Consider the following 144,179-nt stretch of genomic DNA (forward strand, 5'->3'; position numbering starts at 1 on the left):
AATTTTTCTAGGAGGATGCTGTGAGTCGCTCTGTCAAACGCCTTACAAAGATCACAGAAAATACCAACTGGCACTATTTCATTATTTAATGCTCGTAAAATTTGGTGAGTGAACATGTATATGGTTATATGAGTGGAGCAACTCTTTTGAAATCCGAACTGTGATTTTAAGAGGGTATTATTGTTCTTGAAGTATATACTATTCTAGAACACATAATAATGTCAAAAATTTTGGAAAAAGATGTCGACAGTGAAACAGCTCGGTTGTTATTGACATCTCTTCTATCACTTTTCATAGGGATGGGTTTGACAAGGGCATATCTCACTGGAAAAAATGCCTTTAGTTAGTGATGCATTACATGTTTCACATAAGACTGGGCCCATTACATGGGAATAAAACTTTAGTACTCAATGGGAAACACCATAAAAACCACATTAGTTTTTATTTTTGATACAGTATACAATTTTCTTAATCTCAGAAGGAGTAGTTGGTGATACATGACTGAACTTTATGAGTTGCTTTTTTTAACATACTGCTGTGATTTTTCACTTGAACTCTTTGTCCCTATACTTTCTACTATATATATAAGAAATGATTATTAAATTTACTTGCTACCTATGAATAATCATTTATAGCCTCCCACACAATTCAAAAGTGCTCTTTGGCTGGTTGTCCTGTCTCTCGTTTCATTGCATTCCATATAGTCTTAAATCTGCTATCGGAATTACTGATTTCTTTCATTGTGTCACGTTATTTGATTTTTAGTACCTTTCTATAGTAATTTTGAGTAGTTTTCGTAGTGTGCACCTACTGCAGGATCTAAACTTGTTTCTGGTAATGTACGTTCCACTTTTCCTTTCACAAGATATTTTAAACCCACTACGAATCGATGTTTTTTTTATATCCTTTCTGATCAGCTTTCGTGGAAAGTTATTTTCAAATAATGATATGATTTTATCATAGAACAGATTAAATTTTATGACAGAATTTGGATCATTATAAGTTTCACCCACGTCGTCTCTTGTAAACTACTCCTAAAAACATTTGTCCTGGACTCATTAATTATTCTAATTCCCACTGTAGGGCACTATCTTATCCATCCCAACTAACTGTGCATCATGATCAGAGAGAGAACTTGTTAGTGGGTAAGCAGTTATTTCTTTGCTTTGGGCTTATCAGTTAGGGTTGTACTGTCTTTATTTTCCATGACGTTAAATTAATTACCGTGATCAAATTGTACTATCCGAATAAGGTTTCAAGATCATTTTTCCTATCAGAATCCATCAGAAAATTGTATCATTGAAGTCAATAAAGACTACAGACTGGGTTGCTCTGACTGACAGATAGCTTAGTAATGAATCCAAATCCCTCACAAACAGTTCAAAATTGCCCAGTGGGGATCCACATATCGTTACAATTAAAAGTGATCTACGTGCTGATCATTGCAAAGTCTACTTGTCTCAGCGTTTTTGAACTTTTGTTCGGTCTTAACGTATGTAACAACTCCTTCTTTCCCCATTTTAGTTCTGCAGGAGTAGATTACTAGCGTATAATCTTTTATATGTAACTTACCTAGTCCTTTGGTTTGTGGTGCTCAGGCAGTCGCAGGCTGGCTACCTTTCCAGAGCCCTACAAATTTCCCAAACAAACAAGACGCTCTTGTACCTTATTACACAATCCCTTAATATTTTGATGGAATAAGCTAACATTATTTTTCTGTCCATTCTTAATTTTTTGTGGGGCTCTTGTGTATTTTGACTTCTTTCAAAACAGGATGTCTGAATCCTGATTCTGACCTAAGAAGGTACCTCTCTGACTCCAGTAAACGCAGGGTCCTTGCTTTGTGTGATGGTGCCCCCCCCCCCCCCCCCCGTACTTTTTCTGCAAGAAGCTCAGCCAACCTATCTTTCTCTCTCCTATTCAGACAGGATATCCTAATCTTCCAATTGTAGCAAAAGGTACTTCACTGTTATGAGATTTCGTTTCAGTCAGCAACAGCCTGCTCAAATGCACACACGGATCACAGCAGTGCCAACCCAGGGCTGGTCATGGCTCTGTAGGTCCGCAACAAAAATCGCATTAATATGTGTAGTTGTTACTTCTATTTCATTCAGGTACCAGGAATGCTCTAAATTCCATCCTTAGCCAGTCTGTTGACCCTCTCCGCCTATTACAATAACCTGATGCTCTTTGCCAAAGGCCTTTATCTCTGTAACCCGGTTAACGTTACCACTTGTCTACACAATACTTGTGGCCTGGTACTCTTTTCATAATTTATTCTGCATCATCGTGTCACCGAAAGCATGTACGTCGTATAATGTTTATTCCAAAAGAAAAAATTCCCTTCAAGTATTCTACCTAGCAATCAGATAAAGGGAATAGTATTAGAAAACAATAGAACCAAAGGAAAAAAATCTGCCATAAGAGGAAGGACAGGATGTTGAGTATTGAATGGTGCTATCAGGAATGTGAACAATAACTGAGCGCTCTGTCACAGTACGCCGTTATCTACATCTACATCTACATGATTACTCTGAAATTCACATTTAAGTGCTTGGCAGAGGGTTCATCGAACCACAATCATACTATCTCTCTACCATTCCACTCCCGAACAGCGCGCGGGAAAAACGAACACCTAAACCTTTCTGTTCGAGCTCTGATTTCTCTTATTTTATTTTGATGATCATTCCTACCTATGTAGGTTGGGCTCAACAAAATATTTTCGCATTCGGAAGAGGAAGTTGGTGACTGAAATTTCGTAAATAGATCTCGCCGCGACGAAAAACGTCTTTGCTTTAATGACTTCCATCCCAACTCGCGTATCTTATCTGTCACACTCTCTCCCCTATTACGTGATAATACAAAACGAGCTGCCCTTTTTTGCACCCTTTCGATGTCCTCCGTCAGTCCCACCTGGTAAGGATCCCACACCGCGCAGCAATATTCTATGTACCAGCTCAGTCTTATACTATACTCACCTATTTAGAGAACTCAAAAATATGTGGTAGACATTTGACATAATACGCTAAGGAAATAAAATGAAAGCAACATCTCTCTCGCTCTCTCTCTCTCTCTCACTGTTTTGTGTTCAACCCTGAGATTGGATTTCAGTTGTGTTCTGTCAGTCTTCCTCTTCATAGTTCATCCCACATGATTCATTATCTGCTGCGTGTATGACATCCTTGGCCGTCCCCGTCGATTCCTTCCCTCAGTATCTCCTCCTGTTATTGTTACAGTGGTGTTATAGTGTCTCCACAGAGAACTGGTTTCTTGCACTCTCCTCAACGCCTGTTCGTTGGTAGCTGTGTCTCTGCAGCTGATCATCATCCTTCTGTGGCACCAGACCTCCAAGGCTTCTATCTCTCTTTTCTCTCGTTCACCTATTGTCCAAGTTTCACACCCGTAGAGGGCCGCACTCCAAACAAACGTTTTCATCAGCCTTTTTCTTTTTCCAGGCTGCTGGTGTGTAAATTATTTCTTAAATTAAATCAATTTTGGATTGTTGCATTCTGCTCACAATTTATTTCCGCTTCTAACGTCCTCTGTAATCCTGCTTTCCAAGTAGTTAAATTACTCTGTCATTTCTAGCTTCTCTTTCAGTTCTTATTCTTAAAGGTTCATATTCTTCTTCGGTGCTGCAAATAATTACTTTAATCTTTCGCTTGTTTATTCTCATACCATACTGATTATAGAAAAAAGTTTCCATTGTGCTGAGGACCTTCTCTTGATCTACTTTCGCTTCCGCGGCCAGAGCGATATAATTTACGCAATTCAGCATGCCTGTGTTTTGCCTATTACTTTTGATTCCCATCTCAGCAGTTCCTGAACTTCGTCTGTAGCTTCCAGTATGTAAACATTGAAACTAGAGTAGAAAGAGGACATCCTTGTCGTACATCTTTTGTAATGTTTGCTTTTTGTTACTGATGAAAATTCTGCATCACAGCCACTTCGTTCTTTCTGAAGCTGTGTATCACCTGAACATCTTTGTATTTTCGACGTGCTTTCTTCAGCGCTCTGAACATCTCTTGCCAGAAAATTATCAAATATATTTTCCAGGACTACAAAGGCAATATAAAATGGTTTGTTCTTCTGTGTTTGCTTTTCGATAAGAAGCCTCAGTGGCAGAATCGTTCTCTTGTTCCTACACCCACCCCGAATCCAAAGTGATCTTCACTCAGTATATCTTCCAAGCTTTCTTAAATTCTCCTCAGAATTCACAATTTCGGTATACCGGCGGGTGCACTATTTGGATTAAAACTAATAAATAAGCATGTAAAAATGAAATATGCTCTTTGTATTGCTATTTGCTATTTCCATTATCTGCGGTAGATTTATTTTCCTCACATATTAGGCGCACGAAAAACACAGATACACAGATATAAATTCTGAAATGTTGACAAACAAGCTATGTTGGATTATTGTAAGTGCGTTAGTAATATCCTTCTGAACGGCGTCACATATAATATAATAAAACTGCCACCGTTTCGGCTGCTACTGGAAAAGCCTTCGTCTGCAGACCCCAATGACAAATCTGCAACAGCTGCCGAAACGTTGGTAGTTTTATTACATACTGGCGAACCATCTAGTCTTCGCACGTATCTATGGCAGGACAACTTGTATACTGTAGCGATAGTAAATTATGTACATTAACCTTGCTTGTGAATAAGTCAGTGTATTAGAGAAAACTGTATCAAAATCCTTACTGTAGTTCCTGAGGTCAGCGTTAACACACAGACAGAGAAACGCATCACGGGACTTTTAATTTATAAACTTTTTAAGAAGAAGATACGTATAGATGCACAAATGTGGTAATCAGTTGTGTGGCTTAGTGGTCTGGTGGAAATTTTTCAATCGGACGCCACTTTGGCCCAGCTAACTAACAGGCGAAAGGGGAGCTACAGGTTACCTTGGAATCCCAAGCACTTAGCGTTTCTGGGGTATTTCCAAATCATTGGGATTTTTTTTCTTTTATTGTCATTTCAACACCTTACAAAAGGTAGGCAGGCAGCGGCCCATCTACGCCGCTCTTCGGCCACAGATTAACAGATAAAAAACACGTAGATCGAAAAACAGACATACATGAATGGTAAAAACAGGAGACATACAGAAGAAACTAAAAGAAGCCGTTCGTGGAAGTCACTGGTGGTACAAGTAAGTTCAGCACTGCACACAAACGTAGACAAACAGTTTCACACGCGAACGAAGGAGCACTGAAGAAGAAGCATTGGCGCATGTAGACGAAGAGAGTATTTTAGCACAAGGGTGACGATCTTCGGCGCACTACGCACACTATTACACAAAAGAGGGGGTTGGGGGGGGGGGGGCGTGGGAGAGAAGAAGGGAGGGGGAGGGAAGAGGGTATGGTGGGGTGTGGAAAGCCGGGGAGGGGGAGGGGAGGATCACTGAGAGGTCAATGCTACGTTACAAGGTACACTGAAAAATCAGTGGTCCGATCGCGATTCGAGCCCACGACCTGTTTGTTCCCAGGCACTACTTTACCTTTAGGGTATCAGGACCTATAGAGAGGCCGGCCGTGGTGGCCGAGCGGTTCTAGGCGCTATAGTCTGGAACTGCCCGACCGCTACGGTCGCAGGTTCGAATCCTGCCTCGGGCATGGATGTGTGTGCTGTCCTTCGGGTTAGTTAGGTTTATGTAGTTCTAAGTTCTAGGGAACTGATGACCTAAGCAGTTAAGTCCCATAGCACTCAGAGCCATTTGAACCATTTTTGAACCTATAGAGAGTCTGGTTAAGTTTTGGTGCTTTCTCGAGATGCGGCAGCTGTTTGCTTCACAATTATTTTTATTTTATTTTATTTTTTTATTTTTTTGCTGTAGATACGGCCTCCTGTGCAGCTGAACAGCTCGTAGGTCCCATAACTGCCTCGAGATGTCACCCCAAACATCAGTTAAATATGGAGGAGATAATTACACATATATTACAGTTATCATTATTTAGAGGCACACGGTCCAGTCACATTAATTCGACCACCACTTATGTTCGATGTCAACGTGCAGTAACCACTCACAGATGGCAGTTGGAGGGTGTATAAAGCTAGTCGCATAGGACATGGAAAACAGTGCAGTCGTTGTCGTAATGCGGAAACCGAGCGATATATCTGACATCCATAAGCGCATGAGCATTGGCTGTCGATTCAAAGGTGGAAGCATTTCCGAAAAGGTTAAGATTTTAAACAGCTCGCGTGCCGCCGTGGTTAAGTATGGCAAAATCGCTCTACCCGCAACTGGCGCCGAGACAAGTGGGATGCAACGCGGGCCGTAGAGGACAGGGGTGAACGATGGTTGCGGAGATGTGTGGGGGCGAACAGACGTGCAACTACTGAGCAACTGATCGCTAGGGTGACACAAGGGATGTCAACAGCGTCTCCTGAGCTACCGTTCAGTGAATGTTCTTGCGTGTGGGCCTCCGCAGCAGCCACCTGGTTCGTGCACCCATGCTGACTGCTGTTCATTTACATTTATATCTATATCTACATTGATATTCTGCAAATCACACTTAAGTGCCTGGCAGAGGGTTCATCAAACCACCTTCACAATAATTCTATAGCTTTCCAGTCTCGTACAGCGCGCGCAAAAAACGAACACCTATATCTTTCCCTGCGAGCTCTGATTTCCCTTATGTTATTACGATGATCGTGTTTCCTTTGTAGGTCTGCGTCAACAAAATATTTTCGCATTCAGATGAGAAATTTGGTGATTGAAATTTCGTAAGAAGATTCCGTAGCAACGAAAAACGCTTTTGTTTTAATGGTGTCCATGAAAAATCCTGTATCATGTCCGTGACACTCTCTCTCCTATTTCGCGATTATACAAAAGGTGCTGCTCTTCGTTGAACTTTCTCTATTTACTCTGTTAATCCTATCTGGTGAGGATCCTACACCGCGCAGTGGTATTCTACGTAAAAGAAGTCGGTCAGTCGTAGTGTAGGCAGTCACTTCGGTAGACCTTTTACATTTTCTGAGTGTTCTGCCGGTAAAACGCAGTCTTTGGTTTGCCTTCTCCACAACATTTTCTACTTGTTCTCTCCAATTTAAATTGTTCGTAATTGTAATTCCAAGTTATTTAGTTGAATTTACAGCCTTGAAATTAGACTGATTTATCCTGTTACTGAAGTTTAACGGATTCCTTTTAGCGCTCATGTTGATGATCTCACGCTTTTCATTATTTAGCGTCAACTGCCAATTTTCGCACCATTCAGATGTCTTTTCTAAATCGTTTTGCAATTTATTTTGATCTTCGGATGAGTTTACTAGATGATAAACGACAGCATCATATGCAAACAACCTCAGACGGCTGCTCAGATTGCCTCCTAAATCGTTTATACAGATAAGGAACACCAGAGCGCATATAACACAACCTTGGGGAACGCCAGAAATCACTTCTGTTTTACTCGATCATTCGCCGTCGGTTATTACGAACTGTGACCTGTCTGAGAGGAATTCGAGAATGCAGTCGCATAAGAGACGATATATCATAAGCACACAATTTCGCTACAAAACGCTTGTCTGACATCATCGGCGACGAAGGCTGGAATCTGCACGCCAGTGCAGCACTTGGGTGTCTCCTGAGTGGCGACAGTTGGTCCTTTCAGATCAATCACGGTTGAAGCTCCTACTGACGGAAGGCCGTTGGCGTCTACGGCGTGAAACGCCTGAAAGCAAACACAAAAATCCTCGGCCGGAGGGCATTCCCTGGGTGATCAGGAAGGCACAATGGATCAAAAAAAGTATACATCCATCCTTGGGGACCATGTCCACCCCTACATGCAGTTTGTTTTTCCTCCACATGATGGTATCTGCCAGCAGGACAATGCAACATGTCACACAAATCACAATGTATATGGTTGATTTGAAGAGCAGCAGGATGAGTCTACCATGTTCCCCCGGCCACCAAACTCCAGTTAGAATCCGCAAGCCACCTCGAATGGTTCAAATGGCTCTGAGCACTATGGGACTTAACTTCTGAGGTCATCAGTGCCCTAGAACTTAGAACTACTTAAACCTAACTAACCTAAGGACAACACACACATCCATGCCCGAGGCAGGATTCGAACCTGCGACCGTAGCGGCCGCGCGGTTCCAAACTGTAGCGACTAGAACCGCTCGGCCACTTGGGCCGGCCCAGCCACCTCGATCGGGCTGATGGCACCATAGGTCCTCAACCGAGTAACCTAGCACAATGCTCGCCCGGTTAGCCACGCGGTCTAACGCTCTGCTTTCCGGGCGATAAGGCGTGCCGGTCCCCGCCACGCATCCGCCCGGTGGATTGGTGTCGAGGCCCGGTGTGCCGGCCAGTCTGTGGATGGTTCTTAAGGCGGTTTTCCATCTGTCTCGGCGAATGCGGACTGTTCCCCTTATTCCGCCTCAGTTACATTATGTCGGCAATTGCTGCGCAAACACTTTCTCCACGTATGCGTACATCATAATCACTCTACCATGCGAACATTGGGTTACACTCGTCTGGTGTGAGACGTTCCCAAGGCGGGGGAGGGGGGTGGTATCCATTGGGGGTTGGGGGCCGAACGGTACAGTAACCCCGGGTTCGGTGTGGGGCGGCGGTCCATACAATACAGTACAACCTAGTGCAACTGGCCATGGCACTGGAATCGACATGGCTCCACATAGCTGCCGGTACCTTCCGGAACCTCACTGACTGTCTTCCAGTACGTCGTGTAGGGGTCCTGTGCTACACAAGGTGGTTATTCAGGCTTTTGACATATGAAACATTAATGTGACTGGACTGTGTAATCAATTGTATACACAAACCTTTCTCATGAATCATTCTATCTATTAGCGAAAATGGTAATTAAAATCCCTACAATAGCTCCTGAGGTTATCCATTACATACAAACAGAAACAGTCAGGTGCCTTTAATTTTTTTTCATTTTATTTCGTATGGCATCAAGGATACATTACTTAGATCGAACGGCAATGGTTTTACTGGCAATACAATATACATAAAGTGCAGATAAAATAAATTTCATTGATTACTGATTAGGGAACTCTTAGATTAAGTCGATAAGACAATATTTTCTGACAAGTAGGAATTCGGATGGGAAGATTTGCGATCGGGCCACTCTAATGGAAGGGATGGGATCCCCACATAACTGCTTCAGTTATATTTAATAATTACCTTGGATTTATTAAAGTAAAACGAATATTAAAAACAATAAACAGTAAAAATGACTAAGAAGAATTTAGAAAAATGACTTTTAATCAGCTGCCACTAACTATGAGCCACCAGGCATGAAATATACATCGAAAGTACAGAATTTTAAAAACATTCAACTGCAGTTAGCAAAATTAACCAATCAATTTGTTTTAACTAAATGACCTTTCAACAGTTGTCATTAATTATGAACACATTGTCACTCAGTAGACAGCAAAGGTACAGAATTTTGAAAACAACACTCACTGAATAGTTAACTACAGATCTGATCTGATCCTTTATAAATCGTTTTGAATGTTTTGATGCTAATAATATTCAGCACATTGAAAAAGATCCAACCAAACAATTTCAAAATAAAATTATCGAATAACTAAAGAACACACATTTCCTACTGACAGAAACTGAAAAGAAATACCTTACATGCATGAATCCAAAAGCACCACACCTAAGAGCACAGCCAAAAATACACAATGACGGAAATCCGGTACGACCTGTAGTCAAATCTGCAAATAGCCCAGGATACAAACTATCACAAAACTGAATAATATACTGACGAAAAATTATACATATGATGCATCATATTCCATAAAAATAGCATGATACTAGCTAAGGAACTAAAAACCAGATGCTCAGTTTATATCACTTGACATCACCAACCTTTACTCAAACATACCCATACAAGAAGCTGTAACAGTATTACAAAAATTATGGAACTCCTTCAGCTAAACATAAGTTACAAGGTCTTCACTTTTAATGGCAACATATATAGACAACCAGATGGTCTAGCAATGGGATCATGTATGTCTTGTATCCCAGCTGACATATAGCAAAGCTTCGACATCTTACTAGCCAAACTTAGTGGTCTAAATTTCTCCAAGTGCAGTGCAATGGTTTCGTTCATACATGACGTCTCGTCAGCAACGCGTCCTGTCCGGGAATATAAAATCACAATGGCTGCAGGTAGCGTCAGGCGTTCCCCAAGACTCAGTACTAGGTCCCATACTCTTCTCTCTGTATGTCAATGATGTGTCATCAGTTCTGACCTATTGCCAATATCATATGTATGCTGATGACCTTCTGTTGTATCTAAGTGCGAAACCAAGCAATCTTAAGAAAGCTATTGAAAATTTCAATACTGATCTCGATGCACTAAAACTAAAACTAAACCCATCTAAAACCCAAGCGGTACTTGTTGGTCACTCTAAGCTCATTAGCCCACAACATCGGGAGTCCGTACCATCTCTTATCCTAAATGGAACAAATATTAACTTCTCTCCCTCAGCAAAGAGTTTGGGAGTAATAATAGATGAAAATCTCAATTGGACAGAGCACGTAACTGCAGTGTGCAAAAAAGCATCAGCATCACTTCATGTCCTACAAAAATATAAAGAACTCTTCCCTTTCGATATGAAAAAGAAATTAGTACGAACGCTTGTACTCCCAATCATTGACTACAGCGATATTATCCTACAAAGCCTCTCTCAGGAATATTCCCGACGCCTAGAACTGGTCATGAAGGCCTGCGTCCGATATATCTGTGACGTTCGACTTTTTGATCACATTTCACCGGCATATTCCAAATTGTCCTGGTTGCGTACAGACAAACGCAGAGATTTCCATACACTCTGTCTCATCTACTGCCTTATAAATATACACTGTCCCTCATACCTCTCCTCGTCCTTAACGCTTATGTCAGAAAGACATGACAAAAACACACGTTCCCATCATAATAAAATCCTCTCTGTTCCACTGCATCGCTCAGTCACCTTCTCCAAGTCCTTTACAGTAGCGGGAACCCGACTCTGGAATAGCCTCCCTCGTTATGTTAGAGAACTTAAAAACATGTCCGACTTTAAAAAAACAGTTAATGACGTATCTACTTAAGCAACAGTAATGTCTTCATCTGTACATGAATGCACTTCACCTCATTACTTCCCTCTTTCCCCCTCCCTAAATCTCCCTTCCCCAAAACTCACTATACTAGTAAAAATCTACTTTACACACCAAGATATTAATGTACATCTGCACAAATCTTCATTACTATTGCCAATTTTTCTCATGTTTATCATTATTATTTGATATTTTTTACTGTTACTATCATTGCTTTTATCATAATTTGTATGTATAGCACCTGTTGTAAAAATACTGCCAGCACTTACATTATTAGGTCTTAGTCATTACTCTTTATTCATATTGTCGCTATAGTAGTCTAACTTTCTTATTTAAACTATTGTCATGATGTAACTCTGATGTGTGAAATGCTGCATATGTGGAACACTGGTCCGATGTAAGAGAGGGCCTGATGGCCCTAACCTGATCAGGTTAAATAAATAAATATACATAAATCACTTAGAACAAAAATTACTTAACAGCCAAGAACCTTTCCTAAAGAAAATTGAATTTTATAGGAGCTATGTAGATGACACACTACTGATAGTGAAAGGGGATACCAAAGACATCAAGATATTCTAAATTACTACAATAATCTACATGAGAAAATCAAATTTACAGTGGAACATGAGAAAAATAAAAGCATCAACTTTCTGGACCTAAATATTGCAGGACACAACACATGCACATTCAGAATTCATAGGAAAAACACAATGACTGAAACCACAATCCCTGCAACCTCATGTCACCGAAATATCCATAAAAAGGCAGCATACAGTTCAATGCTACATAGGGCAACTAAAATACCATTGAACCAAGAAAACATGCAACAAGAAATAAACACAGTGAAAAAGATTGCAGTTGCCAATGGGTACAATCCTGGACAAAGTGAAGAAAGACCCAGGTACAAACTGCACCACAGATGAAAAAGAGAAAACAAACATGTATCTAGTATCCCATACATTGGCAATGTATCACAGAAGATTGCAAATATTTTCAAAAATCACGAAGTAAAAATTGGATTTTTCTACATTTAATAAACTACAACGAAAACTAATACACAATATAAAGTGTAAGCATGATCCATATTCAGACTCTGGAACATACAAGGTCACATACCAGGAATGCCCCATGTTCTACCTAGAACTAACTGGCCGAAATTTCAACACCAGGTACACAGAGCTCATAAAAGCCTACACACACAATAAACACATTACATCATCCGTAGCAACACATGCACATAATACAATACACCCATTGGAAAAATAGAGTAAAAGTTCAAAGTACTCCACCGACTAAATAAAGGATATAAAATGGATTTTCTAGAAGAATTGGAGATATATTCACATGACAGAAAATATGAAGATAAAATATTAAACAAAATCTTGAAACTGAGTCAGTGAATTTCTTCAGATGTTTCGATATTATACTTAAATAATAATAGTAACACATAGAAATAAGCAAAATTGTAAAATAGACATAAGTAAATTTTGATCCAAATTTTTGAGGTAAATAACCTCTGTACAAAAGCATATCATACTCTGCGGAAGACCCTAATGTCATCTCTGTCGACTACTTGTAGGAACATCTGTGTAACTGTTTAGTTTATGTAAAGTGTTTTCGATGTTTAAAAGTGTACAACAAGTTGTGTGTGATGTTTAGTGTGTGTGAGACTCTGCACAAATGGGCCATAAGGAGTACGAATACTTCTAAATTTCGCCACTAACTTCACAAAAAGATCGACAACCAACTAAACGTAGCGTGTTTTCTTATACACTCCTGGAAATTGAAATAAGAACACCGTGAATTCATTGTCCCAGGAAGGGGAAACTTTATTGACACATTCCTGGGGTCAGATACATCACATGATCACACTGACAGAACCACAGGCACATAGACACAGGCAACAGAGCATGCACAATGTCGGCACTAGTACAGTGTATATCCACCTTTCGCAGCAATGCAGGCTGCTATTCTCCCATGGAGACGATCGTAGAGATGCTGGATGTAGTCCTGTGGAACGGCTTGCCATGCCATTTCCACCTGGCGTCTCAGTTGGACCAGCGATCGTGCTGGACGTGCAGACCGCGTGAGACGACGCTTCATCCAGTCCCAAACATGCTCAATGGGGGACAGATCCGGAGATCTTGCTGGCCAGGGTAGTTGACTTACACCTTCTAGAGAACGTTGGGTGGCACGGGATACATGCGGACGTGCATTGTCCTGTTGGAACAGCAAGTTCCCTTGCCGGTCTAGGAATGGTAGAACGATGTGTTCGATGACGGTTTGGATGTACCGTGCACTATTCAGTGTCCCCTCGACGATCACCAGTGGTGTACGGCCAGTGTAGGAGATCGCTCCCCACGCCATGATGCCGGGTGTTGGCCCTGTGTGCCTCGGTCGTATGCAGTCCTGATTGTGGCGCTCACCTGCACGGCGCCAAACACGCATACGACCATCATTGGCACCAAGGCAGAAGCGACTCTCATCGCTGAAGACGACCCGTCTCCATTCGTCCCTCCATTCAAGCCTGTCGCGACACCACTGGAGGCGGGCTGCACGATGTTGGGGCGTGAGCGGAAGACGGCCTAATGGTGTGCGGGACCGTAGCCCAGCTTCATGGAGACGGTTGCGAATGGTCCTCGCCGATACCCCAGGAGCAACAGTGTCCCTAATTTGCTGGGAAGTGGCGGTGCGGTCCCCTACGGCACTGCGTAGGATCCTACGGTCTTGGCGTGCATCCGTGCGTCGCTGCGGTCCGGTCCCAGGTCGACGGGCACGTGCACCTTCCGCCGACCACTGGCGACAACATCGATGTACTGTGGAGACCTCACGCCCCACGTGTTGAGCAATTCGGCGGTACGTCCACCCGGCCTCCCGCATGCCCACTATACGCCCTCGCTCAAAGTCCGTCAACTGCACATACGGTTCACGTCCACGCTGTTGCGGCATTCTACCAGTGTTAAAGACTGCGATGGAGCTCCGTATGCCACGGCAAACTGGCTGACACTGATGGTGGCGGTGCACAAATGCTGCGCAGCTAGCGCCATTCGACGGCCAACACCGCGGTTCCTGGTGTGTCCGCTGTGCCGTGCGTGTGATCATTGCTTGTACAGCCCTCTCGCAATGTCCGGAGCAAGTATGGTGGGTCTGACACACCGGTGTCAATGTGTTCTTTTTTCCATTTCCAGGAGTGTATGTTAGTTAATAAGGCCTAAAAATTTAGTATTATTACAACAGCGCATGAAATAATATCATAGCCTAGAATCTAAGTATTGCCGGCCTTTCAAGCGTGTAGTTTTTTAACATGTCATGTGCTTCTAGAGGTGTTTATCGCGTATCAGATGTATGCAGTGTCTAATTTTAGCGGACTGGTTGTAAACATGGAATTAAAGTAGGGCCTTGAAAGTTGCATAACTACTAACCTTTAAAGATACTCCTTTAGAAAAATAAACGTTTCCAGATACTGTTAGAAATTCCAATTCCAGAATGTCTGGGATATTTTGAAATCTGGCGAGAAAGTCCTTCACCTGCAAAGAAAAGGTGCAATGACTATAACGAAATCCAGGGGAAGTGGTATACTTATCAGTGTACTTCATAAGACTTCTTCCTTGGAAAGTAAAACAGTGAACTCTAATATATCCTCGTTATTTTGCGCATACGTCGACGGCATACTTCATACCTCCTTATAATACTCTTCAGAAAGGTGGACAAGTGGTACCGTGTCACTTCCTCGAAGAGGGTTCATTGAAAGTGATCCGTTCTTCAATTTATACAGATTGCTCATCACCAGCAACAGATCCGAAGTTTTTTTAACTGGCAAAAACCGACGGCGTGGAACGTTGACTCCTAAACAGTAGTAATACAAATTTTCTGGCGGTTAAAGTATTACTTTACGTTAAAGTGCACAAAAAATAAAAGTGGAATGCGTACATAATTTTAAGCACTACAAAACTGATGCATTTTGGTGTATTTTAACAACATGACACAAATGTCTTTATCTTAAAATGTGTGATGTATGGGTAAGAGAAGCTGTAAGTAATTGTTGCAGTCAGTTTCGAACGAAAGAATACTTTAAGATATTGCAGTAAAGTCAACGAAATGAAGCAGAATCTCGCACATCGACAACATCACATAAGAATGACATAACAAACACAAAAAACGAACTTGAAAATAGGAATCATATCCCGAAACGCGTTGTGAAAAAAATAATTTAAAGAAAGTCGTGACTGGTAGCAAATGAGTTATTTATAAACAAACCTATAGTTAACTACGGTTAACCAAAATCCTCTAATCAGATTTGAACCAAATGATTTTTAAAAAGCTGCTATTCATTATGAACTCACAGTCATTCAGTAGACAGCAAAGTACAGAATTTTAGAAACAATTAACAGTTATTGAACAGGCTGCTGGAGTTAACCATAATTGGGTTGGGTTGTTTTGGGGGGAGGAGACCAGACAGCGAGGTCATCGGTCTCATCGGATTAGGAAAGGAAGTCGGCCGTGCCCTTTCGAAGGAACCATCCCGGCATTTGCCTGGAGCGATTTAGGGAAATCACGGGAAACCTAAATCAGAATGGCCGGACACGGGATTGAACCGTCGTCCTCCCGAATGCGAGTCCAGTGTGCTAGCCACTGCGCCACCTCGCTCGGTTAACCATAATTCACTGATCAAATGAGCAAATAATTTTTAAACAGCTGTTATTAATTATGAACCCACTGTCTTTCAGTAGACAGCAAAACACAGAATTAAAAGAAAATTGACGCTCACCAAATAGGCAGGTACAGTTAGCCAGACTTCACTGGTCAGATTATGAGCAAATGAGTTTTAAATACCGGCTATCAATTATGAGTGGTGGAAGGGGAAGACCGAGAGGTGAGGGCATCCACGGAAGTTACTGAACTTGGTCAGAATGGCCGCCGTCTATGCACTATTTAAGCCTAGAAGAGAACGGACCGCCTTCACTAGCATCGAACCGGCCAAATAACCTCCAAGTTGCTGGTGTACTTCCCAAAATATCATGCCCACACGCGGATACAGCTTCGTAGGACAGGCGATAATCAACAGTCAAAACCAGACTCGGAGGTTCAATAGTAGCCGATTCTTTCTCTCTTTTACCATCCAGAATTCCAAACCTCTCGTGCCCCCGGCCGACTCGCTCTGTACGCCATACATCCACTCACTAAAACCTTCCTGCTTCGCGGCTTTTGTCCCCACCGATGACGCCACCGGCGCACCTCCAAAGTTATCCAGATAAAGTGCGTCAACGAGGGGCGAAATAAGCTCATTATCCATGCGAATAGAATAAAATTTGAAACACTTGCATGAATTAAACATTAAAAAAGGCAATTTTTATAAAAAGAGTAAATAATCCAAGTTTAAGACTGAACAGAAAGGAAACTTTTTTAAATATTTGCTGTCAGTGGGGTGTAGGTGAACATTTAAAGTTTCCATCCAGGAGAAAGCAACCTACCTCAAGTAAACTACTGGCCATTAAAATTGCTACACCAAGAAGAAATGCAGATGATAAACGGGTATTCATTGGACAAATATCTTATACTAGAACTGGCATGTCATTACATTTTCACGTAATTTGGGTGCATAGATCCTGAGAAATCGGTACCCAGAACACCCACCTCTGGCCGTAATAACGGCCTTGATACGCCTGGGCATTGAGCCAAACAGAGCTTGGATGGCGTGTACAGGTACAGCTGCCCAAGCAGCTTCAACACGATACCACAGTTCATCAAGAGTAGTGACTGGCGTATTGTGACGAGCCAGTTGCTCGGCCACCATTGACCAGACGTTTTCAGTTGGTGAGAGATCTGGAGAATGTGCTGGTCAGGGCAGCAATCGAACATTTTCTGTATCCAGAAAGGCCCGTACAGGACCTGCAACATGCGGTTGTGCATTACCCTGCTGAAATGTAGGGTTTCGCAGGAATCGAATGAAGGGTAGAGCGACGGGTCGTAACACATCTGAAATGTAACGTCCACTGTTCAAAGTGCCGTCAATGCGAACAAGAGGTGACCGAGACGTGTATGACACCCCATACCATCACGCCGGGTGATCCGCCAGTATGGCGGTGACGAATACGCGCTTCGAATGTGCGTTCACCGCGATGTGCCAAACACGGATGCAGCCATCATGATGCTGTAAATAGAACCTGGATTCATCCGAAAAAATGGCGTTTTGCCATTCGTGCATCCAGGTTCGTCGTTGAGTACACCATCGCAGGCGCTCCTGTCTGTGATGCAGCGGCAAGGGTAACCGCAGGCACGGTCTCCGAGCTGATAGTCCATGCTGCTGCAAACGTCGTCGAATTGTTCGTGTAGATGGTTGTTGTCTTGCAAACGTCCCCATCTGTTGACTCGGGGATCGAGACGTGGCTGCACGATCCGTTACAGCCATGCGGATAAGATGCCTGTCATCTCGACTGCTAGTGGTACGAAGCCGTTGGGATCAAGCACGGCGTTCCGTATTATCCTTCTGAACCCACCGATACCATATTCTGCTAACAGTCACTGGATCTCGACCAACGCGAGCAGAATTGTCGCGACACGATAAACCGCAATCGCGATAGGCTACAATCCGATCTTTATCAATGTCGGGCCGGCCGGGGTGGCCGAGCGGTTCTAGGCACTACAGCCTGGAACCGCGCGACCGCTTCGGTCGCAGGTTCGAATCCTGCCTCTGGCATGGATGTGTGTGATGTCCGTAGGTTAGTTAGGTTTAAGTAGTTCTAAGTTCTATGGGACTGATGACCTTAGAAGTTAAGTCTCATAGTGCTCAGATCCAGCCATCAAAGTCGGAAACGTGGTGGTACGCATTTCTCCTCCTTACACGAGGCATCACAACAACGTTTCACCAGACAACGCCGGTTAACTGCTGTTTGTGTATGAGAACTTAGTTGGAAACTTTCCTCATTTCAGCACGTAATAGGTGTCACCACCGGCGCCAACCTCGTGTGAATGCTCTGAAAAACTAGTCATTTGTATATCACAGCATCTTCTTCCTGTCGGTTAAATTTCGTGTCTTTAGCACGTCATCGTCGTGGTGTAGCAATTTTGATGGCCAGTAGTGTATGTTGGACAGAATTCCAGAATGTTTCCGTAGAAACATTCTGTGACATTCTGTGGCTATGTGGTGTACTGTTCGTCGCTGGTGTCCGCAGTCACACTTGGGACTTTCAGCGATTCCCCACTTGTGCTTCAAGTCTTGGCATCTTTCGTGCTTGATGTATATGCTGTTTATGGTGATTCACAACATCCTAGGTCGGTGGAATCAGGGAGGTGCTAGTGTAGGATCGGCAGTGAGACCTTCAGAGCCAGGACTGGTTACGAATTTCTTATGCCGCCGTACTGTTTCCGGCTGGAATCCTTCAGAAGTGAGCCTTCTGCCAAGTCTCAAGGACGGTTTCCTAGACTTCAGCTGTTGCCTTTGAGTGGCATCATCTTACTGGTGTAATGGCAGCTCGGGATTTCTGGAACATTTCTCCCATTCCCATTCGAACGCAGCTTGACGTCGTGTTCGATATTACTGTGGGTGTGAGTTTTATTGTGCCAGACATACTTCTCATAGCCACATTCACCTGTATATCAACGGTGTCTGTATGAACACTATTGAACCATACTGCGCAGCAAATTTACCAACAGTATACACAAGTGAGAGGGCATTTTTTTTCCGGATATGACGTCTTAGCTCCCCAGCTTGTTCTAGAGAATTTGTGTAATATATTGTTTCTGTTTCTCATTTTTGAGGCTGTTTCAGTTAGCTGTTTCTATCTAATAGGGAGCGATCCAAGATAACACCGAGATATTTTCGGAATGGGTTATATGAGAGCAGCTGATTCCTGAATGAAATTTGCGGTTTATAGACAGTGTCTGTTACTGAGATGGAAAGTGGAATAGTAGAGTAGCCTCTGAACGGTGTAACCTGGGCAACGCAACTAAGTTACGGCTGAACAGTCCATAGATGCACGCTGCTGGACCTCTGGCGATTCATAATTCCCTCAGAATATTCAAGCGTTAGAAGATACGTAGCAATGAACCAAAATTCTTCTCAAGATAACAACTTGGTAAACGACTTAGGGAATACCCATCGGCTCTTCCAACTAAACATAGAGAGAATAAGCACAGCAAAATGTGAATGTCTCACTCTGATATTGACTGAAAATAAGAAGGATGTCATTTTACTACAAAAAACTCACTGCTCAGATGAAACCCAGCTTTATTCAGGTTGTAATATCTTTGGCTATATGTCAGCTGCTGCTACACTTCACTCAAACTGGGGATCTGCAAAATACATAAAAAATGGCATTCAAGAGGTAACAGCCGTTCAAATAAAAACGGGAAATAACATCTTTACCATCAGTCTGAAAGTAGCCAGCACAGAGATTGTGAACATCACAACCGTGGGTAAAGAAGCTCTTCAAAATATCCGACATTCGAGAGTAGTAACTGAAGACTTCAACAGCCGTAACACACAATGGGCCTACAGAACGACGAACGAAGATGGTATGAAAGTATCGGAATGGGTTAAATCGGAGTGTCTTTTCTTTTTATTCGACGAGAAGGACAAAAGGCCACTCCACTCAGATAGCTGTGCTCAAGACTACAGCCAAGGCTTCTGTTTTGTTAACAATTGACAACGAAGGATTAGTACAAGGAAAAACTAGTCAAAGTTCCAAACTTCACTTATTTTGTTCGCTAGGCGACGAGTTTTGGGTCGGAGTCCATTTCAGTAAAATCCTCCATGATGAGTGACCACATCGTCTATATCTATGCATAAAGTTCCATCGTGGCTTTGGTATAGACTTCAATATTGGGATTTGGAGTCCAATATTTGTCAAAAGAAGTCGGCATTGGCTTCTAGGAAAATCACTGAGCACCTTTCTGCTTCTCTGGAAGGGTAATCCTTTGCTCGAACATGCTGGAATAACTCTCGGTCAGCCACTCCTGTTAATCAGTACAACGAAAAACCAGTCGAAGTTGCAAATTCCGCTTTCTTTTATTCATTCGATGACTAGTTTCGGACCGGGACCCATTTTAATATCAACTTAACATAATCAAAAATGGTATTTCCGAAAATGCAAAAGCCATATTAAAATGTGCAAACTTACAGTTACAGCGCATACAGATGTCTTTGCATATTTTTGTGAAATCGAGTGGCTTTGTTGCAAATAAGAACTTTGTAGTCCTACGCTTGAGTTAAAATTTACCTCTAAATTTACCAACTACATTCACCAGATTTCATTTATGTAGAAGATATTATCTTGTGAAATTTGATTAACGTTTTTGAAACTCTCTGTACTACACCATTTTTTAAAGCAAAATAGGGAGCGAAAAATTACATTTCATTCAAATGTAGGGTGACGGACTATAGTTGGATATGAAGCTTCTGTAGATACGTGGTTCTGAGAACGAGATCTGTTGAAGACGAGACCTCCGGTGTGTGCTGCCGTACTGACATCTCTTCGTGAATCTGCGTAAAGGGGGCGAGGCATCCGCAGGCAATAGCTGCGCGGGGGCAGAACCCTCGTTATCTCTCTGACTTGAGTCATGTCTCCGCAAGTTGGAATGATGCTTGCGGGAGGAGGGAAAAGCGAGGGCGACAGGCAGTACTTTCGGCTCCGTAGGTTGCCATTCCCAACTTGGACACTTCCTGCGGCGATAATCGGAACCGGAAGAGAGAGTCGTTGAGCACAAATGAAACGCTCGCAGCTTAACCGGGGAGAGGCTGTAGCCAGCTAGGCTCTGGTACGATGGAAGGGGGATCTTAAAGTTCGTATTATCGTGGCCAAAAACGTACATTAAACTTATGTTCTGCACTGTGGAGCAATCGCGTCTCGCTATAGTGGCGGTTATTCCTCTTGAGAATATGGAAACTCGAGTGTCAGTTAACACTGCAATCCAGTGCCTCACGTATTTTTAAGCTGCTTGATTTCATGGGATTAAAACCTATACGTATTTAAGAATTTTTTCAGTAATTAGTTTTTATGAAAATGTAATCTATGTCGAAAAAATAGGTATGAAATAATTATGTTAAATCATTATAGAAAAAACACTGGCAACGAGAGGGAAATTTATGTTGCACGAAACGCAAAGGATATAACATCAATGGCGCGAGCGCGCACAATCGTAGAAGAGAGGGCAGAGTTGAGTTGCGAAGCATCTGTAGTGTGGTTCAGTGTCTGTATTGGCACTCAAATGCCAAATGGAGATTGTGGTGGAAATGGTGTGTGTAATATGTAGCCAGGCAAAATAGCAGTGAGAAAGGAGGTGTGTGGGCATAGTAAATGGTTGCGAGAAGCTTTTGCAATTTGTGAAGGACACTGCGTGGCGCTAATTGATTCAAGCTGGTCGCAGATCAAGACGAACTTATTGCCAGTAATGAATTTCTTAATAAGCATTACTTTGCACCACAAGCAACTCTTTGCAAGGATCCAACCAGTATTTTTTTATGCTGTGTAATAGGCATGCCAGCGTAATAGTAACTTTTTTCGAACATTCGAATGTGTTTAGTTAAAGCATAAAATTTTCGAGGGGAAGTTATTGTCCCAAGTCGTTAACCATCAGCCGGGTCGTATTCACCTCGCCTTAACTTCTGAGAAACTCATGAGTGAAAGAAATAGTTAACAGAAAACAGTTAAATTTACTGCTGATTCAAAAATGGTTTAAATGGCTCTGAGCACTATGGGACTTAACATCTGTGGTCATCAGTCCCCTAGAACTTAGAACTACTTAAACCTAACTAACCTAAGGACATCACACAACACCCAGTCATCAAAATTTACTGCTGACTTTCAATCAAGTAATTATCGTAAAAGAAAGCAGTAGTTACTCTACTACTGCAGAACATCAGTTCAAACTAAAAGTGATTTAAATGCAATTCATACTTGAGTCACTAAATTATGTTGGCTCTGTTGTAGTCAAAGTAATTGAATGATTTTATGTTGTCTTCTGTAAAAGATATTATGTGCGTGCGTCTACGTGACATTAGTATTGATAAACAGTTCTTGCCATGAATTAAAGTTGTTACGGCATCGTTTAAAAAGCAATCAATAAAAAACAGTAATTAAAATTGGTCACCATTGTGGAAACTTCGAAACAGGCAGCCTTCCCGTGAGTTACGTATGCAGTACAGTTTCTGCAAAGTTTTGTTAATCATTGCATATTATTTGTTTTTATAATTATAATTAACATCGTACGTGTCTCGAGAACCTTATTATACACCGGAGAGTCTAAGTAGCAATTGTGGCTATACAAATCAACGTCTTTAGTGTTCATGTTATACGTGTTTACTACATCTAAGCTTGCGCGAGTGCATTTTGTTCAGTTGCTGCGTTATCATTGTTCCCCAGTATTTGCGTGATTTCGAAGTCATTACAGTCATTTACAAATTTAACTTCTATTTGGTTTGGAGCTAGCGACTGTTTTTATTCTGCAATCTAAATTCATTCAAACAATTTTTGGTGTACAAAAGTACGGTTAACTACAATGAATATTTATGTTGTTACAACTTTTTTTTACATTTCGATCATTGTTGTACATAGTAAGCTCTTGTGCGATAAAAATTGGCTTGTAAATGTGTTGTATCAGTAAGCACCGATCTTCGGATTCGATGCCTTTCTTTCCATTCATTACGCAATATTAGGTAGACGTGTCACAAAAACCTTATTATACACCGCGAAGTGTAGGTACGTCATAGAAACAAATGTGACGGTCCTGCTGTCCAACGAGACGGTACTTTGATGGCAGACATTTGATCGGCCTATTGGCCCACTGGAACCTAGGCGACCTGGTACGAGTCATGGCCCTAGGGAAATGCCACCCAAGTAAGGGGTTTGGGCAAATCCCTTTTGTAAGTGCCACGTAATAACAGCAAATCAAGCCCTGAATTAATTGAAATGTAACTGCGTACTCAACGTCATCGGGCGATATCGCCTATTGCTGTTATTGTTAGAAGTCATAAAAACCACCGAATGACAATTTAACGAAATAAACAGTTAGTTCAAACGGCTCTGAGCGCTACGTGACTTAACATCTGAGGTCATCAGTCCCCTAGAACTTAGAAATACTTAAATCTAACTAACTTAAGAACATCACACACATCCATGCCCGAGGCAGGATTCGAACTTGCGACCGTAGCGGCCGCGCGGTTCCAGACTGAAGCACTTAGAGCAGCTCGGCCACAGCGGCGGCAAACAGTTTGTGGCTTTCATAAAAAAAGGCTTTCAACTCCGTGTTAAAAATGTCTTATACCAGTTCTGCGTTCAGACACGTAGGAAATCGTCCCATCAATTCACCTAAACATTTTTCTAAATTCAAAATGCGAATCACAGCCACACTTGTTCAAATACACGTCAGCATACGAGTATTTATTTGTACTCTTATTTGTACAGCAGTGCCCATTACTATTCTCTAACTTTAATTGATTACAATCATATCTATTAGAAATCAGTTCGAACTTGACGCATACACAGATCAAGCACAACAGAGGACTCCTATATTTTACAACATTTTTGATAGCCTCAACCTACAACCGAGGATATCACGTTCTCTTCGACGGCTGGCTTTCTCTCGAAGCGCTGTCGGCTGCTCGCTGTCAGTGCCACCTGTTCCAACGCTCGGGGTCTACCAAGCGGCACCGAGGAGCCAAGATGGCCGCCGAGTAAGTGACGCCAGAAACCATTTCCAGAAAGTTAAGTGATTTAGACAGGAATATAATTTAGTTTAAGGCCGACAACAAATTAAATACGTGCATTAGTGTATCGTTTAGTCTTGCCATTAAAGGTTTGACTTTTCTTTGCGTATTTTTTCAGAAAACACGAAAAGATCGTAACTTCGCGAAGTCACGCTTAGGCTTAAATTTTGTAAACGTGTTTGTTTCTTGTTTCAGGGTAATTTAACTACTTTCTCGGTAACAAATAAGTAAACTACCGAAATAGCGTATAACTTCATTGTTTTAATACAGATTTCAGAAAAACAGCGTAACTTTATACCAGAAACTTGCCTATATACATTTGCTTATAGGCCTAATTCTCGTAACGTTTTTGGAGAATTGAAGTTAAAGTATCTCGTTTAATTGTCCTTTTTTTCATTCCATTGAGAGAAATATATAATAAATAGCGTATACCTTCATTGTTTTAATACAGATCTCAGAAAAACAGCGGAATTTTAAATCAGAAACTTGCTTATATACATTTGTGAATAGGCTTAATTCTTGTAACGTCTTTTTTGATTTTCGGTAATTTAATTGATTTATTCTAGCTAAAGTATTATTTTTGCCATGAGTGAGAAGTGCCTGACTTGCCGTAGAATTGTTAGTTCTGGGGTTTGGTGTGATGGATGTAGTAGTTTTTTTCACTGGGGGGACTGCAGTGGCGTGGGTGTTGGGAAAGTGGATCAGGCTCATCAGTGGTTATGTAGGATTTGCAGCAGAGATAGGAAGATAGTGGAACAGGAGGGGAAAATTGCTGCCCTTCAGGCTGAGCTAGATCAGGCTTAGGAAGATCTGGACAGGTTAAGGAGGGAGAAGGGCAAAGAGAGGTGGGAAGTGGCAACAGGTAGCAGAAGGAACAGGCCTAGAACTAAGTCTGACAGTTTTGTGGTGAATGTCAAAAATAAGTTTGACCTGTTGCTTCAGTTAGAAACTGATGAGCCTCAAGCAGAGGTAGGTGTAGACAGAACACAACAAACTTTCAATAGGAAATTGAAAAAGAATCTAGGAAAGTCATCGAAAAGGAAGAAAGTTTTGTTGTTAGGCAGTTCTCATGCCAGAGGTGTAGGCCAACTTCTGCAGGAGGAATTAGGACCAGAATACCAGGTCACAAATTTTTTTCAAACCAAGTGCTAGTCTGGATCAGGTGACATAGGATTTAGGTTCACTCTGTAAAGGATTTACCAGGGAAGACACCGTGGTTATTGTGGGAGGGCCAGGGAACAGCATCGACAGAGATCCTGGGTACAGTATAGAGTGTGACCTGGTAAAGATTGCGTCGGCATCGAGACACACCAATGTTGAATTTGTATCTGTCCTGAGACGCCATGACCGGCCTCATCTGGACTCTTCTGTTGGGAGAGTTAATTTGGAGTTGGAACAGCTGCTTGGGTCGGGTGCGGGGGCTCATATTGGTGTGGTTCCTGTTGACTATCTCAGTAGGTGGGACTATACCAGGCACGGCCTACATCTCAACAGGAAAGGGAAGGGGAAACTGGCTGGGGTAATAGCAGGAAATTTAAGGGGGGGAGGCACTGCCATGAATGGTAAAATACCAGTGGTTGCAGGTGTTGGAGCAGCACCTTTTTTAGAATAGGTAAGACAGAAAGATGTCAAGTTCTACGAGAGGTCAGGATTGAAACAAATCTTCAGTTTAGGAAAGAAATTAAACAGCACAATTCTAGCACATTTGATCACCAATCACAGCTATCAATTATAAATTTTCACCAATCACCAGAAATTTTATCTCCACCAAGTTGTATCTCAGTCCTAGGTAATTGCATTGATGAATTAAAGTCACCCAACCCAGTTGACATAATCTGCCTCTCTGAACACCATGTGACCACTGGTATAGGAACTAGGCCTAAGCACAATGAGAAACTCAGACAGGAGAGTACTGCAAATGTTAGAATAAGGAAAGGTTCTCATAAAAGTATAATTAAAAATAATATAAGTATATTTCATCAAAATATTGGGAGTTTAAAGAATAAAGTAGATGAGCTTCTGGTTTGTTTAGAAGATTTAGAAGCTGAGAATGAAATAGATATACTATGCCTGTCTGAGCATCACATTGTTACTGATATGGATAAGGTAAACGTAAGTGGATATAAGCTCTCTGCACATGTAATGAGAGAAAATATGGAGAAAGGAGGAGTTGCCATATATGTCAAAAGTTATCATTGTGCAAAAAGTATAGAAACAAAAAAGTTTTGTGTAGAGAAACATATAGAAGCATGTGCCTGTGAGCTTAAATTAAATAAAGGCACATTTATAATTGTAACTGTATATAGGTCCCCATCAGGAAATTTTCATCTATTTCTGAAAAATGTGGACTTCTTGTTGTGTTATCTGTCAGACAGGGGGAAGCAAATTATTATTTGTGGGGACTTCAATGTAGATTCTCTGAAAGAGGGTAATAGGAAAAATGACCTTGAAGTATTACTCGGTTCTTGCAATTTGACACCCGTTATTGATTTTCCTACTCGGGTGGTAAAGGATAGCAGCTCACTGATAGATAACTTCTTTATAGACCAAGATAAATTTAACCAGATAAATGCTCAGCCCTTTGAGACTGGTCTTTCTGATCATGGTGCACAGCTAGTTACAATATATGACATAGCTCCATTCAGCAATACTAAACAGTCCTCCAAAGCAGTACGTTCAGTCAACGATTTAACAATTGCAAATTTCAGGGAAAGCCTACAGCAGTTAGACTGGGATGAGGTGTACCGTGAACCTGATGCCAATTTAAAATATAATTTATTTCATGACATTTTTGTAAATGCATTTGAAAACTGCTTCCCCAAGAAAATAGTTAAATATACTCGTAAGAAACCTTGTAACAAACCATGGCTTACTAAGGGTATAAAAATATCTTGTAACCGGAAAAGGGAAATGTATCTGACAGCAAGAAAGAGTAGTGACCCAGAAACTATCAAAAATTATAAAAACTACTGTGTTATATTAAGAAAAGTTATTAAAAAATCCAGGAGTATGTGTATCATGTCTGAAATCAGCAACTCTGATAATAAAATTAAAACAATTTGGAATATTATTAAAAGAGAAACAGGTCAACCAAGAGCAGAGGAAGACAGTATTACCATCAAATTGAATGAAAACTTTACGAACAAAAAGTCAGAAGTTGAAAATATTTTTAGTAATCATTTTCTAAATGTTGTGGATATAGTAGGATCCAGGTGTTCATTAGAAGATGCTAGGCTGTTAATGGAGGAGGCCATATCTATGCAATTTGATACAATTGAAATCTCACCCACTTCTCCCTCTGAAAGTAGGAAAATAATAAACTTGCTTAAAAGCAAAAACTCACATGGAATTGATGGCATTTCCAGCAAAATACTAAAAGCTTGTTCTCAACAGATAAGTAAGATTCTCAGCCACCTGTGTAATAGCTCTCTTGAACAGGGCATTTTCCCTGATAGACTGAAATATGCTATTGTTATACCTTTGCATAAAAAGGGGGATAGATCTGATGTCAACAATTACCGTCCAATCTCCCTTCTAACAGATTTATCCAAAATTTTTGAGAAAGTAATGTATTCAAGAGTAGCTTCACATATCTGTAAAAATGAAGTACTAACAAAATGTCAGTTTGGTTTCCAGAAAGGTTTTTCAACAGAAAATGCCATATACGCTTTCACCAGTCAAATTTTGAATGATCTGAATAACCGAACACCACCCATTGGGATTTTTTGTGATCTCTCAAAGGCTTTTGATTGTGTAAATCATGAAATTCTGCTAGACAAGCTCAAGTATTGTGGCATGAGTGGGACAGTGCACAAATGGTTTAATTCGTACCTAACTGGAAGAGTGCAGAAAGTTGAAATAAGTAGTTCTCGGAACATGCAAAGATCAGCACATTCCTCAAACTGGGGAACTATCAAGCATGGGGTTCCACAAGGGTCAGTCTTGGGTCCTTTGTTGTTCTTATTATACATTAATGACTTCCCATTCTATATTCATGAAGAGGCAAAGTTAGTTCTCTTTGCTGATGATACAAGTATAGTAATCACACCTGAGAAACAAGAATTAACTGATGAAATTGTTAATACTGTCTTTCAGAAAATTACTAAGTGGTTCCTTGTAAACGGACTCTCACTGAATTTTGATAAGACACAGTACATACAGTTCTGTACAGGGAATGGTATGACGCCATTAATAAATATAGACCTTAATCAGAAGCATATAGCTAAGGTAGAATATTCCAAATTTTTAGGTGTGTCCATTGATGAGAGATTAAATTGGAAGAAACACATTGATGATCTGCTGAAACGTTTGAGTTCAGCTACCTATGCAATAAGGGTCATTGCAAATTTTGGTGATAAACATCTTAGTAAATTAGCTTACTACGCCTATTTTCACTCATTGCTTTCATATGGCATCATATTTTGGGGGAATTCATCACTGAGGAATAAAGTATTTATTGCACAAAAGCGTGTAATCAGAATAATAGCTGGAGTCCACACAAGATCATCCTGCAGACATTTATTTAAGGATCTAGGGATATTCACAGTAGCTTCTCAGTATATATACTCTCTTATGAAATTTGTTATTAACAACCAAACCCAATTCAAAAGTAATAGCAGTGTGCATAACTACAATACTAGGAGAAAGGATGATCTTCACTATTCAAGATTAAATCTAACTTTGGCACGGGAAGGGGTGAATTATACTGGCACTAAAGTCTTTGGTCACTTACCAAATAGTATCAAAAGTCTGACAGATAACCAACAAGTATTGAAGAAGAAATTAAAAGAATTTCTGAATGACAACTCCTTCTACTCCATAGAGGAATTTTTAGATATAAATTAAGAAAAAAAAATATTTAAAAAATAAAAAAAATAAAAATAAAAAAGAAAAACAAAAAACAAAAAAACACAAAAAATAAAGTTGTTATATTAACTTAAGTATGTTGTTAAATTAACCTAATCATGTCATGTATTAGAAAATTCGACACGTTCCACATCATTACGGTACGAAATATCGTATTCATGATCCATGGAACTAGTATTAATCTAATCTAATCATCCCTCTTTCTGCAATATCTTTTACTACGATTAGGTATAGAAATTCCCCCTCTCCCACTTCCCCCCCAATTATGGGCCGTGCTTGTCTTCTCTGCCACATCTACAGTAAACAACATCCCCAGCTAACTAGACCGATGGCTTCGCTAGTAAGGTAAATTAATACAATCACTATAAGCGCACTGTTACAAAGTCTGATGTCTTTGAAAGGAAGAAATATGAAGGAAATTAATGATGATGTGGTCCCCATGCATGGAGCTGAAGTCCCAAAGTACATTGTGGAGAAAAGGAGCTGAAGATGAGTTAGGCATTGTCTGAACGCTTCTGAATAAGGAAGTTGAAAGGCGGAACTTGGCGCTTAGTGACCGGCAGGTTTATTTTGAGTCATTACAGGATAAGGTGCGTATTAGTCTTGGATAAGTAATAAGATTCACAATCTTTTGGGGGATCCTCTAGTCAGGACGCAGCTACACAGCGATTCGCGGTGGCACTTTGTGCGAGAGAGTTTTTGTCTGTCACGGAGAGGATTATTGTTGTAGCGGAATGTTAGGATGGCTCCTGAGGTCAGGTACCCCGCTACAGGTTGCGATGGCGTTGAGTGTCGATTAGCAGCGTGGCTTGTTGATGGAGACAGGTGGATGTCCTACCGTAAGTCATAAAAAATTTCGTAGATAAGATTATTCCGAGCGAAAGACACGTACAACTGTTGTAGTGTAGCCAGGAGGTGATTAGTGCCCCGAGACTCAGGCTAGTCCCGGCTGGGCAAGACACTCAGGTAGTTCCCTCATGTAACGGGTAGCGCACAGCGTCACACCAACTGCAACAAACACTACTGGCCATTAAAATTGCTACACCAAGAAGAAATGCAGATGACAAACGGGTATTCATTGGACAAATATATTATACTAGAACTGACATGCGATTACATTTTCATGCAATTTGGGTGCATAGATCCTGAGAAATCAGTACCCAGAACAACCATCTCTGGCCGTAATAACGGCCTTGGTACGCCTGGGAATTGAGTCAAACAGAGCTCGGATGGCGTGTACAGGTACAGCTGCCCATGCAGCTTCAACATGATACCACAGTTCATCAACAGTAGTGACTAGCGTATAGTGACGAGTCAGTTGCTCGGCCACCATTGACCAGACGTTTTCAGTTCGTGAGAGATCTGGAGAATGTGCTGGCCAGGGCAGCAGTCGAACATTTTCTGTATCCAGAAGGCCCCGTACAGGACCTGCAACATGCGGTCGTGCATTATCCTGCTGAAATGTAGGGTTTCGCAGGGATCGAATGAAGGGCAGAGCCACGGGTCGTAGTAACACATCTGAAATGTAACGTCCACTGTTCAAAGTGCCGTCAATGCGAACAAGAGGTGACCGAGACGTGTAACCAATGGCACCCCATACCATCACGCCGGGTGATATGCCAGTATGGCGATGACGAATACACGCTTCCAATGTGCGTTAACCCCGATGTCGCCATACACGGATGCGACAATCATGATGCTGTAAACAGAACCTGGATTCATCCGAAGAAATGACGTTTTGCCATTCGCGCTCCCAGATTAGTCGTTGAGTACACCATCGCAGGCGCTCCTGTCTGTGATGCAGCGTCAAGGGTAACCGCAGCCACGGTCTACGAGCTGATAGTCTATGCTGCTCCAAACGTCGTCGAACTGTTCGAGCAGATGGTTGTTGTCTTCCAAACGTCTCCATCTGTTGACTCAGGGATCGAGACGTGGCTGCACGGTTTGTTACAGCCATGCGGATAAGATGCCTGTCATCTAGACTGCTAGTGATACCAAGCCGTTGGGATCCAGAACGGCGTTCCGTATTACCCTCCTGAACCCACCGATTCCATATTCTGCTAATAGTCCTTGGATCTCGACCAACGCGGGCAGCAGTGTCGCGATACAATAAACCGCAGTCGCGATAGGCTACAATCCGACCTTTATCAAAGTCGGAAACGTGATGGCACGCATTTCTCCTCCTTACACGAGGCATCTCAACAACGTTTCACCAGGCAACGCCGGGTAACTGCTGTTTGTGTATGAGGAATCGGTTGGAAACTTTCCTAATGTCAGCATGTCGTAGGTGTCGCCACCGACGCCAACCTTGTGTGAATGCCCTGAAAAGCTAATCATTTGCATATCACAGCATCTTGTTTCTGGCGGTTAAATTTCGCGTCTGTAGCACGTCATCTTCGTGGTGTAGCAATTTTAATGGCCAGTAGTGTAGCTCCGCTGTCAGCGCTCCGATGGGATAGCCAGGCCCCCAGGCAGGCGGATGGCACGCCAGTGACAGGCTGAGCGGAGGTTGGCCATATCGGTTGGTGTAGCGACGCGACACCTGCATCTATATCACACTTTACGGTGTGTGAGGAGGGTACTCTCTGTACTAGTATCACTTCCCCCTTCTCCTGTTCGACTAGCGAATGGTACAAGGGAGGACGAACGCCGCTAAACCGCTGCTTGGACTCGAATCTTTCTAATTTTGTCTTCACGGTCTCTTCGCGAGATGAATCTAGGAGGAAGGGATGTATTGTCTGACTCTTCTAGGAATGTTTCATTTCGGAACTTCAACAGCAGACCACAGTGTGATGCAGAACGCCTCTCTTGCGGCGTCTGCCACTGGAGCTGGTTCAGCATTTTCGTGACGCTTTCGCGCTTACTAAATGAATTTGTAACGAAATGTGCTGCTCTGCTTAGGATCTTCTCTAATTCGTCTGTCAGTCCTGTCTGGTATGGATCCCAGACTGGCGAGCAGCATTCAGGTATTCGTTGAAAGACTGTTTTACAAACTACTTCCGTTGTTGATGGACCAAATTTCCTGAGGATTCTTCCAATGACTCTCATTCTGACACCTGTCTTGCCTGCGACTGGTGTTATGTCGTCGTTCCACTCCGTACGATCCGTACACATACTTTTAGATATTTTATGGAAGTAACTGTTTCTGCTAATTGTCCATCTACAAGCAATATTGTGCTGGTGCGCTGCCTCCATCGATTGTCATCCCGATCGTTGTGAGTCGATTTTAGATGCCTGCTTGTCTTCTTCGCATCTTTGGCGGATGACTACTTAACTGCGGTGCGTGCTCTGCAGGGGCCTGCGTTCGGCTATCAGCTGCGTGAGCGACCAGTGACCTGAGGCGCTGGCGAGTGATAAGAGTCGGTACGACGGGGGAGCGTGGGCAGCTGCTGCAGCGTGTTCAGCCGTTGAAATGCAGATCCGCTGCCGACGGTGATTGGGATTTCCTCGAGATTTGAAGAACAGATTTTCATCGCGTGTGTTACATGTTACTCAAGGTGAATGAACTGGAGTCGTCGAATTGTTCCTCGGTGGCTTCTGTTCATGAATGCACTGAAAACTATCTTGATTTTTTTCAGTTACTTGTCACTGTATTTGGTCTGGCCGCCTGATATGTTGACGGCATTTAAGGGAGTGCTAGTTATGCACAAGAAATAGACATGAATCCGTGCTTAATTTCTAGCTAGAGGTCATACCAAGTAGTGCGTTCGAGAGCGGGTCGAAATAATTTTCCCTACTTCCTTTTTCTATGTTGTTATTTTATTTGTTGTCCTAGAGAATTGGCTAATCAAATTTTAAGAGCCGTTACTGGGCAAGTGGTGGTAAAATGCCTTTGAGCACTATGGGACTTAACATCTGAGGTCATCAGTCCCTAGAACTTAGAACTACTTAAACTTTACTAACCTAAGGACATCACACACACCCATGCCCGAGGCAGTATTCGAATCTGCGACCGTAGCAGTCGCGCGGTTCCGGACTAAAGCGCCTAGAAACGCTAGGCCACCGCGGCCGCCCGGGCAAGTGGTCACGTAGGTTAGTTCTGCTTGGGTTCATTTTGTGCTGTGTGTAATTAAAGGTTTATTTATAACCAGTTGGCCAGATATGTTTTGTGTATCTGATGCGCCAGAATGTTGTCTGCCGCTGATGTGTTTATGTTTCAGATAATTGGCAGTGGTCGACGCGAGCAAACTCCGATTGGGGTATCACGGTGAAAGAAGGAGATTTAAGGACCTGGATCGGTGCCTACGGTTACGTTGTTAGTGTTCTGCAATTCCATCTTTCCGGTGGAGCGTTGTGGTTTTCCGGAAGCTTAACTGAAGCTCAAAGTTGAGTATAGTTCTACTTCACCTCTTGGCCCGTGAATCTCCTGTATCTGTTAGAACCTTTCGGTCTCCTCGCATCTATCACTATTTTTCAACGTAAAATTGAAACGACCCCCTTTTAAGACTATTTATGTGCTATTATTATATTCTGAGGATGAAATGTATGTGAGTCTCGTACCTGTAAGTAATACGAAAGAGAAGCCTAGTTGAGTGATTTGATCTAGTAATACTTTTAATTTGTTAGAATTGCTTAAGATCAGTCCATAGAAGATGTCGTAGTTGTTGTAAGTAGTTTTAGAATTTGATATGAGTAATGTGAAAGCCAGTTTCTATGTAAGTCATGAAGCATGTTTAAAAGGTGTGATTCAGTTATGTCAATTAATTTTGATTAATGGTGGTTTTATGAACATTGTTTTAACTAGCGAAAATTGGTTAAGTAAATTTTGAAAGATCTGTGTCTATCGGACTTAAATGCATTAATGTTTTAATCTGAGTCCTCCTGGTGGTTCGGTGGTGCAGGTGCCTTTTGTTATAATCGTTGTTACTGTTAATTTATTAAGAGCACGTGTTTTTAATAAAGTAGTGTAGTAGGCCGTGTAACCTCCTCACAAAAATTTATAATATAATAATAATAATAATAATAATAATATGATTCTATTTTTAGTGTAATCTCAGAACAAAACTGGTTCCCATTTATAACCTCCCTACAGAAATTATTTTCTCATTTAATGTAAGCTCGAAACAGAAAAATTCCTAAACCTCGTAATAAAAAATAAATTCAGTAACCTGGTAAAATTTGGACGACAGCAGTGCTGCGTCATGGCCCTGTAAGATCATTCTGAATAAAAAGCAAAAATTCACACCTCGATAAAGTCGGCAACTATCTGCTCTTACAATAGCTTTTTCCGCCACAGCTCTGTGCAATGCTGGCCTATACATTTGTTATTTATGAAAGGAAGCAACTGATTTTTCTTTTGCAACAATCGGAATGATCATGGATTGGAGAAATTATTAAATTCTTTAAATTGAAATGAATGCTTGTTAGAAATTACGTTATATGACAAAGATTATTATTAGGACATTTTTACAGATTTACATGGCAGTTCACATAACATTACTAGATATGCGCGAGGCTGCTTTCTACCTTATACAATAATACTCAGGCTCCGGCATCGCTGCAACGCGACCGGCCCAGCCAACACGATACACCAGACAGCTAGCTAGCAACAACTTACTGCTATTGCTACACAGTTCTTACTGCAGTCAACACTGCTCTTTGGTCTCAGATTCTCTTATAGCTTACATATCGGAGGCAGCGCATACCTCTTACATAACCCTCCACTGGGGGGGTAAAAATTTGGCAGCGATGGTGAGTCAATTGGACTTGCCATGAGCAACAAATTTTTCTAAAATCTACTTAATTAACTAAGTTAACAGTCACAGAGTATATACATATATATAAGTGCAGAACATAAAATGAAATAGAGTGCACATGCACTGAGTACAGAACATACCAAGCAATGACAAAATGTATACGCAATGAGTACAAATCATATTAACAAATGACATAAAGTGCATACGCACTGTAGTATTTTTTTACCATTTTACAAGAACTAGGATAGGAAAGGGAAGGATTGCATCATGGTTGTAGCACAGTAGGTTGCACTTAGCTGCACTGAAAGTCCATATTTTTCTACAGAAGCACAACACCAAGTGAGACAATCTTAAGTTCTCTTCCCTGAAGTATTAATCAGTGTAGCCAAGACACTGAAATGTCGTATTAATATTCCATGTTATCATTTTGGTAGTACATTAGGTACACCAAACAGTGGAACCATAATAACATCTCCATTGTTCAAGGTGGTGGATACCATGATGTGACAACACCACACTCTTTCACCAACGTAGAATTAGTGCAGAAACCAAATATAGTGCTCCATGATCATAAGGATAGACAGGACAAACGTATATTGCAGTAATGTCTGGTAATTAGGTCAGAAAGTGAAGGACATTAAGTCTCATGCTAGTCATCATTGAGAATTACACTAGTCTATCAACCAATTTGACTAATTGTTCCCACTCATTGCCTAGTTACTAAATATTTCTATACTATGTATGGAGTATTACAGAATATTATTCATAAGTCATCTGATGACCTTAAATATTAGCACTCATTGGCCAGTTACAAACCATTTTTATACATTATTTAAAAGTGATCATTCAAAGCAAGAGTTAATTAATGGCATACCATTTACATAATTCATCTAGTTATAGTAATCATTGGCACTCTTTGGCCAGTTACAAACCATCAGAAGTCATCATTCAAAACAGGAGCTAATGAGTGTAGCATCAAGCTACTGGTATTAATATATAATAGCATGTAAGTGACATAATACAAAGTTAAAATATAAGAAACATTGGCATTCATTGGCCAGTTACTAAACATGTAGCAAGTATTGAATATTACAAAGCATTTTTCATCATTCAAGTGACAAACGACATATTTAAAATAATTATTGGCACTCATTGGCCAGTTACAAACCATCAGAAGTCATCATTCAAAATGAGAGTTAATTGTTAGCATAGCATTTATAAAGTATAACAAAAATATTATTTACAGAAATTATTGGCATAGCATGTATGCATTATTACAAAATATCATTCACTATTACTCAGAACTCATCATTCAAGTGACATAGGACATATTGAAAATGTAACACACTGTAACTATTACTCAAGGTCTGTGATTAGAAAACATCATTCAGTATTACTCAGAACTTTCTTAAACTGGCAGCATTATTTGGGACTGGTAACACTTTTTTTTGTGTGTTAGCAATGCATTGCATTGGGATCGATAATTAATTGCTGGGGCATAACAATATTTGCTTTAGACTTATTGCTGCAAATGAGGATAGGTAACGTCATTCGTCATGAGTCAGCTGTAGCAAGGTTATGAAACAAGTAGAGTATATGTGATCACATTCATGAATGACACACACAAATGGGTAAAAAAAATGCAACCACTAGAACAGGTTTAATGACTAACTGCTTATAGCACATTAATATCATGAATAGCTTCTCCTAGAAGAAATACAAAATGGATTATTAAGCTGAAAGAAGAAACGCATATTATGCTGAAAAGTAGTGAACTTCGAATTAACAGGTAATGAAACGTGTACTCAGTATGTATATACTCTAGCTGTCCTTTCAAAAACATTCAGTCATTATACCATGCGACATAAGACATACTGTCAAAACAAACTGCAACAAATACTTAAATAACTACATAGTATTTCTTAACTAACAGTAAATATATAAACTTCATCATTATTCTCATCTGCAAAGAAAAACTTCATTATTCATATTACCATAACTTCATTACTATCATCACCTGCAAAGAAATACTTCATTACTCATATTAGCATATTCTTCATATAACTATTCATCACCATTCATAATCATCTGCAAAAAGACACTTCATTATTCATTATTCATATTACCATTTACTTCATACAACTATTCATAGTACAGAATTTCTTATTTCTAGCATATTTCATCACTAAAACTAAGATGTGTAGTTCTGTCAGACAGCCTGCATCAATCGCCTCGTATTCTGAAAGAAAAATAATTAGTTAAGACTGCTATCATACGATGTGTGTAGTATATTCTTGTTAATGCTTGTTAATTCAGATCCATTTACTCTTCATGATGAGGTATTGCATCTTCTTTCGTTCATTCCGAAGGTGAAAATCCCATTTCATAGTAATCCACTGTGGTTTGTTTAATTTATTTCTTTTACACGTTATTGCTTTCTGAAAATGTTGAATAACGATTAATGTCTTGCATTTAAATCATATACCTATTAAATAAAAACTGGTTTCTAGTAATATATTTAAGCATACAGCATAGCATGACAGAAAACGTATTATGTCAAAAACAGACAGTGTTGAGGTGCAAAAATGTACACAGAGTATCATGATGTAGTAGCAAAAAAAAAAAAAAAAAAAAAAAATTGTAAAATAGTCACGATGTTGAGAGATCATAAGGCAAAATGTCAAAGTCAGCTGGTGTTTGTTATATCTTAAAGATTTCGTAGTGCATACAAACAAACAGGAAAACAATCATACATACATGAAAAATGGAAAATGTGCACGGTCTGATATATAACGACAAGAAAAGCGACCTGCTAACCTTACCTTGCCGGGCACTTGCCAAGAAAAATATGATAATCACCAGTAAGCATTCATATATAAATATAATTGCATAAGTGGTCATATAAAAATCAAGAAATGGCATTACAGTGTGATAAATCATAAAGTATGTTCATTCAATAAAGGGTTTAATATTGAAGACATGGTGATTGCCTTTACTTTTTCTGGTTCTCAGAGTTTCGACGTGTACTACATTGGGGTGAGGAATGCTGTGAATTCGATATGGACCTGCATATAGAAGCTCAAATTTACTACATCTATTCTTTCCTCTGTTGGATAGATAGTGTTTACGTACTAATATCTTCTGTCCAATGTGAAAGTCACGGTGTGTACAAACCTGTTTTTGCTGTCTTCTCCGGCGCTCTGCGGCACGTTTGATGTTGTTCAGCGCAATGTCAATTATTTCATGGTGTCGTAGTCGACGAGATGTAGGAAAGGATACTAATTCTTTTGTTAGGTGGTTCAACATTTTTCAGTATAACAGTTGGAGACAGCATAGTAGATTCATTTGGTATGGAATTAATTACGTCCTGAAATGAGAGTATGTGTGTGTCCCAAACAATATGTCTTCTATGGCAGTATATTCTACACAGTTTACCAATTTCTTTCATTAGTCGTTCACAAGGGTTCGAAGAAGCGTGATACTTGGATATATAAATTGGAGAAATGTTTCTTGTTTGTAACATACGTGTCCATATATCAAATCGAAACTGTGATCCATTGTCGGAAATTAGTTTCAATACATGTCCTACATTAAATAGAAAATGTTTTATAAATGCTTTAGAAACAGATTTAGCAGTAGCTTTGCGTAACGGAGTGAAGGTAACAAATTTCGAAGTGAGCTCAACTGCGACAAAGATGTAGCAAAAACCTCTATTAGTTCTGGGACTCGGACAAAAAATGTCTACAGCGGCCATGTGTCTCAGTTTAACAGGTACAATGGGATGTAATGGAGGAATATGTGAAGTTGTGTCTGGCTTAGCTTTCTGGCAGATTTTACATGACGCTAAAACTCGTCGAATACGTTTCTCCATGTTGGCAAAATAACATTTCTGTCTCAGTATAAGAAAACATTTTGTGGCTCCGTAATTTGCGTAACTTAAATGAGTATACCAAAATAATTTGTTAACAAGCTCGTCAGGAATACATAATAACCAATTGTTGCTGTCAGGGTGAGAGCGGCGAAACAGAATATTATTGCGTACAGTGTAATGGTTTCTAATGGTAACATTATTCCTATCTTGCGAAAGGTGTTTAATTTCTTTCCATACGTTGTCTTTACTCTGCTCTTGTGCTATGTCTCGTAATGACGACGAAATGAAATTTTCAAATGTAACTTGTTGAATATACATGACGCTGAAATTTGCTTTGCAGAAGTTGGTTGCGATGTCTTGCTGATTGTTGCTGAGAGAACGGGATGGTGCGTCTGCTACAATATTTTGTGTACCGGGAATGTGAACAATTGTAAAATTAAATGGTTCAAATGGCTCTGAGCACTATGGGACTCAACTGCTGAGGTCATTAGTCCCCTAGGACTTAGAACTAGTTAAACCTAACTAACCTAAGGACATCACAAACACCCATGCCCGAGGCAGGATTCGAACCTGCGACCGTAGCGGTCTTGCGGTTCCAGACTGCAGCGCCTTTAACCGCACGGCCACTTCGGCCGGCCTGTAAAATTAAAATTAAATTCCTGTAAATAGAGTTTCCATCTGCTTAATCTGTCGTGTGTAAATTTAGCGGGAAGTAAAAACTGTATCGCTCTATGATCTGTGTAAACGTCGTGTGTCTTCCATAACGAAAATGCCTAAATCTCGTAAATGCCCATACAACACATAATGTTTCAAGTTCTGTAACAGAATAATTGCGTTCAGCAGGTGACAGAATGCGACTCGCAAAGGCGATGTTTTTAATTACTGTACAACCATCTTCTTCAATTTCCTGAAAAATGTGTACGCCTAAAGCGGTGTTAGAACTGTCGGTGGCAATGGAAAAATTTCTAGTAAGATCTGGGTGTGATAAAAGTGGTGCGTTCAACAAAGCTTGTTTCAGATTCACAAATTCAGAATGTGCTTGGCTATCCCAGGACCAAATAGTTTTTTTACCCGTCAATTGACGTAATCTAGGGGTGTCTAAAGCAGAGTAATGAATAAATTTACGAAAAAAGTTAATTAAACCCAAAAAGCTGCGTAGTTGTTTCTTCGTCGTAGGAACAGTAATGTCACGTAAAGCTTGAAGTTTTTCCGGGTCAGGCGCAATGCCTCCTGCTGAAATTACATGTCCAAGAAATTTTATAGAAGTCTTGCCAAAGTGCGATTTGCTAAGATTAACTGTGAGTCCTTGTGCACGAAAAGTTCGTAACAGTTGTTCAAGAATCAGATTGTGTTCGGACCAGTTAGCTTCTGCAATAAGAATGTCGTCTACATGCGTTGTGATTCTGTCTTTAATGCAAAAGTGTGTATCGGATGTCGTCAAAACTAATAACATTTTCGTGAACAACATTCTGCGTGTCAAAAGTATGGCTTACGTTGCTGGAAGATGCAACCTGTATTGTATCTAGTCAAATTCTATCTGACGTGCTATTATTTGCGGGAGGATGCTTTGGCATTTCAATTATTTGTACTGTTCTGTTACTTCTTCCTGACGTTTTACTTTCGGGATGATATCTACTGTCTGGTTCATTCATGATAATCTGTTGTTGCGGATGATTTTGTTGCTGGTAAGATCGACTGTTATTAAACGTACGCTGAAAATTGTGCTCATTACTTTTACGTCTGTCATGACAGTCATTACTATACGGCGCATTGCGATATGAGTTGTAATGGTGTGTTTTCTGCACGTAGTTATTTCCTTGTTGCTGTGCATTACTATTTGGCGGAGCCGACGCTATACGTGTAGGCGGCGAAACATTAAAGCTTGCTTGACCTTGCAGACTACATTGTTGGTTAGGTATGCTAACCGGCTGGTTTTGTTGCTGTTGTGGGGAAAAACCTCTATTGTTACCAAAATGCGTTTGCTGTTGCTAATAATTTTACACATACTGATGATTAAATTTTTGTCTGGTATTAAAGTTCTCCTGGTTGTAATTTCTGGAGCGTCTAATGAAAACTGTCACTTTCGGTAAAACTCGTCATATCAGATTTCTTTACACGTTTCTAATCCTAGATAGATCGATAGTTGAAGAGCTGTTTTGATAGATATAAAGGATAGTGAAAGAGAAGCCATCAGTGCAGAAAAATGAAATTGCACTACTACGGCTCGGGGCCCTGTGCACGCTACGGCACATATTCATCGAAGTGTAATGAATCCCCTGAGGTCTATTACGTGCTACAAATAAATTTTAGTTTCTGCGTTATAGGCAATGCCGATGAAAATACAAAAGCAAATTGTAGTATCCAGTCCAATTCTAGTTTCTGCATTACGGGCCAAGCTGGAGAAAATACAAAAATAAATTGTCGTATCCAGTTCAAAGCATGTACCTGTGCTCTGTCATTTTTAAATACCTTAGATTTTTTTACGGATAAAAATTGCTTATAATCAAAATTATCGTCTCTGTATGTCTGAATGGGTTCAGGATTGTATGAGAATCTATTTGTCTGTGTCTGTTCGGAATCTAACTCACGTACTCTCTGTAAATTACCTAAATTATGCTGGCTGTGTGAGTCTGACAAATTTTCGCAAACTGGCGTATGCTGTGATGTGTTAAAGGCTGAAACATTTTTCATCTCTGTTACCTCTTGCTGTAAAGTTGACAATTTTCTACGTAATGTATTATTGGACGAACCTATCTCACTGATTGTCTGCTGTAAATTTTGGAATTCGGGAGTTTGATTATTAATTTCGATAACGTCAATACGACTGGCCAATTCATCATATTTTTCAGTCAGTGCTTTTTACCTGATCATCGTTTTTATTATCACAAGCATTAATTTGTTTTTGTATTTTACGTGTGGTTTCGTTCAATTTTTTAACGTCTGCTTTGATGGCATCGGGATCCTGTATTAGTTCTAATTGTTCAAGACTGTTGGTCATTGTCTGAAAGTCTAATGTGTGTGTGTGTGTGTGTGTCTGTTTTTGTTTTAAGATCGGAGATTTCATCATACAATTCGGTGTTCAACTGTTTGATTTCGTCTGATGCTGTAGCAATATTGTTGTCTATGTATGTTTTTACTTTCGTAAGGAATTTACGCTTATCTTCCTGTCTCTGTGCAGTAGTTGTTTCCATGACTTGTCGCTTTACTTTATTCTGTTCCTGTATAAATTCACGGTAACGCGTTTCACTGTTTTGTAGGTGATGATTAAAACGTTCGTCAATTTGGCTGTTCTGTTGGTCAAATTTCGTAGCTACTTTCGGGTCCAGTGTGTGTGGAAGTTCTGCTGACATTAATTTAAACTCGTCGCGTAACTGTGTTGGATTTTCAGAGCATTGTTTAGCGACAGCACTAATTTCGTCTCTAAGTATTTTAGTTGTGGCTGCATGTGTATTATTTAATTCTTGTGCCACAGATCTAATTTCTTCACTGCTATTCCTAGCACAAGCCTTAATTTCCTCACGTAACAGTTCTTTAGTATCATGACATTGCGCTGCAACGGCTGCAATCTGTTCATTAATCTTTTTAAAGTTCTCATTAATTTGCTCGATCGACCTGTCTTGTTTTTCATTCAACTATTTGGAATTGTTGTCTAGTTTTTCATTAAGTTGTTGTTTGAGATTTTCATTATTTTCATTAAGTTGTTGTTTGAGATTTCCACTAAGTTGTTTGTTTGATTCATTAATTTGTTGTTTGAAATTGTCGTCTTGTTCTTTCTTCGACTGTTTAAGACTTTCATTAATTTGTTGTGTGACATTTTCATTAATTTGTAGCATTAATGCTATAACTCGATCCATGCCAAAATTAGCTGCTGTATTCTCTGTGCTGTGTAATGATGTATCTGTATGTGTCACGTTTTGTATAACCATTTGGTCATTCTGTGATTCTTGAAAAGGTTTGCCAATCGGATGTGCACTGTGGGTCACTACCTCGTAATCAAATAAATCTGACGTATTTTGACTACATTGTTCATCTTCGTGAGAAAAATTTATCTGTTCACAATTGAAATTCTGCAAACCGGGTGTGTCAAACTGAGCAACGTTCATTGTATCGGAACGTGCCGCGTCATCAATTGTTATATTTACTCTGGACATAATTGCATTTGTTTGCTCATCATTAGGATCAAAATCAATATTAGTGATCGGTACGCACTGATTGTCTGTAAATGGAGGATTATCATTATTACACTGAGTGTCGCAAGTATTATCGCTCAAATTATTCGAGTCGGTTATTTCACTCATGGCACATCGCGATGTACTGTTAACAGTTTTTCGCGGCATTTTCTCACAAATCGAACTTGAGCACAAAAATGAAACAAAGGCAAAGCAAAAATGCAACAAACACAATTACAACAAAGAGCAATAAATTGCCGATGATCTGTGAAAGAAAAAGTGACAAATTAGTAAATGCGTTACGCCAGATGCAAACTACATTTAAGTAAATAAGAGCAGATATATGACTACTTCTCAGAGATTCACAAAGAAATACGATCCTGGCTGGATGTCGCCAAGTGTAACCTCCTCACAAAAATTTATAATAAAATAATAATAATAATAATATTCTATTTTTAGTGTAACCTCAGAACAAAACTGGTTCCCATTTATAACCTCCCTACAGAAATTATTTTCTCATTTAATGTAAGCTCGAAACAGAAAAATTCCTAAACCTCGTAATAAAAAATAAATTCAGTAACCTGGTAAAATTTGGACGACAGCAGTGCTGCGTCATGGCCCTGTAAGATCATTCCGAATAAAAAGCAAAAATTCTCACCTCGATAAAGTCGGCAACTATCTGCTCTTACAATAGCTTTTTCCGCCACAGCTCTGTGCAATGCTGGCCTATACATTTGTTATTTATGAAAGGAAGCAACTGATTTTTCTTTTGCAACAATCGGAATGATCATGGATTGGAGAAATTATTAAATTCTTTAAATTGAAATGAATGCTTGTTAGAAATTACTTTATATGACAAAGATTATTATTAGGACATTTTTAAAAGATTTACATGGCAGTTCACATAACATTACTAGATATGCGCGAGGCTGCTTTCTACCTTATACAATAATACTCAGGCTCCGGCATCGCTGCACCGTGACCGGCCCAACCAACATGATACACCAGACAGCTCACTAGCAACAACTTACTGCTATTGCTACACAGTTCATACTGCAGTCAACACTGCTCTTTGGTCTCAGATTCTCTTATAGCTTACATACCGCAGGCAGCGCATACCTCTTACAGCCGTAAAGCGAATTTTACCACTGAAGAGCGAAATAAACTGGTACACCTGCCTAACATCGTGTAGCGCCCCCCCCCCCCCCCCCCCCCCCCGAGCACAGTTTTAATCTGCCAGGAAGTTTCATATCAGCGCACACTCCGCTGCAGAGTGAAAATCTCGTTCATGCTCAATAATGTTCATGTCTGGGGAATTTGGTGGCCAGCGGAAGTGTTTAAACACGGAAAAGTATTCCTGGAGGCAGTCTGTAGCAATTCTGGACGCGTGGGGTGTCGGTAATTGCCGAAGTCCGTCGGAACGCATAATGGACATGAATTGATGCAGGTGATCAGATATGATGCTTACATACGTGTCACCTGTCAGTCATATCTAGACGTATCAGGGGTCCCACATCATTCCAAGTGCACACGCCCCACACCATTCTATAGCCTCCACCAGCTTGAACATTTCCCTGCTGACATGCAGGGTCGATGGATTCATGAGGTTGTCTCCATTCCCGTACACGTCCATCCGCTCGATACAATTTGAAACGAGACTCGTCCGACGTGCTTCCAGTCATCAACAGTCGAATGTCGGTGTCGGTTTGCGAAGGCGAGGAGTAAAGATTTATGTAGTGAGGTCATCACTGGTACACGAGTGTGCATTCGGCACCGAAAGCCCATACCGATGATATTTCGTTGAATGGTTCGCACGCTGACACTTGTTCATGGCCCAGCATTGAAATCTGCAGCAATTTGCGGAAGGGTTGCACTTCTGTCTCGAACGATTCTCTTCAGTCGTTGTTGATCCCGTTCCTGCAGGACCTTTTTCCGTCTGCAGCGATGTCGGAGATTTGAAGTTTCACCCGGTTCCTGATATTCACGGTGAAATGGTTGTACGGGAGAATGCCCACTTCATCACTAGCTCGGGGATGCTATGTCCCATCGCTCGAGCGCCGACTATAACACCACGTTCAAACTCACTTAAATCTTGATAATCTGCCTAGCAGCAGTAACCGATCTAACAGCTGCGCCAGACACTTGTCGTACATAGGCGTTGCCGCCCGCAGCGCCGTATTTTGACTGTTTACATATATCTGTAATTGAATACGCATGTCTATACCAGTTTCTTAGACACTTCAGTGTATTCAGTTGTGCGATTAGCTAATTTCGTCTAAGCATCATTGTAAAGCACATTTGTAACGTTTATACTTCATTTTCAAATCACTCTTAATTAGAACCACGCCAAAAACAACACACGCGAACAAAAATGCTAGCGAAATACACACGTTTCATACACAGCACTAACCAAACGCTACAGGACGCTTCTGCGCAGGAAGCGATTCTGCCTCTCACATACAGTTGTCAGGAAGCGATTCTGCCTCTCATATACAGTTGTCAGGAAGCGATTCTGCCTCTCATATACAGTTAGTCATAATCGCATAGATTGGCTTACATCAGATAAGCTCCGCACGACGATGCGCGAAGACGAATTTTCCAAGGCTGCAATTCACCGTTGCGATTGGACCACAACAGTCATAAATATACAGGGTTATTACAAATGATTGAAGCGATTTCGCAGCTCTACAATAACTTTATTATTTGAGATACACTCCTGGAAATTGAAATAAGAACACCGTGAATTCATTGTCCCAGGAAGGGGAAACTTTATTGACACTTTCCTGGGGTCAGATACATCACATGATCACACTGACAGAACCACAGACACATAGACACAGGCAACAGAGCATGCACAATGTCGGCACTAGTACACTGTATATCCACCTTTCGCAGCAATGCAGGCTGCTATTCTCCCATGGAGACGATCGTAGAGATGCTGGATGTAGTCCTGTGGAACGGCTTGCCATGCCATTTCCACCTGGCGCCTCAGTTGGATCAGCGTTGGTGCTGGACGTGCAGACCGCGTGAGACGACGCTTCATCCAGTCCCAAACATGCTCAATGGGGGACAGATCCGGAGATCTTGCTGGCCAGGGTAGTTGACTTAACCTTCTAGAGCACGTTGGGTGGCACGGGATACATGCGGACGTGCATTGTCCTGTTGGAACAGCAAGTTCCCTTGCCGGTCTAGGAATGGTAGAACGATGGGTTCGATGACGGTTTGGATGTACCGTGCACTATTCAGTGTCCCTCGACGATCACCAGTGGTGTACGGCCAGTGTAGGAGATCGCTCCCCACACCATGATGCCGGGTGTTGGCCCTGTGTGCCTCGGTCGTATGCAGTCCTGATTGTGGCGCTCACCTGCACGGCGCCAAACACGCATACGACCATCATTGGCACCAAGGCAGAAGCGACTCTCATCGCTGAAGACGACACGTCTCCATTCGTCCCTCCATTCACGTCTGTCGCGACACCACTGGAGGCGGGCTGCACGATGTTGGGGCGTGAGCGGAAGACGGCCTAACGATGTGCGGGACCGTAGCCCAGCTTCATGGAGACGGTTGCGAATGGTCCTCGCCGATACCCCAGGAGCAACAGTGTCCCTAATTTGCTGGGAAGTGGCGGTGCGGTCCCCTACGGCACTGCGTAGGATCCTACGGTCTTGGCGTGCAACCGTGCGTCGCTGCGATCCGGTCCCAGGTCGACGGGCACGTGCACCTTCCGCCGACCACTGGCGACAACATCGATGTACTGTGGAGACCTCACGCCCCACGTGTTGAGCAATTCGGCGGTACGTCCACCCGGCCTCCCACATGCCCACTATACGCCCTCGCTCAAAGTCCGTCAACTGCACATACGGTTCACGTCCACGCTGTCGCGGCATGCTACCAGTGTTAAAGACTGCGATGGAGCTCCGTATGCCACGGCAAACTGGCTGACACTGACGGCGGCGGTGCACAAATGCTGTGCAGCTAGCGCCATTCGACGGCCAACACCGCGGTTCCTGGTGTGTCCGCTGTGCCGTGCGTGTGATCATTGCTTGTACAGCCCTCTCGCAGTGTCCGGAGCAAGTATGGTGGGTCTGACACACCGGTGTCAATGTGTTCTTTTTTCCATTTCCAGGAGTGTATTTTAACAATGCTTTGCACACACATACAAAAACTCAAAAAGTTTTTTTAGGCATTCACAAATGTTCGATATGTGCCCCTTTAGTGATTCGGCAGACATCAAGCCGATAATCAAGTTCCTCCCACACTTGGGCGTAGCATGTCCCCATCAATGAGTTCGAAAGCATCGTTGATGCGAGCTCGCAGCTCTGGCACGTTTCTTGGTAGAGGAGGTTTAAACACTGAATCTTTCACATAACCCCACAGAAAGAAATCGCATGGGGTTAAGTCGGGAGAGCGTGGAGGCCATGACATGAATTGCTGATCATGATCTCCACCACGAGCGATGCATCGGTTTTCCGATCTCGTGTTTAAGAAATGCCGAACATCATGATGGAAGTGCGGTGGAGCACCATCCTGTTGAAAGATGAAGTCGGCGCTGTCGGTCTCCAGTTGTGGCATGAGCCAATTTTCCAGCATGTCCAGATACACGTGTCCTGCAACGTTTTTTTCGCAGAAGAAAAAGGGGCCGTAAACTTTAAACCGTGAGATTGCACAAAACACATTAACTTTTGGTGAATTGCGAATTTGCTGCACGAATGCGTGAGGATTCTCTACCGCCCAGATTCGCACATTGTGTATGTTCACTTCACCATTAAGAAAAAATGTTGCTTCATCACTGAAAACAAATTTCGCACTGAACGCATCCTCTTCCATGAGCTGTTGCAACCGCGCCGAAAATTCAAAGCGTTTGACTTTGTCATCGGGTGTCAGGGCTTGTAGCAATTGTAAACGGTAAGGCTTCTGCTTTAGCCTTTTCCGTAAGATTTTCCAAACCGTCGGCTGTGGTACGTTTAGCTCCCTGCTTGCTTTATTCGTCGACTTCCGCGGGCTACGCGTGAAACTTGCCCGCACGCGTTCAACCGTTTCTTCGCTCACTGCAGGCCGACCCGTTGATTTCCCCTTACAGAGGCATCCAGAAGCTTTAAACTGCGCATACCATCGCCGAATGGAGTTAGCAGTTGGTGGATCTTTGTTGAACTTCGTCCTGAAGTGTCGTTGCACTGTTATGACTGACTGATGTGAGTGCATTTCAAGCACGACATACGCTTTCTCGGCTCTTGTCGCCATTTTGTCTCACTGCGTTCTCGAGCGCTCTGGCGGCAGAAACCTGAAGTGCGGCTTCAGCCGAACAAAACTTTGAGTTTTTCTACGTATCTGTAGTGTGTCGTGACCATATGTCAATGAATGGATATACAGTGAATTTATGAAATCGCTTCAATCATTTGTAATAGCCCTGTAAGTGCTAAACCCACAGTTCTGACATAGTACAGTGGTTAGCGTATAAACTTCACATGTAGAAGGTTGAAAGTTTGAATCTCCTCAAATGCAGAGAAACTGCTTTCATTTCTCAATCTAATCACAAGAGTTTGACTTATATTTTTATTCAATTAATTGGTTTAAATGCATTTTTTTATTTTCATTTCTTTGCTGCGTCATTTTCATAATTGTGTTGATTTCCTTACTGTTTCTCATTTTTCATTCTATGATTATTTTTTCGTTTGGAATCTGTCTCTGTCGCCTATAATCTACAACCAAGTGCCAACCAGCACTGCTCTTCTATTGTTGACACGGCAGCTCTTGTAACCAGTGAGCTTCAGGTAAATACTGACAGCGAGAAATTACAGTTTCCATTTAACAAAGAAACTATTTTTTTCTGTCTAGAGTTTGCTCGTAGGTGTTACCTTCAATCGCCATGAGCAAAGCGATCGTGATATTGGTTCTGGTTCAGATTGCTGACCACTGTTTTCTCTGATACTCTACACATCACGAGGTTGTGGTTAGCTTAGGGCACGAGTTTAAATTCAGGGCTACAAAACGTGCTGTCTGCCGCAGTTCATCATTGATCACTTACAATCAGCTGCCGACAGAGCGTCTCGCATCTCCAACATAACTCCCAGAGGCAATTTACAACACCGCTCCGAGTTATACATTAACAGCGTTTGTGAAATAACACGCTGTGTGTGTCAGCTATAACCAATTGGTAGGCGGCAGCCGATGTGGCAAATACTGTAGCGGCAAGTGACAGACACCAACTATCAAGTAATTTTAATTGGACTAAAGATCGTTTATACAGGGTGAACAGGTATAAGTCCAGATATTTTTATATGTGGTATCTTGACATGTACACACATCAGGTGTTTGTTGTTTTTTCCTTCATCAAACAGTCTTCCCACAAACATGTCGCAAACTTTACAACCTGATTTATGCATGGTCATACCTGGGCCACAAAGTGAATGGCGCCTGGCAGTATAGATAATCCGTTTTGTGTCTATGCATCAACACTTCAATACCTGACCTGCTGCCTACGGGAAAATAGACATTATGGTCTGTTTGTGCCACACACATGTGCTACTATCCAACCTAAAAACATACCACTTGCAATAGCTATAATTATTACCCTGCAGATGACGTAAATAGTGGTGTATTGTTTGTAACACCTGCTACCTATATACACTCCTGGAAATTGAAATAAGAACACCGTGAATTCATTGTCCCAGGAAGGGGAAACTTTATTGACACATTCCTGGGGTCAGATACATCACATGACCACACTGACAGAACCACAGGCACATAGACACAGGCAACAGAGCATGCACAATGTCGGCACTAGTACACTGTATATCCACCTTTCGCAGCAATGCAGGCTGCTATTCTCCCATGGAGACGATCGTAGAGATGCTGGATGTAGTCCTGTGGAACGGCTTGCCATGCCATTTCCACCTGGCGCCTCAGTTGGACCAGCGTTCGTGCTGGGCGTGCAGACCGCGTGAGACGACGCTTCATCCAGTCCCAAACATGCTCAATGGGGGACAGATCCGGAGATCTTGCTGGCCAGGGTAGTTGACTTACACCTTCTAGAGCACGTTGGGTGGCACGGGATACATGCGGACGTGCATTTCCTGTTGGAACAGCAAGTTCCCTTGCCGGTCTAGGAATGATAGAACGATGGGTTCGATGACGGTTTGGATGTACCGTGCACTATTCAGTGTCCCCTCGACGATCACCAGTGGTGTACGGCCAGTGTAGGAGATCGCTCCCCACACCATGATGCCGGGTGTTGGCCCTGTGTGCCTCGGTCGTATGCAGTCCTGATTGTGGCGCTCACCTGCACGGCGCCAAACACGCATACGACCATCATTGGCACCAAGGCAGAAGCGACTCTCATCGCTGAAGACGACACGTCTCCATTCGTCCCTCCATTCACGTCTGTCGCGACACCACTGGAGGCGGGCTGCACGATGTTGGGGCGTGAGCGGAAGACGGCCTAACGGTGTGCGGGACCGTAGCCCAGCTTCATGGAGACGGTTGCGAATGGTCCTCGCCGATACCCCAGGAGCAACAGTGTCCCTAATTTGCTGGGAAGTGGCGGTGCGGTCCCCTACGGCACTGCGTAGGATCCTACGGTCTTGGCGTGCATCCGTGCGTCGCTGCGGTCCGGTCCCAGGTCGACGGGCACGTGCACCTTCCGCCGACCACTGGCGACAACATCGATGTACTGTGGAGACCTCACGCCCCACGTGTTGAGCAATTCGGCGGTACGTCCACCCGGCCTCCCGCATGCCCACTAAACGCCCTCGCTCAAAGTCCGTCAACTGCACATACGGTTCACGTCCACGCTGTCGCGGCATGCTACCGGTGTTAAAGACTGCGATGGAGCTCCGTATGCCACGGCAAACTGGCTGACACTGACGGCGGCGGTGTACAAATGCTGCGCAGCTAGCGCCATTCGACGGCCAACACCGCGGTTCCTGGTGTGTCCGCTGTGCCGTGCGTGTGATCATTGCTTGTACAGCCCTCTCGCAGTGTCCGGAGCAAGTATGGTGGGTCTGACACACCGGTGTCAATGTGTTCTTTTTTCCATTTCCAGGAATATATATATATATATATATATATATATATATATATATATATATATATTGCTCAATTATATGTAAATATTTGTAATTTAAAGGCTTTCTTTTAATTACTAGGGACATTGCTTCGCTGTATGTGTAAATTTACGTAGAAGTCTGTTGACATTTCATTGCATTTATCTGTGTCTTGCTGTGAAACTTATAAGCTCTGGGAATGAGCCAAAGGAATTGTTATTTGCATCGTCTAATCGTCTAGAGAGAGAGAGAGAGAGAGAGGGAGAGAGACAGAGACAGAGACAGAGACGGGTTCCAGCGCTTGTAGTGTGCGGAAGTGTGGTGTTAACGCTCTCGCAGTAGAGAGTACCATTTTTAGCGCCATCACGTACGAGCTCAGGAGTACGGAAAGTGGACGGGCGGAAGAGGCTCTATTAATTACGATTGTCCGTTCCTATAATTAGCCGTGGCTCCACAATATGCTACCGTCTTCAACAACAGCAGCAGTTCCAGCAACACAGTTCCGTCGTCGGCTCCGAGATTCGTCATATGCACAGCACTGACGTAAGACTGTTTATTGGTGGAAAGTGTTAACGGCTAACCCAGGAGCACAACTGAATGTGATTTGATTGATGAAGTTTATTTAAATAATAATCAGTTAAACTCAGGGCGATTGTGTCGTCATTGCCCCCAGACATTGTCACCAAGCAGGGTCCTTGTTCCTTTTTTTCCTTAAATGCTAACTGAGTGTTATAAGAAACAAACTGAATAGTTGCAGCTAGCTTATTAATGAATAATTTCACTTTTAGGAATTTTAGCCTCATCCATTTACTGTTGTACAACAGAGGCTTCAGTATACGACTAAAGTAAAGCAATTTCATTTTTCAAGTTTGAGAATCAATCACTGGAAATATCCAAATCTAAATCCAAAGAAAGGCACAAATTAAGAGTGCAGAAGTTTTATTTGTTTTACATATAACTTGGAGCACATGGGTGTTTGGTTTGGTACGTATTCTAGTATTTAATTCTGTTCAAGACATTAAAAAGGAGCAGTTGTTCAGACAATAATATGAAATCCAATCTGCAAAATAAGTAACTGCAAAGTAAAAAGTGCTTGCTTTTTTTCTAAATTTCTTTGATGACGTTATGTTGAGGTCATTGAAAGTCATTGTTCACGTAACAAAGTTCAATACTAACATACACTTTAAGTGCATATTTTGAAATCATTACGCGATTGCCTTTTTCAAACTTTAATGCCAAACATAATGTAAGAGTGACTTCTCAGTTTTCTTTATCATTACATACTCACCTAAAATTAGTGATAAAAAAAAGTGACAACCTTCAATTGCCACGTCAGTGTTTAATAATACGTGTCGTTTCTTTCCCGTTCATTAGTGTAACTTTTGGATCCACGACCATGGTACCCTTTTTCTATCCAGCGTTGATCGTGAGGGAATGCACAAAATAACTTTCTTTTTTTCCAAATTATAGCCCTGTTCGGTTTAATTCCTTTTTACTTTTTTAGTAGACTTTTTCCATCAGAAGGGTCGGTTGTATTCTCTCCTCCTACTTACCGGTATTACTTCTTCGGGAGAGACAGCCTCTCCCAATTAGTAAAAATCCATTAGGCATACACGTGATCCACGGTCATATTTTGTAGTGCAAGCAGGATAGGGCGATTAGTAAGGGGGAGATTACACGTGGCGACGCAGGTGACAGGACAATATCAGTTTGGCATTGTTCTGGGCACGAATTTGCATTGTGCAGTTTTGTAGCGAAATCCGTTAATGACTATTCTTAAGGGTGATTAATACAGTTGAGGCATGAGCTCTCGATGGATGTAAGCGACCATGGTTGTATTGTTGTGTAGTACTGCATTAGAACTGAATAGGCCACTTCAAAAAAGTCATACAGCCGGTGAAAGAGGACTTTATTATTCAAATTGCTCACTTGACGCGTTTCTGATTTATTTCGAACATCAGATATCCAGGTGGACAGAGGTCACAGGCTACGATAGTCACTAGATGTATATGTATCTAACATAACATGAGAATGACGCGGTGTATTTTCAACATCAATATAACTATAGTCCTATAAGGCGGAGCAAGCATTTGCAGGACAGCGAGCAGATTATAGAAGAGCTTATAGAAGCGACTTCTAATCAAGCTGCGGGCCTATGGGGTATCATCTCAGTTGTGCGACTGGATTCGTGATTTCCTGTCAGGAAGGTCGCAGTTCGTAGTAATAGACGGCAAATCATTGAGTAAAACTGAAGTGATATCAGGTGTTCCCCAGGGAAGCGTCATGGGACCTCTGCTGTTCCTGATCTATATAAATGACTTGGGTGACAAACTCAGCAGTTCTCTTAGGTTGTTCGCAGATGATGCTGTAATTTATCGTCTAGTAAGGACATCCGAAGACCAGTATCAGTTGCAAAGCGATTTAGAAAAGATTGCTGTATGGTGTGGCAGGTGGCAGTTGGCGCTAAATAACGAAAAGTGTGAGGTGATCCACATGAGTTACAAAAGAAATCCGTCGGCATTCGATTACTCCATAAATAGTACAATTCTCAAGGCTGTCAATTCAACTAAGTACCTGGGTGTTAAAATTACGAACAACTTCAGTTGGAAAGACCACATTGATAATATTGTGGGGAAGGCGAGCCAAAGGTTGTGTTTCATTGGCAGGACACTTAGAAGATGCAACAAGTCCACTAAAGAGACAGCTTACACTGCACTCGTTCGTCCTCTGTGAGAATATTTCTCCCCCGTGTGGGATCCTTACCAGGTGGGACTGACGGAGGACATCGAAAGGGTGCAAAAAAGGGCAGCTCGTTTTGTATTATCACGTAATAGGGGAGAGAGTGTGGCAGATATGATACGCGAATTGGGATGGAAGTCATTACAGCAAAGACGTTTTTCGTCGTGGTGAGATCTATTTACGAAATTACAGTCACCAACTTTCTCTTCAGAATGCGAAAATATTTTGTTGAGCCCAACCTACATAGGTAGGAATGATCATCAAAATAAAATAAGAGAAATCAGAGCTCGAACAGAAAGGTTTAGGTGTTCGTTTTTCCCGCGCGCTGTTCGGGAGTGGAATGGTAGGGAGATAGTGTGATTGTGGTTCGACGAACCCTCTGCCAAGCACTTAAATGTGAATTGCAGAGTAGTCATGTAGATGTAGATGTAGATGTAGCTGGATGAGTTTTAGTAGCCGAGGCGACGAATTCTTCACTGAGTCACCCATCGGAGAGAGAAATGTACCTACTTGTGCAGAGCAGTGGTTGTCAAACTTTTTTCGTTCTCTGCGCGCTTCACATATCAGATCCTTTTTGCTGCTAAGTCGAAACATTGGTCAATTTAACGTGCTAGACGTGCGTTCTTTGATGCGGTTAGGCTAGTTATAAAACATAATGACAAATAAAAAATCTATTTGAAATACACAACCAACCAACTGAATAGCTTTAATAAAATTAATGGTATTAAAGGCAAGATGAACTTTTTGTTTAGTTCACAACTTCACAGATCTCAACGTAGAAATGGATGAAGCTACAATTATTTCTTGTTACTAATTATATTTGATACATTTCCCGGAAATAGGGTACTGAAATGCAATTAATGTTCATCGAACTTCACAACTGAGAAGCAGATATTGAACTTTTACCATCATTCCAAAATCATTAACTCCATACCTTCAAATTTTATCCTCAGTGTAGCGTCACGGAAGAATTCAATTAAATTTTCTTCTATAGAAGTAAATTAAGACGGAGATTTGACTTTAAATAGCTGAATCCAAGCGAATTTGTCCTTACTGCCTGCTGGAATGCAATTTTCGAGCCATTTGATAAGCTGTGACTTCTGAGTATCGATACCAGATTTTTATTCCAAGTTCACAGTCATCGATACCATGTTCTTCGTATCCAGGGTGAGTCAGCTGCCTCTACCAATGTTATTTCACGCAACCCGCAATTCTGAACTGGCCGTCAGAAAGCACACGCTATATTTTGACATTTTGTCAATCGCCACGCGTGAACTTCTAGTCCTACAGAAAAGAAATCATTTCGTAGGAAATTAAACGCAGAAATTTTTTTTCTGGGAGACGATCTCGCTGGAGGCCACAGTTTATTTATTTTTTATTTATATGTCAAGTTCCTTAGGACCAAATTGTTGAGCAAATCTGCAAGGTCATGGAACGTATCAGTACATGAAATTACATCATAAAAGTAATAACAGATAAAAATAAATGTTTATAAACCTGAAAAAGTCAGTCCTTACGTTAAAGTAAAAGCAATCAACAGTACAACAAGAATCAGCCTAATTTTTCAAGGAGCTCCTCGACAGAATAGGAGTGACCCATGATGATACTCTTCAGTTTCGATTTGAAAACACGTGGGTTACTGCTAAGATTTTTGAAAAAGAGCGGTAACTTATTGAAAATGGATGCAGCGGTATACTGTACACCTCTGTGTACAAGTGTTAAGTAAGTCCGAAGCAAATGCAGGTTTGATTTCTGCCGAGTATTAACTGAGTGAAAGCTGCTTATTCTTGGGAATAAGCTAATATTAAAATAATTGGAAAGCCACGATCGCTTCAGTCGTTTATTAGATGACCGGTTTCAGCACTCTGAAGGTGCCATCATCAGATCTGTGAAGGTATAACACAACAGGTTTGAGGCGGGGGGGGGGGGGGGGGGGCTTACATGAGTTAACTATATACATTACAATTATTACAGAACAACATACCTGAAACGTGGATTAACATTTATAAAACCAGATGGACATCATGGCATATGAGGCAGACCATCTGATAAAGTCATTGTCACAATCAATAAAAATAATAAAAAACTGCTCTCTAGGTCGTTCTTTCCACAAAATATAAAACTGAAGCCACCAGACAAAACTATCACTGCGCGCCTAACACCGGTCGATATCATCACTGCCTATTCCGCGCAGGCTTACCTGCTGTTAGGCGAGCAGTGGTAGTTTTATCTGGTGACTTCAGTTTTATATTTTATGGAAAGAACGACCATGAGAGCAGTTTCCTCATATGCCATGATGTCCATATGGTTTTATAAATGTTAATCCACGTTTCAGGTATGTGGTTCTGTAATAATTGTAATGTATATAGTTAACTCATATAAGCCCCCCCCCACCCCTCAAATCTGTTGTGTTATACCTTCACAGATCTGATGATGGCACCTTCAGAGTGCTGAAGCCGGTCATCTAATAAACGACTGAAGCGATCGTGGCTTTTCAATTATTTTAAAAACAGAGTGATCGCCCCACGACACACCATGTGTTCACTGTAAGCTAATATTGTTAACAAGAAATGACAGTAAGGAATATATATATTGAGAGGCCATTGTCAAAATACCCAGACTCGTGAACAGGGGTCTACAAGAGGTTCGCAAACTTACACCACTTATTGCCCTAACTACCCGTTTCCAAGCCAAAAATATGCTTTTAGAATGGGAAGCGTTACCCAAAAATATAATACCACACGACATAAGCGAATGAAAATAAGCAAAGTAGAGTAATTTTCGTGTCGAACGATCACTCACTTCAGATACCATTTGAATAGTAACAATGGTGCACTAAGTCTTTGAGCAAGATCCTGAACATGGGCTTCCCACGACAGTTTACTATCTATCTGAACATGCAGAAATTGTAACTGTTCAGTTTCACTAATCATATTCCCATTGTTGTTGTTGTTGTGGTCTTCAGTCCTGAGACTGGTTTGATGCAGCTCTCCATGCTACTCTATCCTGTGCAAGCTTTTTCATCTCCCAGTACCTACTGCAACCTACATCCTTCTGAATCTGCTTAGTGTATTCATCTCTTGGTCTCCCTCTACGATTTTTACCCTCCACGCTGCCCTCCAATACTAAATTGGTGATCCCTTGATGCCTCAGAACATGTCCTACCAACCGATCCCTTCTTCTGGTCAAGTTGTGCCACAAACTTCTCTTCTCCCCAATCCTATTCAATACTTCCTCATTAGTTATGTGATCTACCCATCTAATCTTCAGCATTCTTCTATAGCACCACATTTCGAAAGCTTCTATTCTCTTCTTGTCCAAACTATTTATCGTCCATGTTTCACTTCCATACATGGCTACACTCCATACGAATACTTTCAGAAACGACTTCCTGACACTTAAATCAATACTGGATGTTAACAAATTTCTCTTCTTCAGAAACGCTTTCCTTGCCATTGCCAGCCTACATTTTATATCCTCTCTACTTCGACCATCATCAGTTATTTTGCTCCCCAAATAGCAAAACTCCTTTACTACTTTAAGTGCCTCATTTCCTAATCTAATTCCCTCAGCATCACCCGACTTAATTAGACTACATTCCCATATTATGTGAAATTAAAACGTCAGGTTTTGTTGAATTGTGTGTTAGAAACTGTAAAAACTCCTGCAGTGATTTAGCATTAGTTTATTTTCTACAAGCCATGAACTTAGGTCATGAACTGCACTATTTGAAACTGAGCCAATATTGCACACATCTTCTATTACTACCAAGCTAGTGTCATCAGCAAACATAAATATTTTAGAGTTATCCGTAATACCAGAGATCATACCATTTATATAAATAAGGAACAAGAGTGGTCCCTGGGACCCCCCCCCCCCCCCCCCCCCCCATTAGACTGAGCCCCACTCAGACCCCGGATCACAGCCATTCTCAAAATTGTGAATAATGACCTTTTGCTGTCTGTTGCCAAAGTAAGAGGTGAACCAGTTGTGAGCTACTCCCCATATTCTGTAATGCTCCAACTTCTGGAGCGATATTTTGCAATCAGCACAATCAGACTCCTTAGACAAACCGAAAAAGGTGCCTAGCGTCCGAAACCTTTCGTTTAACCCATCCAGTAAATCACAGAGACAAGAGAATACAGCATTTTCAGTTGTTAAATCACTTCTAAAACCGAACTGTACATTTGATAGCAAATTTTGTTAAGTAAAATGATCAATTATCCTTACAAACACAGTCTTTTGAAAAGTTTAGCAAACACTAATGGCATAGAAATAGGTCTAAAATTGTCTACATTACACCTTTCTCCCTTTTTATGAAGCGGCTTTTCTAGTGAGTGCTTTAATCATTCAGGAAACTGACCATTCTTAAAGGAGAAATTACAAATATGTCTACATACACAGCTAACATATGCCACACAGTACTCAATATTCTGCTAGGCACTACATCATATCCATGAGAGTCATTAGTCTTTAGTGATTTAATTATTGACTCAGTCTCCTACTTGTCTGTTTCACAGGAGTATTTCAGATATCAATCTCAGACAGTCATTTACCAAGAAAGTTGTGTGATTCCACGAAAAAATTAAATTTTTATTTAATTCACCAGCAATGCTCAGAAAATTATTGTTAAATACTGTACATTTATCTGATTCATCAGTAACAATTATTTTTACTGCGCACTGCCTTTGTATTGTCGACCTTGTGCTGGTGTTCAGACACTTCCTTCACAACTGACCATATGACTCTAATTTATCCTGTGAATTAGCTATTCTATTTGCATACCACATACTCTTTGCCTTCCTAATAACATTTTAAGCACCTTACAGTACTGTTTGTAATGGGTTTCTGTAGCTTGATTGTGACCTCACATTTTGATATAATTCCCGCTTTGTTCTACATGATATCCTTATCTGACTAGTCAGCCACCTGGGCTGCCTATACTGCTAGTAACAAGTTTAGAACGTTCTAATGGGAAGCTATTCTCAAACAGCATTAGAAATTTGTTAAGGAAAGCATTATATTTATCATCTGTGCTATGGGCACTATAAATATCCTGCCACTCTTGTTCCTTGACAATGTATAAAAAGACTCTATTGATGTTGGATTAACTTCCCTACATAGTTTGTAATTAAATATGACATTGGTTTGAGTACTAAAGCCTATTAATGTTAAAATTTGTGCAACATGGTCTGAAAGGCCATTCGCCCTTTTACTAACAGAATGCCCATCTAGTAATGAAGAATGAATAAAAATATTGTTTATGGCTGTGCTACTGTTCCCCTGCACTTTAGTTGGAAAAACATTATCTGAATCAGGTCACATGAATTTAGGAGATCTACAAACTTCCTTTTCCTTGCACAATCATATACTGAATTTATACCGTAGTCACCACACGTAACAAATTTCTGGTACTTCCTACAAAGTGAATCAAGAACGCTCTATAACTTGAACAGAAATGTTCTAAAGTCAGAGTTACTGGACCTATAAACAAGAACTAAATTCAACAGCCCCTGCACAACATTCAAATATCTGTTCAGGGCAGTGCCATGATACGTCTATAGACTGAAATGGAATACTTTTTTTTACATACATAGCGACTCCCGCTCCCCACAAGGAATTCATTGAGTAACAGCCTCTGAATTGTAAAATTATTTAAGTGATACTCTGATATACCAATAATTTCAGAGTCAACATCTATAAGAAGTTCACTAACATTATCTCTAATACCTCTTATATTTTGATGAAATTTGTGAAATCCTTCTCTACTTGGAAACATTACGGTACATCCTCTGGAGGTGAGCCCTTAGTTAGAGGCACTTCCTTTAAGCAGGTATACCTATCAGCTGACTTTAGTCTAAAATGGGTGCAGCTCTAACACCAACTACTACAGGAAATTTTCCGTGAGTTATCCCACCACCACCACCGCCAACATCCACTACAGTCTCACCTATAAACTTTGTCAGCCTTCCCTTCCCATACCTATTGAGGTACAGGCCATGCCTAGTGAAGCCCAATCTATAGTTGTCCCAACTGGCACCACCGACCCATGCCATCTGTCATCAGCGCACTTCCCAGCTCCATGTTAATGGGCCCAACAGCCACATTAAGATGAGGCCAATCATGACGCTGAAACAGTTGCATGAAATGCACATTAGTGCCACCAGTTTGAGTAGCTACCTTTACCGGGTCATCACCTACATCATATTCCTCGTCCATATCGAGACTGTTCCCTGCTCCACCCACTGTCACTATCTGATCCTCCTTCGTAAAATTCCTACATAACTCCCCTATGCTGTCAGTCACTTGAGCCAACCCTGGACTAGGCTTCACAATGCTGGTGATGTGGTACTCACTCCCAACACTTCCTGCAACTGATGGCCGCACCTCTACTGTGCGAACTACCGAGCAGCAGAACCTTCTTTCTGTTAGGCTTTGCAACTGACATAGGCGCCCTAACTTTTGAGGACTGCTGCATGTTCCCTACATCTACAGCTACACGAGGCTCCACTCAACACTGACAGCTGGTCAAATCTATTGCATATACGCAAAGTATAACTGTCTGAATACCTCTTCTTCCGTGCTGCATTCTTGCCGACTGCCAGTTACCATTCCCCACCACCTTCACCCTCCTCAACCTATCTAGTACCTCCTTTGTGCGTTGTAACTGCACTTAAGGGCACGGACCTTACACCCCTGCTCGTCTATCAACTTATTTCTGCTACAGGTTCTGCCTTCACAGGAGAGGATCTCGCTAGAATGCCCACTGGCTTCCCCACTGCATTCCTCCCAATGAAAATACTTTGAAGAAATCCCACACCGTAACCCACTACTCACAAACCTATTGCAGAGCCCACACTTCTCACTCATGGTAAAATCTTACAGTTACTGAAAAAACTATATGTCTACATCACCAAAGTTCACTTACACCAGTAGAACTATTTATAGAACTAATAATAGCGGTATCGAAGTTCTCTGTCTACTAAGAAAGCAACTGCTTGTATTAATACCACAGCGAATACCAATACCAACAAAACCTAACAAAATTATTAGCTAAAACCAAAATTCAAAAGGCCACTGGAACACCCAGCGAAGTTAAAACACTGAATGAAAATTTTACTAAAATATTTCACTAGAAACAATAAGAAACGTCACCTGAAAACTACAGCATGAAATTTACTAAACAACTTCAATGCACAGAAAATTCTAAAAAAACACAGCAAGTGAACGTTTCCAAAGTTTTCTTAAATCGTTATTTCGCCATAAACAGCACGAAACACCGCTGAAAACTATTAAATTTAATAACTGTATAACAATGCCAAATAAGTTTGATCGTACTTAGATTTATAACCGCTACTGCTGCAACACGCCGCAAAATGTAAACATACTGCTGAGGCGTGAGGCTTACACGAACGACGTAAGCACACTCACAAATAACAGACCACTCGAGTCAATAGCACAGGAAGAAAGACTGAGATTAATGAAATTCCACCAATAAATTACTTTTATAGCAAATATTAACACAAATGGCTCTGAGCACTATGGGACTTATCTTCTGAGGTCATCATTCCCCTAGAACTACTTAAACCTAACTAACCTAAGGACATCACACACATCCATGGCCAAGGCAGGATTCGAACCTGCGACGTAGCGGTCACGCGTTTCCAGACTCAAGCGCCTAGAACCGCACGGCCACACCAGCCGGCTAACACAAATAAACTTTAAATTAATAATACACAAGTGATCTGGAAAAGAATCATGCACATCAAGTGTAAGGAATAAATATGAACGGAAACCCACTGTGATGGCACAGTGGTGTTGAAACATGTTTGGGTACTGAGAAAAAACGGTGTTTTGCATAACTGGCGGACCTCACATCCAACAATTTTAAATTAAGTAACTGAACACTGAAACTTTATAAAATATTGACGAACACTTCAACAGCAGTCCAGCACATGTGACGTCACACCAAAGATGCTATTGAGAGTTTTATAGTTATTCAAGAAAAACTTACAAAAAGAGACCTTCACATGCACCTCCACTGCCATCCTCCACACCCACAAATTCTTAATCTTTCCCATCCTCTGTTATGCCAGTCCCGCCTGGATATCCAACACCCCCCCCCCCCCTAAAATTCTATAAGTCCCTCCAGATCCTTGGGCACCATGCACTCCACCTCGCCTTCCGTATACACCTTCCATCCCCCATGCACATCCTCTACGACATGGATTCCCAAAGTGGTCGATATCGACCCCTTGGGGTCGATATCGGTTTCCTAGGGATCGACATAAACGAAAACTGATTTTGGGGGTCGACGAGGTCTAAAAATCGATCCCTACTAAATTAACACAAGTTCTTATTTAAAACTTTCAAGATAGGTAGGTACTGTATTGTTTATGTTGTGTTATGTGTACTAAGAATAATTAATATTTTTGTAGGAAATAGTATTGTTGTAGTAATATAAAGTCTCAAGTTCGTACAAGATGAAAAACTCGGCAAGTCTGTGTGGACAAGTTTGTGCAAGATAATGAGTTTGAGCGTACGTCTTTCAGGCGCGTTTTGACTTGCTCTCTATTTGACGCTCAGTACCTAGGTATTTTGTATCAATAGGAAAAAACTAAAGATAGGCCCCCTTATTCATAATAGTCTGCTAACTTAAAGCGTTGCTAATTGTCACTCTGTCTTCTTCTATTGACATAAGTCAGAACGAAAAATAACACTCTATAGCAGCTGTTTTAAGTTAGCGGCCCATTATGAATAAGGGGGTTGATCTTAAAAGTAGGTAATTTGGCCAATGGGGTCTGAGGTAACAGCTCATTTTGGAAAAGGGGTCACTTGTCCAAAATAGTTTGGGGTTCCCTGCTCTACAACCTGATTCCTTTACTCCATCTGCTCCCTTTCCTCGAACATATCTGTGTCCTGTTCACCTCCTACCGACTTTATCCCCCTCATCCCCTGGTTGATCCTCTCCTCTCGAACCCCCATCACTCTGCCACGCCTTCACTGTTGTGTCCCCCCTACCGTCCACCTCTACACCCTTCATCTATTTTCCCAAGCTGGTTTACACCAACTCCCCCTCCCGCGTGATGCCCTCCCTCCCTCCATTTATCCCTCCTATCGGCTTTGATCCTCACCTCCCCCTCCCTCCCTCTGTCCTTTTCCCAGGCTCCCTCTGACCATCTTGCAGCCTGCTTTTTCACCATCTACCCTCTCACTGACTCCCTTCTCTCCCCCCGAGTCCTTTTGCTTTCCCCTGCACTGCCTTCCCCACTCCATGTCATGTCCACCTTGTCCCCCTTTTTCTGTGCCCTCTCCCTCCATCGGCCCGCCCCTTTTCTCTCGTCTCACCCCTTTTTCACCGTCATCAGTCGAGGTCCTCACCCCGCACCCCTCTGCTGCCGTGTCGCCTCTATAGTGCTGTTTAAAGTGAATGTTCAGTGTTGTGCGTACCCTGTCAGTGTTGTGAATGGCCACCATACTGTCGCTAGATGTGTTTGCTATCTCGTGCGAACAGAAACCAGACTGTCGCCGTGTTTTTTAAATTGTGCCTTTCTACTTAGTGTGTGTCATCCTCCGCAACGTCAACGCCGTGTTTTTATATTGTAAATTCGACAACTTTCCACCATTTTACAGTTTTATATAGTGTCACCGCTTTATCACCTGTTTTTATTGTTTCTTTAAATTCTCCTTATGTTTTTCAACTTTTATGTAGGCTGTAGAGCGGCCTATTACGCTGCTGCCAGCCAGACCCCCCCCCCCCTCCATCTCCTCAGTCATTCGTCACTGATCAGGATTTCTGTTATGTTGATCAGGGCTTTCACTTCTACCACTGTACAAAAAATTCCGGATACACGAACTATTCTCGATATTCGATCATTTTGGTCTCTATTGTTTGGGCTATTACCCCACCAGCATAGTCGGCCATTTCGTTAACATTACTGATTTAAACCTACCCGTGAGGGTAACGAAGAAAAACGACTTTTATAATCGTTACGCTAATACTACTTACGTTGACAGATCGTTCCAAACTCAACCATTACAAGAACAGTAGCTTCGCAGTGAGCGAGGCCGACGAATACAACAATGTCATTGTTTATTTTATGCCGTTAAAATTCGCAAAATGCTTTGGTAAATGTAAATATCGTGTGGCTAGGGCCTCCCGTCGGGTAGACCGTTCGCCGGGGGCAAGTCTTTCGGTTTGACGCCACTTCGGCGACTTGCGCGTCGGAGGGGATGAAATGATGATGATTAGAACAACACAACACCCACTCCCTGAGCAGCGAAAATCTCCGACCCAGCCGGGAACCGAACCCGGGCCCTTCGGATTGACATTCTGTCGCGCTGACCACTCAGCTACCGGGGGCGGACAAGGGGTAGGTAAATTTTAGACAAACGTCAGTTTTACAATTAGTAGGTACTCGTCTCAGCTGGTGGCATAGTAAGGCCAGTCAATGAAGACCAGAAAATGTCGAATGTGGGAAATAATTGGTGCACTCATAAATTTTTGTATAGTGGTAGGAGGGAATGCCATGAACGACATACTAGAAATCCTGACCAGTGTGGGCTAAGTGTGGGAGAGGGGCTACGTTTGAAGGTAACTCTTGTACGTTTTTCTTGAACGGGCCGAAAACTACGTCATCTAGCGAAAACGTACTCGGTGTAAATTTTAGCCACGTTAACGAAAAGGTTTTGTCCATTTTTTTCTGTAGGAGCAACTTTTTTAACTAGCGAACGAGAGAATATGAAAATTTCGCGCGTGGTTTGTAGGCCAGGTACAGAATTTCGGGTTGCATAAACCGACATCGGTAGCGGCGATTAAACCTCACTATATGTTTGCTAGTGGTTATGTTTTTTCTCAAAGTTGAAATCTTGTTTAACAGTTTTTAGATACGCAAGAAGAGATTTGACATCTCTATCTTGCTGAGTTGTATCGCACCAGTACTGAAGAGAAAATTACCAATGGAATTTTATTCGTCCACTCTGTACAAATGAGTGTTGCAGAAGGTATCTAACATTGGAATATTTTCGCTGCGTACCTTATAGCACATTAAAATCACCATCTATCAGATCTGGACGTAACATAATGTTATTAAGGAGAAGACATAATGTTGTATGATAATCAGTTATCTACTCTTAAAAATCTGTTATGTTGTACAGTGCGAGGGGGCGTTGAATAAGCAATGCAGCACATGTTTTTTTCGTGACAGCAGGTTGGTTTCATTCAGGATTCCAATACACCATATTATTCCCCACTCTTTCGCCTACAAAACTCTATTTTTCAGCATAATCTCCGTTCAATTCTATGGCCTTACGCCATCCTACAGGATGGGGTGTGGGGTGTCTGGTACGCCTCTTGTCTCCGTTCAATTCTATGGCCTTACGCCATCCTACAGGATGGGGTGTGGGGTGTCTGGTACGCCTCTGGTGGTCGGCGTCGGAGCCAGTGTGTTGCTGCGTCAATAACCTTCGCATCATCTACAAACGGCTTCCCGCGGAATCGATCCTTCACTGGGCCAAACAGATGGAAGTCTGGAGGTGCGAGATCCGGGCTATAGGGTGGATGATGAAAACCAGCCCAAGGAAGTCTTGTGAGCTACTCTCGGGTGTGCAGACTTTTGTGAGGCCTTAGGTTGTCACGGAGCAGAAGTTCGTTTGCTTTTCGTGACGACAAACACGCTGAAGTCCTTTCTTCGATTTCCTGAGGGTAGCACAATACAGTCTTGAATTGATCCTTTCACCATGAGGAAGGACATCAAACAGAATAACCCTTTCAGAGTTCAGAAGGCAGACGCCCTGACTTTACCTACTGTGGGTGTGGCTTTGAACTTTTTATTCGGAGAGGTGGTGTGGCGCTACATGGATTGACGTTTTGTTTCCGGTTCGAAGTGATGAATCCATGTTTGATCACCAGTGACGATGTTCGACAAGAGGCTGTCACGATCAGGCTCGTAATGCGGAAGTAATTCCTTCTGGTGTGTGTATAAAATATGGTGACATGGAAATAGGAGAAGTTGAGAGTGTAAAATTCTTGTGATTACAAGTTGATAATAAATTCAGTTGGGAACAATATACTAACGAACTGCTAAAGTGCCTAAATAAGTTTGTGTTTGCAATGCGAATGATGTCAGACATAGGAGATATAAATATAAAAAACTGGCATATTTTGTTTATTTTCACTCCATTATGTCATATGGTATCATATTTTGGGGTAACTCCAGAAACAGAGAAAAAAATTTTAGAGTACAGAAGCGTATAATAAGAGTAATGAGTAGTGTAAATCCAAGAACATCATATCGAAACCTATACAAAGAATTGGGCATATTAACCACAGCTTCTCAGTATATTTATACCTAAATGAAGTTTGTTGTAAATAATAAATCTCTTTTTTCCGACTAACTGCTTAGTACACAGTATCAATACTAGGAATAAGAACAATATACATAAAGATTTAAAATCACTTACTCTTGCCCAGAAAGGAGTCCAGTATTCAGCAATGCATATTTTCAATAAGTTACCAGCAACCATTAAGAATTTAGTTTCAGACAAGGCACCTACTTAAACATAATTTAAAAGAATTTTTGGTGGCCAACTCCTCCTATTTCATCCATGAGTTTCTCAACAAGTGCAGTAGACCATTTTAATGAAAATTTATTATACTTTAATTTTTGACAATACTTGGTTGTAACATCCAAGTAACTGCCTGCTCTATGAATGATGGATGCATGGAAAGCAGATGTAAGTCTGCAAATAGTGGAAGTTTAATGTTAAATCTTGTACATAATCTGACTATTCTTAACTGAGGATCACTGAAATGAATAATTTACTTTAATTTTTGACAATACTTAGTTGTAATAGCCAAGAAACTAACAAATGTCTGAATGATGGATTTAATGACAGCAGATGTAAGTATTAAACCTGTAAATATTAGAAGTTTAAATTTAATTCATGTACATAATTTTACTGTTTATTGACTGAGGATCATTAAAATTAATGAAACTCAAGTTTTTCTAATTACATTTTTATGATGTGTTTATCTAACATATTCGACGCTCAGGAGGATTCCCTCTTTTATGGGTCTATGGGATGAGTAATTGATCTAATCTAACAGAAGGTCCCTATTGCCCTTTACGATCTTCTGCAAGGCGACAAGGAGCCCAGCGGGTTCACACTTTTGAGTGCCCCAACTGGTAGATTAGCGTATCATCACGATCAACAGAGACATCCAGTTGTGTAGCGAGGTATTTGACTGTAATCCTTCGAGCACCTTGAATGAAAGATCTGAACGTTCCAACATCACAGAAGTTACAGCTGTGTGCGGCCGACAGGCACGCTGGAGACAAGTTTGCGCGGCCTTGTTGCGATGATAACAAGCGCTCCACCCAACGACTTAGCGTGCTTTTGTTCACTTCCATGTCTCTGAAGACATTCTGCCAGAACCTATGAATATCCGCAGTGCTCTGGATTTCCATCAAAAGAAACTAAATGACATCTCCCTGCTTGAAACTCACCTTCTTTACAGACGCCATTTTCAAAGCTATGTATAGCGCTGCCACCTATCGGAATTTCAAGAAACTATACGGGCTGTCCCGCAACAAATTCCGCAATTTGTTAACTGAAATCGGCCGAGAAAAAAAGTCTTGCATTACTTATTGAATACCCCTCTTATATGTCTGCAAGTCTTAAAAGATATTAAACGAGTAACTTTTTCTCCCCCTGAGCATATGTGGACCTATAAACGCAACTGTTATGAATAACTGTACGAGGCTGTTGCTCATCGACAGCAAATACACTCCTGGAAATGGAAAAAAGAACACATTGACACCGGTGTGTCAGACCCACCATACTTGCTCCGGACACTGCGAGAGGGCTGTACAAGCAATGATCACACGCACGGCACAGCGGACACACCAGGAACCGCGGTGTTGGCCGTCGAATGGCGCTAGCTGCGCAGCATTTGTGCACCGCCGCCGTCAGTGTCAGCCAGTTTGCCGTGGCATACGGAGCTCCATCGCAGTCTTTAACACTGGTAGCATGCCGCGACAGCGTGGACGTGAACCGTATGTGCAGTTGACGGACTTTGAGCGAGGGCGTATAGTGGGCACGCGGGAGGCCGGGTGGACGTACCGCCGAATTGCTCAACACGTGGGGCGTGAGGTCTCCACAGTACATCGATGGTGTCGCCAGTGGTCGGCGGAAGGTGCACGTGCCCGTCGACCTGGGACCGGACCGCAGCGACGCACGGATGGACGCCAAGACCGTAGGATCCTACGCAGTGCCGTAGGGGACCGCACCGCCACTTCCCAGCAAATTAGGGACACTGTTGCTCCTGGGGTATCGGCGAGGACCATTCGCAACCGTCTCCATGAAGCTGGGCTACGGTCCCGCACACCGTTAGGCCGTCTTCCGCTCACGCCCCAACATCGTGCAGCCCGCCTCCAGTGGTGTCGCGACAGGCGTGAATGGAAGGACGAATGGAGACGTGTCGTCTTCAGCGATGAGAGTCGCTTCTGCCTTGGTGCCAATGATGGTCGTATGCGTGTTTGGCGCCGTGCAGGTGAGCGCCACAATCAGGACTGCATACGACCGAGGCACACAGGGCCAACACCCGGCATCATGGTGTAGGGGAGCGATCTCCTACACTGGCCGTACACCACTGGTGATCGTCGAGGGGACACTGAATAGTGCACGGTACATCCAAACCGTCATCGAACCCATCGTTGTACCATTCCTAGACCGGCAAGGGAACTTGCTGTTCCAACAGGACAATGCACGTCCGCATGTATCTCGTGCCACCCAACGTGCTCTAGAAGGTGTAAGTCAACTACCCTGGCCAGCAAGATCTCCGGATCTGTCCCCCATTGAGCATGTTTGGGACTGGATGAAGCGTCGTCTCACGCAGTCTGCACGTCCAGCACGAACGCTGGTCCAACTGAGGCGCCAGGTGGAAATGGCATGCAAGCCGTTCCACAGGACTACATCCAGCATCTCTACGATCGTCTCCATGGGAGAATAGCAGCCTGCATTGCTGCGAAAGGTGGATATACACTGTACTAGTGCCGACATTGTACATGCTCTGTTGCCTGTGTATATGTGCCAGTGGTTCTGTCAGTGTGATCATGTGATGTATCTGACCCCAGGAATGTGTCAATAAAGTTTCCCCTTCCTGGGACAATGAATTCACGGTGTTCTTATTTCAATTTCCAGGAGTGTACATTCCAAATTCAGTCAGGACCTACCTGGGCAAGGCACGACATTGCGCAAATGCAAAGTGAAGTAGATCAACTTGTCCGATAAAGAATCCTTTTATAAGTATTCCTGTACCGAACGGGTACAAATATTTCAGGATCAGAGTGTGGTTTACTACAAATGCGGTTTGTTAGTCTGTCACGATGTCCTGGACGCGAAGAACAGCTCACAGAAAGTTATCTAAAATGTGCGCTGCTTAGGGTAACACCAGTAAAACCCGTATACTCACCATGCTCATTTTGATCAATTAATGCAAGAAGTTCAGTAGCACGCAGGTCTTTCAGATCTTCGTACATTTTAGCGTGTTTTTTTATTGAAGTAAGCAGGAATAAGAAAATACATACGAAAAACTGAAAATAACCTTTTAAAACCACAGAAAGTTTTATGTTTTTCCTGATTTAAGCGATCATTGATTGTTCGGCACCCGATACATGCGACTGACGCTAGATGTGTGTCAGGTGTCAGGTATGTGTCAGAAACACACTAATAATAACAGCAGAGAGTGTGTGAGAAATCATTCTTAATTTCTAGAAACTGAAGTAGCTGTCATAATCTGTAGTGGCTTCGGCCACTGGAAATCTTTGAAAATCTACAGAAAGCTAGAAACAGACAGACAGAGAGATAAATAGGGAGGGAGAGAGGCAGCTGAGAAACAAAAATGTGTCCCCCTTCCTCTGTGTGGAAAATTTAATTCTGATTAGCTCACTGAAATTCTACGTGGGACAGACAAATCCAGTTTCCATTTAAATTAGCTGACGCTGCCTAAAGCCTATTTTTCTGGGAAACGAAGGCATAACTGCGTGCTGTCGTACCAAATTTTTGTACGATTCACTCGAAATAGGATCAACGTGAACGTTTCCATAAGCCATAAGTGAACAAATTATCGAGAAAAGCAAATATAAGTCCTCCATTTCTGTTTGTGCCAAAAAATCCCTATTATACGAGATGCTAATCCTGTAAAGTTTATTCCTAATGCTGAAACTCTTCGCAGAAATTCAGTTTTGGTGCACAATACGCCGGTGAAAACGTTGCTTTATCCTGACTTGAATATGGAAAAAGTGTTCCTGATAAAATGTTATCATTGCTTTAAACGTTTCGCATATACACTACTGGCCATTAAAATTGCTACACCACGAAGATGTGCTACAGACGCGAAATTTAACCGACGGGAAGAAGATGCTGTGATCTGCAAATGATTAGTTTTTACAGAGCATTCACACAAGGTTGCCACCGGTGGCGACACCTATAACGTGCTGACATGAGGAAAGTTACCAACCGATTTCTCATACACAAACAACAGTTGACCGACGTTGCGTGGTGAAATGTTATTGTGATGCCTCGTGTAAGAAGGAGAAATGCGTACCATCAAGTTTCCGATTTTGATAAAGGTCGGACTGTAGCCTATCGCGATTGCAGTTTATCGTATCGCAACATTGCTGCTCGCGTTGGTCGAGATCCAATGACTGTCAGCAGAATATGGAATCGGTGGGTTCAGGAGGCTAATACGGAACTCCGTGCTGGATCCCAACGGCCTCGTATCACTAGCAGTCGACATGACAGGCGTCTTATTCGCGTGGCTGTAACGGATCGTGCAGCCACGTCTCGATCCCTGAGTCAACAGATGGGGCCGTTTGCAAGATAACAACCGTCTGCACGAACAGTTCGACGACGTTTGCAGCAGCATGGACTATCAGCTCGGAGACGATGGCTGCGGTTACCCCTGATGCTGCATCACAGACACGCGCACTCAATGACGAACCTGGGTGCACGAATGGCAAAACGTCATTTTTTCGGATGAATCCAGGTTCTGTTTACAGCATCATGACGGTCGCATTCGTGTTTGGCGACATCGCGGTGAACGCAGATTGGAAGCGTGTAATCGTCATCGCCATACTGGCGGATCACCCGGCGTGATGGTATGGGGTGAAATTGGTTACACGTCTCGGTCACCTCTTGTTCGCATTGACGGCACTTTGAACAGTGGACGTTACATTTCAGATGTGTCACGACCCGTGGCTCTACCCTTCGTTCGATCCCTGCGAAACCCTACATTTCAGCAGGATAATGGACGACCGCATGTTGCAGGTCCTGTACGGGCCTTTCTGAATACAGAAAATGTTCGACTGCTGCCCTGGCCAGCACATTCTCCAGATCTCTCACCAACTGAAAGCTTCTGGTCAATGGTGGCCGAGCAACAGGCTCGTCGCAATACGCCAGTCATTACTCTTGATGAACTGTGATATCATGTTGAAGCTGCATGGGCAGCTGTACCTGTACACTCTGACTGTACACTCTGTTTGACTCAATGCCCAGGCGTATGAAGGCCGTTATTACGGTCAGAGGTGGTTGTTCTGGGTACTGATTTCTCAGGTTACGTTAAATCCGTCTTGATTGCAAATTTTTTATTATTCATATGACCGGTTTCGGTTCATTCAGAACCATCTTCAGATCTGATATTTAAGTTACAGGAGTAACCCGTCCAATTCAGCAACTTTCCCATGCTACGTCACATAGCATGTGAAAGTTGCTGAATTGGACGGGTTACTCCTGTAACTTAAATATCAGATCTGAAGATGGTTCTGAATGAACCGAAACCGGTCATATGAATAATAAAAAATTTGCAATCAAGACGGATTTAAAGTAACATTATAAAATCACTGATTGCTGTTATCCCATAAGACATTATGTCTGTTTTTGCAAAGCTTTCTCAGGTTCTATGCACCCAATTTGCGTGAAAATGTCACATGTCAGTTCTAGTATAATATATTTGTCCAGTGAATACATATTTATCATTTGCATTTTTTCTTGGTGTAGCAATTTTAATGGCCAGTAGTGTAGTATCTAATTTTAAGAGTAAAAAAGATGGCAGCTGTTCCCTAGTAATTTTTGAGCACAACTTCAGACATAGCCTTTACATTTTTGATGGTATTTTATCACTTTTTAAGGAAGAAAAATGTGTCTAATGAAGCCTCCTTATACCCGTTTAATTATGTTAGATCTCTGGAAATTCGGTTTCAGAGTATGCCATTACTGGTATATTGTCATTACAGTACTAATTTAGTCGTACGTAACATAAAACTAATGAAACATATGCGTTCTGTTCGTCGATACTGTCTACACTGAAGAGTCAAAGAAACTGGTACACCTGCCTAATATCGTGTAGGGCCATCGCGAGCACGCAGACCTGACGCAACACAATGTGGCATGGGCTCGACTAATGTCCGAATGGATGCAGGTGTTCAGACAGGACGCTTACGTACGTGTCGCGTCAGAGTCGTATCTAGACGTATCAGGAGTTCCTTATCACTTCAACTGCACTCGTCCCACATCATTACAGAGCCTCCACCGACTTGAATAGTCCTCTGCTGACACGCAGGCTCCATGGATTCACGAGATTGTCTCCATATCCGTACACGTTCATCAAATGGTTCAAATGGCTCTGAGCACTGTGGGACTTAACTTCTGAGGTCATCAGTCCCCTAGAACTTAGAACTACTTCAACCTAACTAACCTAAGGACATCACACACATCCATGCCCGAGGCAGGATTCGAACCTGCGACCGTAGCGGTCACGCGGTTCCAAACTGAAGCGCTTAGAACCGCACGGTCACACCGGCCGGCTCACACGTTCATCCACTCGATACAATTTCAAATGAGACTCTTCGGACAAAGCAACATGTTTCCAGTCATCAACAATCCAATGTCGGTGCTGACGGGCTAAGGTGAAGCTTAAAACTTCGTGTCGTGCAGTCATCAAGGGTACACGAGTGGGCCCTCGACTCCGAATGCCTATATCCACGATGTTAAGTTGAATGTTCGCATGCTGACATTTGTTGATGGCCCAGCATTGAAATCTGTAGCAATTTGCGGAATGTTTGCACTTCTGTCACGTTGAACGGTTCTCTTCAGTCGTCGTTGGACCCGTTCCCGCAGGATCTTTTTCCGACCGAAGCGATGTCGGAGACTTTATGTTTTACCGGATTCCTGATATTAACGGGGTCTTCAGTCCTGATGCAGCTCTCCATGCTACTCTATCCTGTGCAAGCTTCTTCATCTCCCAGTACATACTGCAACCTACATCCTTCTGAATCTGCTTAGTGTATTCATCTCTTGGTCTCCCTCTACGATTTTTACCCTCCACGCTGCCCTCCAATACTAAATTGGTGATCCCTTGATGCCTCAGAACATGTCCTACCAACCGATCCCTTCTTCTAGTCAAGTTGTGCCGCAAACTCCTCTTCTCCCCAATTCTATTCAATACCTCCTCATTAGTTATGTGATCTACCCATCTAATCTTCAGCATTCTTCTGTAGCACCACATTTCAAAAGCTTCTATTCTCTTCTTGTCCAAACTATTTATCATCCATGTTTCACTTCCATACATGGCTACACTCAATACAAATACTTTCAGAAACGACTTCCTGACACTTAAATCTATACTGGATGCTAACAAATTTCTCTTCTTCAGAAATGCTTTCCTTGCCATTGCCAGTCTACATGTTATATCCTCTCTACTTCGACCATCATCAGTTATTTTGCTCCCCAAATAGTAAAACTCCTTTACTACTTTAAGTGTCTCATTTCCTAATCTAATTCCCTCAGCATCACCAGACCTTCGACTACATTCCATTATCCTAGTTTTTCTTCTGTTGATGTTCATCTTATATCCTCCTTTCAAGACACTGTCCATTCCGTTCAACTGCTCTTCAAAGTTCTTTTCTGTCTCTGACATAATTACAATGTCATCGGCGAACATCAACGATTTTATTTCTTCTTTATGGATTGTAATACCTACTACGAATTTTTCTTTTGTTTCCTTTACTGTTTGCTCAATGTACAGATTGAATAACATCGGGGAGAGGCTACAACCCTGTCTCACTCCCTTCCCAACTACTGCTTCTCTTTCACGTCTCTTATAACTGCCATCTGGTTTCTGTACAAATTGTAAATAGCCTTTCGCTCCCTGTATTTGACCCCTGCCACCATCAGACTTTGAAAGAGAGTATTCCAATCAACATTGTCAAAGGCTTTCTCTAAGTCTATAAATGCTAGAAACGTAGGTTTCCTTTCCTTAATCTATTTTCTAAGATACGTTGTAGGGCCAGTAATGCCTCACGTGTTCCAATTTTTCTACGGAATTCAAACTGATCTTCCCCGAGGTCGGCTTCTACCAGTTTTTCCATTCGTCTGTAAAGAATTCGTGTTAGTATTTGGCAGCCGTGGCTTATTAAACTGATAGTTCGGTAATTTTCACATCTCTCAACACCTGCTTTCTTTGGGATTGGAATTATTATATTCTTCTTGAAGCCTGAGGGTATTTCGCCTGTCTCATACATCTTGCTCACCAGATGGTAGAGTTTTGTCAGGACTGGCTCTCCCAAGGCCGTCAGTCGTTCTAATGGAATGTTGTCTACTCCTGGGGCCATGTTTCGACTCAGGTCTTTCAGTGCTCTGTCAAACTCTTCACGCAGTATCGTATCTCCCATTTCATCTTCATCTACATCCTCTCCCATTTCCATGATATTGTCCTCAAGTACATCGCCCTTGTATAGACCCTCTATATACTCCTTCCACTTTTCTGCTTTCCCTTCTTTGCTTAGAACTGGGTTTCCATTTGAGCTGTTGATATTCATGCAAGTGGTTCTCTTTTCTCCGAACGTGTCTGTAATTTTCCTGTAGGCAGTATCTATCTTACCCCGAATGATATGCGCCTCTACATCCTTACATTTGTCCCCTAGCCATCCCTGCTTAGCCATTTTGCACTTCCTGTCGATATTAACGGTACACTTGTGAAATGGTAGTACAGGAAAATGCCCACTTCATCGCTGTCTCGGTGATGCTGTGTCCCATCACTCGTGCGCCAACTATAACACCAAGTTGAAACTCATTTAAATCGCGATAACATTCCGTTTTAGCAGCAGTAACCGATCTAACAACTGCTCTAGACACTTGATGTGTTATATAGGCGTTGCCGACCACAGTGTCGTATTCTGCCTCTTTACATATCTCTGTATTTGACTACGCATGCCTATGCCAGTTTCTTTGTCGAATCAGTGTATATTGCCATTACAGGATTAATTTAGTCGTATGGAACATAAAACTAACGAAACAATGCGTAGTTTTCGTGGATACTATCTAAAAACTATTGTAACTTATGTAGTATCATTACAATTTTTTGGGAGTTTGTGCGAAAAATGTTAGTTCTGTCGCAATAGTTGAAGAACCCGTATACAGCTGACGGTGCCAAGACATCGGCATGTCGGCTGCAGCAACAACGCAGTTTACGCATTGCGAGGCTGGTCAGGCCGGGCAACGCAGTCTTGGCGTCGAGAGAAAAGACAGGCCTCGTGCAGGACAGGCCAAATGGAGTCTGCACCATCCTGCCACGAATTTGTTATTTCGTACGAGGCTGGAAGCAGCACATTGGCACAGCAACTGGGTTTCTAACCACTATAAATAACCATCAATTGTAGCAGAGGTATTCGCGGTCGGGCAGCACCTATTATGATGAGATGACTGCAGAGGGTGCCGGAGAGCGATGGGTCAACAAGCAAACAGCTGGAGGGCAATGCTGAACAGGCTTCTGGACGTCAGCATTGCTGGTCGCAGATGTCATGAGTGGTTTCTTGGCCGACAGTTGACCACCGCGGCGCGCCACGAGTCAACCACACCACGCGCTGTAACGGGAGTGACCATCGCGTTGCAACGCTACGAGTCTCAGGAAAATGATTAACTTTCGAATAATGTTTTCATGAGCTGCCACTGCCTGCACTCCCGACCAAGACTCATCGCTGCATCCCACCCCTGCACAAAAATGGCTATTCTCCCGAGGACATTTCGGTTGATGACAAAAAAGCGATCCAAAATGCCTACACCCTATCTATGGATGAAGAAGATCATTCGACTGCTGCAGGGTAGCAATTTCGTTAATATGGGGTGAAGTGAATGCAGTCTTGTTTGAGTTCTTGTTTTATTGAATCATAAAGAGTTATTTGGTCTTTCACCGAAAGTGTGATTGTATGAGTAAGTTCAGTATGCAACGGGTAGTCACAACCAGAGTTCTGCAGGTGTGCAAATAAGAATGTTAGTTTAACAATATGTGTTCTGACGAACAAGGGGTATGGATCGTTCTCTAGGAGTGTATAAGGTGTTAATAAGGTGTAAGGATTCAGAGGTAAATTTGAATAATGTCAGGGCATATTCATTGATTTCATTTCGTTAAATAATAATTTTGAGGAGCCACTCTGGCAGAGTAGTTAAGTTACAGTAAGAACAGTATTGATAGTATTATGTATAATCTCCTGGTCCGTTGTGTTTGAGGAACTGACAAAGGGTAATCACGATGTGGTCAGTGCCATAGGGCGAGGATTTTTCAATATCCCAGGGGCTTCCACGTGGGAGGTATTCAAAACTGTGAGGTTACCATATGGGAAGTATTGAAAATTGTAATGGACGAAGTAGATAGGATGCGAGCGGACAGTCTAAAGTGGTCCAAGAGACTGGAAATGGTCCATGCATACAACCACTACCACCGTAATACCTTAGCAAAAGATCTTGCTGAAAACCAAGGAAATTCTGGTCTTACGTAAAATCGGTAAGTGGGTCGAAGGCTTCCATCCAGTCACTCACTGATCAGTCTGGCCTGGCAACGGAAGACAGCAAAACGAAAGCTGAAATTTTAAACTTAGCATTTCAGAAATCTTTCACGCAGGAGGATCGTACAAACATGCCGCAGTTTGAGTCTAGTACAGATTCCCGTATGGAGGACATAGTGATAGACACCGCTGGAGTTGTGAAGCAGCTGAATGGGTTGAAAATAAATAAATCGCCAGGTCCTGATGGGATTCCAATTCGGTTTTACAGAGAATACTCTACTGCACTTTGCTCCTTACTTAGCTTGCATTTATCGCAAATCTCTTGTCCAACGTAAAGTCCTGAGCGACTGGAAAAAAGCGCAGGTGATGCCTATATGTAAGAAGGGTGGAAAGACGGATCCTCAAAGTTACAGACCAATATCCTTAACATCGATTTTTTGCAGGATTCTCGAACATATTCTCAGTTCGAATATAATGAATTTCCTTGAGACAGGGAAGTTGCTGTCCATGCATCAGCACGGCTTTGGAAAGCATCGCTCCTGCGAAACGCAAATCGCCGTTTCCTCACATGATATCTTGCCAACCATGGATGAAGGGTATCAGACAGATGCCATATTCCTTGACTTCCGGAAAGCGTTTGACTCAGTGCCCCACTGCAGACTCCCAACTAAGGTACGAGCATATGGGATTGGTTCCCAAGTATGTGAGTGGCTCGAAGACTTCTTAAGTAATAGAACCCAGTACGTTGTCCTCGATGGTGAGTGTTCATCAGAGGTGAGGGTATCATCTGGAGTGCCCCAGGGAAGTGTGGTAGGTCCGCTGTTGTTTTCTATCTACATAAATGGTCTTTTGGATAGGGTGGATAGCAATGTGCGGCTGTTTGCTGATGATGCTGTGGTGTACGGGAAGGTGACGTCGTTGAGTGACTGTAACAGGATACAAGATGACTTGGACAGGTTTTGTGATTGGTGTGGGGAATTGCAGCTGACTCTAAATGTGGGTGAATGTAAATTAATGCAGATGAATAAGAAAAAGAATCCCGTAATATTTGAATACTCCATTAGTAGTGTAGCGCTTGACACAGTCACGTTGATTTAATATTTGGGCGTAACATTGCAGAGCGATATGAAGTGGGACAAGCATGTAATGGCAGTTGTGGGGAAGGCGGATAGTCGTCTTCGGTTCATTGGTAGAATTTTGGGAAGATGTGGTTCATCTGTAAAGTAGACCACTTATAAAACACTAATACGACCTATTCTTGAGTACTGCTCGAGCGTATGAGATCGCTATCAGGTCGGATTGAGGGAGGACATAGAAGCAATTCAGAGGCGGGCTGCTAGATTTGTTACTGGTAGGTTTGATCATCACGCGAGTGTTACGGAAATGCTTCGGGAACTCGGGTGGGAGTCTCTGGAGGAAAGGAGGAGTTCTTTTCGTGAATCGATACTGAGGAAATTTAGAGAACCAGCATTTGAGACTGCCGCCAATTTATATTTCGCGGAGGGATCACAAAGATAAGATAAGAGGCAGTCATTTTTCTCTCGTTCTGTTTGTGAATGGAACAGGGAGAGAAGATGCTAGTTGTGGTACGAGGTACCCTCCGCCACGCATCGTATGGTGGATTGCGGAGTATGTATGTAGATGTAGATGTAGATGAAGGGAATAGCTCACCGAAACTCTCCGGAGTATGAGGAGGATTTGAAGAGGAGATGTGGAGAAACAAGATGACATGTTGCGGCTTTCCGCCTTCACCGCCGGCAACTCACTCGTCTGGCGCAACAACGTCGCGCGTTTCCTAAATGTAATGCGAGCGCTTTGGACCAGAAACCAGTTTTGCTGCATGCTGCAGTTCCACGAGGCGGACCTGGCAGCGTACCAGGAGTTGCAGACCGGGATGACCTATTTGCGTCACAGACCCACGTGACCCAAAATAGTTACTTTTCAATTCAATAAACTTTACCACCAGCAGTACACTTTAAGATATTTTATTTCGAAAGCAGCCAGTTTCGGCAATTCACTTTGCAACCTTCAGGACCATGCGTAATAAAAGAGCATACAAATAGTAATATAATGTGTACAAATCAAGTTAACAAGAAGTGACAGGTAACCATAATACCGCTTAAGCTTAAAAATGATGAAACTACTGCCGTTAAGTCAAATTGATGTGTACATCCAGCACAATAGACTAAAACATGCGGCCATATTTGTTAGCAGCATTAAACCAAACCTCAGTGTATATCCAGCAGAATAGACTAAAACATGTGTACATATTTGTTAGTCATATAGTCATAAAACTATTTAACCTCACAGATTTACTAGGGAACGTGTAAATTCATTGAAAAGATGAGCACTAGACAGCATACAATAAAGGGCTCCGTAGAAACAAAGCTCGTTGTTTATTGAATTGAAAAGTACGTACCAGCCGATGTCCCCTGGCCATAACGGACCAACAGGGATTCAAAATAGTTTCTGCGACATGCTGCCGCGCTGCAGTACTCAGGCCCGGTCACTGCAGCGCAGAGTTCATGTCGAACCAGAGCTACAGACGGACATGTTCTCCACTAGACGCCGCTGCCTCCTGCCGACCAGCCGCTCCCTCGATGGACTTCGCCTGACCTCTGCAGCTCTGTCGTCGGTCCAGTCTCCGTGGTTGGATGTCGTAACCTGGCTCACAGACTCTGGTAGAACACTGACCATAATCTCTTTTTCCACTGTACATTGTGCACGTACTAAAAATATACTCTTGTTGTACTTTATTTCGGTATGCAGCAATAGAATTATGTAAATACTACTTTATGGAAAACTCGACCAAGTTCGAGACCTTAAGTTGTTGAACAAAGACTCCTAGCCTCTCAGGCATTTTTGTGTGTTAATTGTGTTTGGTTCGTCGGAGCAGTCTAGCATACTATTTTTTTAATAAACTATTTGTGGAAAATTAGTGATTTTAGTTCCACCGATGGCGGATTCTTTCCAAGAAATGCAAAGAGGAAAATAAGGGAAAGAAAGGAGGAGGGAGGAGGAAGAGAGAGAAATTTGAAAGGGAGGTGAACGGTCCTAAGGCTAGCTCATCTGTTTTCACAGTACGTCGAACTACCACTGATATAGTTCAACCTGTTGATCCTGGGAGGAATAGGACGATCTCATGAATGGGGAAATTGAAATAAATTGTGAAGGGAATACTGACTTTATGCATATTCCTAAGAGTTTGCTAGATGCGCGGAGCACAAGTTGTTGGCATTAAGGAGAGTAATATGGAAGCATCAGCTCAGATATCATATGGAATTATGGATACTGAAGTAGCTGTTACGTCAGACGAAGCGAGTGATTGCTGTATGGATAGTAACATGGGTGATTCAAGTGCAACAGCACCTACCGCACAGTGTGATAATGGGTGTTATTTAAAGGGCGTGGAGACTAGAATTGCAGACGATGACGGTATTATAGGTGCTACTGGGAATGCACAAGAGGTATTGATTTTGATAGTTGTGTTGCAGATGTTATGGAAGAAACGGTACAGACGTATGTGTTACTAAGGGACGGAGATTGGCTACCGTCTGTGGCAGCGTCGCCCTCCCAGAAGCAGTGTGAGCATAGGAGAAGAAAGAGGGAACGTGCTTATGTAGTAAGTGAATGGACCAGCAGGGATGAATCTTTCGAGGAGTTTGCCTGAAGTTTTCAGTGTTACAATAGCGTGAGCACTACGTCACACCCTTGCAGAGCAAGCTGCTTATGCTTGCTTTGAACTGTTTACAACAAATCCGCAGTAAGATATGCACGACATGTGTAAAGCAGATGAATATGAGCCAAACCTGAGAGTAAATTTCTTGGTAAAAACTTTCTTTACACAAGATTGCATAGATACTTCTTTATTTTCGACTAACGGTTTCACAGACTTTACTGTTATGTTCTACTCTATAACACAGCGCATATACATAGAATACATCTCCTATCATGATTTTTGGCGTAATATTTGAGAAAAAGTTTTTTGTTTGACATTACAACAAACAGAAATGGAAACTGTACATTTACATACCTTAAAAATGTATTTAACAAAAGGTGTTCACTGTGAGTTGGAACCTCGTGCCAACTTGTCATATTAGTGGATAAAATGTAGCACATTATACAAAGGTTTGTCAGAAATAAAGAATTTACATGCACATGGCCATGTCCACATATTCAGTGCTCACAAATGATTGTTAAGTCTTAAAAATCACAATATGCAGTTTGAGACAGGTCTATATACTCCATTATAAAAACCTAATGGTGTGAGGAATCATAATGGAGTCGGCTATGGCGTGTCTGTAAGTTGGGGCGCAACTTACAAGAGCTCTGGCGACAGCGGCGTCCATCTTGACGTCCGCCATATTGGCGTTGGGTTACATGTTTCAGATGTTGAAGTGGGTCATGTGGCACATAATTTTGAACTGCCTTTTTCTCAGGAACACACATGTAGAATCTGTTTTAAGATATCTTTATTTGTGTAGGAATTGGGATCTGTCAAGGTTTAGCACACTTGCCAGAGTCGGCATTACAGTGTACACTCAATACGATGTCCATTGCGCTGGACACACAATCATTCTTCTTTGCCAGTCCCGCTGCACAGGTCGCAGGATCTATTGGTCAACAGAGGCACACACCTCCTCAATACGCTGACAAAGGTGGGCTACATTGTTGGTGTTTATCACATACACAAATGATTTCAAATGTCCCCACAGATAAAAGTCAAGAGATGTAAGATTAGGGGACCGTGGTGGTCATTAGATTGGGCCCCTCAAACATAACCAGTGACCTTCAAAATGTTCATCCAGAAGCTGACTAATGTAGCATAGTGCACCATCTTATCAGAAGAAGGTTAGGAAATCAACCTGCAGATTCAACAGCGTTGGCAGCACATCAGCACCTTCACAGGTAGTCACCCACTAGTGGGATTTCATCTGACCCATAACGATGATTTTGTTTGTTTATGCCTCCTTCATTATAAAAATTAGCTTCGTCACTGAACAATACCTGTCGTATGAAGTATGGATTCCTGTTTCACTGATCCAGAGCCCACTCGCCAAACTGCACCCACTGATCGAGGTCATCCTCCGAGAGATGATGTTGCAGTTGTAACTTGTACGGGTGCCATTGGCGTGTTTGCAATACATGCAGGATTGAAACCTGACTGACATGGATATTGCTGATACTGGCGCCCATTGCAATGTGGACTTCCGGCAAACGTTGCCTCAATTTCTGCAGCAGTTTCCTCGTTGTGGCTGTTCTTGGACGACCACTGCTTGGTCTGTCCACCACAGAACGTGTAGCACGAAATTTGTCCAATAACTTGGATACTGTCATATGTAAAATGTCATTTCTCTGAAGATGCCAAACACTGAAATCAGTAGCAATCACTCTGGTACTTCGTTCACCATTCATTAACACGAGCCGGCCAGGGTGACCGAGCGGTTCTAGGCGCTACAGTCCAGAACCGTGGGACGGCTACGGTAGCGGGTTCGAATCCTGCCTCGGGCATGGATGTGTGTGATGTCCCTAGGTTAGTTAGGTTTAAGTAGTTCTAAATTCTAGGGGACTGATGACCTAAGTGCTCAGAGCCATTTGAACCATTACCACGATTTCACTGCATTCCTGCTATGTAAGTGCCGTTGTGGATCAGTTGCAACAATAAACTGAACTGATCACGTCCTTGCAACTTCTAACTCTAACAGGTCATTACTCTTACACAAGTAAAGATATCTCACAACAGATTTCACATGTGTATTCCTGAGAAAGAGGCACATGACTTCCTTCACATCCGAAAAGCGTAATCGAAATCCAAGATGGAGGATTTCAAGATGGCCACAGCTGTCGTCATAGCTCCTGTAAGTTGCGCCCCCACTTACAGACACCCTGTACCAGACGCCATTATGATTCCCAACATCGTTCGACTTTTATAGTAATGTATCTAGACTTTTGCCTCACCTTCTGCAGTAAAATGCACATCAGCACCTCTGTTTACGTGAGCTTGACATGTTCCATATATTAATGATTCACTTTAGACGGTGTATGGCTGCATCAAGTAAAACAGTTTACCAAGTAAAACAGATCGCTCCTTCTCATTTCTCAACATGAGAAAATTCAAGTAAATTTCTCTTCGAACATCATGCTGTAACACTACGCGACTGCGCACGATACTTATTAAAGCCTGTACTATTGTAAGTTAACGGGCTTCACCTTATAAGAAAGGATTTTGGTATATATGTTGAGCGCGTGTACCTGAATGGAGGCAAAATCAGACTTTCACCCACTCAGTAACAACAATGATACGTCAAGCAAGTCTGAAGTGCAACTACACATTAGGACGGACAAGAAACAACACATCAGATGCTACCAAATTGTTAATAATATGGTCGCCAGCCTAATTAGGCATTAACTGAGTTTCTTCCCAGTACAAGTTGAAGTACGTTCATACAAAACAACACGTAATAACACTGCATACTATGGTAAATTTTAGAACCAGAAAATTTACTGAACTAATGATTTCACTTTCTGTACTAATATGGACAAGCCATAAATACACAACAATACACTATAACGTTTACTACAAACTTCGTACTGTCTATTGATCTGATTAAAATCGGGCATAGGTTGTCCTAGAAATAGCACTTTCGAAACACACATACAATATCAATTTTGAAAAAGGTAAAACACTAATTAATTTTGGTTTTATATTGACTTTAACTTTGCTGGTCAAATCAGTTCAGTTCACTTCAGAATTCAAATGAATAGAAAAGAAAAAAGGGGGGGGGGACCCTGAAACTGTTATGATCACTGTATTGAAACTATTAACTATTGAAAGCATTAAGCACTCAAGATTTCCAATATATGAATTACTACTCTTTTTATCATATTTCCTGCTCATTTAACTACCATTATTTTTGTCTCAAATTAATTAAACTTCATTACTAAACCAATTTCAACATTATCTTCCAACTTTGTCAGACCTGTATTATTTGTCTACTATTTCATTAACAACAAAGTTCTTTAAACATCATTCTAACATAGCTAGGTCTGCAGGTAATTATTGTTGACATAAATTTTAATTCTTCATCTCGGGACACTCGGATTGCACAACATGTGGAAAGGACCCTGTCTAGGTTAGTGATGAGGATAATTAAATGATAGGACATTTCTGGTAAAAGTTAAGTTGTTATTGAACAGCCAGGAACAAAAGTAACACTGGTCCACACGAATACAGTACTAAAAGTTTCAACCTGTTCGTATCGAAGCGGCGGTTGGCGGGCGGCGAGATGACGAGGTGCAGAGCACACATACAAGCACAGCTATGGCTCTTGATGTATCGGCACTTTACTTCTTCATAGCGTCGCAATATTTTTCCATTTAGTGCCAATGGAATACTGCCATGCTGTATAGGCGTCGGAAACGGCACATCCGAGGCTCAACGAAATCACGTTTTCCAGGAGAGCCTCCTCGATCCAGAACGTGTTACTCAGTCCGATGCCCAACTCCGACTCCGACTACTACTGCTGAGCCCGTTATGCCGTGCCGCGCCCGCGTGCGTTTTCCCGCGCATGTCTGCCATCCACCTTTTACCGCTCCCCTACAGACAGGGTATTCACCAAAGGTTTTGCATTCTACATATCCTAATACATTGCCTACGTATGGACCAGGGGCACAATTACAACTTTAACATCTTACAACAGTTTCAACATTTCTTACATTTCCATTTTGATATAATATTGCTTGCAATTTGACATAAACATTAATATTCACATCGAAAATTGTTTACAGTTTCTTTAACATAATGACATGAAAAGAAAAAAGAAATGAAATCAGAACATCGCTTACACTAATTTATCGAAAATCAGAAGAAAAAATTATTATATGTACAGTTGTTGTTGTTACACATGCCCCTGTTTTAAGGAATTTTCACTAAGTGCAAATTTGATGGGAACACTAATTTTTTATATTTATACAGTGGTTCTGAATCTTTGTGTGAATGTCTCAAAAAAAAAATTATACAACAAACTTCCTTTCACTCACATTATATAGGTCTTCACTTTTTTAATATATCGAGAACATTTACTTATAGTTTGCTTAAGTGCCTTTGGCACAGTCCAACCTCCTATCACAACATGATTGAAATAGCAAATTACTCATTTTTATTAAATTTCTCAAAGAAATAATTTCAAAATCAGGAACACAAACACTTAACTACAAAAGCAAATACAAATATCTATATACACTCCTGGAAATGGAAAAAAGAACACATTGACACCGGTGTGTCAGACCCACCATACTTGCTCCGGACACTGCGAGAGGGCTGTACAAGCAATGATCACACGCACGGCACAGCGGACACACCAGGAACCGCGGTGTTGGCCGTCGAATGGCGCTAGCTGCGCAGCATTTGTGCACCGCCGCCGTCAGTGTCAGCCAGTTTGCCGTGGCATACGGAGCTCCATCGCAGTCTTTAACACTGGTAGCATGCCGCGACAGCGTGGACGTGATCCGTATGTGCAGTTGACGGACTTTGAGCGAGGGCGTACAGTGGGCATGCGGGAGGCCGGGTGGACGTACCGCCGAATTGCTCAACACGTGGGGCGTGGGGTCTCCACAGTACATCGATGTTGTCGCCAGTGGTCGGCGGAAGGTGCACGTGCCCGTCGACCTGGGACCGGACCGCAGCGACGCACGGATGCACGCCAAGACCGTAGGATCCTACGCAGTGCCGTAGGGGACCGCACCGCCACTTCCCAGCAAATTAGGGACACTGTTGATCCTGGGGTATCGGCGAGGACCATTCGCAACCGTCTCCATGAAGCTGGGCTACGGTCCCGCACACCGTTAGGCCGTCTTCCGCTCACGCCCCAACATCGTGCAGCCCGCCTCCAGTGGTGTCGCGACAGGCGTGAATGGAGGGACGAATGGAGACGTGTCGTCTTCAGCGACGAGAGTCGCTTCTGCCTTGGTGCCAATGATGGTCGTATGCGTGTTTGGCGCCGTGCAGGTGAGCGCCACAATCAGGACTGCATACGACCGAGGCACACAGGGCCAACACCCGGCATCATGGTGTGGGGAGCGATCTCCTACACTGGCCGTACACCACTGGTGATCGTCGAGGGGACACTGAATAGTGCATGGTACATCCAAACCGTCATCGAACCCATCGTTCTACCATTCCTAGACCGGCAAGGGAACTTGCTGTTCCAACAGGACAATGCACGTCCGCATGTATCCCGTGCCACTCAACGTGCTCTAGAAGGTGTAAGTCAACTACCCTGGCCAGCAAGATCTCCGGATCTGTCCCTCATTGAGCATGTTTGAGACTGGATGAAGCGTCGTCTCACGCGGTCTGCACGTCCAGCACGAACGCTGGTCCAACTGAGGCGCCAGGTGGAAATGGCATGGCAAGCCGTTCCACAGGACTACATCCAGCATCTCTACGATCGTCTCCATGGGAGAATAGCAGCCTGCATTGCTGCGAAAGGTGGATATACAGTGTACTAGTGCCGACATTGTGCATGCTCTGTTGCCTGTGTCTATGTGCCTGTGGTTCTGTCAGTGTGATCATGTGATGTATCTGACCCCAGGAATGTGTCAATAAAGTTTCCCCTTCCTGGGACAATGAATTCACGGTGTTCTTATTTCAATTTCCAGGAGTGTACACTATAAGACAATTTGTTGCTGCTTGCATTGAATGGCAGTCCATTTCCTTACTTACTAAAAGAAACACACAATAATATTTAGAAAAATCACTACATATATTTGCTGCCTATTATTAAGATTTGGGCAGTCCGTTTCGCATCATTTTACCACATCACCTGTACCACACTTACAATTCTCCATTGACTATTTATCTGCCCTCATTGGTGTTTGGCAGTCCTTTATATTATGACTCATATACTGCTCACTTTGATTTTTGACAGTCCCATCTTTTATTTGGCTTGCAGCATTTACCCTTTCTTTTCAGCCCTTTTCTCCATACATCTTTACATTTACAGTACATTTGGTAATCTGAAACTCACATAAGTACATTAGCACACTGATATTGGTACACATATATTTACAAAGATTAATTACATTTGGAATAAATTAGTTTCAGCATAAGATACAGCATATTTACTGCAAATTGCTCTCTGAGTGTACTTAGGTCACTCACTCCTAGGAACATACAGTTTCAGGTCCACAACATTTCTTACACCTAAAGGTTTTTTGGATTTTGGGTAGATCAGGTAGTAAGCATTATCGTGTGGAATGTTTTGTATTATATACAGCCCATTATAAATATATTTAAATTTGGAAATTTCATGGTTCAGTTCACTAGACTTTTCGTGGGTTTTTAAAAGAACATAATCCCCAATTTTAAATTTTGAAACTTTCAGATTTTTATCATGTCTTTTAGATCTAGATTCAGCTTTTTGCTTTGCCTTTTTTCTGACTAATTCTTTCTTTTGACTCAACCCCAAACTAGTACAAGGTGGAAACTCTAGTTTTTCTTCAATTAAACTTTTACTTCTGCTGCCTAACAAAATTTCTTCCGGTGGGAATCCAGTAGACTCATGATGTAAGGTGTTCATGACATTCTCAAAATCCGATATAAATCTACCCCAGGCTCTATGGTTATGACTGCAGTACGTTCTACACAATGTCCCGATTTCTCACATGTACCTTTCAACTGGGTTGCTAGCAGGATGGTAGGCTGCGATATATTTAACCTCCACACCATTTTGCTCTATTCCTTCTTTCCAAATTTTGGATATGAACTGGGGATCATTGTCAGATAGTACTGCCTTGGGTTTCCCGATGGTTCTGAAGTATTCGACCATCCTACAAAATACAGCTTTTGCTGTTGCTTTTTTCAAGGGGTATAATTTCACAAACTTTGAGAATACTTCCAAAATTACTAAAATATATGCACAATTTCCCGAAGTCTTTGGGAGGGAACCATACAAATCTACAGATAATAATTCTAGGGTGTCTTCAGGTAATGTACTTTGCATTGGACCTCTACTAGTTCTGTTCGGTATTTTGGCCTTTTGACAGACATCACACGACTTAATCCGTTCCTTTACCTTTTTACTGACGCTACCAGCAATCACTTTTTATTCAATTTATCTGGCCCACTATGCCCCAATGCTAAATGAAAATAGTCTATGACATCAGTATCAAACTGGTGTGGCCAACATACTTTCCATTCCTCAGTGACTAAATCTTTCCTCCTATATAAAATGCCTTTAAAGATTTTGTAATATTTCTTAATTTGAGGATACTGTACACTGTCAAAATTTACCTTCACGGATTTCCGTGTCGGATCCTCATTCTGATGGGATCTCATATTTTTACATATTTGCTCAATTTTCCTTTTTTCTGAAACCTCTTTCATATACCTGATCTGAAAAGTACCCTCTTCACCATTTTCATTGGGCACTTCACTCATACCATTAGGCAATCGAGACAAAGCATCTGCCACATAATTCTCAGTACCCTTAACATAGCAAATCTCGTAATCAAATTGTTGCAGGTACAAAGCCCAACGAGTTAGCCTGCCATTAAGTAAACGACAATCTTTAAGAAAAGTTAAAGCTTTGTGGTCAGTATGTATTATGAGCTTATGGCCCCATAGATAATTTCTGAATTTCTTTAACCCCCATATAATGGTTAAAGCTTCCTTTTCCGATATAGTGTAGTTTCTCTCGTATTTTGTTAGAGTTCTACTTGCAAACGCGATAGTCCTGTGTTCGATTTCTTTGCCATCACAGATTTCTTGGAAAACTTCTATACCAATTCCATAAGCACTGCTGTCAGTACTCATGTGGAATTGTTTTGACAGTATGGGGTGATGCAAAATATTGTCATTCAAAAGTTCACTTTTTAAAATTTCGAAATCTCTCATACATCCTTCAGTCCACACAAAAGCACTATTTTTCTTAAGTAGATTATTCAAATGAGGACTATTAAAAACTTGCCCCTTGACGAATTTTCTATAGAACCCACATAAACCTAAAAAGGCTTTCAACCGTTTCCTATTTCTAGGAGCCAGACACCCTGCTATTGCACTTAACTTTTCCGGGTCCTTGCCAATACCGGTCGTAGTAATAATGTGCCCCAGAAACTTTATTTCCGACTTCACGAATTCACATTTTTTCCACTTGAGTGTCATGCCCCCTGCTTGTAGAGCAATAAAAACTTTTTGCAATAATTTACAATGCTCTTGCCATTTTTCAGTAGCAATTAGTAAATCATCTACATAAATGGTTAGCTGGAAACTCAATTCTCTCCCTAATACAAAGTCCAGAGCCCTAATAAATACTGCCACAGAAGTGCTAAGCCCAAATGGCACTACTTTATACTGATAGCATTTCCCGGCGAATAGAAAAGCGGTATATTTACGGGATTCTTTACTCAATGGGATTTGCCAGTATCCGGCGGTCATGTCCAGACTGGTTAAATACTTCACATTATAAAATTTTTGGAGCATTTCGTCCAGATTTTCAGGTCTGTCTATTTCCTTCTTTACAATTTTGTTCAAAGTCCTGGCGTCGATAACTACTCTCACTCCCCCATTCCTTTTATTCACGATGATAAGGGGACTATTATATTCGCTGCTACTCCATTCGATTACACCCCATTCTATCATTTTATCTATTTCCACTTGCACAGCCTGCCTCTTTGATATGGGTACCGAAAACGGTCTTACAAAGAAAGGTTTATGCTCTATTGTCTCAATCTGGTATTTGAAGTTCTTAACTAGGCCAGGATTGTCCGAAAATATGGTACTATTATTTTATAAAATATCAAGCAATTCTGTTTTCTGATCAGGAGATATCTCCTTCAAATTTTCCACAATTTCTTTAAAATTATGCCCCTGCTTGTCACTCTCATCTATTAACCTCTGGACATGGTACACCTCATACATGTTTGTCAAACCATCATTCCCTTGGTCGATCTCCAACAATAAAGAATCAATTTCTGAATCGAACCCCTTCCCATTTTCCTCAAATTTTAATTCCAAATTCATAGATGCATTATTAATTTTGATCGCTTCCTGGCTACAATTAATAATAAGGTTTTCTTTATCTAACCAATCTATTCCCAGAATCATTTCAGTACTCAAGTCTGGCACAACCAAAAAATCGTGTTCAAATTTTTGTCCTTTTATACTAAATTCAACCAAAATCTGGTTCTTTACCGACTTGCTAGTCTTGCCCGTAGCACCAACAATTCTTACACCCGTCACTGACATAATTACTAGTCCAGGCTTATCACAAATGTGTTCCAAAAACGACTGGGAGATTGCACTTATCTGAGATCCAGTATCAAGAAGTACTTGCAATTTCACATTATAAATTTCAACTGGTATTACAGTTTGTTTAACCGTAAAATCCATTTCATTGTTGTGGTCTTCCCTAGGCAAATCCGGGTCGACGATAACATCGTCCCAAGATATGCTTTTAACATTCACATCACCTATATCTGGTGGTTTCTTTGGTTCTGGGAGTTAAAAGTCATTAATTACTTGAACTCTTTGTAAAATAGACCCTGAGTCGTCAGGTGGCTCTTTTTTTTCTGTGTTCAGTCTCAACATCTGGGTTTTGTTTTGAAACTTCATCATCAATAGATACAATATCGCAATTAACTGTATCCCCATTATATTCGCTAGTACCGAAATATTCGTCATCTGACCTATCGTCAGAATCCGACCATTTTGGATCGCTTTCAGGTTCTAACATAAAAGCTTTTCTGAGACAGGCACTAAGTTCTCCGTCTGCATTTTTGTCAGGCTTTAATTTTAATTCAATATCCTCTTTTGGCGAAACGGCCTCATTCTCCACTTTACTCACATCCACTGTTACTTCATATTTAGTGTAATCCTTGTGGACTTCAATTACTTTTAGGTAATTATCTGTCCCTTCTCCACAGTGCCTTTCGGTAGCAGCTTGTACTGTTGGCGGATCATTAACAGAAGTTACTTCCTCGTCAATGTTTAGGATTTCATCCTCCAATTCCTTCCTATCTTTAACCTTCGTCCCATCGGCAGCACGCGTACTTTGCGCGGCGCTATTTACTCTCTCCTCTTCAAATTCGGGCCACGTCACCTTATCGACGTCCCTACTATCTTCTTTTCCACTAACTAACTTCCTTGTCTCATACACCTTCTTAAAATCCTCCCACTCACATTGCTTTAGGCCCTTGTACAGATCGTCGATCTGCACACGCCAATCAGTTACTTCTGCTAATCCATTCTTGCCATTTACTTCATTGTTAACACTGCTAACCGCACCTCTCTGTGTATCCACAGTTTCATCTATTATTTCCTTCGCCACGGAATTATCACTCGTAATGTATTCACCAGTTCTTACGGCAATCTTCGTACCTAATGCTGCCGCATTGCTAGCGGCTTCTCTCTGAACAGCTGCTCCGCTAGGCTGGGCCATTGCCCTCTGATGCTCCACTCGCCTGTTAACCAGTATCGCTCTGCGCGGCAAAGATGACTCATTCGCGCTCGCACCTGACGCTTGTTTCGCAACAACACGTTGCGTCGTTCCACGCCTGTCACTAACTTGTCTCATAACTTTACTGTCAGTCCGGTAACATTTCTTAAATTGGCGCCGGTATGTACTGTCCGCTTCCGTTTGGCCCGCAACATCCGCGGAAATCAGTTTCCCGCGTCGTTATTACTTTGCCCGGTGTAGCCTCTACCGCGACCTGGATAACTTCCTCTTCCTCTGCCTCTACCTCTACCTCTCTGTATCATATTGACGCGAAACCCATCGCCGTCATTTCTCTCGTCATTATTACGGTTATTCCTGTTACTAAAATTTTGATGATTGGCACGACTTCCGCGCCAATGGTCTTCGTCTTCGACCCTTTCGAGAAACGCTTGGAAGCTGCGATGATTGCTTCCCACGTATCTCTTCGAATCTTCTGGAAGCTTTTTATATAGCTCCCATATGATTTCCGAATCGGATCTTCTCCCTCTTAAATTCGTCAACTTCCGGTACCAATATTCGCAGAAATCTTTCAAAGAATTCCTGCCCCTGTTATCATGAAGCTTGGCCATGATAAACTCGCGCCATAAATGATCCTGTTTTTGTTCGGACCAATATTCTTCCGTAAACTTTTGCTTAAATTCTTCGAACGTCATTCGTTCGGTATTCAAATTAATTCCCCAGCGCTTAGCATCACCTGCTAAGGCGCTAATTACTACGTTTATCTTTTCCTGATCAGACAAGTGTTCAGGAATTATCCTCTCGCAATTTTTGATGAAATCTGACGGATGCCATCCGTTATGTTTCTTGGCGGGATCGAAGTGTTCCTCACCTTCTAACAGCTTCGTAAGTGGTGTGCCACTACAGACAACACCAGGTCTATCTTTAATTTTACTCTCAAGATCGAAAATTTTGCCTTGTATTTTCGAAGTATTTTGTTCACATTTTTGTACACATCCGGTAACTTTCTCACCTAAATCTCTTTCAGTGTCTGAAACTGCCTTTTTCAATTGTGAGATTACGTGTTGAAATTCGTTTACGATCTCAGTTTTAAGACTGAAAACTTTTTCGTCTACTTTTGTTTCAACCAGAGGCTCTACTTTCTCTTGGATGTTGAGGATTTCAACATCAAATCTACTGTTAATGTTGTCAATTTCCCCCTGCATAGTATCCATATTCTTGTTAATTGTGTCATTTTCAAATTTCATAGTATTTACTACAGAGCTTAAATTACCCACTTTTTGTGCTACCTGTTCTATTTGTTTACTAATTTTAATTCCTTGTTCTTCGACCTGTGCTTTAAGCTGACCAACGTGTGTTTTAAGCTGCTCGTTCTGTGTTTTGAGCTGATTACTTTGTGTTTTGAGCTGCTCGGCAACGTGTGTTTTAAGCTGATTATTCTGCCATGCAATTTGTTTTGTTAACTGTTCAAATAAATCGTTCATGCTTAAAATTTTCACATTATTTTGTTCTACAGAATGGGTGTGTTCTGATCATACTTCAAAAGTTTCTTTCGGTTCTTTATCTGTGGAGAATCAAACATGTCAGTGGATTCGTTCACGTACCCACTATCATCTACAAAGTTATCCTCTACTTCCTGTTTTATCCCTTGCTGTGTTCAAGGCAATCTCGACATTTCAATCTGTTCGTTAACATGTTCGTGATATTGTATGTACGCCAATTGTCTACCGCTAACGCCATCTGTTATCTGCCTGCATACACTCCTGTCATTGCCAGCCGCATTTTCCATTTCACTCGGCACATCTACTGTTTCTACGTTCCTGTCCATACTGAACGCAAATTACACCACACTACCGTACTTGACGTTCACTGCTATTTATTTTACTAATTATTATTGCAATTCGTGCCACTGAACATCCACTGCTCGGTATTCACATTAATTTGTGACCGACAACAACTGGATGTCCTGTCACGGTCGCCACTTGTAACACTATGCTACTGCGCACGATACTTATTAAAGCCTGTGCTATGGTAAGTTAACGGGCTTCACCTTATAAGAAAGGATTTTGGTATATATGTTGAGCGCGTGTACCTGAATGGAGGCAAAATCAGACTTTCACCCACTCAGTAACAACAATGATACGTCAAGCAAGTCTGAAGTGCAACTACACATTAGGACGGACAAGAAACAACACATCAGATGCTACCAAATTGTTAATAATATGGTCGCCAGCCTAATTAGGCATTAACTGAGTTTCTTCCCAGTACAAGTTGAAGTACGTTCATACAAAACAACACGTAATAACACTGCATACTATGGTAAATTTTAGAACCAGAAAATTTACTGAACTAATGATTTCACTTTCTGTACTAATATGGACAAGCCATAAATACACAACAATACGCTATAACGTTTACTACAAACTTCGTACTGTCTATTGATCTGATTAAAATCGGGCATAGGTTACCCTAGAAATAGCACTTTCGAAACACACATACAATATCAATTTTGAAAAAGGTAAAACACTAATTAATTTTGGTTTTATATTGACTTTAACTTTGCTGGTCAAATCAGTTCAGTTCACTTCAGAATTCAAATGAATAGAAAAGAAAAAAGGGGGGGGGGACCCTGAAACTGTTATGATCACTGTATTGAAACTATTAACTATTGAAAGCATTAAGCACTCAAGATTTCCAATATATGAATTACTACTCTTTTTATCATATTTCCTGCTCATTTAACTACCATTATTTTTGTCTCAAATTAATTAAACTTCATTACTAAACCAATTTCAACATTATCTTCCAACTTTGTCAGACCTGTATTATTTGTCTACTATTTCATTAACAACAAAGTTCTTTAAACATCATTCTAACATAGCTAGGTCTGCAGGTAATTATTGTTGACATAAATTTTAATTCTTCATCTCGGGACACTCGGATTGCACAACATGTGGAAAGGACCCTGTCTAGGTTAGTGATGAGGATAATTAAATGATAGGACATTTCTGGTAAAAGTTAAGTTGTTATTGAACAGCCAGGAACAAAAGTAACACTGGTCCACACGAATACAGTACTAAAAGTTTCAACCTGTTCGTATCGAAGCGGCGGTTGGCGGGCGGCGAGATGACGAGGCGCAGAGCACACATACAAGCACAGCTATGGCTCTTGATGTATCGGCACTTTACTTCTTCATAGCGTCGCAATATTTTTCCATTTAGTGCCAATGGAATACTGCCATGCTGTATAGGCGTCGGAAACGGCACATCCGAGGCTCAACGAAATCACGTTTTCCAGGAGAGCCTCCTCGATCCAGAACGTGTTACTCAGTCCGATGCCCAACTCCGACTCCGACTACTACTGCTGAGCCCGTTATGCCGTGCCGCGCCCGCGTGCATTTTCCCGCGCTCGTCTGCCATCCACCTTTTACCGCTCCCCTACAGACAGGGTATTCACCAAAGGTTTTGCATTCTACATATCCTAATACATTGCCTACATATGGACCAGGGGCACAATTACAACTTTAACATCTTACAACAGTTTCAACATTTCTTACATTTCCATTTTGATATAATATTGCTTGCAACATTAATATTCACATCGAAAATTGTTTACAGTTTCTTTAACATAATGACATGAAAAGAAAAAAGAAATGAAATCATAACATCGCTTACACTAATTTATCGAAAATCAGGAGAAAAAATTATTATATGTACAGTTGTTGTTGTTACAATGCCTAAAGTGACTTTCAGCGACACTTGTTGGTACTTGAAGGAAAGAAATACCAGCTAGTGGAAACTGTCGCCAGTGGAGTACTTTCACAAGAATCGTCTACCTTAAGGGACAAATCGATGAAGTTGTGGACTGTAACCTATCTGACCCCATCTTGGAACAGCTCTAAAGCTCCTACTTCTCCATGATCCATTAATCTTGTGGCTACAGGATTCGAGTATGGGAACTAAGCAGAGTGAACATGCAACGTTACTAAATAAACCTGACTACATACCTAATACAAACACGTCTCTCTTATGCTGTATGTCTAAGTTCCTCTATTATAAAATGGAAAATATCATTTTGAAATAATAACAGAACAAATCATTGTTATTTCGATTTATTATCACTCTAGCACGTTACTTACTCTCTAAAAATGCTTAGGCTTATCCAATCTTGTATCAACAATTAGGCTCCTCTCATATTCATGCTGAAGTAATCATTGCTGTATTGCATTTTGACTTCAATTTAACAGATAATCATTGATTACAGATACCTTTTTCAGTAATGTACTAAAATATTGGGTGAAGAACAAATGCCACACTTGGATGTCGGCATGTGATTTCTCATCCAGATTCAACATAAAAGTTTATCGAGCAAAATCAAATCGGATGCATTTTGAAAAATATATGAAAACGAGGAGCTGGCAACGCTGTCATACCATGCAGCGCATCGGAATGTACAGAGAAGCATGTGTCACCCAGCACTACCCTAACAACAGCCGTCGTAGCTCACTGAGTAGATTGGCTGGGCATTAAGCCCGCGTCCACCACGGAGCTAAGGTTAGGATCCTCGTGGGCCTTTTTTCTTTTAGGTGTCCGTTTCTTGGCTCTCGTCGTTTATAAGCAGGACACCATTCAACTGCATGCAGGTGTCTACTAACTGCAGTGCACAACCATAACTTGTTCTGAATGAAAGTTTCAGCCTGCAGACGAGTGTGTGCCGATATGAAACTTCTTGGCAGATTAAAACGTATGTCGGATCGAGACTTGAAGTCGGGACATATATCTTTCGCGGGAAAGCGCTCTACCGGCTGAGCTACCCAAGCGCGACTCACTACGCATTCTCTCACCTTTACTTCCGCCAGTACCTCGTTTTCTATCTTCCAAACTTCACAGAAGCTCTCCTGCGAAACTTGCCAGGCAAATACTCCAGAAAATAAGGGTACTGCGGAGACACGGCGTAGCCACAGCCTGGGGCGATGATTCCAGAATGAAATTTTTGCTCTGCAGTGGAATGTGCGTTGAAGTGAAGCTTCCTGGCATACAGTTTTAATCTGTATCGAAGCTGTGTCTCTGCAATATCCTTCCTTCCAGACTTGCAAGTTTCGCAGGAGAGCTCCTGTGAAGTTTGGAAGAAAGGAGACGAGGCACTAGTAGAAGTAAACGGGTCGTCAGTCGTGCTTGGGTAGCTCAGCTAGTAGAGACATGCCGTGAAAGTCAAAGGTCCAAAGTTCGCTTCTCGGTCAGGCACTTTGTTTTAATATGCCAGAAAGTGTCATAAAAGGTGCTGTAAAATTTATGTAGGACGGCTTCCCGATTGAGTGCTCAAACGATGAGTACATCCATATGCATTTGGCGCCAGGTGCATCCGATAACCAAGCTAATGCTGCTGCTCCTGTATGTATGAGGGCTAAACACGTCACTTTCCAAACCAAACCACCTATGTTTCCAATAATCCCTAAAAAATTAAAACAAATAGCTGCAACAGAATTGTGGGGCCCCTCCCACGCAAAAAATGGATATATTTTCATATTTGTCGTTTTGGAACTTACTTCGAAACATGTTACCTTGACACCATTAAAATGGGCAACAGGTCTTACTATAAGTAAAGCATTTAGACAAGATTTTCTCATACAAGTAGGTCGAGTGGAACGAATAATTTCGGATAATGGCCCACTATACAAATCAGTGCAATGGCAGAACATGTTAAAACAACATAAAATAAAACCCATCTACATATCTAAGTACAAACCTAGCCTAAATCCAGCAGAACGATCTATGAAAGACATAGGCACTTTATGCCGATTATATGCAGGCAAAAGACACAACACTTGGGATATACACCTTAAAGATTTTCCAGAAGTAATAAATGAAATGCCACATAGCACTACACTACTACCTCCAGTTACTGTACTTAATAATATTGAACCCCCAAACATAACCAGAGAAAATGTTAGATTTCCTATTGTACCACGTAGACAGCACAAACAAGTCATAGCAACAGCACTCTCCAACATCAGAAAGGCAGCCATTAAAAGAAAAGAAAGAGGAGATAGAACAGCAATTAAAAGAACATTCTCAGTAGGCCAGAAGGTATTTGTAAAAACACACCATCTCTCCAGCAAGCAGAAACACAAAATACATGAGTTTTACGCTGCATACAAAGGACCTGTCATAATTAGTCGAATTGCTCATGATAATGCAGTGGAACTAATGAACCCAAAAACAGGCAAAACCTTAGGACTTCACCATGTGAGCCATATCAAAAAGTTTGAAGATTAATTTTATTACTGGTAAATAATCAGCACAATATTTCAATATTATGTTGCAGATAAGATCGTCAGGAGAAAGAAGAATGAAGAGAGAGGAAGGTGGTAAAAAGAAAGTAGTTTCAATAAAAACAAAAACAAAAATAACACCAATAGTACCATAGATTAAGGTAAAGGGATAAAGCGTAGATAGTCTAACAGCATGAAATACTAAAATGCTATACACCACGACGCTACACAAAATAAAAAACGAATTTGAGGATTCTTGTAGAAGTTAAGACTCAAAATATCTTAGAATTGTAACATGGAAAGGGCGCCGAAATTTGTAAAGCTTTTTAAGAAGGCGTAAAACAATGTAGGTACTAGACAAATGTTAGACGATTATAAGTAAAACTTTTTGTAAGAACCATTGTAAAAAATCCAGCAAAGACCAGATGCAACGACCCACAATTTGCAATGCGAGAAGTATCAAGTAAGAAAAGGATGTAATTAGCAAGACATGATTCCTACAAGGCAGAAGCGTCGAGAGGAGGGAAAGGACAGCGAGACCAACAGAGGGCCCTTGCAGCCGAAGTGGGCAGTAAATCTGCCCAGTAAGCAGAACCCTGCTGGGACAGAACACGGAACCACAGAGTGGTGCAACCTTGCTGAGACAGAACACGGAATGCGAAGAGGGTCTTGGAACACCCCGACTCAGCAGAGAGAGCAAAAAACGGCCTGACGAGAAGACCGTTTGGGCAAGCCACCACTGGCAAAAAAATATGTGTAAAAGTTACACTACTGCTATTAAACAGCACGCTGATGCACGAAACTGAAGAAAACTTCCACAAAGTAAAAATGACACTCCCAAACAATTTATCAAACTTTTACTAAGAGGAGAACTTCAAATCGACTAGTTATCAATAAATATTTCCATATCCTACCCAGATAAGAACCAAGAAGCAAGTAAGAAGCAGAGAAAAAGCAGGAAGAACAGAAGTTGAAGATTCGCAAGATTGAGACCGAGAAAGAAGATGGGTGACGAGTAGATGACATAGCTTCCCAAATCCCTATCCTATTGTAAACTAGTCGTCTGCGAAGTATTACAACGAAAGACGTCCACTTTCAGCGACACATAATGATGACTTTCACGCATACAAAGCCAGTAAACCACGAGATTCTGCACTCACAGCTCCATTCCATTATGGGACCTCCACAACAGCAACACACACTTGCAAAGCCAACAAGGAATGACGAACGAAGCTGTACATCAAATACTTGCCCACATCCATCTCGCTCAAGTTCATCACCTTTGTGTAAAAACATTCGCCAACCTCATGCTTAAACATTCATAGGATTGTGTGAATGTGTGAAATCAAATTATGTGATGTAGGAATTGTGCAAAAGAAACGTGTGAAAAACTAAATAAGTTAAGTACACCAGACAGCTAATAAACTACAAAATAACAGTCATTGACTATGGGCTTAAGGAAAAAATAGACTATCGATAAAAATAAGTCATTAGTTCTGAAATGGACAGTATATAAAGAACAAAAGTAAGGTATAATAAACACTAAAACTATATGCCACTTATTTTCTCCTCATAAAAATAAAAGAATAACTATATTTTATATATTTTCTCCTTATAAAAACAAAGAATAAAAAATTATCTTGTTGGCTGTTTTCCCTTTTTTAACATTTGTACTATTTGTTAGGATAATATCTCAATACTTGTGTATGTATATTTCTTTGTCAAAGCAATTCTTGGAAATAATTCTTATTTTTTAGTGTAACAATGTTGAAATGAGTGTCTAGAAACAAAAACATTTTACTTGTACATGATATTTAGAAAATGTGTTAGGAATAGATTTTACTTAATTACTACATTTATAAAAAAAATTTCTAAGAAAATCGATGTGAAAGACTCCTCACTTTCGATAACAAACTTCTTAAAAAACAAACTTCACACTTAAATAGAGAAAGAAAAAAATTTAAAATTAATAATAATAATAGCATAAAAATATTCTTCTCTTGTCAATATAAATGTATTTTTGAGAGTAATGTGGAAGAATATAAAAATATAAATTAGTAATACAAACTAGCATAGAACCAGAATAACATGGTTGAATAGTAGGCAACAAAATTTAGATACAGGAATAATTTTTACTTAGACAACGATTCAATCATTGCCTAACTTCAGTGCAAAAATTAAGTTCAAATGGTGGTGATATGTAAAGTGTCAGGCAAATCCAACACCTTCCATGAAAACCCTGACATGATAAGCAAATCCAGTAGTGTGTCACATAGGTCCGAATAAATCATGACGTTAAATTAACCAAAGTAATACGAGTAACGAGTGAGCAAATGGAATACCACAGACTAACACAATAATGTCTAAATGCATGTCATACCTTCCCACAATGAGACAGATGCAGTTCCGAGGGGAGAAACAAGAACAGAAGCCGAGAGCAGAACTGTGTTAAGCTAGAAGGCCCTACGATAAGGGATGGACACCCACATCGCCAGCTAACCACCAGGACCACCCCCCAGGCCCATGTTAAAAGCTAGAGCCCTCCAGAAGAACAGTATAGATCTTACGATACCACTAAAAGGGCCACACCAGCCGCAAGTTTTAGCGTGAGACTTTTTCGTGTCTCTGTTACGTTGCAAACATTAAAAACATTGCCCCACCACAAAAAGTAAAATCCAGGACCACCCCCCAGCCCATGTTAAAAGATAGAGCCCTGCAGAAGAACAGTATGGATCGTACGATAACACTAAAAGGGCCACACCAGCTGCAAGTTTTAGCGTGAGACTTTTTCGCATCTCTGTTACGTTGCAAACGTTAAAAACATTGCCCCACTACGACAAGTATAACGTTTCTCATTGGATAGACAGAACTTTTGTAGGCGGAGCTTAAGGTTAACATTGAGACCCTGATTGGTCAGATGAAAACACAGCCAGATAGTTTTTTTTAAACCAACTTCGGTAAATTGCAGTAAGGAGAAGTTAGGAGAGAGTTGCTTCCGAGACGGCGAGCTGTATGGAGCTGCGCCGGCCGCCGCCTCCTGACGAACACCGACAAGGTAATGAACGCATGCAATGCCGCATTTTTGAGCGCATAAGGCTTCACTCAGAACTGCAGAAGTCTCATCTGTTACATCCCCTTTTTACGTAATACTAGTGTCGATCGTCAATTAAATCTCATGGTATTCACATTTGCTACGGAAGTTAAAATCTGAAACTCGATGATTTCTCTGTTATATAATTATTGAGAAGCCACATCAGCCACTGTAATTTACGACAAGTTAGATAAGTAAATAAAGATAATTGATGGTCACTGTAGACCATTTTGATAGTTTTCTCATTTGTAAAACTTAATTTAAACCTAGATTATAGATGTGATATGGCATAGGTCATCCTTCGATCCATTGTAGAACTTGGAAACCCATTCAGGGAATATTCGTTGACATTTTTGTTGAATGCAGTCGGTTTTTATCATCTGTATTAAAACATTTCCTTTTATCAATAGTGCAATTTATAAACAATGTTTTGTGAGTAGAATAAAATTTCCAATGGTAAACGTACTGCTTTTTCGACGTTATTTTACCAGCTAACTAAAAATAGGAAAGCCTTGAACCCCTTCCACTAAATTTAGTTAGTATTAAGATTCTTTTACAGGTAGTGCAGTGGAGCTGACGCTGAAATCATTAAGTATTTGGTTATATCATCGCTAGTCTCACTGAACTCTTCTGAACTCTACATGTCATGTGTGGTCTGGCGTCTCCTTACCAGCAACAGGTCCCAGATTCAACCTAGTCAGTTCCCTAAAAAACACACTCAGAGCGTCGTTGCACGAAAGTGGTAGGGAGACCCGACCTCCAGCAAACAGAAACCACGCAGAATGTTAGAACCCCACAACAGGCCACAGCACCCACCACACCGCCGCCCCACACCAAACACAGGGTTATTGTGCGGTTCGGCCCCCAGTGGGTCAGCTGTTATAGCTGTAATGGAATGAATCATAGCCATGTAATACACTCTTCTAAAAACTTACATATGGAGAAAGATGACTTTCACTAATGTGTTAAAATTGCGTATGTGGTGCTGTTTTATCGTGGCCCTCAGCGCAGAAAGTTTCATATTCCATTCAATTTGACCATATCCTTCGGATTTTGGGTCAACGTGGTCCCTAGACATTTAATCTCTTTCGTGGGCTGTGACCAGGCTTGTCCCATGTATTGGGTTGGGGAACTTAGAAGCATTATTTTTGATTTGTTGTAACTGAGGTTTGCTCCGGCTGCATCTGCATACTTTTTTATTACTGGTCTAGTTTTGTTAACCTCTTCCCTCGAATTGACATTGCAGGTTCTCTGCGTAAGCTTCCCACATATGAAGCATCTAATGGCACTGTGGTGAACTATGGAATTTATTGAATAAAGGTTCTATTGTTATGGCGAACAGTGAACTGAAAGGCGACATCCCTGATGTACTCTTTGTTCAGTCGGCACCGAAGCCCTCAATTGCAATTAATCTTTAGCCTTGATCCTATGTTAGCTACAGACGTTTTAATGAGCTTTTTGGCTGGCTCACTAAAACACATTCACTCCATAGTTTGAAATAAAAATGCTTGGTTAACCTGGTCAAAGGTTTTATTAAAGTCTAGAAAAGCTATTGCTAGGTTCAAATGGTTCAAATGGCTCTGAGCACTATGCGACTTAACTTCTGAGGTCATCAGTCGCCTATAACTTTGAACTAATTAAACCTAACTAACCTAAGGACATCAGACACATCCATTCCCCAAGGCGGGATTCGAACCTGCGACCGTTGCGGTCGCTCGGCTCCAGACTGTAGTGGAACCGCATGGCCACTCTCGCTACTCTCGTTTTCAACAATCAAGTTAAATGTATAGTAATGGTCAAAACTATCCGAACGATTAAATTGAGTTTCGCCTGATTTGAATGCAACTCACATAACGTAACTGTCTTACAGGTACTCTGCTCTCTTTTCGGAACGTTCGTTTGACTATACAAAAAGATTACTTCAAGTGGCAACAAGAGAGATCATTCCAGATGCGAGTTAATATCACGATAATGTAAATATCGGGAAACACTTATTAGACTGACACAACCATTACACTTGTAAACACAAATTATTACAGAAATGACGAGACGAAATTGTTTTCACCTACCCGGATTCGAAACCAGTACCTATCGTCGTTGATTTCTAGTCAGGAATAGACATTAAAAACCGTTTTTTTAACAGTAGCGAGATGTGCACATGTCTGAACTGGAAAAAGAATCTCTGGACTTAGTATTGTCGTTGACTACACACGAAGAGACGTTGACAGTCGAATTCTTTACTCCAGTAACTAACAAAGGCATGTTTGAATTTGGAATGATACGACGGAAAGATCTATGTCGGACTGGGAGTCGAAACCGGTTCCAACCATTATTGTTGAAAACGCATGGGGAGGTGTTAAAGGTGATAACCATTTGTCATGTGTAGTTTTGTGTGCCCATGCTACAAGCTGAAATGACACCATGGAAACTTTCGTAGCAGATCAGGATTTGAACTGAGACACATGACTCATGGAGAACTTGAGAAGTTCGGAATCCTGGGATATCAATAAAACGATGGAATTGCATCGTCTCAAAGGTGTCAAACCCAGCGAAAGGACAGATGTGAGTTCGATTCTCATTCCAACATCAATATTTTCGATATCTCAGCTTAAGTTACAATAACAAGTAAGCGCCCATTGACCTTACATGCGACTCGCTCATTAATAACAATAATAATAATAATAATAATAATAATAAGAATAGGCCTCCAGTATGTTCTGCCAGTCGTAAAAGGCCTCGGGTATGTTCTGCCAGTCGTAAAAGGCGACGAAAAGAACAAACCACTAATAGGGCTAACCCCCCTTTTAGTGTGCTTAGTTGGTTCAGGACAGAACTAATGAAGCCTCGGACAAGCGCTGTCATGGTCGGGGACGATGCTTGAATCCCATGCCCGTCCACAAGGGTAACGACACTGCTAGACACACTGAAAATGATTTAAATGGTCAGATGAAGTTAACTGATACCTCATGTTCTGTTATCATCAAGCAACAAACTACGGAACCAACAAAAGTGGATACAGATCACAAGTATACACAACATTTATTACAAGATACACAGAATTAAAATTTTTAACAGAACAACGACTTTCTGATCAGATCCGTGTAGTAATCAAAAATAACAGGATACCCCAGTCGGAATTAGAAAACATCAAACAACAAGTACAACAAATACTGGAACAAAATAATGTGCAATCAGAAGAAGAAGAAAATACAGTAATGGACTAAAACATCCCAGAGCAAACAATCAAAGAACAACACACATCAATTAAACAATCAGAGGAAAACAAAATCTTGAGACAGCCACCAGAACAAGCACAAATAGAACACGAAATGACACACATGTTAGATATAGAAGAAAAATTTCAGGTGACATATATAGAATACAAAGACACAAATACAGACATTAGACCATTCTTGCATAGGCCACCAAATAACCCACAAGTCGAAACAACAATAACAACTATCAACATAATCATACACAAAATAAATGAAAATACAACTATGGAAGAGTTACAACTACTGGTTTATATAGGAGCACTCACTACACTAAATATACACACTAGGCAGAGATCAGAAGCAACCAACACACAGAAGAAACCCACAAACCAGCATGGCAACACAGGCCACAGTTCAGAATAGAAAAACTGAGAAAAGACATCGGACAGCTAACACAATTTATAAGAAATGAAATATCAGACAAAAATGAGAAGAAGCAGAAATTACAAGCATTGGCCAAACGACTTAGAAGATAAAAAAAAGTGAAAATAGAAGGAAACAAAACCAAACATTCAACACAAACCAAAAGAAATTTTATGAGACAATAGATAACACACACATTAAAATAGACAATCCACCAAACATAACAGACATGGAACACTCCTGGAGCAACATATGGTCGAACCTGGTACAACATAACAGGCATGCACGGTGGATACAAGCTGAAACAGACACATACAAGATGATACCCCAAATGCCTGAAGGGATAATTTTGCAACATGAAATCACCCAAGCAATTAATTCTACACACAATTAGAAAGCCCCTGGAAAAGGTAAAATGGCAAATTTCTGGCTAAAGAAGTTCACCTCAACACATTCACATCTAACTAAATTATTTAACAGTTACATTGGAGACCCATACACAGTCCCTGATACACTTATACAAGGAATAACTTATCTGAAACCTAAAGATCAAACAGACACAGCAAACCCAGCTAAATATCGCACCATAACATGCCTGCCAGCAATATACAAAATATTAACTTCAGTCATTACACAGAAATTAATGGCACATACAACACAGAACAAAATTAGAAATGAAGAGCAAAAAGACTGCTACAAAGGAGCATGAGGATGTAAAGAGCAACTGATAATAGATGCAGAGGTGACATATCAAGCTAAAACTAAACAAAGGTCGCTACACTATGCATACATTGATTACTAAAAAGCTTTTGATAGTGTATCCCACTCATGGTTACTACAGATATTGGAAATATACAAAGTAGATCCTAAGTTGATACAGTTCCTAAACATAGTAATGAAAAATTGGAAAACCACACTTAATATCCAAACAAATTCAAATAATATCACATCACAACCGATACAGATTAAGCGTGTAATATACCAAGGAGACTCATTAAGTCCTTTCTGGTTCTGCCTTGCTCTGAACCCACTATCCAACATGCTAAATAATCCAAATTATGGATATAATATTACTGGAACATACCCACACAAAATCACACATTTGTAATACATGGATGATCTAAAACTACTGGCAGCAACAAATCAACAACTCAACCAGTTACTAAAGATAACAGAACTATTCAGAAGTGATATAAATATGGCTTTTGGAAGAGGCAAATGTAAGAAAAATAGCATAGTCAAGGGAAAACACACTAAACAAGAAGATTACATATTGGATAACCACAGCGACTGCATAGAAGCGATGGAAAAACAGATGCCTATAAATATCTAGGATACAGGCAAAAAATAGGAATAGATAATACATATATTAAAGAAGAACTAAAAGAAAAATATAGACAAAGACTAACAAAAATACTGAAAACGGAACTGACAGCAAGAAACAAGACAAAAACTATAAATACTTATGCTATACCAATATTGACCTATTCATTTGGAGTAGTGAAATGGAGTAACACAGAACTAGAAGCACTCAACACACTTACACGATCACAATGCCACAAATATAGAATACATCACATACATTCAGCAACAGAAAGACTCACATTAAGCAGAAAGGAGGGAGGAAGGGGATTTATCGACATAAAAAACCTACATCATGGACAGGTAGACAATTTAAGAAAATTCATTATAGAACGAGCAGAAACTAGCAAAATACACAAAGCAATCACTCATATAAATACATCGGCTACACCATTGCAATTTCATAACCACTTCTAGAACCCTTTAGATCACATAACATCAACAAATACAAAGAAAGTGAACTGGAAAAAGAAAACACTAAATGACAAGCACCTGTATCATCTAACATAGCCACACATCAATCAAGACGCATCCAACACATGGCTAAGAAAAGGCAATATATACAGTGATACGGAAGGATTCATGATTGCAATACAGGATCAAACAATAAACACCAGATATTACAGCAAGCATATTTTTAAAGATCCCAATACCACAACAGATAAATGCAGACTTGGTAAACAACAAACAGAAACAGTAGATCACATCACAAGCGGATGTACAATACTAGCAAATACAGAATACACCAGAAGACATGACAATGTAGCAAAAATAATACGTTAACAACTTGCCATACAACATAAACTAATAAAACAACATGTTCCCACATACAAGTATGCACCACAAAAAATACTGGAGAATGATGAATACAAATTATACGGGAACAGAACCATTATAACAGATAAAACAACACCACATAACAAACCTGACATCATACTCACCAATAAAAGGAAGAAATTAACACAACTAATCGAAATATCCATACCTAATACAACAAATATACAGAAGAAAACAGGAGAAAAAAATTGAAAAATACATCCAACTGGCTGAGGAAGTCAAGAACATGTGGCATCAGGATAAAGTTGCCATTATACCAATTACACTATCAACTACAGGAGTCATACCACACAATATCCACCAGTACATCAACGCAATACAGCTACATCCAAGCGTATATATACAGCTACTGAAATCTGTAATTATTGATACATGTTCAATTACCTGAAAGTTCCTAAATGCAATGTAACATATACTGTACAGTTAAAAGGAAGTCACCCTTGGCATATTGCAAGTTGTGGGGTGGCGGGTGGAATAATTTAGGATAAATGTTTTGTATTTATTCTGTTTGCCATTCTCAACGCTGGCTCTCTAACTACAATATTGGCAACCAGAAAGTGATTAGCAAAACGTGAAGCTTCTAATTAGAATTCCTAGTGCCCACTTCATCTGAGAAATACATTAATAGCTACAGCTTATAGCTCTGAGGAATTAGGAGATTATCTGGGATTCATAATCAAAAACCATTCTCTATAAAATGTTCACTATATTCTGAAAGTCACAGACCAAAAAGAATCCACACAATCCAACTACTAGATCAGTTCAGAGTCTAATGCGCTGATGCCACTATAACTGTTCAAATTAAATGTTTAAGTGAATGCTCGCCATAATTTGGTGATAATGTTCATCAAACGCCACGCTAAATAATGGTAGAATGTCTGTCCTGCGGCGGCACGTGAAAATACGACACACGCAAACTGAAGATAGATCATTAAAGTCATCCCAGAATTAACACTTCACTCGAAAACGATTTCATGGTTACGCGTATCCCGAGTAACTTATTACGGCATCCGAGGCTGTTTATATCAACGATACCTACGCGACGCGACTCCCGGCACAGGTGGTGTGCTAATCAGCATCTGGAGAGAACTGGGGCCTACTTCTCCCATGCAGCGTTCTTACATATAAAGCCGCGGTGCGGACGGCTAAGGGAACGCCTGATCAAATCTGCCCTCCCGACTAGCCGCTGGGCTAGTAATGCACCACTTTAAGTTATCGAATAAATCATTGCTTCCTTTGCTGATGGCCGATGAAGCTTTCAATTTAATTGTGCAATCAGCACAGAAGTAAGTAATCATAATAAAAGTCTGACGTGGCTAAGTCAAATATTTTGGGCGAGAGAATTAATTTAATTACACTACACGCAGTAGACGAGCTCTGTACTTGCTCTTTGGAGATACGCTATAGCTATAGTTTTATAGTTATTCTGTTGAAACTTCTCACATTTTTATGATTATAGCGGATCTCCCTTCTACTTAAATTTAAACATCCTAGCTTTATTTATTCGCCTACTTAATCTATCTTGCTTCCTTAATTTCTAAGACAAAAACCAGAACATCATGAATTTCAACTAACATTTTAATTTGTGATATCCAGAATACTGTTTCTACTAAATTATTATGCAAAAGGAATCTAAATATAAATTTTTAAGTTTCTAGCTCTTTTATGTTGCGCCAATGATTTTTACAGAAAAACGTCCAAATTTCGAAAATGGTTAAAGTTATTGAACTGATGTTCAACACATACTGATTTAGTATTACTCCTGACATGGTAGAAACGTTTCAGGTTATTTACTTGATTTTTAAAGTATTGCACAATATTTATGACGTCAGAGCTAGTTACAGCGGACTGGGCTGGTACACAATGGAAAGACTGATGTGAATTTTAAGAAAAAAAGAAAAATAAAACGACAGTAAAGCAAATACCCGTGTGAGTCCTCAAAATATCTCTTTATGCATCTAGTGGCGGAAACTGTATGCTTTGTGTTAATAAGTACATACCAGAGGTATGTCTATCGCAGTTGGCATCTTTTTCAACAATTGAGGCGCCTCGTAGTCGCAATATACGAAAAGCGACGTAGGAAACTGCAATTAGTGTTGCTACTGTAGCAGAACGCCCGCCCATTCTGTGCTGATTTCACAAAGGAAACCTATTCAGGAGTTTGGCTGGAGAGCAATCCCTATTGTACGTATTCTTCTGCAATAAATCTTAAACGATGAAATAAGATTTCCCTAATTGTTTTCGATCTGGAAGCTTATAGACTGGTAAGAAAAGACGTAAAAAGTAGACTAAATGTTGAGGGCTCTTATGAGATGAGGAACGAGAGTTAACACAGCATTTCCTTTCACTATGCGGGAACGTTACCAGTTTTCTATACGTTTTTGTTTCTCATTTTTTTCTAACTGTTTCCTTTTAATTGAAGTAAAAAAAGAGAGGTTTTGTTTGCTCCATGGCAAAAATGATTACTGCATTTCTTCTATCTCTTGTATACGGAAACGAACAATAAACTGAGAACAAATGCATCGCCCCGAAATCATATATCGCAAGTTGTCGCTTTGCCCTTGTTTTTTTTTTTTCTTTTTTTTCTGAGTTGCACAGTCAGCGATAGGCAAGCGCATCATCACATTTTTTTCTGTTTCTTTTTTTAATATAATAATTGCCGGCCGGGTGTGGCCGAGCGATTCTCGGCTAGAATCGCGCTGCTGCTACGGTCGCAGGTTCGAATCCTGGCTTGGGCATGGATGTGTGTGATGTCCTTTGGTTAGTTAGGTTTGAGTATTTCTAAGTCTAGGGCACTGATGACCTAAGATGTTAAGTCCCATGGTGCTTTGAGCCATTTATATAATAAGAAACAAAAACAAGCGAGACATACACCAAAAATTATGCCGACAATGTGAACCAAAAAGGGCCATCTTTCCTGCTGGGATCGCCTTATTGAAGCGGGCGGCAAGTAAGAGGCGGTCGTCATTGCAATGGACATCACAAGTCATCAAGCGCCGGAGTGTCCGTGGCCGCTGCACACAGTCAGAGACTGTTTCTTTTACCGTACAGCAACCGTGGAAACATAACGTCTGCAGGTCAGTTTCTTCTCACACCCGGCACACCCCATCTGGACGGTGGGTACATGAATGGTAGCCAAAAGGTTCCGGTGTTGCTTTCTGTTCGTTAAGGCCAGGAACTCGTCGATTATGTATTGCAATGGGTCGAGGAATTCCTTTTCGCCGTCGCGGTACATGTAGCGTACCGCTATTTTTTGTACGCAATTGACCGCAATCATCCGGATCACCGGGAAATAGAGGGCGTCGGGATGAAAGAGGTCCAAGGGCACAATCGAAACATAGGGGTGGCGTAGCAGGAAAACCAGTATCTGGCGGATCAGTTTCCAGGACTCGCGTGCGGGGCCACAGTTCAGTCTGTGTTAGAGAACCTGTATAGGGAGAGAGTGGCCAACCGGACGATACGGCGGCCAAACTGCGGCCAAACTGCGGGCGGGACTTTTGAATGGCCAGTAGTGGAGTACACACTCACCGAATCGAAAGCACGAGACAATATGGCGAAATCATTCGTTAAATGCCTTTCTTTACAGCTATAATATACTCATAGTAGCCTACTGTGTACAGCACAGGGAAATTTGATACAGTGGCTGTGAAAATTATTTGTTACTTGCATTTGTCTCCTTTAAAGTTCGTTTACTAGACATATTGCAATGAAAGTAACGTAAATAAAACAGTGTAGTGTATAGCATTTGTTTTGTATCGGAAGTGCATAACGCTAAAGATTTAACGTACCTGTATTACGTCACATGAATGAAAGTGGCAAGCAGTTGTTTACTTGTGACATGCAAAAGGTGTGAGACGCATTAGTACTTCTTGTCACGTCTTCAAACTTTTTGCACGCCACAAGTAAACAACTGCTTACGACTTTCTTTCGTATATACTGAATACCTCTTGTAGATAACAAACCAAAAAGATTACAAAAATGAGGTAATGATAAATGTAGGCTACTGTAATAACGACCAAATGTAGCAAGAAAACTACCGTATCCCTTCTACCCCACAGTAAGTAGGCCTATTAAAAACTGTCTTCAAGAGTATCTACAATTATTTCCTACGAATAATGTTTCAGCAACCACGACAACTGCGGCAAACGTGCTTACAACTTGCCTGCGTCAACAGTCAGGCAATAATACTGAAACCAAAATAATGCCTAGTGTTCTGATTCGGAACGAATTATAGTTTGACGCTATAAAGTCGAATGAGCATGGCACAACAATTACACATGTCAAAAACAATACTGTACAATTACTAACATGTTTACTTCAAACATGTAGGCCTACCGACTTCATCACAAAACGCTTCATTATTTCAACTCGTATTTAAGATCGCAAACGCTAATTACGTACTAAAAACGATATACAACTAAATCGATCATGCATGCACAACGCATAACAAGTCTCTCAATAATTCAAATACTTTTTAATCGCTTCCAAAAGTCCTCTGAACTTCAACTCAAAAGCACGGCGAACATAGGAAGTGCGAGAGACGTTTGGCAGAAAAATGGCGCCAAAGCTAATCAACCAATCACGAGCAACTTCACCTATGGCCACTCTCTCCCTATACAAGCTCTCTAGTCTGTGTTCCTCCGTGTCTACCGTCGCGCAACGGGGGCACATGGGGTTGTCAGTTAGGTGAATGGCATGTAGCCTTCGTCGGGACGGAAACTTCTAGTCAGTGACCACATACCACGTCGACAGTACTAAAGTTGACAGGAAGGGCGCATGGATGGTTCGCCTAACCCGCGCCCAGTTGACCGTGGGGTGGCGTTGTACAGTGTCGTTAGCCGGATTCCAGCGTTGGAGAACACTATAATAAATCTTTGCTGTCGGATTCCGTGCCTCCGGTATAATCCCCAACATATAGTTGTGCTCCACGAAAAACGTCCTAATATGTGTTAGCGAGGGCGATAAATGTCCATCGGGTACGGGTGGGCACAGCGTGTGTGGGGGCCACCTATGCTACCAGGATGCCAGGAAGACTGTCTGTTGGTGAAAGACAGAGTCGCCGCATTGAGCGAAGGTACAGCGCCAAAGCTCTGTATTTGACATGAGTCCACCCCGTTTGTGGAAGGGTGAAGTAAGAGTAACAAAACGGATCTTAAAAACTGCACCAGCGTTCACCACGGGTCCAAACACTGTATGTATCCTGAAAGGCATCGTGTCTGTCATCTGTAATACGTTGGCGTAATGGTTAAGTTGAGCAACCATGTACACATTGACGTTCTGAGCGCATTGCAAAATGTCCAACGATCTGAATTTGTTGAGACGAGCCTTTATGCGGAGTCGTCGTCGGACCTTACGATACGTAAAGGCGCCGTACGTTGTATTTGTCGATGGAGCGATATCGCTAAACATTGAGCAGTGGGACCTTTATCAGGGGTACATCCAGTTCTGCAGACATGCCTCGTCCCATTTCCATGCGATTTCTGGAGGTTGACCACACTGCCTGCCACCGCCTCATACTGTTGGAGGCAAGAAAGCGCCGTTAGTTATTCGTCACCAGTCCGTGCTAAGAACATCACATCATCGGCGTATGGACCACATCGAAAGGTCACGGAGCGGAGGCTAAGACCGTCAAAGCGTCTCCGCATTCTGTGAAGAGCTGGTTCGAGGGCGATGGCGACTAACATGGCAGAAGGAGGACAACCCTGCCTTACGGACCTGTTGACACGGACGGGGGCGGACCGACAGCCGTTTACCATAATCCTCGTGACCGCCCCATGGATCAAACGAAGTAAAAGAGATGTCGTCATGCGTGGGATAACATTGTGTTCCATAATTGCACGCAGGAAACCATGTTCGACGCGATCGAAAGCATGATCAAAATACAGCGCAACAAGATCGCCGTGGAGGCGCCACCACTTCTGTATAGGTAACTTTGGAACTATGGGACCAAACTGCTGAAGTCATCGGTCGCTAGGGTAACACACTACTTAATCTAACCTAAACTAAATACGCTAAGGACAACACACGCACCCATGCCCGAGGGAGGACTCGAACCTCCGAAGTAGGGAGTCGCGCGAAACGTGGCAAGGCACCTGAGACCCCGCGGCCACCCAGCGCGGTGTCTGTATAGGTGCACAAAGTCGTAAACACATTAGCGTTGCTTGCGAGGCAGGTTTGATCAGTGTGAACGGGCGCCATTACCGTAGATTTGTGCCTCTCACGGAGGATGCGTGTCAACAGTTAGGAGTCGGTGTTTAGAATTGACAGTGGTCGAAAATCAAGAGGGCGACAGCCTCCTCGTTGTTCGGGCACCGGAATCAAGAGACTCTCAGTGAATTCAGATGGTACTTGAAAATCTGGGTGCGGAGCCCTTTGTGCATGCTGAGCCACATTGAGCCCATAAGACCAAAAACCTTTTGTAAAATTCAAGAGGGAATCCGTCAGAGCCTGGCGTTTTGTTGGGAGCACCGCGCTACGTAGCCTCTCGTAATTCTTCCAAAGCCACCTCCGACAAGAGGGTAGCATCATATTGTGGGTTACGAGAGACCGGTGGGTCAGATATGACTTCTCTGGCTCCTACATCCATGTTGTACTTTCGCTCATAGAGAAGTGTGTATGACTGTGTGAACGCTCGGACGACGTCCATTTGCATTTCAGATCGTCGTCCATCCTCCGTCTCGACTCTGTAATGAGATGCCTCTTGCACCTTCTCCCATGGTTGTGAGTCAACAAGCATTCCTCTCTCATTTAAGTATATGGCCGAAAGGGTCAGCCTTCAGGAACTGTGAAACGAACATCTTCGCCACGAGATGGGGAAACCGTGTTCTGTGCTGAATGAGGCCTAAGCCCTGTAGTGTTCGAGTGTGACAGGTGAGAACCTACGTCATAGGGAAGCTCAGTAGAAGCCCTTTGTGGCCGAGGAGACGTAGCAGTGTTAAATATGGCTGACCTAGGATCGGCTATAAAGGGAAACATTTATGAAAACTATTTAATTCTGTAGTAATTCAGGGAATTAAGCCACAGTTATATTAATCTACCATTCTTCATAAATATTCATGGTGATCCCAATAAATTTTGAATACTGATCATATCTATATTTTAGTATTTACTGTTAAAGTGAAATTAACAAGTTTTGTAACAAAGCCCTGAATGCTATAATCTGAACGCTTTGGTCGATCTTAACGATCGATATTTCATACAGAAGCGCATCATTAAAATGACAAACGTTGTAAATATCAATTATTAACTTTATTTGATTAAAAGATATAGTAAATTTAAATTATAAGTATTTACAGTTAAGCATCAGATCATCCTTTCCTCCACACAAAACACATTGAACGACGACAGCATGACACCTTACTGTATCATTAGGTAATAGAATATTTGTTGTAAAGTTAGTGCATAATGGTTACTTTTGTTCTTCATTTATTTATCAGAAATCACATGGGTGCAAGGCTACTGGCCATGGCACTCAAAGCTAAGAAGGAAATTGTATTGGTTTTATGCAAAAGAATTTAATGTTCATTATGTAATAGATATTATTGTTACTTTATTTAGAACGTGAAAGTGGTCAAGCTTTGATTATGTAAATATGTTAAAATGTAAAATAATACAGAATAAGTTGTAGCCAATCAGATGGGCGGCTTCAGGAAAGGGAACTGCCCTATTCAGCTGAGCGATATTCGGCGCGCGGCAAACGCGGCTGGGGACGGGCAGAGGGCAGTTCGGCTGGAGACACCAAAGTGAACAGTTCGGATGCAGACGTGAAAGCGGACGGTCAGTCTTCAGGCAGCTAGGAAGCGAAACGACTTACAAAATTCCACGTTGTGTGGTATAGCGGGACTTAGTCTCTGAGCAGTGAGCAGCCGTGCGCCTGGTGTGAACTCTCAACTTTTCGTGCAAATGACGAGATGGTGAATGATCGAACTGTGTCAATTGGATATGCGCTCGAGTGTAACAGTAACTCTAAATACGACCACTTTCGCTATTAGTTTGCTTCCTGAATAAACATTATTCTAACCAAATCGCTACTGTATGGTCTACATCATTTATGGGTCGTTAATTTAGTTCCCAATATTATTATCACTGTTATTAAATGTTATATTAACTTCGTATTTCGTAAACAATTTGACCAAAGGATCAACAGTTTCTAATTTAGGGCGTGTAATGCGCCTTGCCGCAGTGGATACACCGCTTCCCGTGAGATCACCGAAGTTAAGCGCTGTCGGGTGTGGTCGGCACTTGGATGGGTGACCATTCAGGCTGCCATGCGCTGTTGCCTTTTTTCTGGGTGCGCTCAGCCTCGTGATGCCAACTGAGGAGCTACTCGACCGAATAGTAGCGGCTCCGGTCAATGAAAACCATCAGAACGACCGGGAGAGCGGTGTGCTGATCACTCGCCCCTCCTATCTGCATCCTCAACTGAGGATGACACGGCGGTCGGATGGTCCCGATGGGTCACTTGTGGCCGGAAGACGGAGTGCTATGTGCTATACTGAGACGAGTATGAGCCAAGACATTTTGACGAAGGGGAACCGCATGTGAGACCGAATATCTTTGGGATGTTAGCTCGCATGCTGACACATTTGTCTCCACCAGTAATTAGCACGGCCACTGTAGGAACTGTATGGGAGGATGAGGAAGAAATCAGGGAGCAGTTCTTTCGGTACAAATGTATTCATTAGTTCCGGGCGCCTTGAGCCGGGACGCCACAAAGTGTCTACACCCGAAACTATGGACTGAAGAATTTCGTGAAACATTCCCGAGATCCTAGCCACACGTTTCAAAAATTAATTTCGTATATACTGAAAGAGAAAGCCGCGACAAAAATGCAAGCAATTGCGGAGCAATGCCAAACATATGACAAATTTACATGAGCCTTTCTCGAAGAATATTGGTCAGCAGGAACACAAAAACAGATAAAGACGGGGATAATGATGTCAGAAAATTACGTAGAGTCGAGATGGGCGGATCCTGCTCAGTTTTTCAAAGATGTGGTGGGAGGGAACCATCTTATAGACACGGCGCATGGGACAGCTGAACTCTACGCCTATTCTGGACAAAGCTTTCACATCAAACTGAGAAAGAGATTTGGTTTTCTAGGAAAAACATGCTCGATATGTGCTTATCCCATCATCTACTGCATGAGCAGGAGTACGATAGGAGTGGAGAGGCGGTAGAACCGGTATCCTTGATTCAGACGAAGTTTCCGCCGAGAAAATAAATAAACAATCAGAAATGGAGGGAAAGGGACCGCACCACAATTGTATGGAACTGAAGGGCATAGAAGAAGAGATAACTGACGCTGAGGACCTCAGTATCGGACAGATGACCGAAAATCGAATTTGAGACGTGATGGCGGAGCAGATAATGAAAGACGAGATGATAGTCAAGAGGGGAGAGAGGGGATTGTTGAAGTACGTGGACTAGATCCAAGAAACAACCGGATAAAAGAGGAGCAACAAAACACACAGAGAAGGCGACTAGCGGTCGACGCTGAGGTACTATTGTTAGTAACAGTCAGTTTGCCAATAGCACTAATCGTGGGTTATGAGGAGTCAAACGAAACGGTAGCTGAGAGGATAAAGTATTTGATAAAAAAGCAGAGGATGTCGCCTACTCGATTTTAAGAATGACAATGGCGGCAAAAGAGGTGAAACGCATTCTCGGCTGGGGCAGCCTAGTCTCTGTGCTCGATTAAGAATTTTATGAATTGTGTGACAAGGAGAAGTAGCGGCCATTATTTAAAATGAAGGGCATGAGGATGCGGTTTTGCAGTGCACGGAAAATGTGCGGAAATTAAGAAACAGATACGTGATGATTTGGAATGTCAGTTGCGTACGTGTAGTGCAACCGTTTTAGTAGCAAAAAATTTGACAGTGAAGGCTGTACTTGGACACGGTTTCCTAAAACGCTTTCGCATTGTACTGCATTAGAAAGAGAAATTTACACTAGTAAAATTAAATGACGAGAAAGGCAAGTTAAAATTTGTAGAGGATACAGAACCCACAGAAGGAGGAAGATATTTATTAGGTTTGATTTCCGCGAAAGGAGTAGGGGAAAAGACAGAGGAAAATAAGGAAGAACAAGGAGAAGCAGCTGCAGATGCAGTTAGATATACGTCAATTAGAGCATGTGAGGATATTAAGTTAGAGAAATTATCGGAAATTTTGGCTAAAGATTAACTGTAGAAGCCAATGATGTAACGGAATGTGTAGCTTCGGTTTTGATAGCAGAAAATCAGAATTTAATGGAAGGCTGACTCCAGCTTCGTTTGGAGCTGTCGTGAAGAGAGTACACGGATTAGAAGAGGGTATCGAAGACAATAACGAATGGGAAGATGTACGGACTAGTGAAGCCAAAGACGAACAGGCAAGTAATTATACTGTAACTCAGTAGAAGTGGATATTCTGGTCTTTGACATAGGAGGCTTAGTCGACGCACTGTAGGACATAACGGAAGAGGAAGAAGACCCGAGTGAAGTTGAAGAGACTTCAGATGCAGGGAATGTTCTATGTGCTCAAGGTCAGAGCAGAGAAGGATTATTACAAAAAGAACAACGGAATGGTATCCAAAGACAGTTATGGAGAGGATCCATGGGGTGACCTATATGAGTAAAGAGAAACCAAAAGAAAATATGAGTTGAAAAGGTTAGTAGAGTGAAGAGCATACTGTAGTCACATTAAAGAAAATTTAATGTAATGAGTGTGAGGGAAGAAAATTGTGACTGTTGCACCTATTATAAAGGAAAGGGAGCTTTAGTGTGGGAGGTAAAGTTTCAACAAGGTCCAGGAAAAATTCAAAGAAGAATCGGTGTTTAAACAGCAAATTTATCTAGATATTTTGTGAGCCTTACCGAGTATGAAGAGTTGTACACTATTACGTCATGGAACTGTGAACTCTGCCAGATAGTAAGTCGATCGAAAACCACCACATTTTGCACATTAAAGCAATTAGGGAATGAAAAGTACTGAAGAAATGAATAGAGATGCGATATCTAATTACATTGAGCAAGAAGTTGTGGAGCCTAAAGGTTTATTGGCAGAATTGAAGGAATGCTGTACCGTTAGGGTTTAGCAGACGAGAAGAAACACTGCACAGCTGTGGTTTAGCGGACATGAAGAAACGATGCACAGCTAAGGGTTAGCAGACGTGATTGAATGCTGCACAGCTAGTGGTTAGCAGACATGAAGGAATGCTGCAAAGTTATGGGTTAGCAGACGTGAGGGAATGCTGCACAGCTAGCACATGTGAGGGAACGCTGCTTGGTTAGGGTTTAGCAGATGTGAAGGCATGCTGTCGTGTTTGAATGATGAGTTACAGTGATGATACGTTGATTTAGATGAGAATTTTTGTGGGTGGATGAGAGTGTGATTTGGTGATCTGAAGGATCTCCATGAACTGTTGACCGGACAGAGGGCTGAATTATTAACAGTAGCCTAACCATGTCAAAGGTAAAAGTAGAGGGAAGAATAAAAGAGATTACGACATATGGTGAAGGAAGGACATTTAAAATTTTTGTATCTACTGCAAAATAGAGAGGCATACCACAAAACATGGTTAAATGTGGATTAAGGTGACATATAAGAGTGAAATGAAGGAAGATGAAGACTTCTATAGTGTAAAAGCCTAGGAGATAAAGTCAGCTGACACAGAGAAAATTTGGTATGTGCCAAGATACGAATTGTACTTGTGTTTCTCTGTTTCAGATCTGTGATCTACAATTTTAAGTGAGCCCACAGTATGAGTAGCTAATGAGCTGATATGATGGTGAATGAAAGGAGTATATTTCAAGACAAAATAATGAATTGAAATATCATGAAAGAAGAAGAAAGTTCGGTTATTGTAGTGTGGCTACAGTAGCCTTTGGGTGAAGGAATGCTGCTTAGCTATGGTTTACCAGACGTGAAGGTACACTGAGTGAGAGAAGGCCACTGAGTATTGGCAGATTTCTCTGGTGTACCTTGTAGCGCATAAAATTGCGAGATAACTTTATGACTAACCAGTAACTACTGTAACATCACGTGAGCTCGCAGCGAAAAGAATTTTGTGTAGTATTTTAAAGACGATCTAAGAGATAATGAATCGCAATTAAAAAGGAGACTGGTAACTGTTAGAAGTTAGGATTTAATAAGGATGTAATTTAATTTTGTAAAAATCAGTTAGTGAAGTGATAAGAGCTAATAAATACTTACAGTTTTACAAATAGACTTTAAATTAAAGTTTCAATAAGCTCATTGAAAGTAATAGTGACATAAGTTGACGTAAAATTAAATCAAGTATTTGAGTAAATTCTTGGAAGGTAATAGTGGTATATTGATGTAAAGTCGTGGTAAAACTGTATTACCAGATTGTATTTGTATTTATATGAACGGTATTGTTGTTGACTGTACTGTAAATTTGTTCATAACAGCCACATGAGGGTAGGAGGTATGAGAGACATGCAGACGGGAGATGGAATGAGAGAAAGGACAGATGTTAAACCACTGCCGAACAGCCATCACCAAACCAGCAAGCTGGACTGCTGAGGCGTATGGTGTAGGTCACTGCCTACCACTGGGAACCGTTTCCTGCACCCGTCCGCGTGCCAGGTATTACCTGTCGACAAGAGAAGGAGAGGCTCGTGACGCAAGCCACCACTCAAAGAGACTGCCACAACCATTGGTTCGCCACCTGCACCATAGGGATCGATTCCCGGATGGGTCGGAGATTTTCTCTGCTCAGGGTCTGGGTGTTGTGTTGTCCTAATCATCTCCATCGACGCGCAAGTCGCCGAAGTGGTGTCAAATCGAAAGACTTGCACCCGGCGAACGGTCTACCCGACGGGAGGCCCTAGTCACACGACATTTGCTAATTTAACTGGTCGCTGAGACCCACAGGCAACATGGATACGATCTCCTGTAGCGTAAGGCATCCAGTATTGACTGTGTTTACGACTGGAAGGTATAAAGAGGAGAAACGCTGATTCAGCAAGGTCAAGGGAACGCACTATTGTGGACAAAACGTAGAAAACTGTATTTCTGTGGGATACACCGGACGCCTCAGATAACATAAAAAAATAGAGTGAGAGCCTACAGTTTGAGACCTATTTGTAAGCATGGGTTGCTGCTGAATATCATATCCACAAAAGCGAAATGTTTACGCAATATAAGAAATGCCTCGACTGGATAAGTAAATAAACTGGAAGTTAGAGAAAATCGCCTGTGTTGCCGAGGTCCAGTTCATTTACCACAGAAAGAGAGTGAAGCGTCATTCTCAACACTCAGTGATACGAAGCACGCTACTGGTCAACTGCCAACTGAGGGAAGGGGACTAGCATCTTTAATAAATCATTTTACTGGTCGGCACTCGAACATCAGTAGTCCAGTCAGCCCGAATAGGGTAAAGAACACAAAATGCAGAAATTCAAGTCTTCCTTTTAAGAATCAATCGGTACAAATTCAGTCCATTTTCGGCATTCGACACTTCGACTTAATCTCTGGAAGTCTTCTCCGTCATACTTCTTCTCAGCTGGGTTGCCACGCTGCCAGGGTCTGTTTCCAAGCAAATGAATGAGGCACTAGGCTCGTTGGTGCGCCGCCAAAGACTGAGTTTTATTTTTTTATTTTACAAATTTAGCCCCGCAGGACCAAATTGAGGAGCAAATCTCCAAGGTCAAGGAACGTGTCAGTACATGAAATTGCAACATGAAGGTAATAACAGATCAAATAAAATGTTTATGAACCCATAAAAAGACATGCCATAACTTTATGTAAACGCAATCAACAATATAACTCAGGATCTTTGAATTCTTGCGGTAGCTTATTGAAAATGGCTGCAGGAGTATACTGCACACTTTTCTGCCCAGGGGTCAAGGAAGTGCGATCCAAATGCAAACTGGATTTCTGCCTAGTATTAAATAAGTGAAAGCTGCTAATTCTTGGGTATAAGCTGATATTGTTAACAAGAAACGACAGTAAAGAATATATGTAGTGAGAGGGCAAAGTCAGAATATCCAGACTAATGAACAGAGGTCGACAAAAGGTTCGCAAACTTGCACCACTTATTTTCCGAACCGCCAAAAATATCCTATGAGAATGGAAGAGTTACCGCGAAATATAACACCAAACGTCATAAGCGAATGAAAATAAGCGAAATAAACTACTTTTCGTGTCAGACTATCACTTACTTCAGATAACATCCGAATAGTAAAAATGGCAGCATTAAGTCTTTGAACACTATCCTGAACGTGGGCTTTCCACGACATTTTACTATCTATCTGAGCACCTAGAAATTTCAACTGTTCATTTTCACTAATCATAGGCCCATTCTGTGAAATTAAAACGTCGACTTTTTCTTGAATTGTGTGTCAGAAACTGCAAAAAGTGAGTCTTACTGTGATTTAGCGTAAGTTTATTTTCTACAAGCCATGAACATATGTCATGAACTGCACTGTTTGAAATAGTGCCAACGTTGCACACAACATCCTTTACTACCAAGCTAATGTCATCAGCAAACAGAAATATTTTGGACTGTAATATTAAAGGGCATATTATTTGCATAAATAAGAAACAGGAATGGCCCCAGCACTGGTCCCTTGGGCACCCCATATTTGACTGCGGCCCACTCAGACTCCACATCATAGCCATATTCAGTACTGTGGCTAATAACGACCTTTTGTTGTCTGTTGGTAAAGTAAGAGGTGAACCAACTATGAGCTACTTCCTTTATTCCATAATGGTCCAACTTCTGGAGCAATGTTTTGTAATCAACACAATCAGACTCCTTAGTTAAACCGAAAAAGGTGCCTAGCGTCCGAAACCTTTCGTTTAACCCATCCAGTGCCTCACAGAGACAAGAGGATATAGCATTTTCAATTGTTAAACCACTTTTAAAACCGAACAGTACATTTGATAGTATATTGTGTGAAGTAAAATGATCAATTATCCTTACAAACACAGTCTTTAGAAAACTTTAGCAAACACTAATGGCTTAGAAATAGGTCTAAAATTGTCTACATTACTCCTTTCTCCCTTTTCATAAAGCGGCTTTACTAGTGCTATAATCATTCAGGAAACTGACCATTCTTAAAGGAAAATTTACAAATACGTCTAAGTACATGGCTAACATATACCACACAGTATTTAATATTCTGCTAGGCACTTCATCATATCCATGAGAGTCATTACTCTTCAATGATTTAATTGTTGACTCTATCTCCCCCTAGTTCGTATCACTGAGGAATATTTCAGGCATCAATCTTGGAAAGACATTTTCCAAGAAAGTTATATGATTCCCAGCAGAAACCAAATTTTCTTTAATTTACCAGAAATGCTCAGAAAGTGGTTGTTAAATACTGTGCATGTGTCTGACTTACCAGTAAGAGAAATATTTTTACTACTAACTGACTCTATATCGTCTTCCTTGTGCTGCTGACCAGATACTTCCTTCACAACTGACCATAAGGTTTTAATTTTACCCTGTGAATTTGTTGTTGTATTTGCGTGCCACATACTATTTGCCTTCCTAATAACGTTTTTAAGCACCATACAATACTGTTTGTAATGGGCTACTGTACCTTGGTTGTGACTGCTTATAACATTTTGATATAATTCCCACATTGTTCTACATTATATCCTCGTCCCATTAGTCAGCCACCCAAGCTGCTCTTTACTGGTAGTACGCTGTATAGAACGTTGTAATGGAAAGCAACTTTCAAAGAGCTCGAGAAATGTGTTAAGGAAAGCATTGTATTTGTCGTCTATGTTGTTGGTACTATAAACATCCTGCCACGCTTGTTCCTCAACGAAAGTCTCTATTGAAAAACTCTGTATTTGAAAAACTCTCTATTGCCGTTGGATTAGCTTTTCTACATAGTTTGTAATTATAGACAACATTTGTTTGAGTACAAAAATCTATTAGTGTTAAAATTTGTGCATCATGGTCTGTAAGACCATTCATCCTTTCACTAACAGAATGCTCATCTAGTAATAAAGAATGAATAAAAATATTGTCTATGGCTGTGCTACTGTTCCCCTGCACCCTGGTTTGGAGAAACACAGTTCGCATCAGATCATATGAATTTAGGAGATCCTTTTTCTTGCACAGTCCCATACAAAATTAATATTAAAGTCAGCACATATAACTAATTTGGTACTTCCTATAAATTGAACCAAGAATGCTCTCTAGCTTCAGCAGACCTACTCTGAAGTCAGCGTTAGGGAACCTACAAACAACAATTAGAAGTTTAGTTTTACAAAATTCAACCGCCCCTGCACAACATTGAAATACCTGTTCAGTGCATGGCCGTGATAAATCTATGAACTCAAATGGAATACTGCTTATTACGTACACGGCCACACTCCCACTCCGTAAAGAACAACTTGAAAGCAGCAACTGCTTGAGCCTTCACCTACATATTGATACGGTGAGATCGAGCCTCGACAGTGAGATGACCGATAGGGACAGTTAAGTTATTTTATACCATTTCGATAACCTAAGAGTCACTCTAAAGACCTGCCTTCAGATGCGAATGACCAATTTGCTTCTAACTACAGCCACAGACGCAACGCATTCTTTACAGTAGTACTACTGTATATATCTTTTATACTAACGTCACAACAATCGCGGTATAACTTTACGAATGCAGTTGTTTCATTCTTGCATGCGACTGTTGGAATCTTACCCCAGAGCTTTCAGTTAGGTGTGCCAATTTTTAATTTAAAATTACTACCGTTTCTCAAGTGATTTATGAATGAACTTATCATAATAAACGAATTAATTGTGATTCTTATTTCATTTAATAGTAATCGAATTTCTAATTCATTATTTCAAAGGGTGTCTAATTTGCACCAGACAGCGGTGCCAATTAGAATACATTCAGCCCAAGCGCAGAGGGTATAAAATGAACTTACATGTATCATAGTGGCAATATTGAAACGCAACAAGAAAGATGTGCATCAAGTATTCACTGATAAAAAGAAAACTGTGGCAATAAATCTTTCTAGAAAGTTCATTTATATCTTGCTTATGACTTGAAATGACATTAGATATTGCTAGAGGAACAGGTCCCATTTCATGAGACGGGTATAATAAGAAATAATATACAGGGCTATTACAAATGATTGAAGCGATTTCATAAATTCACTGTAGCTCCATTCATTGACATATGGTCACGACACACTACAGATACCTAGAAAAACTTACAAAGTTCTGTTCGGCTGAAGCCGCACTTCAGGTTTCTGCCGCCAGAGCGCTCGAGAGCGCAGTGAGACAAAATGGCGACAGGAGCCGAGAAAGCGTATGTCGTGCTTGAAATGCACTCACATCAGTCAGTCATAACAGTGCAACGACACTTCAGGACGAAGTTCAACAAAGATCCACCAACTGCTAACTCCATTCGGCGATGGTATGCGCAGTTTAAAGCTTCTGGATGCCTCTGTAAGGGGAAATCAACGGGTCGGCCTGCAGTGAGCGAAGAAACGGTTGAGCGCGTGCGGGCAAGTTTCACGCGTAGCCCACGGAAGTCGACGAATAAAGCAAGCAGGGAGCTAAACGTACCACAGCCGACGGTTTGGAAAATCTTACGGAAAAGGTTAAAGCAGAAGCCTTACCGTTTACAATTGCTACAAGCCCTGACACCCGATGACAAACTCAAACGCTTTGAATTTTCGGCACGGTTGCAACAGCTCATGGAAGAGGATGCGTTCAGTGCGAAACTTGTTTTCAGTGATGAAGCAACATTTTTTCTTAATGGTGAAGTGTTTAAATCTCCTCTACCAAGAAACGTGCCAGAACTGTGAGCTCGCATCAACGATGCTTTCGAACTCATTGATAGGGACATGCTGCGCCGAGTGTGGGAGGAGCTTGATTATCGGCTTGATGTCTCCCGAATCACTAAAAGGGCACATATCGAACATTTGTGAATGCCTAAAAAAACTTTTTGAGTTTTTGTATGTGTGTGCAAAGCATTGTGAAAATATCTTAAATAATAAAGTTATTGTAGAGCTGTGAAATCGCTTCAATCATTTGTAATAACCCTGTATTTAATAAGTTAAAAATGACTTTTGTATGTGAGAACTGTGTGGTAGGTAGTGACAAAAGGAGAGAAGTTTTCCGAAGTAAGAGTAATTTCAGGTGTGCCGCAGGGGAGTGTCATAGGACCGTTTCTATTCACAATATACATAAATGACCTTGTGGATGACATCGGAAGTTCACTGAGGCTTTTTGCAGATGATGCTGTGATGTATCGACAGGTTGTAACAATGGAAAATTGTACTGAAATGCAGGAGGATCCGAAGCGAATTGACGCATGGTGCAGGGAATGGCAATTGAATCTCAATGTAGACAAGTGTAATGTGCTGCGAATACATAGAAAGAAAGGTCCCTTATTATTTAGCTACAAAATAGCAGGTCAGCAACTGGAAGCAGTTAATTCCATAAATTATCTGGGAGTACGCATTAGGAGTGATTTAAAATGGAATGATCATATAAAGTTGATCATTGGTAAAGCAGATGCCAGAGTGAGATTCATTGGAAGAATCCTAAGGAAATGCAATCCGAAAACAAAGGAAGTAGGTTACAGTACGCTTGTTCGCCCACTGCTTGAATACTGCTCGGCAGTGTGGGATCTGTACCAGATAGGGTTGATAGAAGAGGTAGAGAAGATCCAACGGATTGCAGTGCGCTTTGTTACAGGATCATTTAGTAATCGCGAAAGCGTTACGGAGATGATAGATAAACTCCAGTGGAAGACTGCAGGAGAGACACTCAGTAGCTCGGTATGGGCTTTTGTTAAAGTTTCGAGAACATACCTTCACCGAAGAGTCAAGCAGTATATTGCTCCCTCCTACGTATATCTCGCGAAGAGACCATGACGATAAAATCAGAGAGATTAGAGCCCACTCAGACGCATACCGACAATCATTCTTTCCATGAACAATACGAGACTGGAATAGAAGGGAGGACCAATAGAGGTACTCAAGGTACCCTCCGCCACACACCGTCAGGTGGTTTGCGGAGTATGGATGTAGATGTAGATGTAGAAAAGTGCGTGTGGAGCAAGAGAATGTATCAAGTTTTTAGGTCCCTGAAGCAGAAGTTCACCATTCTCTAACCGAACAGCGTATACGTCATCACCTCCTCAGTTCTGTCCTGAAACCTCGTGGCAGTCGGACGCTTACAGCTGGAGAAAGCGCGGCACGTTTTCGTATGTTTTCGATGCATAATTTGGATAGTTTTGACTGAATTTTCGGTGACATCAAGCTATTTAAACATTAGATAAACTCGGCACCGGAACGCGCGTCTATAACCTTTAAATATCCTCCTTTATCTTCACGGTTTTAGGTGTGTGTGTTATCTGTGGATTTAAAAAAAAGGAAATACGCAGGTCTAATGGGGTGGGAGTTCGCAAGGTGTATTTTTACGAAATCAAAAAACTGTTTGTGAACTTTTATGCCAACCTTCACTTGGACTTGTGTAGTCCCTACTAGCTTATTCAAATATTTTCTTGGTGTTTCCTTACTGTAGATGGCTCATTATTCACCTTACAGAACCCGAGCTGATGTTTCTTTTCTATAGTTTTTCTTTCGTAGGGTACGGTAAATTTTTCAGACACACCTAACTCTCATACACACTTAGAATATAAAAAGTCTTAAATAGTGGAATTTTTTTCCAGAAACCGACCGAAAACATCAACTCGACAGCCTTTAAGAGAGCCTCTCTACCATTAAACTCTTGGCGCTATTGGAAATGGGAGCTCAATACAGTAAGTATACAAGGCTGCCGGGTTAGCACCACAGGCGATTCACATAAACTTTTTCAAAGGAGGAAGAAAACCGGAAAAAGCTGCATTTCCCTAGATAAAAGTTTACTCGGCCTTATACTTAGATCATTAAGACATTTATTTACTTTTTGAATTCACCGAAAAATTGAGTACCTAATAACTTTCTCAGGGTATTTATCTGCAATCTTTTCTATTTTCTTCTGCTGGGAGTAAATGCACGCACTGTGTACTCTTGCCCACGCGTGCGTGTTCTTACCCAAGAGCCTGGGGTAAGAGCAGGCAAAATTATTTATTAGGGAAACTCTAATGACAGTTGGATGACAATGAAACTTTTACACAATGTTACCAAGGTATAAAACTAGGTGTTCATGAGGAATTGACGTAATATTGCGGCAAGTTTTGTTTAAATGCCTACTTCTGCCCCCACGAACCCTATAAAGATATTAAATATAAACAAAAAGTGTCGGTATTTTAAGTGGTTACGTGAGGTTGGTGATGCTTTGTATGTTATTGTTTGTAGCATGGAATAGTTATGGAGTGTATACAAGGAACATCTAACCCTGACTTATAAGATCGTTGTTGTATTCGTTCCAGTGCTACAAATGTTTATGTGAAAACTGTATGTTGTCAGTAGCTTACGGGACTCATTTATAAGTGATGTTATTACCGTCTGCAGCTTTTGAATTCAGTAGATTTATGGTTAAGCTAAAACACACACAAATTTTTTGACATCTAGCTGCAACATATAAAAATCAGCCTCCTCACCCCTCTGAAGATAGGGGTACAAAACTCCGAAATACGTCGTGATTTTAATGAAGGTGACTGTCACAGATACTATTTTTTTATTGTTTTGCTACAAAACAGTAGCAGAGTTTCAAAACCACAGTCCAAAAATGACGAAATGAAGGGCGATCTTATTTGTTTACTGTATGTCCTGTTAATATGAGTACTGTTCGCTGACGGAACTAAATTGAAGCCAGAGTCATATGACGGGTTATCAAGCTTTATAACGCACAGTTGATGAGATCCTCCTGGCTTTCGGGTGTTTGATGTATGGTGTGTTACACATTTTGCAGCTGTATCAAAGTAATTGCATGTCCAACGAGAAGCCTTAGCAAATCGTCACAAGTAACATCAGAGACGTCAAAGAGACTCAGCAGCCACATAATATTCTGGTGTGGCCAGGACATCACACCCCACCCACGGTAACTTCTCCCTGGGGGTCGTTGACACTTAACTGAAAGATGATTTAGAAGCATATCAAACATTACTTCAGGTCTTGGAATTAGACAATGACCACAGTTTAACGAAAAGCAACAATAACAAAAAAGACAGAAACTATGACATGAAAAATTCGTTTGTACCGCGTGAAAACTAAAACTATGGGAACTCGCGAAACAAACACAACCACAAAAACAATTACAGACAGGGTAACCGACATCATACGTATGACGCACAATTCTCGCAGCTGAATAATGATTACTGTGATAATAGCAATTTCTGGAACTTTGTCTATGAACATGCTAAAATAACATGCCAACAGAGTTAAATCACATGAACTTTACGACCTGACACTGGCCGAGGAGAACTCGGCCGATGCTTATGGGGAGGAGATGTGGCGCAGCATCAAGCGTCTGGGGAAGCTGCATTTTAAGAGGGTTAATTTATTAACCTCTCTAGCCTTTCTATTACGCTGCGGAGAAGAGAAGATGATTCCACGCTTTGCTGCCATGATCATGACAATAAAAATAGTCATATCAGTACTCCCACTCAGGTGGTAATCTCACAAATTTCATGGGAACAGTTCAGGTACATGGAATCTGCAAAATACACGGCACTACAACAGATAAGCAAATAGCAACCAACACAGTCAAAACCAACACAACCACAGTAATCAATATCATAATTTAGATTGGCAGAATTCCGGAAGGGTAAACTCAGTATGACAGACACAAACAGCTGAAGCTAGATCACAAAATCCACGAGATAATGGTTCAAATGGCTCTGAGCACTGTGGGACTCAACTGCTGAGGTCATTAGTCCCCTAGAACTTAGAACTAGTTAAACCTAACTAACCGAAGGACATCACAAACATCCATGCCCGAGGCAGGATTCGAACCTGCGACCGTAGCGGTCTTGCGGTTCCAGACTGCAGCGCCTTTAACCGCACGGCCACTTCGGCCGGCTCCACGAGATAATCAACGCCGAAGACACAATACAGGTCAAACTCATTCACACATTCTAAGAGATTCTCAATGAACTACTACACGATTCTACCCCTTTATCTCCTTTACACGTACTTAAAAATCAACAACCACCAGATCGTATCAGGAAGTTAATACCACATCAGGCTTCAAAAAACTTAAGTCATAACGAAGTATTAGATACACATCAAAAAGGCTGTAGAAAGAAGAAAGAAATCTCAGCAGGGACAAGTAAACACAGAAAAGCTACAGGTTGGACAGAAAATTCTGGTTAAATCTCATCCTTTATCTTGTAAAAGCAAGCACCCTAGTCACAAATTCTTTCTTGTATATAAGGGACCTTACACTCTTACAGGATTTGTAGAATTGTACATGACAAAGTTGTGGAAACTGAAACAATTCAGAACACAAGAGCAAGGGACGTCATTATATTTCGCATATGGAACCATATATAGAATAATTCTATTTACTAAAGTGGTACCCAGATGATAGAACTACATGTCACCTATTTCTAAAATATTCCTTGCATTGCAGAGCGGAGCAGCAGCTTGCAATAAACAATGCTTTTGCACCACATGCCAGAGCGACGTCCGTCGCGCGGTACGCAACTTTTGACAAGAATGGGGCTACTAACATCGAGCAACAAACTTAAATTATCGCTCAACAGATATAGAGATTTGCTGCCACGGCGCGTACACTAAACGAACTGCTATGAACTTCGAATAACAATAAATAATTTTTAATAAAATGAGCATTGACACTAATTTTTTAAACCAGTCTGAGAGCAGCAATGTGTTGTTTATTCGAGAAAATTTCAGGAGATATTGTGAGGTAGTGATGCTGTGTTTACTGAGTTGGAATATTTATGATTGTAGCTATGAAGTGTTATGTGGAAATAAGTGGATGAAAAAAGAGCAGGTAACTGTTATTTGAAATGTATATTGAGAGGAAGACAGCTAATATGATTGATGGTGTAATAAGATAATGAGATTTATGTTGATGAGGTACATGAGATGACAACTGAGATTTATGATGTATGCTGTAATAGAATGAGGCAATGATTACTATGATTAATGTAGAGCAAAACTAAGTGATTAATGGTATAGGGACCCTGTTTCTTGCTATAGTCAATTTTTATGCCATGTGGATGTATTTCGCGCTTGTAACCGTAAATGGTAAGATTATGAAAAGATGTGGCTGATTGACAATAGTGTATGAAGCTAATGTGACATAATACTACATAGTTATTTCCTTGATGTGGAGTTTATAATTATCTGATGCAAATTATTTAACCTTTTTACTAAACATATACTATCATTTTTTTCGTTGGAACAACACAACATGTAACAGTTATACTTTCCAATAATTCGAGAAATGTATATTTTTGTCTCCATTTGTGCACAGAAAATATTTTGCAGAGATGTTGCTCAGGATTTACTACTACTCTGTGCTGCGACACACTCTTTTAGTATGTGGTACCTCACAGAACATTTCGTGATTTGTCTTTGTGGTAGTGTCTATTTTCTTGTTTATACTGATGAATGACATCGTATTTTCTGATTTGTATATAGCCTGCATGCAATCAATTTAACTTTTACTGAATTCTGTACAAGTAACCTACCATTTCTTTGTCTAACACATAAACTTTACATTTGTATGAAACGATGTGGTTTGGGAAATTTTAAATTCTTGGCAAGAGAAGACGAAATTCATAACTCATGAGGTGTGATATGGACAGAAGTGTAAAGAATATTCACTGTGCTGGTGTAAACTGTCGCCAGCGCACCAGTCGACAAAGATGTAGCTTGAAGCTCGATAGTAGGCGCTGGATCAAACGCACTTAAGACAAGAGAGATTAGAGTCACACCAACAGGCAACACACCACCAACGCCCTCTCGACCACATGTATTTAGGCCACTGCCACTGACCGGAAGGCTCCACTAACTCACGGTAACTGACTCAACTCACAACTTCAGGTTGGCATCTGTTATTCATTTGCGGAGCAGCATATTTCAGCACAGGGCACGCCAGTACACAGATAGTGACTATGGCAAGAGTACTGATATTGTCTGCAGAGGACTATTACTGATGAGCTTTTACTACAACACATGGATTCCATTCAAGATAAGTAAATACTTCAAGTTCATGTAAATAAAGAACTGTATTAATCCACGTGCGAATTTTTGTTGTAGAAAGAGGATGCCACCCACACATAACAACATCCTCTCCCTTGCTCCCTTGGTACAAGGCTCTACATCAGTGATAATTTTTTTTACATTGCAGGTTTCCTATTTTTACCATAGCATAGGATAAGATTGTTTTATATACATATTTTTGTACTAACATATGTGACATTGCTGATTGTCGTCTGGTATTTACGTATGATGTCACACAACATTCATTGCTTTAGCTTAAGGAATTTTCAGTTTGTATTTGCCTTTTACACTTGTCATGTATTGAGTTTCTTTATAATGCACATTCTCTATATGAATTGTTATTACAGGATGCAGCGTCATTAGTATAATAATTATGTTAAGTGTAGTACTGTAGGGCGCTAAGTCATGAAAAAAGTCTAAGAAGTCATGAACATATTTAAGTAGGAAGCAAAGAGAAAAAGGTAAGAGAGGAAGTTGTAAAACTTATACATGAGCTCATGAGCAAGGACATGGTTACAAAGATGAATGTGAGATGAAATGATTAGGTAGGGCAATATGGGAAATAATTAGCTAGAGCAAAGATGAGAAATGGCTAGGTAGGGCAAAGTTGACAAATGGTTAGGTAGGGCAATGGAGCTAACTAATATGAACTTAAGAGAACGTGTGAAACATATGACAGAAAGAAGCACTGAGTACAGTAAAGAGTGGTATTTTTTGGAAGTCTGATGAAATTATAGGCAAAAGGATTAAAAGATGGATAGACTAAAAGATGAAATATAACTAGATAGCATCCGAATTACTGATCATATTAGGAATAATGAAAGACCAACGTTTGAATGACTGTATAAAGTATTCTTTGATGTGAATATTGCTTAGTCCCTAATCCACGCTTTTCCTAATTATGCGTTTGTGTTCTCCTTATCAGTGTGTGTAATCACTATCCTTATACGTCTTTTTCTACTTTACTCCCTATACTTTTGCATATTCTTACATATTTTATGCATACCTATTCATTCCAGTAAATTTAAAATTTTCTGTAGGTCTTATCATGCCTATTACTGTACACTGTTTACTTGTCTGATGTTTCTGTAATTCATTATTGTAAAACAATGATGGTATATTTTCTTAGTTTGTATAGACATAGAAATCTGTTGTTACCCTTCTACTACATGCGCATTCCACATATAAAACTATGTAAAATCTTATTACACCTGCCTTAATATAGGTAACTGTATATTGTAAATGTAAGAAATTGTAACTGATTGATCATTCATCACAAATGACTAGATGTGTCACGGCTGAAGAAATATGTCTACTCATTATACACCGAAATATTCTGTCAGATGTTGGCATACTTCACTGACACAAGCTGCAACTGACTTTCATAAGGAACTCTTCGATACTACAAGATGGCTTTGGAGTTATCAGTGGATCTAGAGTCTGCGTCAAGCAGTTTACTGTTTGTGCATGTGTGGGGTTGTCAGCTGAGTCCTGAGCCTAGTCTCATTGCCTGCTTCCACATAACTTTGAAGAACAGTGAAATTATTGCAACTAGCTAAAGAAAGTTTGGTAGTTTATGACAAGAACACTCTTCTACCTATTTTGATTGTGCAAATTACTACTGCCATATGTCACTGTGCTTCCGAACTGTAGGCCTTGTGTGATGTAGAATCTCTAACCTACTTCCTGTGTGCAGCAAAAACAGTATAGATCACCAATACTACTTCATTACAGAATGTGACATATAAACTTTCAAAATAGCCCCGTGCAAGACGTTCTAATACACATAATAAACAATTGATAACCTACTAGTGATGAATTCTATTGATTAATCATTCACATGTTGTTGAATTTTGTAAATATTTTTTACTAATATTACTCCTATTATTGTCAGGCTATTTTGCTCTTTGTATTTGTAACAGGTTTTCTATAACCCTATACATAATGTTTAGAATTTTGTCCTCGTCCCATTCGTATCTGAAATGCCCCTCATACGAAATTCTACTAGGGGAAGGTGGAGGATTTGTAAGGTGGTCATGTCATTCTAGTTTTTGTATGTTACCGATGTGTACATCCGAGAGAGACAGCAAGTTATGTTACTGTTGAACCATTTTTGGCCTTGTCGTGGCACAGTCTTTGCCTCTGCGCAGTCTGGTACATTCTTCGTTGAAGTGCAGTAGATGATGTACGTATTTAGTAGAGCTGTGTGGACTTGTGATTGCATTTGTTAGATGAAGAAAGACTGATTGTAAAGAACAGCAAGGATGAATATGATGTGTATATTGGAAGGCGAAGAGGATATAAATTTTGAATAATGGTATTATTTTCGAAGAGGAGTTTGAGATAAGACTGCAGCACTGTGGAGGTAGGAATGAATATTGTTAGCTAGTTAACTTGCTCTGAGCTGAAAGGACGACCAATCCACTTCCCTGAGTCATGCAGTAACGTGTTAATTGATTAAGTTATTTGATATTTATAAAAATTTTCTGTTAAAACTGTACCCTTTTTAAATCATTGTTCTCGTTGTTAAGCATAATATCGTTCATACCAATGTTATGCGCGAGGGGCATGCGAAGTTCTACTCTGTCTTTTTGAATACATACTTCACTCTAAAATTGTTGCGTTTGAATATCATTTCGTAGGAATAGTTTCTCTCCCCAGACCACTGTTTATCATTACGCATTACCATATGCATCAGTTTGAATATGTATTTAGAAACATAGATCAAGCTTAGTCTCTGCCTGCTTGCTGTTTGCTGTTGTGCTTTCGAGAAATCTGCAACAATGTTGTCAAGACGCGAGGTAAGTGGAAATTTTGATGAGGGCCAGATAATTGTATTATTTCAGTTGCGCCTTTAATATAAAGACAGGTTGCATTCAGATCAGTTTAGCTCAGTTCAGATTAGGTTCTGTTTAGTCAAAGGTTAGCCTACGAGTTTAAGTTGGATAACAGTTTGTGGGTACATAGATTTGGTAGTACATTGACTTTTATAGAGTTGGAGGTAAAGTTGAGTCAGATTTCGTACAGAAACAAATATAGTGGGGAAGTTACAAATGTATTGTAAAATAATGAAAACTGATTGCTACACAGACAGCTGAAGGAATGACGCCTATTCGAATGGAACTGTCTCAGGTAAAAGCACGTCAGTGTTGCTGTGGATACGCATCAGTGCCCCTCTATGCGAACAATCGGTCAAATACACAATACTCATTATCAGGACTTATTATAAGGACGGGGATATGATAGAGTATTAGAAATGGTAACTAGGTTTTAACCGCAAATCCTTAGATGTTATAGCTCATTGAACACTTTTTACCGGTGGTTTATATACGACGAAAAACGCGATGTAATTTACACACGCCCTGTTCTCTGCATCAGTTTCTCAGTATCTCTTTTCTTATATCACACGACTATCACCACTTCATAACTGTAATAAAAAATCTGATACGTTCAGCTTCTTAGCTGTACCTGTTAATAGCTCTAAATCTCCCGCAAGTTCTTTCTTCTTTTGGAACTAACAACCAGCAACCTATATCTAATCCAAATCCATAATCTAGATCCATTCAAGACGAAATAAAGCTTTGCTATGTTATCATCGGCATAGACCATCGGTTTTATCCTGTCCAACAGGGAAATTGTGTCCAGTTCACTGATTGCTACGCTCTTCCAGTTTTCTTCATATTGTGAGTTTCAGTTTACGGAATATTGACAATTTTTACTTATGGACCGTCTGACAGCAACTGAATAAAACACAATTTTAGTGCCATACGCGTTTCGCCTTTATTTTCTGCAAGGCATCATCAGTGGCAGGTTGCGTGGACAATTTCTTACATATTACGCTCCTGTTGCGTTTCACAACTTTGACATTCAAGTTTATATATTCCTGATTGTTGGAATTTGTCCCTCTTGGTAGCTGGCTGGCTTAGCTGTGATTGAAGGGTTTGCCCAGGCTTATATGCTATTTTGAAGCCCTGTCTCTTTAGGACGTTTGCAACTCTGTGTGTTAATTTATGTGTGTAGGTCATGGTGTACCATCTGGTTCTCTTCTGTGTGGTGTTTTCATTGTGTGTGTTTGTTGAGTGTGTTTGTAAGTTTTCAGCTTGTGAGTTCTTTTGTATTGTGGAACTGTTGTGTTTGTTTCTTATTTGTGTTTTTATTTTTTGATTGAGCTTGTGTACCACACGTGTGTCATACCCGTTTTTCCTAGCTATTTGTATGATTGTACTCATTTCTTGTTCATAGTTTCTCTTGCTGAGTGGGATTCGGTTTAATCTATGTAACATGTGTCTTTGTGCTGCAAGTTTCTGGCTGTGGGGGTGGTTGGATGTGGAATGTATTATTGTGTCTGTGGCTGTTGGTTTTCTAAAGATGTTAAATGTATATTTACCATTTTCTTTTTTAATTGTAATGTCAAGAAAATTTATTTGATTTTCTTTTTCTTTTTCAAGTGTGAATTTTATGTTCTGATGAGCTTTGTTTATTTCAGAATGGAGTTCATCTATTTTTTCACTTGGCTCATCTACCAGACAAATAATGTCATCCACGTATCTGTACCAATATATGATTTTGAAACTTTCATTTGTGGTTATCTTATCAAATATCTGATTTTCTAGGTGATTGATGAAAATGTTTGCTAGTGTTCCTGATATTGGGGATCCCATGGGCAGTCCATCAGTTTGTAGATCATATTCTTTCTCAAACTGAAAGTAGTTTTGTTCAGTTGTCAGTCTGAGCATATCTGTTATTTCTTTTATTGCGTCTGTGGTGAGGTTGCTGTGGGATGAGAGATTTTGTTCTATGATTTCTATTGTTTCTGTGATAGGGATGGAGGTATACATATTTTCTATATCGAATGAAATCAGAGATGCTGTGTGTGGTACCTGTATGTTCTGTATGGATTCTATTAGGTTTCCTGTGTTTATCACTGTTCTGTTGTTTTCTACTTTATAGTGTTTTGTAACTAACTTTTGGAGCAACTAACACCTAAGCCAGCCAGCTACCAAGAGGGACAAATTCCAACAATCAGGAATATATAAACTTGAATATCAAAGTTGTGAAACGCAACAGGAGCGTAATATGTAAGAAATTGTCCACGCAACCTGCCACTGATGATGCCTTGCAGAAAATAAAGGCGAAACGCGTATGGCACTAAAATTATGTTTTATTCAGTTGCTGCCAGACGGTTCATAAGAAAAAATTATCAATATACCGTAATATTACACGCAACTGAGGAAGACAGGACTATAAAAGTTGAAGAGTCTCAGTTTATTTATTTTTTCCTGTTTGGTCTTTGCTAATTATAGCCACTTGTTTCTTGAATAACTTCGGTTACTTGGAAAGTGTAATAATGGATGATATGTATTCCTGAAAATAAATAAATAAATAAATTAGTAAAAGAATTGCAATGAAAAAAGAAGGATTCAAAAGGAAACAGAAATTACTTTGTGGACCACTGAACAAAGATTTGAGGAAAAGACTTGCCGAATGTTACACCTGGAGCGTTGCACTATATGATGAGGAGACCTGGACATTGAGGAAGTAGGATGGAAGAAGATTGGAGGCACTAGAGATATGAAGATGGAGAAGAATGGAAAAATTGAAACGGGAAGACTGGGTAAGGAATGAAGAAGTATTAAGAAGAGTTGGAGAAGAAAGAATCATGCTGAAAGTCATCAGAAAGAGAAAACGGAACTGGAGTGGACATTGTTTGAGGAGGGACTGTTTACTGAAAGAAGGAATAGAAGCAATGGTGGAGGGAAGAAGGGGAAGAGGAAAAAAAGATACCAAATGTTGGACAATATCAAAGGAGACAAATATTCTGAAATGAAAAGACTGCCTATGGACTGACAAAAGTGGAAGAGGCTTAACCCATGACAAGACCTGCCGTAAGGCAGAATACCATAATATTACTACTACTTCTTGCTCTTAACTACACCAGTCAAGTTTATCTCTAGATTTGTTTCTTTTGGTACTGATACCTTGCCTTTCTGTTACCATATCTACACTCTCGTTTGACAGCAACGCTATCTTATGAGAAACGGAATTTTAATAGGATTTCTGCTACCGTAATATCTATTACATTCAATATTATAGCTATAACTAATACTGTCTGTAACTCAGGTACTACGCACATTTCAGTCTTTAAGGTATATAGAAGTTCTAAGGATGCCTGGAAAGATACAAGGAGTGACTAAATATTGTCAGGCAAAATCAATGTATATATAAAAACAAATAAATGAATAAAATAATGATCACGTCTATGAAAATAGTGATGAATCTACGAAATTTCTATGTTTTTTGTGGTTGTGGTCTTCAGTTTAAAGACTGGTTTGATGCAGCTTTCCATACTCTTCTATCCTGTGCAAGCCTCATCATCTCCGAGTAACTACTGCAACCTATATCCCTCTGAATCTGCTTACTGTATTCATCTATTTGTCTCCCTCTACGCTTTTTACCCCACACACTTCCCTCTAGTACCAAACTGGTGATCCCTTGATGTCTCAGAATGTGTCCTACCAACCGATCCCTTCTTTTGGTCAGGTTGTACCACAAATTTCTCTTCTATTAAGTACCTCCACATTAGTTACGTGATCTACCCATGTAATATTCAGCATTCTTCTGTAGCACGACATTCCAAAAGCTTCTATTCTCTACTTCTGTAAACTATTTATCGTCCACGTTTCACTTCCATACATGACTACACTCTATATAAATACTTCCAGAAAAAACTTCTAGACACTTAAATTTATACTCTTCTTCAGAAACGCTTTTCTTGCCGTTGCCAGTCTGCATTTTATATCCTCCTTACTTCGACCATCATTAGTTATTTTGCTTCCCAACTAGCAGATCTCATTAACTACTTTAAGTGTCTCATTTCCCAATCTAATTCCCTCAGCACCACCTGATTTAATTCGACTTCATTCCATTATCCTCGTTTTGCTTTTATTGGTGTTCATTCTACATTGTCTATCAATTTCAACTACCCTTCCAAGTCCTTTGCTCTCTCTGAAAGAATTACAATGTTATCGGCAAACCTCAAGGTTTTTATTTCTTCTTCCTGGACTTGAATTCCTACTCTGAATTTTTCTTCTGTTTCCTTTACTGCTTGCTCAATACACAGATTAAATATCACACGGGATAGGCCACAACACCGTCTCACTCCCTTCCCAACCACTGCTTCCCTTTCATGCCCCTTGACTCTTATAGCTGCCATCTGGTTTCTTTACAAATTGTAAATAGCCTTTCGCTCACAGTATTTTACCCATGCGACCTTTAAAATTTGAAAGAGAGTATTCTACTCAACATTGTCAAACGCCTTGTCTAAGCCTACAAATGCTATAGAGGTAGGTTTGTCTTTCCTTAACCTCTCTTCATGAGAAGTCCTAGAATCAGTATTGCCTCTCGTGTTCCTACATTTCTCCGGAATCCAAACTGATCTTCCTCGAGGTCGGCTTCCACGAGTTTTTTCATTCTTCTGTAAATGAGTTGTGTTAGTATTTTGCAGCCGTGACTTATTAAACTGATAGTTCGGTAATTTTCACACCTGTCAGAACAGGATTATTATATTCTTCTTGAAGTCTGGAGGTATATCGCCTGTCTCGTACATCTTGTTCACCAAATGGAAGTGTTTCGTCAAGGCTGCTCTCGCAAGGCTCTCAACGCAATTGCGTCTACTCCTGGGGACTTGTTTGTACGTAGGTCTTTCAGTGCTCTGTCAAATTCTTCACGCAGTATCACATCTCCCTCCTCATCTTTCTCTACGTTCTCTTCCATTTCCATAATACTGCCCTCAAGTGCATCTCCCTTGAATAGACCCTCTATATACTCCTTCCACCTTTCTGCTATCTCTTCTTTGCTTAGGACTGGTTTTCCATCTGAGCCCTTGATACTCATTCAGGTGGTACTCTTTTCTCCAAAGGTCTCTTTAATTTTCCGGTAGACAGTATCTATCTTATCCCTAGTGATATATGCTTCTATATCCTTACATTTGGCCTCTAGCCATCCCTGCTTTGCCATTTTGCACTTCCTCTCAATCTCATTTTTTATACGTTTGTATTTCCTTTCGCCTGCTTCCTTTATTGCATTTTTATATTTACTCCTTTCATCGATTACATTCAATATCTCTTGTTACTCAACGTTTTCTCCTAGCCCTCGTCTTTTTACCTACTTGATCCTCTGCTGCCTTCACTAATTCATCTCTCAAAGCTACCCATTCTTCTTCTATATTCCTTTCACCTATTCTGGTCAATCGTTCCCTAATGCTCTCCCTGAAGTCATCGGCAACCACTGGTTCTTTTAGTTTATCCAGTTCCCATCTCCTTAAATTTGTGCCTTTTTGCAGTTTCTTCAGTTTTAATTTACCGTTCATAACCAATGAATTCTGATCGGAGTCCACATTTGCCACTGGAAATCTCTTACGATTTAAAATCTGGTTCCTAAATCTCTGTCTAACCGTTATGTAATCAATCTGAAACCTTCCGGTGTCTCCAGGTCTCTTCCGAGTATACATCCTTCTCTCATGATTCTCAAGCCAAGTGTTAGCTACGATTAAATTATGCTCTGTGCAAAATTCTACAACGCGGCTTCCTCTTTCATTCCTTCCCCCAGTCCATATTCACCTTTTCCTTCTCTTCCTTTTCCCACTATCGAATTCCGGTCCCCCATGACTATTAAATTTTCGGCTCCCGTGTAAGCTAATTTCTCTTGCATGTAAAGAATGATTTCAGGTGTATAAAATTCTGCTTATTGTGTTACTTCTTCCTTTTATTATCTTTCAGTTTTCTTACAGGGGAAATATTCCTAGATTTGTGGTCCGTGTTTGACGAAGAGAACTACACAAATATTGAATTTTTTTTACTGCAGCAGCGTTATGATGCGGTAACAGTACTTCAAAGTAAAGCCGGTCATTCGCTGTGACCTTTCGCAAATATTAGCAGCAATACTCTCGTTTGGTTTTAATTATTTTCAGTATTTGCTTGGATAATTCCATTCTATTAGCCGAGGGCCACATGAAATATTTTATATATATTTTAAACTTATTTCTCACAAATTGCTCCAACTATACTTAATAAAAAAAATGAATATTAGCTGGCAGGACACTTGCGGAATTATAAATCGCAGAGCAGTTCGCAATACGCCGCAAATGGAAGAACACTTCTCTGATAAAAATTATTTATTTATAATTCTGATGTTAATACTTCGATGATTTGATAATACTGACAGATTACAGACTATCAGAAACTAAATTAGTAGCAAACTGTGATTGCAGGTTGCTGTGAAACAAATTTCAAAGGTCAGAGTAGTGAAGCTTCTGCTGTAATATGATTGCGTAATATTTTTTGTTGTTTTGATAATTATAGGCTTTAGGATGTTTCTTGGTCAGAGTGACGTATTTTAGTAATTACTTTCTTTAACTTACGGACTTTCTTTGCGAATGTCTGTTTTTTTTTTTCATTCATGGCTGCGTCGTATTTGTCCTACTTTCGTTTCTGTGTTTTGAGGCTACTGTCAATGAGATCACTCTTATATCTGTATTAATCAAAGGACCGTCTAGTCGGAACGTTTATTGCAGAGCCATTAAGAAGGCTTTTTGAAAGAACTTCATCGCGTCTGGTCACTGAGCTTTTCAAATTTTAATACATTTAAGAAAAAAAGAGAAAGCTGTAACAGTAGCCGCATAGGAACGTCCCCTAGGAATGCCCGCAACTGATTCTTCTGCTAGTACGTTACAGTGATTACATCAGCACATCGCAAAATAACTGTCGCCGAGCGTAGTTACAGAAATAGAAACAAAATTGTATACATACGGCCATTTTTCGTTTTTTTTTCGCTTCTCGCCTAGGCTATCCGGTGAAATATCAGGACATGGAATGCCGGAAGTCCGATTGTGGTAGAGAAGCAAGAATATCTGGAAAGGGAAATGCTAGGGCTCAGTCTAGATATAGTGCGGATCAGTTAACTGAAACTGAAAGAAGATAAAAATTTCTTCTGAGGCAAGTGTAGAATCATATCAACAGCAGGAGAGAACGATTGTAACGTGATTAGAATTCGTCACGATTCGGAAGGTAAGGCAGAGGGTGTGTTACTGTAAACAGTAGCATGATGGGATTATTGTCATCAAAACTGATAGCGAACCAACACCATCCAAAATAGTTCAGCGATACCTGCAGACGTCGAAAATAGAAGATAAAGAGACACAGGAAGTATATGAGAACGTTAGACAGTTAATACAGTTTTTAAAGGGAGATAAAAGTAATAATTAATGGGGATTGGAAACCTGTAGGAGGTTAGGGAGGAGCAGGATGAGCTACGGAATAATGTGGGATCGGTAGCAGGAATGAGAGAAAAGAAAGACTAATTAAATTCCGCATTAAATTCCAGTTAGTTGAAATCCAAAAGAGGAGGAGGTGTACTTCGAAACGACCGGCACACAAGGGAAAATCCAACTGTATCACATCATGGTGAGGCAAATTCAAAAAATCAGTCGAATGTAAGACGTAGTCAGAAGCTGATATAGGTACAGATAATAGTTTAGTAACGATGGAGGTAGGATGAAGTTTTAGAGAATCATTCGGATGGGTTATTAATGAAAAAAGAGGGGTAGTGAAATACTGAAGAATAGTGAGACGCGCTTGAACTGTAGTCTGTAAATACTACTATAATGAAAACCACAACAGTTCACTTGAAGTGCAACGGACATCTCTAAAAAGCGCAATCCTATAAGTCGGACAGACGGACATACTTACGAGGAAGGTAACCACGAAGAACCTTAGGGTAACAGAAGAAACGGTTCACTTGATAGACGGAAGACGAAAATACAAAAATATTCTGTGGAAAAGGAATACAGCTATATAAGTCACCTACAGATTAAATCAGTTGGAAGTACAGGGAAACCAAGGCGAAATCCCCACAGGAAAAATGTGAAAAAATCGAAAAAGAAATTGCCGTCGGAAGGAATAATTCAACACATAAAAAATTGTTCAAATGGCTGTGAGCACTATGCGACTTAACTTCTGAGGTCATCAGTCGCCTAGAACTTAGGACTAATTAAAAAGGACATCACACACATCCATGCCCAAGGCAGGATTCGAACCTGCTACCGTAGCGGTCGCTCGGTTCCAGACTGTAGCGCCTAGAACCGAACGGCCACTCCGGCCGGCTCAGCACATAGAAAAGTCAAAACAAAGTTCGGCAAAATTAAAAGCAAGGACGTCAACTTTAAAATCGCAATGAAAGGTCCACTATTAAATGCAGAGGAGAGAGAGAGAGAGAGAGAGAGAGAGAGAGAGGATAGGCAAGAGTATTTGTCTTATAACATGATAGGAGAAGAAATTGGAGTTGATATAGATGAATTAGAGATTCAGCATTAGAGTCAGAATTTAAAAGAGCTTTGTAAGACTTGCTATAAGAAAAGACATAAGAATAGATAAAATTCCAGCGAAATTTCTAAAGCCACTAGGCGGAAAAGGCACTCAAACGACTGTTCAAGTTGGTGTGTGGAACCTATGCGTCTGGAGACATATCATCAGATTTTCGACAAAATATCATCCACACAATCCTGAAGATTACAAGGTCACAAGGTTAGGTAAGTGTGAGAACTACCGCGTAATCAGTTTATACACACACACACACACACACACACACACACACACACATATATAAATATAAATATATATATATATATATATATATATATATATATATATATATATATATATACAGGGTGTTACAAAAAGGTACGGCCAAACTTTCAGGAAACATTCCTCACACACAAATAAAGAAAAGATGTTATGTGGACATGTGTCCGGAAACGCTTAATTTCCGTGTTAGAGCTCATTTTAGTTTCGTTATTACAACGTGATCAAATTGTATATATATATATATATGATAGATTGCTACTCACAACATAGAGATATAGAGTCGTCGACGCGCAGACAGATACAACGAAAGGATTGCTATACTATGTAGCTTTCGTCCAGAGACAATGGTCATGTGTCTGTGTGAGTTATGCTTGTGTGAATGTGAAGAAGAATTATGTTTTAGTAGCATAGGTTATGTTCTTGTTGCATATCGCAAAAGCCGATTTCATCCTCCATGACTTCCAATTTGAATACCCTAAATCTCATTGAGCTGTGGTACTACTAACCACAGCTACTCGAACCTCCAAGGAAGCTAGGGATCTTTGTTGTTGGATAACTTGTGGTTGGTACATAATTTCAATTTCAACTAAAGAACAAATTTCAGAATAACAAAATAAAATTTTAATTCTGACCTTTGTCCTCTTAAGAAAAAATACATCTGGCTTTCAGAAATGGCAGAAGCATCTACTTAAAATTCTAAATTATTTACACCCGTTAAGCTAATGAATTTAACAAATATAAAAGCAAAAAAATTCTGAATCTTAAAAACTTTGTTTAAATTAGTTGCCAGCTGCATCAACAAATGGAAAGGTCAGCTCTAAAAAAACGACTGGATGAAGTTGCTTTGTAAACACATTCGTGAGAAAGGTTAACAACACCAACTGAAATACAGTAATAATAGAATGTTTAAGTGAGTTGCTTAGTTGGCCGAGGCTCCGCATGGACCCACAGTGAGGTTGCCGTCAAGTAGGACGCCAACACCACTGCCAGGGAAGGCAAACTGACAACCGGTCAGACCAGAAAGAGTGCTTGCGAAATATATTAAAAAACTAAACTTAAGTTAGAATAGACAATGACAGACCAAAGACAGACAAAGGAATACTACATTAGTACAGGAGCCAAAGAGGGCACACTGGACTCGCATTCGGGAGGACGACGGTTCAATCCCGCGTCCGGCCATCCTGATTTAGGTTTTCCGTGATTTCCCTAAATCGCTCCAGGCAAATGCCGGGATGGTTCCTTTGAAAGGGCGCGGCCGACTTCCTTCCCCGTCCTTCCCTAATCCGATGAGACCGATGACCTCGCTGTTTGGTCTCTTCCCCCAAACAACCCAACCCAACCCAAAGAGGGCGTGAGAGTAAGACGGGCAGACTCAAGTGACAATGTCTAAACCTACAAAAGGCCTTTTAAAGCTTATCAGTGCTCACAATGAAACTGACTTAACAAAAGTTCTGCCCTTCACATCAAACAAACTCTAAAACTAAAACTGGCAGAAGAGCACACTAACCTATTAAATTAAATTACCACCGAAAGGAACCTTTAAAACAAGCAGTAAAACCCTAATTAGACAACACTTCGAAGTCTTAGACTTCGTAAGTTCCGTATAACACTCTCTTATTCAGGACCAGCCTTAACTGATCTCCGGTAGATATTAACATGTCACCATAAGTTCCACAACAGGTTAACAGCAGAATACGAATCACAAATAACACAATGCTTCCAGTTACGCGATGAGAAGACGTCCAGAATGAGCTGACGCACCCGCCACCGTTTCGCACGCAAACGCGCCGACTACTCAGAGCCGTCCACCCGGCGAACGGTAAAACGCCGAGGACGGCGAGGCCCAGGCACAGCGGATCGAGACGAGGGCCTGCCTTCAAAACATGTCGCCTCGTCGAACTCCGACCGGGGAGAGCCTTCGGCCTCACTCCAAGCCGGAAAACCAAAGGCGGAACAGTCAGAGGTACAAGACCAGACGAGTGTCGATATCAGCGACGCAAGTGGAGCATAACTAGCGCCAGTCGCCACGGCTCACTCATTAATGTTTTTTCGGAAAGTTTCAGTTTAACGTTAACGAGCGTTAAACTGCTGTACTCATTTTTTCAAGAACTTAGGAATTACACTAAAACGTACACTGTTCCGTTTAAAAATATCATACTTGCTTCAGTATCTCGGTTGGTGCAAGACTCTGCTCCACGATACACACGCATCGCGGACCTTCACCGGGAATACCGACTTGAGACTCTCACGGAGGTAATCCACAAACTCACCACAAGACTATACAGAAACTCCAGACATTCGCAGAACCCGTTTATTCTGAATCTGGGGAACTACGACCACAACCATAGATGGAAACATAAAAGACCAAAAGACATACTTGTAAGGACATAACATCTATGACCAAGCATACGCAAACATAACGGCACAGGCGAGCCCCCGTTAATCAGACCCATTACTGGATATCCAGCTGGAATACACTGCCGAATAACTGGCACAACACAGGGAAGCCGTACCGTACACTGCATGCAAACAAGCTCCACACATCTCCTACACAGTGAGATGATCTATGGCCGATCTCCCACTACTGAATAACGATCTTGATTGTTCCAGGAATGCAGCAGCAGCAACAACTGGGACACATCGCCATCGCTTGTCATGGTAATGATGCATGATACCTATACTAACTAATCCAACCTTGCATGAACTATCGCAGCTAGTAAGCCACTACTGCTCTTACTACCCATCCCACTGTCGCAGAGGTTT

This window comes from Schistocerca serialis, chromosome 2 (genome assembly GCF_023864345.2).
Source record: "Schistocerca serialis cubense isolate TAMUIC-IGC-003099 chromosome 2, iqSchSeri2.2, whole genome shotgun sequence".
NCBI lineage: Eukaryota > Metazoa > Arthropoda > Insecta > Orthoptera > Acrididae > Schistocerca > Schistocerca serialis.